This window comes from Heloderma suspectum, chromosome 2, assembly GCF_057233095.1.
Source record: "Heloderma suspectum isolate Gila_16-S chromosome 2, 16-S_ref, whole genome shotgun sequence".
NCBI classification, from domain to species: domain Eukaryota; kingdom Metazoa; phylum Chordata; class Lepidosauria; order Squamata; family Helodermatidae; genus Heloderma; species Heloderma suspectum.
The window spans coordinates 371,542,549-371,650,747 of record NC_139459.1 but is presented as its reverse complement, the minus strand read 5'-3'; the positions used below and the strand labels follow the sequence as shown (position 1 = coordinate 371,650,747).

Below are 108,199 nucleotides of genomic sequence, written 5' to 3'. Positions count from 1 at the left end.
CTCTCTCATAACACTCGAACCCAATAGGGTGAAACCATGAGGCTGATTGGTGGGAGATTCAGGACAGTTAAAAGGAAAGATTTCTTCACACAGTGCATAGTCAAACTGTGGGATTCGCTTCCACAAGGTGTAATGATGGCCACCAACTTGGATGGTTTTAAAAAGGGATTGGACAAATTCCTGGAGAAGGGTATCCATGGCTGCTAGTCCTCATGGCTATATGCTACCTCCATTATCAGAGGCAGTGTGTCTATGTACACCAGTTGCTGGGGAACATGGGCAGGAGGGTGCTGCTGCACTCATGTCCTGCTTGTGGGTTTCCCACTGGGGCATCTGGTTTGTTGGCCACTGTGTCAACAGGATGCTGGACTAGACAGGCTTTTGGTCCTTATGAATATTGTATTGTGAACCACCTGACGGGACGACAGCGTACAATCCAGCTAAAGTTAAAGCCTTTTTAAGCCTACTTGATTTCCATGGTTGACATCAGTATCAGAGGCGGTATGCCTATGTACACCAGTTGCTGGGGAACATGGGTGGGAGGGTGCTGTTGCACTCATGTCCCGCTTGTGGGTTGCCCATCTGGTCAGCCACTGTATGAAACAAGTTGCTAGGCTAGAGAAATCCTTGGTTTGCTCTAGCAGGGCTCTTCTAATGTTCGTAAACAAACAGGAGGAGGGCAGCCTCTCTGCTAATGCACGTAGATTGCTTCCAGAGGGACAGCTCCTGCCACGACTGTGCAGCTATTCTGTAGAACACTTATAAGAACTGGTGCCCAAGTTTTTCTTTTCCTTTTTCCTCCTCCTCCTCCCACCCAATCCCTTTTCCTTTTCTGTTGTATCTTTTAGATTGTACACATGAGGGCAGGGGCTGTCTTAATATTAATCTTGGTAACCTACTTTTGGAGCCTATTTTGGCGGAAGAGCAGGGTATAAATGCTGTCAATAAATAAATAAATAAATAAATAAATAGGTAGCGGGAAAACATGGGAGGATGACAAGTGGGGAATGATGACAACTGGACTTCCTGTAACATTCTGTGAATGAGCCACTGCAATTGCACAATGAAAGCTTCGCCTTGAAGCATTCCAAATGCCAGGGGAAAAACGCACATAACTTCTGAGTAAGGATGAAATAGACACAAAGGGTCACATATCTTTTTTAAAAGTGTGGTCACACAAAAAACAAAGAAAAACCATTCCTGGGTCCCTACATGCTCCATTCAACACAAACAGCAGGCACAATCCAGCTAGAGGTAAGCATTCTGAAAATACCTCTGATTTAAACTGGACAGAGTTTGGGGTTGTTCATTTTAAGAAAAGAGCAATTAAAGGAGGTGGAGACAGGATAGAGGTTTATACAATTGAATATGGGTGGGGAAACAGAATAAGTGGGACCTGCAACAAAATTTTGCAGCAAGGAGTGTTTCTGTTTACTGTTCCAGTCAGTCAGCCCAGTCATACGTGCCAGAACCACACAAAACCCAAAGTGTATTGAAACAGACAGAATGGTGAAATCAAAGATACTCATGAAAAACAACGAAGACACGATATAAAGCAATGCATGGCATTAAAATTATTAAAACATAATGAATGAAGCAGTTACAATGTGACTACCTTGAAGGCAATAATAAAAGAATAAATGAAAGGCAAAACCAATTGCATCAATTAATCAAGGAATAATAGATGGCAAATGGAATATATGAGAAACCATATTAAGCCTTAACTTCATCATCTTCTCCAGTCCAGCTAAGTTAAAGTATTCTAAATTCTGAGCTATAAAAGAAATGTATTTTAAGTGTGTTTTTAATCTATTTGTTTTTATGTTATATTTTAATTAAGATTCTGGGTTTTTCATCTGGATTTTACTGTTAGCCACCTTGAGTGCCTTTGTTTTGGCAGAAAGGTGGGGTATTAAGTAAATACATGCATACATACATACATACATACATACATGCGTATCTACCACTCCAATGGTTCAGGATTCTTAAGATGGCTTCCAGGTAAACAATTCCAAAAAGTATCCCCTCAGGTTCCAAAAGTATTTAAAATTACTGTTGCTAAAAGGAAATTAAGCTTTACATTAGAAAGGAGATACAAGAGAGGAATCTAGTCAGAACTATGGCCAGAATCTGTGAAAATAATTCATGGAAGGAGAAGATTTCTGCCAAACTACAAACGTACCTGAGAGAAAAATAGACTCCTAAGGGCACAATCCTATGCTGGCTGAGGAATGCTGGGAGTTGTAGGACTTTCTTCTGTCTAAACATGCATAGGATTGTGCCCTAACGGTCTCTTCTCCATGCTTCAGGAGAAGAGAGTAAGGCCAAAAGGTATCAGGCACAGAAAGACTGCGTTCCAAGAGAATGAAAAAGAAAAGGGAGGAGCAGAAGCCAGTTTAGGAGAAGTGCATACTTCCTTCTGTTACAAAGTATGAATGTAACGTGTATTGTTGATAAGAATTCATTGTATTTCATAGGAGCATTATTCATTACAATCTCTGTGTGTGCTAACTGCAAGTACAGAGTGATTAGTTCTATATATGCTATAAACTAGCTTGAAGGCACAATCCTATGCATGTTTAGACAGAAAAACAGTCCTACAAGTCCTAGCATTCCCCAGCTGGCATGGCTAGCTGGGGGATGCTGGGAGTTGTAGGGCTTTTTTCTGTCTAAACATACATAGGATTGCACCCTTTAAATACAAAATGCGTTCTTGGAACTGGAGCAAAGATGCTTGACCAGAGGGATCCTGGGAGAATAAGAAGCCTACCAAACCTGATTACCTAAACTCTGACAACCATGCCTGCCAGATAGGATAACTATATATATAAGATCTTAATTATTGCTTTGTTAGTTGAGAGAAATAGAACTTTAATTTTACTAAGAAATATGCTAGCCACTATTTCTATTATGCTTCTAATTGTCCTGATTGTATTGCATGTAGCACTGTGTTTTGCTTGTTTCATCCTTGCTAAATTTTGTTATTCTCTAATACTGTTTGAGCAATAAATACATATTTTGTGGTACCACTTTGTGTTATCTGGCTTGACCCCAACTCCAGAATTAATTCTTAAAGCCCAGGCAGGGTTTTCTAAATCTGTTGCTCAGTGGGGTCTTCCATACAGCTTCTGTTTTCTCTCTAGGGGCTCCTTCACACTGAGCTTTTATCCTGTGATTGAGATCGCTCCTTCACAGAAGTTTGTGGTGACCCCGTGAACCTCCAGGGCATCTCCTGCAACTGGTGTCTCCTGCACTAAATGCCCTTTGTTCCATTTTTAAATAGATTGCAGTTAATGAGCTATCAAAGTACCCCGTTGTGTTCCACTTCAGTTTCCTCCGTGAAAAGAGTAAAAGCGGCAAGAAGAGGAGCAAGATCAACGAAAGATAATAGAAGACCCAGATACGGGGAGAAGGAGGGGGAAAAGGGTGGGGGGGGGGAAGCACATGAAAAAGGGAGACGTTGTGATCCTGCATTTAAAATGGAACCCAAAAGCCCCATTTTAAATGCAGGATTTTAGGCTGGTGTAGAGATGCCCCATGTCAGGTGACCCACAGACATACCTGTTCAGGTAAGAGAAACAAGCTAGTCCGATGGAGCAGGAGTGATTTACAGGTCTTCTAAGCCAGGAGTCCCTAAAATTTTGGGGCCCGTGAGCAGATTTAGAACTTTGAGGAAGTGCCACGGGCACCATCTCAAAATGGCTGCTGTAGCTGAAGTCAAAGGCCCCAAAACATCAGTCAGAGAAAGACTGTGTGTCTGAGGATGCAAAAGAAAAAACCCAAGTAAGCAAGCAAGCAAGCAAGCTTAGGAGAACTTAAGAAATTCTTCTTCTAAGCATCTCCAAAAACAAATCCTCTTCTCCCTATTCAGGGAACATAAACAGGCAAAGGCATCCTAGAGGAAGCAGCCAGAAACCCCCACAGAGCTAGCTAGCTTCTTTTTTATCCTCTGAAATGTTATCCTACTTTTTGCTCTTCTCTGCACGAAACATACAAAATCTTCCTGCAATTTAATTGGCTTTTATTACTTCATCCGCTTGAATATTCCTATCCTCAATTAAATTAATTCTATACTGACTGATATCCAAATCAAGACATTTTGTAACTTTGTCTGTGATGTCTCATTTTTAATTGGGATAAATGACAGGCAGGTGCATTATCAGGAGAAGACTTCAGGCTGTCATGCATTAGATATAGATAATGAGGAGACCCAGCAAAAATGAATCTAATGTCTAGACGTCCAACATTATAAAGATCTGCTTAGAGTCTTCGCATAAGAAAATAAATCCAAATGTCTTTCTCCCTGCCTACAATTTGTGTATAAAAGTTGAGAATGAAGAGCTGAACATAAAATGCATTTGTTCAAAACTGCATATACACACGTGTGTGTATCTATATATGTTCTGTTCCTCAATTATTATCTTTCATTGATTTATTTATTTGTTGCATTTATATCCTGCCTTTCCTCCAAGGCGGCATACACAATCCTCCTCCTCCTCTCCATTTTATGCCAGCAACAACGGTGCAAGGTAAGTTAGGCTGAGAGTCAGTGAGTAGCTCAAAGTCACCCATGGAGCTCCATGGCCAAGTGGGGACTTAAACCCGGGTCTCTCCAGCCCTAGTCCAACACTCTAACCGCTACATTGGCTCTCATCCCAGTTAATGTTTTATCTTAGCCGGTGTGAACATTTTTACTCCAATTAAAAATTTCAGCTTTCTGTACTTGATTAACGACCAGACCAAAAACACTGTGCAACTTTCTCTGTAGTATTTTGTAATGGGGAGCTATCAAAACAGGTCTATTATCAATAAAAATCATGAGTTCCTGCTAGTCTTAATGAGTGTTCTTTTTGCCACTTATCAGCTAGGATTCTTGGCCAAGTGAGACCTATTATAAAATCATCATAAATTTGTCCAATCTTTACATCTGCACCAAAAGATGAGAACATCTTCTCTCCTCTTGGTTTCAAACCAGAAGAAACTATGGCTGCATTGGGAACCACAGCTCCAAAGTTTTACCTCAGAGGAACCCACAGTCCCTGCTTTTGCCTGATACATGGACTTTTCCTCAGTACAGGCCATTCTTCACAAGGCCTACTTTTCCTCAGTACACCTTGGGCACTGTTGTGTTTTTAATGGGGTTTGCAACTGAGTGCACAATCCTATGCATGTTTAGACAGAAATAAGTCCTACAAATCTGAGTTGTAGGGCTTATTTCTGTCTAAACATGCATAGGATTGCATCTTTGTTTTTATGGTACGTTTTCATTGAGATGTTGTTTTTAATCTGTATTTTGTTAGCCATCTTGAGTGCCTTTTTGTTTTTAGTGGAAAGGCAAGGTACAAATTAAATAAACAAATAAATAAACAGGATCTAACTAACATTAGCCACTTGCTTCAAGCAGAATTTTCCACACATGCACCCTTCATTGCATTTAGTTCCATTCATCCATTATTTACTTAGGGCACAATCCTATGCATGTTTAGAGAAAAGGCCTACAACTCCCAGTACTCCCCAGCCAGCATGTCTAAGCATGCATAGGATTGGGCCCTCTCTTTCCCAAATCGCTTCTGTCATTTCCTTTTGTTGACTTCCTACCCGCACCACACTGTTCACATTTTGTGTGTAAATAAATCAGCCTGGGGTGGAGGTGAGGGAAATAGGCCTCTTTGGTTTTTGCTTATGTTTTTTAAAATATTATACACACACGCGCGCACACGCACACACGCACACACAGAGAAAATTGCCCTGTACATTGTAAGTGCTGTATAAATCAATGCAGACTAAATGGAGTGATGCCAAAATATTGAAATGGTTTAATTTACATCAGTTACATGAAAATTAAATAAAGAGAAAGTTTATTTAAAGTTATCCGTGTTTGTTTTTCAGTCTTTAATTGGTGGACACCTCAATTTCTTACTCAGTTCATCAATTCTGCCTAACATGCCATTATAAAACGCAGGTTCTTACTGGCAAAACACTGTCCCATTAGTGGTGTTATCACAATCTTTGAGGGGTGTTGAACCTCTTTTAGCCAAAGGGCTGAATTCCATTGCCGAGAAGCTCAGCGGCCATATTCCAGTAGCAGTACAGGCATAGCCAAAAATGCCAGCATATTTTAGCTTACAGCTCTCACTGCCAGTAACTACGCCTTAGGTGAGCCATTTCAACCTTTTAGAATGGTGCAAAGAAGTGTGCAAAACCCAGGACACCACAGCGGTCCAGGCGCTAGTAACCTCAAGACTGGATTACTGCAATGTACTCAGTGTGGGGCTGATAGGATAGGGAAGAGGAACAGATCGGGTTTCTTGCCAGAGGTCTGAACTGATTGCTTGCAGAGGGATTTTGAAACTGGGCCCAAAGCGGCATAAAATTAGGCCGAGGGCTACATGCGGCTCAAGGGGCACAGGTTGCGCACTCCTGGTGTAAAGGAACGGGAAAGCAGGACAATCTGTGTGAGTCAAAATATATTAAGTCTTTAACATCTTGAACTTCAGGTCTGTGGGACAAATCCAGCAGAGAAAAGCAGGGCACTCTGTATTGCTGTGTCCCCCCCCCCCCCGCTTCTTCTGGTCCTGCTTCTTCATCTTCAATGAGAACACCACAGGCAGAAATTCAGCAGGTGAAGCTTGTTTTTGTCATTTACTTAATGCCAAGGGAAACTTTGGTTGGATTTCTACCCATCAGGTCCAACATTACTCAAACAAGGGCTGCCACCCTCCTCCGCCTTCAGTGGCTGTTTTTCAGACAGAAATTCAGCAGTTGAAGCTTGTTTTTGGCAAGCCCACAATGCCAGGCAAAACTCTATATACACTGCTGCCTGCCAAGCAGTTGTTAAACACACAGGATCTATGTGAGGAGAGGGAGTAAGTTAGCTTACACCAACGGCTACCAACTCCCTCCCCCACCCCTGGTGTTGTCCCGGTGGCTTCAGTGTTGGCTTTATTTTGATGAACCATTGATTGATTGATTGCCTTCATATCCCGCCTTTTTTCCTCTTGCAAGGAACCTAAGGCAGCTTATATTATCCCCCTCCTCCTCTCCATTTTATTGTCACAACAACAGCCCCGTGAGGTAGGTTGGGCCGAGAGTCTGTGATGGGCCCAAAGTCACCCAGTGAGCTTCCATGGCTGAGTGGGGACTAGAACCCGGCTCTCCCGGCTCCCAGTCCAACACTCTCACCACTACACAATCCTATACATGTCTACTCAGAAGTAAGTCCCATTGAGCTCAGTGGGGCTTACCCCCAAGAAAGTGAGTATCAGCTTGCAGCCTTAGTGGGAAAAGTGTTTGCCCTCCCTCCTTCCAGGAAATGATATTGATTACAAGTGGGATCGCCAACAAAATGTTGCAGTGTGCCATGCGCCTGATCACAGGAACAATCCGATCTTACCCATGTGTACATTTGCTCTGCTTTGTGTGTCACGGGTATCGAAAATAGGAAACCACTTAATTAACACTCTGCATGCAGTTACAACTGTGAGGTTTTAATACAGGGAGAACAAAAGTAAACCACCCATCATTGCTCACAGGCCAAGTAACAGCTCTGGTGGGTACTGCTGAAAGAGGAAGCGTGGCCTCCTCAGCCAATCTGGATCCAGCTGAGCAAGGGGTGGGTGTGGAGGAAGACAGTCATCCACGCTGGGAACTCAGAAACATTTCCTGTAGATGTAGAAAGGGCCCCGTTCTTCATATTCTCTCCTGTGAACCCAGAGCTGCTGGAAAGCCTTGAGGGACGCCAGGATGGAGCCCCCCGTCCATACGGACGTTCTTCTTTCAGGGGAGGCTGATGAGATGGGGTTATCATTTGGACACATTCTAATCAGCTCCCTCTGGAAGCGGTCAGCAAAGCCCTTTATCATCGTACAGCCCCCGCACAGCAAGATGTTGCCCATCAGGTTCTTTTTGAGGGTGACATCGCACTTATTGAGGGAAGTCATGGTGAGCAGAGGGAGGCCCAGTTCCTGCGAGTTGATCAAGGATGGCTTGAAGAGCATTTCGGAACACATGAACCTCTCCTTGCCCAGAATGATTGTCTGTCCATCCGGAAGCTCGTACTCCATCTCATGCTTCCTGGAAGGTGCAGCTGCGTCCTGTTGATAGTCCAAGGAAGTGAAGCAATAGTTCTCTTTGATATCTTCCAAGACCTTCCAGTCTTTCTCCGAGAACAATTTCACAGACTCGTTTAACAACTTCATGAGGTTTCGCGTGACATCTGAACCGGCGTAGTCGACCCTTTCAGTAATGCTTGGCATGGTGTAGCCTTCGTAAATGGGGACCGCGTAGGAGACGCCATGGCCACTCTCCACAACGAGACCCGACGTCTTTCCGTAGGAATACATGGACAATCTCGACTGATAGGCGATGTGCATGGCAGGGGTGCCGAACGATTCAAAGAGCATTTCTGCATATTTCTCTCTGTTGGTGGTAGGGCTCAGGGGGGGATCCGAAACTAGGACAGCATGCTCCTCAGGCCGAATCTTCATCTCCTGGTGGAAAAGATACTCCCAGATGTCTTGGACGGTATCCCAGTCCACTATTATCCCATGTCTCAAAGGGTTGACAAGCTTCAGGGGGATCGTCGCATCTTTAAGTTCTCTGCCGACAAACGTTTCCTTCCTATTATCACCCGTTTTTGCCGTCTCCTGGAAATGCTTCCCTACGGTGGACGAGATCACATGGCTTGGCTTCGGTTCTCCAGCAAACCCACACTTGCAGGAGCCAGTACCGATATCTACGACAACGGCTCTGGTCTCCTTCACTATCCTCCTCGGCACCGACTGGCCCTCCTCCCTAGGCCTGCTCCCAGGCCGTGCCACGGTGCCTTTCTTTCCCGGCACAGAGCCAGAACTTGCACTTCCTCTGCTGGACATTTTCTTTCCTGGTTCTCATTTATGCCCGCTCTCTATGCGCTGGCCAACCTTTCAAATTCAAACCTTTCATTCCTGCGCATGGTTTTAGAATCCTGATACCAACACTGTGCATTATGACATCATCCGTGTTGCAGACTTGAGCAGGAAAGAGTCGTAAGACTTGTCCGCACCGAAGGACTCAAAGGGGTTTGCCACAGGGAGATAACAAGGGCCGGTCTTTTCTTTGACTTCAAATGCGTTGGGTAGGTTTGAGACGTGCTTTGTGTGCTCTGAAGTACCAGCGAGCAAATATCTGGCGTCGTGTCATTTCATGGCTGAAGGTAATACAGGCACAGCCAAAAATGCCGGCATATTTTAGCTTAAAGCTCTTACTGCCGGTTTGTTCAGTCGTGTCCGACCCTTCGTGACCCCATGGACCATAGCACGCCAGGCCTTCCTGTCCTCCGCTCTCTCCTGGAGCGTGCTCAAGTCCATATTCATTGCATCGGTGATGCTATCTAGCCATCTCATCCTCTGCCGTCCCCTTCTCCTTTTGCCTTCAGTCTTTCCCAGCATCAGGGTCTTTTCCAGAGAGTTTCCTCTTCGCATTAGGTGATAGAACTAGCATACAGAGCCCAAAACATCTTGGGACCAGGATACCGGAGAGCGCGCCTTCACCTTTATCAACCTACCCAATCACTGAAGTCATCAGAGGGCTTGCTCCTGGTGGTTCCACATGGACCCATGGCCTGGCTGGACTCCACCAGGAAAAGACTCCACCAGGAAAAGACACCACACTTCAGTGTGGTGGCTCCCATCCTATGGAACTCCCTGCGCCTGGAGGTCAGGCTAGCGCCAACACTCGGTTGTTTCTGGTGCCTCCTGAAACCAGCTCTTTTCCAGGAAGCCTTCTTTGGTTATTCAGACTTGGTTTTATTGGCACTGTTTTTAAAATAATCTTAATATCATGTTTCTTCTTTTTATCTTTTGGTCATGTTATCTCTTGTCTTCCACCACTCTGGAATCTGTTCTGATATGGAGCGGTATACAGATATTGTAAATAAATAAACAGCTGGCGGTTGGACTGTGAGGCCATTTGGTAAACTCCAGTTAGGCCAGATTTGGGCTTAGGTTCCATACCCCTGCTTTACTCCCTTGTAACAATTGCTTATAATCCTTATAAAGGCACAGTCCTATGCATGTTCAGACAGAAAAATGTCCTTCAACTCCTAGCAATCCCTAGCCAGCATGGCTAGCTGGGGCATGCTGGGAATTGTGGGACCTTTTTCCTGTCTAAACATGCATTGGATTGTGCCTTATGTGTTGCACAATTTCAGAGAGATGTACATCACCAGTTACAATATAAGTTCATATACAAGACAGACAACCACTAATAGAAGGAAGCACTACAGCTGTCGTCTGAAGTCTGTGTGTTTCTTAGGTTGTGTGGAAAATTACTTTCAATTACATTACATTTATACCTTGCCTTTCCTCCAAGGAGCTTAAGGCAACATACATGATTCTCCCCCACCCTTTAACCCTCACAACCCTGCAAGGTAGGAAAGGCTGTGAGATAGTGACTCATCCAAGGTTACCCAGTAAGCTTCATGGCTGAGTACAGATTTCAACCAAGGTCTCTTTGCTCCTGTCTGACACTCAGCTCCAGACTTCCACAATCTGGTGTCCTCCAGATGTTTTACTACAAGTCCCATCATCCCCAGCCAGCATGCTGGCTGAGGACAATGGGAGCTGCAGTCTAACACAACACCACAATGGCTCTTATTTTAACAACGCTAATAATGTCAGCAGTCTAGGTTCCAGTGATGTCCCTTGAGTTAATTTGGGTTGTGGTGGTCATAGGAAATAGAAGTTATGAAATGATCTCTCTCTCTCTCTCTGTTATGCCCCTGCTGCAGGAATCTTTCTCAGAGGAAGAGCTGGAGCTCCCAGAAACAGAGGGCACCCAGATTAGTCAGTGTCACCAGCCCAGGAGGAGCCTGGGCCCTCAGGGGTGAGGGCTGCAGGTCCAATTCTGTCAGGAGAGGACTGGCAACCCCCTGGCCCTCACCTCAAGCGACAGGTCAGTAGGGCTCCTGTGAGAGGGAGTGCTTGCTTGCAAAGACGGACTCCTCAGGAGTAGGACTCTGAACAGGGAGCTCTGATTACTGCAGCTGAGCTCTGGGTGGGGCTCAGCAGGGTTTGGGGTGAAAAGCCTTGGCTGTAGGCCTACCCACTGTTGGAACATTGTTCATCAGCTCGCGTGCCTTGCTTTCTGGACCTTGCTTTGTGATTGACCTTCTGTGCTACTGACCCTTGGACTCCCATCTGCTTCTGGACTGTGTATGGTAACTTGCTGCGTAACTGTGCATTGACCTTTGGTTGTATCTGGACCACTCCTATGTTCGTCTGATCCCATGCTGGGCTGGAACTTTTGTACATGACTTTTTGCCTGCTTTGTTGCCTTGCCTTGCCCCATAACTTGCTCTAACTCAAGAGTCTGCTGCAGCCACTGCAGGACACGCTCTCTCTCTTCCCCCTCCCCACCCGGGAGTAGAGCAAATGTTTGCTAAATGTTTTGAGAAACCTTCTAACAGTAAGAGCTGTTTGGCAGGGGATAGATGGCCGTGGGAGGTGGCAGGCTCTCTGTCGCTGGAGGTATTTCTGCAGAGAGTGGATGGCCATTGGACAGGGATGCTGCAGTCGCAAGGTTCCTGCACTGAGCAGGTGGTTAGACTAGATTCCCCTTCCAGTTCTATGTTTCTGTATGAAATCTCACTTTAAATCTTTATTAGTTTCAACCTCTCATCCGAAATCCCTCTGCACGTGACCAGTTCAGACCTCTGGCAAGAGCAGTATGGCCCTGTCCTGGCAACCTACGGGGGGGGGGGGGGGGAGGAGAAAGGGGGGGCAGAAAAAGAGAGAGGGAGAAAAGGGAGTGGCAGAAAAATAGGGGCAGAGAGAGAACATGAGGTGATAGAAAAAGAGGGAGAAATTGGGACAGAAATAGAGGGAGAAAGGGGGTGGCAGAGAGAGAAAAGAGGGTGGCATAAAGAGAGAGAAAAGAGGGTGGCAGAAAGGGGTGACTCTGCTTGCTTTTGGTTCTTGACCTGTATGCCACTGGCTTCAGCCCCACTCACTGCCAGGAGGCGGCCCCCGATGGATTACCTCCAAGTGAATGCAGCCCACAAGAGAAAAAGGGTTTCCTCACCCTTGCCATAAAAGATGTCACACAAACGGCCCAAAGCTAGGCATGCTCACTCATAAATAAGCACCACCGACTTCTGTGAGATTTATTCCTAAGTGTGCATGGGACTAGACTGTAAATCTGGGGGGCAGGAGGGATGATCCTGCAGTGAATATGATATTGTTTGTTTACATTATGGTTTTCTTTTTGCTTATTATCTCTGGCCACCCAGAAACTCTTTTACTGACTGAGCACCAAGAATGCCTTGTCTGCAACATGGATCCTCTCATGCCTGGCGAGATGCGCTTTCCGGCTGAAGCTTCTACCACAATCTTTACATACATGCGGCTTCTCTCCCGTGTGGGTTCGCTCATGCGCCACCAGAGTTGACCTGGCGCTAAAGCTTTTATCACAGCACATGCATTTAAATGGCTTCTCTCCTGTGTGGTCTCTCCGATGACTGAGGAGGTGCGATTTCTGACTGAAGCCTTTCCCACAGTCTGGGCATTTATGGGGCTTCTCTCCAGTGTGAGTTCGCTGGTGACTATTGAGGTTGGTTTTCTGGCTGAAGGTTTTCCCACAATCTGGGCATCTGTGCGGCTTCTCTCCCGTGTGGGTTCTCTCATGCGCTACAAGGGTGGACCTGCCGCTGAAGCTCTTCTCACAGTATGAGCATTTGTACGGTTTTTCTCCGGTGTGTGTTCTCAGGTGTCCAGTAAGGAGGGAGCTCAAGTTGAACGTTTTCTCACAGACAAAGCATTTATAAGGTTTATCTCCCGTGTGCAGCCTCTGATGGTTCGTCAGCTGGGATTTGTTACTGAAACTTTTCCCACACTCTGAACACTTGTGCGGTTTTTCTAAAGTGTGTGTGTTTTCATGGGCAACTAGAACTGATCTAAGACTAAAACGTTTCCCACACTGTGAACACTGAAATGGTTTCTCCCCAGTGTGAATTCTCTGGTGGCTATTAAGGTGAGCTCTCTGGCTGAAGCTTTTTCCACAATCCAGACATGTATGCGGCTTGTCTCCCGTGTGGGTTCTCTCATGGGCAATGAGAACGGACCTGAAACTGAAGCTCTTGCCACATTCCAAGCACTTGTACGGTTTCTCACCTGTGTGGATTCTCTGGTGCCTTCGGAAGGTGGCACTCCAACTGAAGGTTCTCCCGCACTCAAAACATTTATATGGCTTGTCTCCCGTGTGGATTCTCTGATGGCTAATAAGCTGTGAGCCAGCACAGAAGGTTTTCTCACAGTAGGAGCATTTATATGGCTTCTCGCCTGTGTGCATTCTCTCGTGAACAATAAGGTTTGTGCTCCTGCTGAAGGTTTTCCCACAGTGAGAGCATTTAAAGGGCTTTTCTCCCGTGTGGATTCTCTTGTGGATATTAAGGTCTGATATCTGGCTGAAGCTCTTCCCACAATCCAAACAGTCGTAAGGCTTTTCTCCCGTGTGGGTCCTCTTGTGCTTAATAAGATCTGTTCTCCAGCTGAAAGTTTTCCTGCAAATTTTGCAAGTTTTTTGTCTCTCACCCACCGGAGGCTTCTCCTGGGCCACGATTCCATCAAGGCTCTTCTGGATGTCCACTTCCCTCCCTTGGTGGTTTCCTGGCTGCCTCTCAAAAGTAGTACACTGATCATGACACTGGGCAACTCCCACTTCTGCTTTCCCCACCAACAACCCGAATGGTTGCATTCGATCAGAAGATCCAAGAGGGCAGTTTTCCGCCCCGTTTTTACACAGCCCACCAGCACTTGCTGTAGCAAAGGAAGAATAATTCCCTGCATGAAAAAAGTTCAAAACAGGGAAAATATTTTATATTTGTTTATTTAGAGCTCAGATTTCAGCAAGCGTAGAATATTTATTTATTTCATTTCTATACCACCCCACAGCTGAAGCTCTTTGGGCGGTTCACAAAAATTTAAACGACAAAGTACATCGTAAGACAATATAAAATATGGAAGTTTAAAACTACAATATAAAAGTACAATCAGAATAAAACCTAGCAGCAATGCAGAGATTTAAAATAGAGATTTAGAACAGCACAGCTAAAAGACTAGAGTCCTAAAATGCTGGGAAAATAAAAAGGTCTTCACCTGGCACCGAAAGGAGTACAATGTAGGCACCAGGCAAACCTCTCTAGGGAGCTGATTCCACAGCTGGGGGGCCACAGCAGAAAAGGCCCTCCTCCTGGTAGCCACCTGCCTCACTTCCTTTGGCGGGGGCTCCTGGAGAAGGACCCCTGAAGATGATCTTAGGGTCCGGGCAGGTATATATGGGAGGAGGCAATCCTTCAGATAACCTGGCCCCAAGCCGTTTAAGGCTTTAATGTTAATACCAGCACTTTGAATTGGGCCCAAAGACTGACAGCCAGTGCAGATGGAAAAATACTGGTGTAACATGATGTTATGAACATGTTACTATGCCAATACTTTACCGCCTTCATTGGTCCTAATCCATTTCCAGGCTCAATTCAAAGTGCTGGTTTTGTCCTATAAAAGCCCTCCACAGCGCAGAACCTCGGGATCTGAAGGATCACCTCTTCCCATACTTTCCTACCCAGAACCTGAGATCTTCAGCTTTGAGTGCCCCCATACTCTGAGATACAGACCTTTCCTCTTTTGAGTGTCACCTGCTGGCAGCCATCCCATCAGCTCTGCTGAGAGACCAGCTCCATCAGGCCCCTCCAATCCCTGAACTGTTCTCACTCCAGCTGGTTATTAAAAGAGCTACTGGTGAACTTGAAAAACTGGTGCCTGACTTTGCTTTCTCCCTCTTCCCTCACCATCTCTTTTTCCTTTTGTGTTGTGTCATTTAGATCAGCTGGTGGGTGATGGGAATTGTAGTCCAACACATCTGGAGGGCACCAGGTTGGGGGAGGCAGTCATACGTACTGATTGAGACTCATGTAAGCAATTAAAAAAGACAGGTCCCTGCATGAAACAATTCAAGGTTGACCAGATGCTACCTTCCTGCAGACTCTCATTTAATAGCAATACTTACCCACTATGTCATCAGCCCTGTCACTCTCCTGCTTGGTCTCCCCGGGGAGGCCCAAGTCAGATGGAGTCAGCTTTTCTTTGGGGAAATCCACGCAAACATTGTTCTTGGGCAGACCTCTGAACTGAAACAGAAATTAAAGGACCTGTGAAGCTGCCTTAACACTGAGCAGGTTCACATGTAAACACTAAACCAGCGGTTCCCAGCCTTGAGTTAGGAACATAGGGAGCTGCCTTATACTGGGTCAGACCTTTGGTCCATCTAGCCCAGTACTGTCGACACTGACTGGCAGCAGCTCTCCAGGGTTTCGGGCAGGAGTTTTTCCAGCCCTACCTGGAGATGTCGGGGATCGAACCCGGGACCTTCTGCACGCAAAGCCTGTGCTCTACCACTGAGCCACAGCCACTTCCCGTCTGGGTTTCCAGACGGTGCTGGGCCACCTCTGGCCATGTTAGCTAATGATTATGGGAGCTGCAATCCAACAACATCTGGAAACCCAAGGTTGGGAACCACTGAACTAAACTATAGTGTTATGAGGATGAACCGTACCGAGCTTTGGGCCTGCCTACTCCCACCTCCCAGTTAGAAAAATTAGGAGTTGTCTAATTTGGGGATTAGATAAATTCCCCTGCCAATGCAGAAAATCTGCTCCTACAGTGTCCCTGATAGGTGCCCACCCAGCCTCTGGTGAGAAATCCCCAATGAAGGAGAATGCACCACTTTCTAAGGCAGACTGTTCCACTGTCGAACAGCTCATACCATAAGGAAGTTTGTTCTCATTTTTCATCGAAATCCCCTTTCTTGTCCTTTGAACCTGTTGGATTAGGCCAGGGGCAGGCAACTTTTTTGGGCCATGGTCACATCTGGCAATATGAGAAACTGTCCTGGGCATCACCACAAAATGGCTGCCACCGTGGGAGGCAGAGCAAAGGACAGGTCACCTGCCCAAAAGACTGAGCACAACGCAGAGGTGGGGTCTGGGCCCTAACACACTGAACAAGTCCTTTGAATCCACAAGTGTTTATTGTTTATTTATTTACCACATTTGTATACCACTCCACATCTAAATAGATTCCAGAGCAGTGAACAACAAGAGATAAAATGAACAAAAGATTAAAAGAACGAAACATGATATTAAAATTATTCTTTAAAAACAGAGTGCCATTAAAACAGGCTGGTTAACCAAGGCAGGCTTCATGGAAAAGAGCTGTTTTCAGGAGGCACCGAAAACAACCCAGTGTTGGTGCCTGCCTGACCTCCAGAGGCAGGGAGTTCCACAGGAAGGGAGCCAACACACTGAAGGCTCTTCTCTGGGTGGATTCCAGTTGGGCCATGGGTCCATGTGGAACCACCAGGTGCATGCCGTCTGATGACCTCAGTGACCGGGCAGATTGATAAAAGAGAAGGTGCTCTCTCAGGTATCCTAGTCCCAAGTTGTTTAGGGCTTTGTATGCTAGTTCCAAGCACGCTCCGGGAGAGAGCGCAGGACACGAAGAGTCGGACACAACTGAACGACTGAACAACAACAATGCTAGTTCCAAAACCTTAAACCTGGCCTGGTAGCAAATAGGCAGCCAGTGCAGTTCCCTTTCAGTTGCATGCTGAAAAGGGGCAGCCCCCGACAACAGCTGAGCTGCTGCGTTCTGCACTAGCTCCAGCTTCTGGAGCAGCCTTAAAGGCAGCCCCACGCTGAGTCCCAGCTGCCGGTAAGAAAATCTGTTAAATAAATAAAATAAAAAGGGGGGAGGGGTAGAGCACCTCAGCGGGTGCAAAGAAAGGTATCTGGGGTGCATTGGTGCCCATAGGCACCACACTGCCTACCCCTGGTTTAGATCCTTGACTTGGATTTCTCTGGGCGGTTTTTGTGAAGCTCCCAGAGAGCTTTGGCTATTGGGTGTTATAGAAATAAATAAATAAATAGATAGATAGATAGATAGATAGATAGATAGGATTCCTGCATTGAGCAGGGGGTTGGACTCGATGGCCTTATAGGCCCCTTCCAACCCCACTATTCTATGAGTCTATGATTCTATGATCCTAGGCCTAACTGCAACTATTAGTCATGATATCCAGTACGGAGCTTCCATGTTTGGAGGTAGCATACCTCGGAACACCAGTTGCTTGCGACATACAGTAGGGGAGCGCTTTTCCCTTCATGCCCTGCGGGTGGGCCTTCCCAGGGGCCTCTTGCTCACTGGCTGGTCCTTTGTACCGAACCAGCAGGTCACTTCTTATGCACCACAGAAGGTGATACTGCATGAAGAACTTAGCCTTCTGAGAATCACAGTGCCTCCTCCGACAGATCCCCCTTCCTCATGTTCACACACACATTTTGACCTCTAAGGACCCCAAGGAGACACCTTGAAGAATTCTAGTGCATGCTAACAAAAATTTTAAGTTAACAACCGTCCAAAATAAGGACAGTTAGGGTAAAATCCAACGTAAGTCCTACTTAGAGTAGACCTGTGGAAATTAATGGGACTTAAGTTAGTCATGACTAACTTAAGTCCCATTCATTTCCATGGGTCTATTCTAAGTAGGGCTTACGCTGGATTTTACCGTTGGAGTACATCAAGGGTGTCGAACTTATGTTCTTAAAGGTCTTACCGCCAGTAACCAGGCCTTGCGAGAGGCAGTTCAACCTTTCAGAATGGGAAAAAAACATGCAAAAAACGGGAAACCACGAAACAACTGGCGGATGGGGGGAAGGGGGCGTGGCCACCTGGGGAATCCCAGAGGGCCGGATTGGGAATCCAGGCAGGCCAGATTTGGCCCGCGGGCCTGAGGTGTGACACCCCTGAAGTACATGGTTAAGGTTCTCGGAAGTGACCGGAAGGCAAGATATATGTGAATTCATACTAAGCAACCCTGACAATCATGTTCTAGTCAGCTGCCCTTCTCATTTTGGGGGCAGCAATAACCCCGCTGCCACAGATCCTGGACCCCTAAGAATTCAACATACTCACTTGCTCATCTGGTGTTGCTGCCTCTTCCTGCCCCAGCAGGAAATCCTCAGCCAGGGCCACAGCCTGGCTGCAGGTCTCTGCTCCACATTCCCGGACCCAGCTCTGGATCTCCAGTGGCAGGATGGCCAGGAACTGCTCCAGGATCAGCAGCTCCAGGATCTGCCCCTTCGTGCGCCTTTCTGGCTTCAGCCACTGATGGCAAAGGAACCGAAGCTTGCCGCAGACCACACGTGGGCCGTCCCCTTCCTGGTAGCACAGCTGCCGGAAGCGCTGTCGCTGCGCCTCCGAGCTCTCCTCCGCCACAGTCTCTTCCTTCACCTTCAGGACGTTTCCTGTGACAGTGGCTTCCAAGCGGCCACAGGCCTCCTGGGTTTGCCGGCTGAGAACTGCTCGGGTCGGAGTTTCTCGTTCTCTGCTAGGCTCTTGATTGGCATTGGCCAACCTCTCCAAAGAGGCTAGACACACATCTGAACCCTCATTTGGAGGGGGACCTTTCCCTGGCCGCGAGTTTCCCCACTCCAAGTGAGGGGACTCCATGGTCTTCAGGAACTCTTGCCACTGTGCTTCCCAGTGCTGCGCCAAGCCCTCATCAGGCTCCTGCTTGACCTGCTGTAGCGCTGCCTGGTTTAGAAATTCACTCTGGCTGATACAAGGGGCACTTGTTCCCTCCAAACTCTCCTCTGATCTGAGGCCCCATGGTTTTGGGTCCTCCATTTTCATTCTTGGCAGCAACCCCTGCTGGACAGTAGTCTGGAAATGGACGCCTGAGCCCAATGGTGTTTCCTGCTCAGTAGCCATTTTCTCTCAGGCCGTTTGCTCAGCAGCCATTTTGTCTCAGGACGCTTGTTTGGCAGCCATTTTTCCCCTCAGATTGCCACCAGCCTTTTCTGAAGCCACTCTGCTCTTTCACCCGCCGATACCCGTTTTTGTCTTGCCATACGTTGTGGAAAAATGTAATCCTTGGCTTTTCATCACTCCCTGCATTTTAATAACAGATTTACCTACAGGGATGGTCCAGTCCTTCCAGCGATGTGTGGTCTTTGCATTACACGGGTTTGAGGTTTAAAATGGGGTGGGTGTTACACAGTAAGCTCCCTGAGGGAAACAGATAGAAAAGAGAAATCTATTACATTTCTATACCGCCCAACAGCCGAAGCTCTCTGAGAAATGAGGGAGGATATATAAAAGCAAAGACGAGCTGTATGGGCTCCTTTCCGGCAGTTTCTAGAAACTGCTGATTCTACAATACTAGAAACTGCTGATTCTACAATATAAGCCACATTTTTAAAAAAACACACACTGTGTCTACTTTTCAGGGAGATCCTCCAATAACGAAGAAGAACAAAATAATTGTCTTGCTGGATTAGATCCCCCAAGTCTAATAGACTAGCAATAACTTTCCTTTGTCAATGAGAGATAAACAGCATCTAAACTAGGAGATTGCATCTACCTATTAAGGCCGATAGCCACTGATATTAGCCATGATCGCTAGATAGCATTTCCTTCTCATTAGGGCTCAGTCCCAGTGTCTGAATGTCCTTGGGGAAGACATAAAGCAGCCATAAGTCACAGAGGCCTTTCTCACTTACCCACCTTCGAGGGCAGTACATGAGTAAGGGCCTTTTCAACAGTGGCCCCACATCTCTGGAATGTGTGGCTTTCAGTCTGTCAGAACTCATCCTTGCAGGCTTTTAGGAAGGCCCTGGAACCCTACTCATTTACTCTGGCCTTCCTTTTCTCTGTAGCTGCAGTTAGGTCGTAGGTTTTCAGTAATGTTTCCTTGCTGGTGTTTGTTGTTTTATGAATATTTACTTCCTTATTATTGTATTGGTTTTTAATTATATGTAACCTGCCTTGGGAAGGCTTCAGCCCTGACAGGCAGCCTAGAAATATTCTAAATAAATAAATTAAATACTAAAAAAAATGTAATAGCAATGTGGAAGGAAGTGTTTCTGGATATATGCAGAATGTGGAACAGCTTTCCCCCACCCAATGCCCTCTAGATGTTAGCATCAAGAGGACGCAAAGTTGGAGAAGGTTGGTATGGAATAATTCGTGTTTGGGCTGGGCTAATGATAGATACACAGGCTGGCTATGCGTATACTAACATACACACACACAGAGAAATATACAGTTTTATCCAGGGATGCGGTACATTTGGCCCATTGGCTGAATTTGGCCTGCCAGGCTAGCCAATGGGGTTTTAGGCAAGACCCCTTCCCCTCAAAACAGAGAGTGGGCAAGACACTGACTGAATGCTCTTGTTTAAACATTTAAACCATCAGGTGTTAAAGGCGCAATCTCATGCAGCTTTAGACAGAAAAAAGTCCTACAACTCCCAGCATTCCCCAGCCAGACATGTAAGACTAGGAGTTGTAGGGCTTTTTTATGTCTAAACATGCATAGGATTGTGCCCTAAATTACTAAAAGAACATCACCACCACCACCCACACACAAAGAAAGAGAGTTAATTGATGTGGTTGGGTTAGTCATTCAAAACATGTTTAATATCCAATTCTTTATAAAATGTGTTTTTTCTCTTCTTTCTCCATATAGATAGATGGCCTGAATGTGTTCATTTTAGAATTGGATCACTGCCTTGTTGTGGCAAAGGGGCTTGCGTAACTCAGTGAAGCCATAAGCTATGCCGTGCAGGGCCACCCAAGACGGACAGGTCATGGCAGAGAGTTCTGACAAAATGTGGTCCACTGGAGAAGGAAATGGCAGCCCACTCCAGTTTTCTTGCCAAGAAAACCCCATGGAACGTATCACAAGGCTAAAAGATATGACACTGGAAGATGAGCCCCTCAGGTCGGAAGGTGTCCAATATACTACTGGGGAAGAGCAGAGGGAATTTCCAAGTAGCGCCAAAAAGAGTGAAGCGGCTGGGCCAAAGCCGAAAGGACACTCAGCTGTGGATGTGTCTGGTGGTGAAAAGAAAGTCCGATGCTGTAAAGAACAATATTGTTTAGCAACCTGGAATGTAAGATCAATGAATCAAGGTACACTGGAGGTGGTCAAACATGAGATGGCAAGATTGAACATCGACATCTTGGGAATCAGCGAACTAAAATGGACAAGCATGGGCAAATTTAATTCTGGTGACCATCATATCTACTACTGTGGGCAAGAATCCCTTAGAAGAAATGGAGTAGCACTCATAGTCAACAAAAGGGTGGGGAAAGTACAATCTCAAAAACGATAGAATGATCTCAGTACGAATCGTAGGCAAACCATTCAACATCACAGTAATTCAAGTCTATGCCCCAACCACTGAGGCTGAAGAAGCTGAGGCTGATCGGTTCTATGAAGACCTACAACACCTTCTAGAACTAACACCAAAAAAAGATGTCCTCTTCATCATAAGGGATTGGAATGCTAAAGTAGGAAGTCAAGAAATCACCTGGATACCAGGCAAGCATGGCCTCGGTGTACAAAATGAAGCAGGACAAAGGCTAATAGAGTTTTGCCAAGAGAACACGCTGATCATAGCAAACACTCTTTTCCAACAGCACAAGAGGCGACTCTACACATGGACGTCACCAGATGGTCAATCTCAAAATCAGACTAATTATGTACTTCGCAGCCAAAGATGGAGAAGCTCTATACAGTCAGTAAAAACAAGACCTGGAGCTGACTATGGCTCAGATCATGAGCTGCTTCTTGCAAAATTTCGGCTTAAATTGAAGAACATAGGGAAAACCACTAAACCATTCAGGTATGACCTAAATCATATCCCTTACGAATATACAGTGGAGGTGAGGAATAGATTTCAGGGATTAGACCTGACAGACAGAGTGCCTGAGGAACTATGGACGGAGGTCCGTAACATTGTTCAGGAGGCAGCAACGAAATCCATCCCAAAGAAAAAGAAATGCAAGAAAGCCAAGTGGCTGTCTGATGAGGCTTTACAAGTAGCTGAGGAAAGAAGGGAAGCGAAAAGCATGGGAGAAAGGGGAAGATATACCCAACTGAATGCAGAGTTCCAGAGAATAGCAAGGAGAGACAAGAACGCCTTCTTAAATGAACAATGCAAAGAAATCGAAGAGAACAATAGAATGGGAAAGACTAGAGATCTCTTCAAGAAAATTGGAGATCTCAAGGGAACGTTTTGTGCAAAGACGGGCATGATAAAAGACAAAGAAGGCAGGGACCTAACAGAAGCAGATGAGATTAAGAAGAGGTGGCAAGAATACAGGAAAGGTCTTAATGTCCCTGATAGCCATGATAGTGCGGTCACTGAACTTGAGCTGGACATCCTAGAGAGTGAAGTCAAGTGGGCCTTAGGACGCATTACTAACAACAAAGCTAGCGGAGATGACAGTATTCCAGCTGAGCTATTTAAGATCCTAAAAGATGATGCTGTTAAAGCGCTGCACTCAATATGCCAACACATTTGGAACACTCAACAATAGCCACAAGACTGGAAAAGGTCAGTTTACATTCCAATTCCAAAGATGGGCAATGCCAAAGAGTGTTCAAACTACCGCACAATTGCGCTCATTTCACATGCCAGCAAGGTTACGCTCAAAATCCTACAAGCTAGGCTTCAGCAGCATGTGAACCAAGAACTACCGGAAGTACAAGCTGGGTTTCGAAGAGGCAGAGGAACTAGAGATCAAATTGCCAACATTCGCTGGATCATGGAGAAAGCAAGAGAAGTCCAGAAAAACATCTATTTCTGCTTCATTGACTACGCCAAATCCTTTGATTGTGTGGATCACAACAAACTGTGGCAAATTCTGAAAGAGATGGAAGTACCAGATCACCTTACCTGTCTCCTGAGAAACGTATACGAGGGTCTAGAAACAACAGTAAGAACCGGACATGGAACAACTGATTGGTTCAAAATTGGGAAAGGAGTACGACACTGTATATTGTCGCCCTGCTTATTTAACTGATATGCAGAGTACATCATGAGAAATGCCGGGTTGGATGAATCACAGGTCGGAATTAAGATTGCCGGGAGAATTATCAACAACCTCAGATACGCAGACGATACCACCCTAATGGCAGAAAGTGAAGAGGATCTAAAGAGCCTCTTGTTGAGGGTGAAAGTGGAGAGTGCAAAAGCTGGTTTGAAACTCAACATTAAAAAAACGAAGATCGTGGCATCTGGCCCCATCACTTCCTGGCATATAGAAGGGGAAGAAATGGAAGCAGTGACAGATTTTATTTTCTTGGGCTCCAAGATCACTGCAGACAGTGACTGTAGCCATGAAATTAAAAGACTCTTGCTCCTTGGGGGGAAAGCTATGGCAAAGCTAGACAGCATAGTAAGAAGCAGAGACATCACCTTGCCAACAAAGATTTGTATAATCAAAGCTATGGTTTTCCTAGTAGCAATGTATGGCTGTGAGAGCTGGACTATATGGAAGGCTGAGCGCCGAAGAATTGATGCTTTCAAACTGTGGTGCTGGAGAAGACTCTTACGAGTCCCCTGGACTGCAAGGAGGTCAAATCAGTCAATCCTAAAGGAAATCAACCCTGAGTGCTCATTGGAAGGACAGATACTGAAGCTGATGCTCAAATATTTTGGACACCTAATGTGAAGAGAAAAGTCACTGGAAAAGACCCTGATGCTGGGAAAGATTGAAGGCAAAAGGAGAAGGGGATGGCAGAGGATGAGATGGCTAGAAAGCATCACTGATGCAATGAATATGGACTTGAGCACGCTCCGGGAGAGAGCGCAGGACAGGAAGGCCTGGCGTGCTATGGCCCATGGGGTCACGAAGAGTCGGACACAACTGAACAACAACTATTTAGCCACTTGGTGCTTCCTTCGGTGGGGGGCAGGGGTGGGAGGGAGATGGAAATATAAGCTCTATACATAAGTGAAATAAATCAGCAGAACCAATTCCCAAATTTCTCGGGATTAGCATTATTACTCTCACTCTCTGCACCTTTATTTTATTTTAGAGGTGCAATCCTATGCATGTTTAGGCAGAAAAAAGTCCTACAACTCCAAGCATTCCCCAGCCAACCATGTAGGACTAGGAGTTGTAGGACTTTTTCTGTGTAAACATGGATAGGATTGTGCCCTAAAGGAACTAAACACAGAATGTCTTAAGGTGTCTCAGAGCAGGCGCAGTTTGCAGTACCTCTGAGTATATGCAGAGTGCTTCCTCCTCTACCCTCTCCTACATTTCTTATTAAGGGAGCAGCAGAATTTCCACAACTAAAGCAGGGAGAATTTGACATTCAGCATATAAAGAAGAGCCTCAGTACTTCTTGATAGATAGATAGATAGATTATACAGAGATATAGATACATATTTGCAAATAGCTTCCCCAAGGCTGCCTTTCTCCCCCTCTTCCAGCCCTCCCGCTGCTGTCTCTCTTGCAAATAGGATTAGATGAGCAACACCTTTAGAATGCTACAGATCTATAGAAAGAGTAATAATATTTTCCCACACAGTTTGCAATTGGCAGTTACAGCTCACCTTTCCATGCAAGCCCCCTTCCAACTATCAGCCTCTTCTGCTATTGCAACCCCCCTCCCCGCCGGAAAGACCCTTTCCAAATTGTTACACACAGCCCTTTCCCATTTATTTTGGCCTCTCTAGGAAACTCGGCTCTTTCTATTTAACCCTTAGGCTTAGCTCATCCGAAAATGCTCACATTCTCCTAGGAACCTGGTGTCTTGCAGGCGTTTTGGGCTTCAGTGCCCATCAGCCCCAGCCAGCATGGCTAATGGCGAGGGATGCTGGGAGTGGTAGTCCCACAACATCTGGAGGGCACCAGATTGGGGAAGGCTGTCCAGCAGTTTTAAAGATGCCATCCTGGACAAACTTACTTGGAATAGGCCCCATTGAATTCAGGGGGATTTACATGCATAGGATTGTTCTCTTAGTTCCCACCACAAACACACACATACCCAAATCTAGACGAAGCTTGAATATGGCAACCCAGTGGAGGGCCCAATGCACTCTGCACTAACTCAAGGGAACTCTGATCCGTTGGATTTCATACATGGTTTAAAACAACCACATAACAGAGTTTCTCTGTCTTTGAATTTATTCAGTTACTAATAAACAAACTTCAAGAATAAAATTCTTGCAAGGCAGCTCATGACCTAGTAATAATAATAACTAGAACACACAAAAATGCCACAAGTACATGGTTTTTTAAAAGCAGCAGTAAAACAGAAGCCTTCAGCTACTACCTGTTGGGCAGAAATTCAGCAGGTGAGGCTCCCCCCCATACATCCTGATGATGAGATCAACGTAACCCATCCTTCCCCAACATGGAGTTCTCCAGCTGTTTCAGACTGCAACCCCCGTCATTCCCAGCCAGCACCCAACACATCTGGAGGGCACCAGATTGGGGAAGGACAGTAAAACCTGTTGGATTTCTACCTGTCATGTGCCTGTTAATGGTGCAAGGGCCGGTCCTTCAGCAGCTGAGGCTGTTGGCTGATTTTAAAAAATCTTGACATAGCAGCTAAGAATGTGAGCGGGGAAGTCTTGAGTTCAAATCTTGCCTCAGGCAAGAACCCACTAACAGCGCTATAGATATCTACTCAGAAGTCTCATTTAATTCAATGGTGCTTACTCTGAAGTAAGTGGGTATAGAATTGCAGCCTACGTGGCCTTAAGCAACCCACTAATCCGTACTACTACATTTCATTCATTTATTACATGTCTATGAGCACGCTCCAGGAGAGAGCGGAGGACAGGAAGGCCTGGCGTGCTGTGGTCCATGGGGTCACGAAGAGTCGGACACGACTGAACGACTGAACAACAACAATACTGACCAATACCCAAAGCTCACTCAGAGCTATTTCCTCATTGGGAATATTGGGGGATAATCATACTGGCCTACCTCACACAACTATTATGAGAAGGACCAAGTGGCGGTGCAATCCTATACCTGTCTATTTGGAAGTAAAACCCATTAAGTTCAATGGCGCTTTCTCCCAGGTAGGTAGGAACAGGATTGCAGCCACCTCTGAAGTGCTCGGAAGACTTTCCTGTTGGCCTGCAATTGAGTCAGGATTTTGTTGGATGCTGTTGTGTATATAGCGTTATCTGGTTTTCATTGTTAATGTTGATTTTTATTGCTGTTTTAATATTGTTTTATCGTGGATTCTGGTTTTAATGTCGGATGCCACCTTGGGAGAATTTACCCTAAAGGGCAGGTTGTAATTATTTAAAATAAATTTCTATGAGGGAATTCCCCATTCTGCCTAAAGGGAGAAGGGGATGATGGGAGTCCTAAACAGTGACAGCTCCAGGTTTTGGAAGACCCACAGGCAAGACCCCTTCAATGGACCCCTCCCACAGTAGGTCCACCTTCTCACCTCCACTGCCAACAGCTGCTCTTCCTCTTCCTCCCCTTGGCTCCCACTTAGCTTGCTTGACAGGCAGAGAGCCAGGGAGCAAATAAGCCATGGTGTCTCCTGCTTCTCCTTCTCACCACCACTGTTGTCAGGGCCAGAACCAGAGGCAGGTGAACAAGCAGGTTGCCACGGAGGAGCAGCAACTCCAGGGGGCTCTGGTCCATGGGCCCCTGCTGGGGTGTGGGCCCTTGGCAGGTGCCCAACCATGCCGACCCTTGACACCAGCTCTGGTTCTAAAGCAGGGATGGGGAACGTTTTTTTTCTTTGAGAGCTGCATTCCTCCAGGGATGATGTCTCTTTCTACCACCCTCTCACTTTGTGCCACCTCCCTTCTCTCTCACTCCCCCTTCCTCCCTGCGTAATGGGCTGCTGGAAGAGGAACAGATCGGGTTTCTTGCCAGAGGTCTGAACTGATTGCTTGCAGAGGGATTTTGAAACTGGGCCCAAAGCGGCATGAAATTAGGCCGAGGGCTGCACGCAGCTCAAGGGGCACAGGTTGCGCACTCCTGGTGTAAAGGAACGGGAAAGCAGGGCGATCTGTGTGAGTCAAAATATATTAAGTCTTTAACATCTTGAACTTCAGGTCTGTGGGACAAATCCAGCAGAGAGAAGCAGGGCACTCTGTATTGCTGTCCCCCCCGCCCCCACTTCTTCTTCTGGTCCTGCTTCTTCATCTTCAATGAGAAGCCCACAATGCCAGGCAAAACTCTATATACACTGCTGCCTGCCAAAACAGGATCTATGTGAGGAGAGGGAATAAGTTAGCTTACAGCAACGGCTACCAACTCCCACCCCTGGCGTTGTCCTGGTGGCTTCAGTGTTGGCTTTATTTTGATGAACCGTTGATTGATTGATTGATTGATTGATTGCCTTCATATCCCGCCTTTTTTCCTCTTGCAAGGAACCTAAGGCAGCTTATATTATCCCCCTCCTCCTCTCCATTTTATTGTCACAACAACCCCATGAGGTAGGTTGGGCCAAGAGTCTGTGATGGGCCAAAAGTCACCCAGTGAGCTTCCATGGCTGAGTGGGGACTAGAACCCGGCTCTCCCGGCTCCCAGTCCAACACTCTCACCACTACACAATCCTATACATGTCTATTCAGAAGTAAGTCCCATTGAGCTCAGTGGGGCTTACCCCCAAGAAAGTGAGTATCAGCTTGCAGCCTTGGTGGGAAAAGTGTTTGCCCTCCCTCCTTCCAGGAAATGATATTGATTACAAGTGGGATCGACAACAAAATGTTGCAGTGTGCCATGCGCCTGATCACAGGAACAATCCGATCTTACCCATGTACATTTGCTCTGCTTTGTGTGTCACGGGTATCGAAAATAGGAAACCACTTAATTAACACTCTGCATGCAGTTACAACTGTGAGGTTTTAATACAGGGAGAACAAAAGTAAACCACCCATCATTGCTCACAGGCCAAGTAACAGCTCTGGTGGGTACTGCTGAAAGAGGAAGCGTGGCCTCCTCAGCCAATCTGGATCCAGCTGAGCAAGGGGTGGGTGTGGAGGAAGACAGTCATCCACGCTGGGAACTCAGAAACATTTCCTGTAGATGTAGAAAGGGCCCCGTTCTTCATATTCTCTCCTGTGAACCCAGAGCTGCTGGAAAGCCTTGAGGGACGCCAGGATGGAGCCCCCTGTCCATACGGACGTTCTTCTTTCAGGGGAGGCTGATGAGATGGGGTTATCATTTGGACACATTCTAATCAGCTCCCTCTGGAAGCGGTCAGCAAAGCCCTTTATCATCGTACAGCCCCCGCACAGCAAGATGTTGCCCATCAGGTTCTTTTTGAGGGTGACATCGCACTTATTGAGGGAAGTCATGGTGAGCAGAGGGAGGCCCAGTTCCTGCGAGTTGATCAAGGATGGCTTGAAGAGCATTTCGGAACACATGAACCTCTCCTTGCCCAGAATGATTGTCTGTCCATCCGGAAGCTCGTACTCCATCTCATGCTTCCTGGAAGGTGCAGCTGTGTCCTGTTGATAGTCCAAGGAAGTGAAGCAATAGTTCTCTTTGATATCTTCCAAGACCTTCCAGTCTTTCTCCGAGAACAATTTCACAGACTCGTTTAACAACTTCATGAGGTTTCGCGTGACATCTGAACCGGCGTAGTCGACCCTTTCAGTAATGCTTGGCATGGTGTAGCCTTCGTAAATGGGGACCGCGTAGGAGACGCCATGGCCACTCTCCACAACGAGACCCGACGTCTTTCCGTAGGAATACATGGACAATCTCGACTGATAGGCGATGTGCATGGCAGGGGTGCCGAACGATTCAAAGAGCATTTCTGCATATTTCTCTCTGTTGGTGGTAGGGCTCAGGGGGGGATCCGAAACTAGGACAGCATGCTCCTCAGGCCGAATCTTCATCTCCTGGTGGAAAAGATACTCCCAGATGTCTTGGACGGTATCCCAGTCCACTATTATCCCATGTCTCAAAGGGTTGACAAGCTTCAGGGGGATCGTCGCATCTTTAAGTTCTCTGCCGACAAACGTTTCCTTCCTATTATCACCCGTTTTTGCCGTCTCCTGGAAATGCTTCCCTACGGTAGACGAGATCACATGGCTTGGCTTCGGTTCTCCAGCAAACCCACACTTGCAGGAGCCAGTACCGATATCTACGACAACGGCTCTGGTCTCCTTCACTATCCTCCTCGGCACCGACTGGCCCTCCTCCCTAGGCCTGCTCCCAGGCCGTGCCACGGTGCCTTTCTTTCCCGGCACAGAGCCAGAACTTGCACTTCCTCTGCTGGACATTTTCTTTCCTGGTTCTCATTTATGCCCGCTCTCTATGCGCTGGCCAACCTTTCAAATTCAAACCTTTCATTCCTGCGCATGGTTTTAGAATCCTGATACCAACACTGTGCATTATGACATCATCCGTGTTGCAGACTTGAGCAGGAAAGAGTCGTAAGACTTGTCCGCACCGAAGGACTCAAAGGGGTTTGCCACAGGGAGATAACAAGGGCCGGTCTTTTCTTTGACTTCAAATGCGTTGGGTAGGTTTGAGACGTGCTTTGTGTGCTCTGAAGTACCAGCGAGCAAATATCTGGCGTCGTGTCATTTCATGGCTGAAGGTAATACAGGCACAGCCAAAAATGCCGGCATATTTTAGCTTAAAGCTTACTGCCGGTTTGTTCAGTCGTGTCCGACCCTTCGTGACCCCATGGACCACAGCAAGCCAGGCCTTCCTGTCCTGCGCTCTCTCCCGGAGCGTGCTCAAGTCCATATTCATTGCATCGGTGATGCTATCTAGCCATCTCATCCTCTGCCGTCCCCTTCTCCTTTTGCCTTCAGTCTTTCCCAGCATCAGGGTCTTTTCCAGAGTTTTCTCTTCACATTAGGTGGCCAAAACATTTGAGCTTCAGCTTCAGTATCTGTCCTTCCAATGAGCAGTTAGGGTTGATTTCCTTTAGGATATCCTTTAGGATATTCCTTTAGGATATCAGGGTTGATTTCCTTTAGGATAAAGTAACTAATTTAGTTACTGCTGGTAACTAAGCCTAATTTCATGGCGCTCAGTTGGATGTGTGATCAACTCCCTTGAACAGCACTGTGGCTGAGGTGACATTAAAAGATACAGGCGTTCTGGCTGCACTGTTAGATCTTATAGCTCAGGGGTCCCCAACCCCCGGGCCACGGACCGGTACCGGTCCATGGTCTGTCAGCAACTGGGTCGCAGGGGTGTGCAGAACCCTCTCACCTTGGGTCCGCCGGGGGGGGGGGGAGGCAATCCGTCCCTCCCCCTCCCCCGGAATCCTCGCCAGCCCCAGCCTGCTCCGCTCTGCGGCAAGTCCATGGAACTGCCGGCTGGCTCTGGCCGCTGGCAGACTTCCGGCCGCTGGGACGCAAATGGCGTCCATTATGCGGACGCCATTTGCGTCCCTGTTCTACAAGTAATAGTCTACGTAAATCTTTACGTAGCCGATTACTGCAAAGAATAGGGATGCAAATGGCGTCTGCATAGCGGACGCCATTTGCGTCCCAGCGGCTGGAAGTCCGCCAGCGGAAAACACCCCCCCAATCCGTGGAAAAATTGGACCGGTCCCTGGCGCCAAAAAGGTTGGGGACCGCTGTTATAGCTTATTCACACCGGCAAGCTTGTATCCATCAAGGGATTAACGTCTCCGTTAATCCCCTGGTGGGAATGGGGTCCTGCCTTTAGGATTAGGCCCTGGGCAGACTGACCCCTTATTTTCATTTATCTGTTTGTCTTGTTTTTCCTGACTTAGCTTATGCCACGCCCTTCAACAGGTTTCCAGGGTGGCTTACAAAAAGTTGAAAATGCAATAAAAGAAATTAAACAGGAACATTAAATCACTGCAATATAAAAGAGCAATGTCAACACTTTTTCTGTGGTGGTGGAATAGGCACAAATGATACCCAAACATCCTTAAGGTAGCCCATGGTAAGACATATTCATATAGTTCTTCCCTTTCAAAATGGGAAGGGGGAATAATGTGCCAATGGGCCTGTGCATGAATCACCTGAAACTCTCATTTGGCACATGAGGCACAATAATCCAGCAAAAAACCCAAGGATCTTATTGCACCTTGAAAACGAACAACTGTATTGCGGCATAGTAAGTTTTCATGGACTTATGAGTCCATGAAAGTTCATGCCATAATTTCTTTGGCCTTAGGGCGCCAAGACTCTATAATTTTTGCTGCAACAAATTAACAGAATTGCCCCTCTGGAAATACCCTGAATCTTTGTTCTCTTCCACTTCTATTTCTTTTACAAGATAAAAGTGCAGCCTGATCCTACGCATATTTATTGGGAACCAAGTCCCAGTGACGTCAACGAGATGAACAGTACAATCCTATGCATGCCTATCAAAATTAAGTCCCACTGAGCTCAATGAGGCTACATCTAAGAAACAGCAAGCGGGGAAGGCACTGATGTGTTACGAAACAAAAGGGACCAAAGTTCCCAGGCGCCTGAAATACATTTTTATTCTGCCCAATGGGTTTCAGAAGAAATTTCCATCCTCTGGGCCGCTTATCTTTCTTCAGATACATCAAAAAGAATCCTTCCTAGGTACCTTCTGTCTTTAAATGCTCAAAACATGCACGGGTGGCACCGTTTCGGCTACATAATCAACACCATGCGCAGCCTAAGCCTCAGAAGCGGAAGGAACAATTTATTTATTTAACCGGTTGCTTGCATGTTTTCCCAAATGTTTTAAAACTTCCGTGTTTGAGTAAAGATGTACACTTTTGAGTAAAGATGTTTACAGTCTATTTAGGTGGGCGGCCTTCCATTTTGAGATCTTTTATGCTGGAACAGAACTGGAGACTGGCACAACCTATGCATGCTGTCTACTCACATCCGATTCATAGGTGGGGCCCTGAACTGGAAGCACCAGTTTCCCTCCTTTCCAGGTATCATCTGAATGAACTTTAGCATTTCTAGGGAGGAGGGAAGAAGAGTTCCACTAACTTGGAGAAAGAAATGTTTTCAGACCGAACTCTTGTTACTATCATGATGTAGGACAGCTTCCCCCAACCTGGTTCCCTCTGGATGTGGGGGACTACTGGGAACCAGATACTGGGAGCTGTAGTCCCCCACATCCAGAGGGAACCAGGCTGGGGGAAGCTGATGTAGGAGCTGTTGCCAAAATTACTTAACTCTCAGTCAGCGCTCATTAGATTGACTTAACAAGGATGGCAAAACCCCTCCGTCATGATTCATTTCCAGGAGTCGGTGTCTTTTTCAGGGGAATTGTGTCACATTCCTTGATCTGCCTATGGAATTCCTCCTATTTCAAGAGGCAAGAGTTAGTGTATCTCGAAGGGGCATCAGTTGTTAATGGATACCAGCAAAGGCCTTGGATTGTCCCATTCAGTCTGTCATTTCTGGTTTGAGGCCATATAAAAATCAACACTTCGGAAGGAAAGTTCATCTCTGTTGAGCCAAGGCAGGGTCAGAAAGTGGAATGTGTCTTTGATTTGTTGCATTAGATTAGTGTATTCAAATATGTATTAAATTAGTACATATTAGTACATATTAAATTAGTACATGTTTTCACTGCTTGTCTCCATACTCCAGAGAACTGGGTTTATTCAGAGCAACCTTCTCCAGCCTGATTCCCTGAAGCCATTTGGACTACAATTCCCATCAATCCCAGCCATCATGACCAGGGGTGATGGGACTTCTGGCGCAAAACATCTGGAGGGCACCAAGTTGGGGAAGGCTGATTCAGAGCATCTGATTTCCTACACCAGAGGTGAGAAACTGGCAGCCTACGGGCCAGAACTGGCCTGCGAGGCCCTTCAACCCACCCTGCCATTCTTTCCTCATCTCAGCCTCGCCCCTCTCCTTGGCCCTGCCCACTCCCTCTGTATTCACTGCAGCCCGTTGCTCCGCAGCAGCCAACACTGCCTGCCTTTCTGTAGGGTTCCACTGCTCTGCACACCACCTTTCGAAGCCCCTAGGCGTCTTCCACCACATGCGATTGTCTCCGTCAGCGCTCAGGCATCCTCGGAAGCGCTTGGCAAGAGACTGGCATCCAGTTTGGGCTCCGCTGGGTGGCTCTGCCTAATTCCTCTTGACCGTTGAGCAAGCCTCCCCTGGGTTGGGAGGAGTGAGGGCAGTGGAGGCTGGTGGCAATGCACCTTGGATCGCTCCTTCAGAGTTCTGACTAGTTCTGATGGAAAGCTGGAATGGATCCAACGCTCCATCAGTGCCACCAGCCTCCATTGGGCGAGATGAAGAAAAGTAAAAACAAAGGACGAGGGCGAGGTAGGTAGAGGGTGGGACTGGAAAGCGGCAGAGAGCAAAGGCAGAACAGAGCAAGGAAAGGAAGGCTCAGATGCTGGGGGGTCTAGGAGAGAGGGAAGAGAAAAGCAGGAGGACGGATGGCCGAGGGCGTGTGGGTGGAGGTTGCATTAAAGGAGGAGAGAAAGCGTGGGGAGGCAATGTGCGTATGTCGAGTGGTGATAATTGTGAATGGGGGTGTATAGATGTGTGTGTGAATGGGGGACATGTGTGAATGGTGTGTGTGTGTATGTGTGTGTGAGAGGGGCATGTGTGAATGGTGTGTGTATGTGTGTAAATAGATGTGTGAATGGTTGTGTGTGTGTGTGAGTGGGCATGGCGTGTGTGAATGGATGTGTGTAAATAGATGTATGTGTGAATGGTGTGTGTGTGTGTGTGAAAAGAAGGGGGAGTGAATGGATGTGTGTGAATGGGTGTGTGTGTGAATGGGAGGGGAGTGTGTGAATGGATGTGTGAGAACTGGGTGGTGGTGTATGAATGGGGTGTGTGTGCATCAACGGGGGGAGTGAGTGAATGGGCGGTGTGTGTGAATGGATGTCAGTGAATGGGAAGGTACATGTGACTGGGGTGTATGTATGAATGGATGTGTGTGAACTGGGGCGCGTGCGTATGAGTGGGGTGTGTGTGTGAACAGGAGGCATGTGTGAATGGATGTGAGTGAATGGATGTGTGTGACTGGGACAGCATATGTAGCTTTGACCCAACCCAAAGCAAAGCATGTGGCCCCTGGAAGGTTACCCTCGAACGAATGCGGCGGCCCTTGGGATGAAAAAGCTTCTCATTCCTGTCCTCTGCACAGACGTATGGCCTTTTTGATCTGCCACCCAGGATTCTCATGAAAGCACCCTAAAGGTGGAGATGGTTTCATGGGTCCAAGTTCCAAGATTATGCTCATCTTCCAGAGTCTAGCATTACAAATACAAATACTACCCCAGTGTCCCGAAAGACGAAGCCCAAACCACCTTGATCAGAAATCGCTGGGAGGATGTCGTTACGATATATAGCTCTGATCTCTACATTATTTCGAGGAGTAGTAATAATGCTTTTAATTATTTGTTCAGAGACTACTGTACTGCTTTGCCTCCTAACTGCTCGTATTGTGTTTTGCAATCGGTTCACGTTATACTCCTCTCCCCATGCCACTTCTTATATAACAAATCTTTCAATAAATACATTTTAAAAAATGAAAAAGAAAGGGACGGCAATATCCTAATTCATGAGATTGCCTTGAGAGTGAATTGCTATTGAGTTAAATTCTTCAATTGCGAGGACGATACCCTCTAGGGCAGCGGCAAGGAACCTCTTTCGGCCTGAACTCAACTTTGGAAAAGCTCTCTGGGTCACATTCCAGTGGTGGGTGGAGCCAAAGGCAAAGGGGTGGGGCCAAAGGCAAAAGGGGCAGGGCCAAAATACCAGCACATTTTAGCTTAAAACTCTCACTGCCAGGAACTAAGCACGGCAACCTTTTAGAATTGAAAACTGCCAGGAAATTGTCAAGCGATCACTGGGTGGGGGAAAGGGGAAGGGGATGTGGCCATCTCAGGAACCCAGGAGGGCCGGATTTGGCCCACGGCTTGAGGTTGTCCACCCCAGTGCTAGGGATTTGATTAGGCTTGCACTATCCCTTTTGTAAATACTATGAAAAACCAAGACAGTTGAACTGAAATTTAAGATTCTTTTCCCCACAGCCCAAAAAAATGCCTAGGATTTCCTCGCAGTGTGTATTTTCTGATGTGCAATAAGGTTTGAGCGCAGCCTGAAGCTTTTCCCACATTCTGGACATTCATATGGTTTCTCGCCAGTGTGGATTCTCAGATGTCCGGCAAGGAGTGTGCTCACGCCAAAGGTTTTCCCACATTCGGGGCATTTATATGGTTTCTCTCCTGTGTGCACTCTCTGGTGCCTGCTGAGTTGCTGGCTCACTGTGAAGCTTTTCCCACATTCCAGACATTTGTAGGGTTTTTCTCCCGTGTGGACCCTTCGATGAGTAATAATCTGAGAACTGTTACAGAAGCGCTTGCCGCAGTCTGGACACTGGTACGGTTTCTCCCCTGTGTGAGATATCTCGTGCCTTATCAGGTCTGAACTCACACTGAAGCTTTTCCCACAATCTGAACACTTAAATGGTCTGTCTCCCGTGTGGATTCTCTGGTGGTTCTTAAGGTGTGAGCTCTGGCGGAAAGTCTGTCCGCACTCAGTGCATTTGTATGGTTTTTCCCCTGAGTGAGTCCTCTTGTGTTTAATTAGCTGTGAGCTCACGCTGAAGCTTTTCCCACACTGTTGGCACTGATACGGCTTTTCTCCGTTGTGGGTCCTTTCGTGAGCGATCAGGTTGGACCGCAACGTGAAGGATTTCCCACAGTCGGAGCACTCATACGGTTTCTCCCCGGTGTGGATTCTCTGGTGTGCAATCAGGCCGGTGCGCCGGCTGAAGCTCTTCCCACACACGCTGCAAGTCCTCTGCTTCTTGCCACTTGGAGGCATCCGTGGGCTTGTGGCGTTGTCGAAATCATGGGCTACATCCTCAGATTTATCAACACTCTCTCTGGGGCAGCTTCCTGTCTTGGTCTCCGAAGAAAGCGGAGAAGTTGTCTTCTGACCTTGACACTGCGGATGTCTTCCTGCCTCACACTGTTCCACTCGTCCAGGGCTCTTCAACGGTGGACTACGCTCCTCCTGGCTGTTCAGCCAGTCATCATCTAAAGGAACAAAACAACAAGCCTTTTGATGAAAGGTTTGTAATGAATTGGTTTTCAACTGATTAATATTGTTTATATTATTTAGTATTGCTTCATGCTCTGAACTGTCGGTCTGGATCTACTTGTTTTTTTAAACTGAAAATGCTTTTAAGGAATACATAGTATATATACACATACAAAATGCCAATGAAAATAATAATATAATAGACTGCCTCAGAGATGCCTGGACTAAGAACTGCAATTTAAAAAAACTTTTCCTAGAGCATCTATAGAACTTGGCAGCAGTACGTGTGAAAAGCATCTAGTTAATCACAAGTTGGACGTGAGCCAGCAGTGTGATGCAGCTACTAAAAAAGCGAATGCAATCTTAGGCTGCATTTACAGAAATAGATCATAAGCAGATCTGGATTCCTGCAATGTGTTATTAGGTGGGAGTGGAGCTTTGAAAATGGTCCGGAAACTTCAGCTGGTCCAAAACAGGGCAGTGAGGTTGTTAGTGGGGACTGGCCAACGTGATCATATCATGCTAGTACTTTTCCATCTGCACTGGCTGCCAGTCCAGGTCCGGGCGCAATTCAAAGTGCTGGTATTAACATTCAAAGCCCGAAACGGCTTGGGGCCAGGTTACCTGAAGGATCTCCTCCTCCCATATAGGCCTGCCCAGACCCTAAGATAAACTTCAGTGGTCCTTCTCCAAGGGCCCCTGCCAAAGGAAGTGAGGTGGGTGGCTACAAAGGAGAGGGCCTTTTCTGCTGTGGCACCCTGGTTGCGGAATGAGCTTCCCAGAGAGGTTTGCCTGGTGCCTATGCTGTACTCTTCTCAGCACCAGGTGAAGACCTTCTTATTTTCCCAGGGATTTTAGTCTTTCGTTTTGTGTTTTATTTATTATATTTATTACATTTATATCCTGTTCTTGCAAGCAACCCACGGCAGCTTACATGGTCCTCCTGCTCTCCATTTTATCCTCACAACAACCCTGTGAGGTAGGTGAGGCTGAGAGTCAGTGATTGGCCCAAAGCCACCCAGTCAGCTTCATGGTCAAGTGGGGACTAGAACCCAGGTCTCCCGAGTCCCAGAGGGAGAGAGAGACAGAGGAGCCTGAGCTGGAGGCATCCCAGGACTTTCACTTTACCCGAAGAGGCAGCCTCTCTGCCACCCTCTTCTTTGACTTCCATGCACAGCAGCTTCTCCCCGGTATCCGAAGGAGCCCCGTCAGCTTCTGGAGGATTCACGGGTGCTGCCACCTGAAACAAGCAGGAGGATAATCCTGTCAAGGCAGCTGGAGACAGGCAGGAAGGTGGGTGGGCTAGGAACAGGGCTGCTTCCATGTCTGAGGGGGTCCTGGACAAGGGGGACCTTGGCGAACAGCCCCCTCCTCTGTCGGTACCTGACAGCGCCAGCAGCAGGAAGCAACTGAGGCGCCATCATTTGAATTGTCCTCAGTGACCCAGAACAACACTGCCTCAGGGGCATGATGGGAAATTAAAATGGCAGCCAGGCCCAGCTGCCTGGTCCTGGGAGGGGCTGTAGCTCCTGCCAGAAACTCCTGCCAGAAACCCTGGCGAGCAGCTGCCGATCAGCACTGACAATACTGGCCTAGATGGCCAATGATCGGATAAGGCAGCGTCCTGTGTTCCTACACTCACAGCACTGGGCAGAAGAAAATGATAAAAGGGGGATGCAGTGCAGGCATCAGTGCCAGTCCCTCCTGTGAAAGTAGGCCTGACTAGGCCTTGTAAGTAGTTTCGTTCAGGCGAGGTGCCTGATGGGATTGAGAGTGTGTGTGTGTGTGTGTGTGTGTGTGACCTTGAGAAGGTAATTATAACTTGCTCATAAGCAGGAATTCCTATCCACCAAAGTAATTCACCCCTAAAGATAAGAAGGCCGCTACGTTGATAAGACTGTTGCTGAGTACTAACTGGTTTCTGAGCATGCGTAGTGTATTTTCTTTGTTCTCCAGCTTTCAGTCTGAATAAACGCATCCTGATTCTTTTATTTGAGGGAGAGACAGTTTCGTCCGCCCCTCCCACGGCCGTAATGTGCTTTAATACATTTCTGACGGTTCAGCCTAACCTGCCTTGGATATTTCCTTAACACTTCCAGGGTGATGGGATACCAAGTGCACATTCCAGTGGTGGGCGGGGCCAAAGGCAGGAAGGGCGGGGCAAGGAACACCAGCGCACTGCAGCTTCAGGCTCTTCCTGCCAGTCATGACACCTTAGGAGAGGCTGTTCAACCTTTTAGAATGGGGAAAAAACTGCACCAAAGCCAGGAAAACCACCCAACAATCGGTGGATAGGGAAAGGGGTTGGGGCCTTCTGGGGAACACCGGAGGGCCGGAATTGGCCCCCTGGCGGGCTAGATTTGGACCCCAGGTCTGAGTTTCTGCACCCCTGCCTTAGGAGTTGTTTATGACTCTATGAGAGCATTTCTTCATAGGGTTAGAGGGCAGGCCTGGGAGGACATCTAGTCCAGCCCCCTGCAGGAAATTAAAGAGCTAGAGCCTCCCCGACAGATGGATGGCCAACTTGTCTGCTTGGCGACCTCCAGGGAGGGAGAGCCCAACACCCCTCTAGGCCAGGGGTGGCAGAAAGGAGATGGCCAGATGTTTTGGACTTCAACTCCCAGCAGTCCTGACCCATGGCCATGCTGGCAGGTGCTTCTGGGAGTTGAAGTCCCAAACATCTGGAGATCTACCTTCTGCCCACCTCGGCCTAGATAATTGGTTTGTTTGTCCAACCATTTTACTGTCGAGACGTTCCTCCTAATGTTCACCTGAATTCTCCCCCCCTGTAACTTCAGCCTGTTAGATCTAGTTGTGCCCTGTAGGGCAGCAGAGAACAAGTCTTCATCCTGTTCTGGGTGGCAGCCCTTCAGGGACTGGGAGAGTGCTCTCACGCCGCTCACCTGTCGTGCTCTCCAAGCCTCTCCTTGCCTCTGCAGGAAATCCTCAGCCAAGGCCACTGCCTGGCTGCAGCTCTCGGCCTCACGTTCTCTCACCCAGCTCTGCATCTCCGAGGGCAGGACGGCCAGGAACTGCTCCAGGATCAGCAGTTCCAGCACCTGCTCCTTGCTGTGCCTCTCCGGCTTCAGCCACCAGTGACAGAGATACCAGAGCTGGCTGCATGCCTCGCGGGGCCCCTCGGCCTCCTGGTAGCGGAACGTCCGGAAGTTCAGCCGATGTGTCTCCATAGTGACGATGTCCCTCTCCGCTGGCTCCCCCTTCGCACCCTGATGGGCTCCCCCAGGGTCCAACAACCCATAGGCCTCTTTGGGTTCTTGGCCCAGGCCTGGCAGGAGGCAGGTTACTTTGTCTCTTTTGGGACAGCAGCAACTGCAGTCCATGCCTTCAACAGGGGGCAGACGAGCCTTTGCATCTTCCCATGGGGCAGGCTGCAGGCACCGTGGGTTGCCCCATCCCGAACTGGGCAACTGCACCATTTTCGGGAACGCCTGCTCTCCAATTTCCTCTGTATCCCATCTGGGTCCTATTCTGTCGCCCCTATTTACTCGCAGTCCTGATTCAGAACCCTGTTTGAGCAGAGCCTGGAACTGGGGACTCGGTTCGCTCCGGTCCATTTCCTTTTCCTTGCGATGCCACAGAAGCCTCGGCGTGCTCCCCCTCAGCTCTCAAATCACGTCCTCCATTAGCTGCGTCAGTACAGCTGCTCAGTCTTCTGCGGGATGGACTGGGCTCTCTCTGCGAGGGTGAGCTCCTGGATCTGGCAATGACCTTGCAGACAAGGGGCGGAAGAGTCTTCCTGAAGGGGAGATGAAAAGAGCTTCAAGTTGAGACCTGTTCCGTGGAAAGGGTTAGAGAAGGAGTGCTGAACTACAGGTCCAGTGGGCCAAATTCGGCCCGCCTGGACTTCCCCAGACAGCAACACCCCCTTCCCCTGGCCACGCCCCCTTTCCCCCATCCACCAATTGCTTGGTGGTTTCATCATGGCTCTTGTGCGAGTTTTCCCTATTCTGAAAGGCTGAAATGCCTCTCCTAAAGCTTAGCTACTGGCAGGAAGAGTTTAAGTTAAAATAGACTGGTGTTTGGAGCATTTCTGGAATTTCTGGCCTGCCCCCTTTTGCGTTTGGCCCTGCCTACCCCTGGCAAGTGGCCCCTGAGAGCTTCTCTGAAACTGAATTCAGCCATCGGGTTGAAAGAATTTCGGCACCCCTGGGTTAGAGGTTTCACACATACATATTTATTTATTTATTTACAACATTGATATACCGCTCCACATCTAGACGGATTCCGAAGCAGTGAACAATAGAAGATACAAAGATAAGATAAAAGAATAAAATTCCTTGTTTTTTTTAAAGAAACAGAATTCCGATAAAAAACATGGCTGGTCAGTCAAGGAAGGCTTCCTGGAATAAATACGTTTTCAGGAGGCACTGGAAACAACACAGTGTTAGTGCCTGCCTGACCTCCAGTGATCCCCTTCATGGATCACTGCCTTGTTGTGGCGAAGGGGCTTGCATAACTCAGTGAAGCCATAAGCTATGCCGTGCAGGACCACCCAAGACGGACAGGTCATGGCGGAGAGTTCTGACAAAATGTGGTCCACTGGAGAAGGAAACAGCAACCCACTCCAGTATTCTTGCCAAGAAAACCCCATGGAACGTATCACAAGGCTAAAAGAGATGACGCCGGAAGATAAGCCCCTCAGGTCGGAAGGTGTCCATTATACTATTGGGGAAGAGCAGAGGGTATTTCCAAGTAACGCCAGAAAGAGTGAAGCGGCTGGGCCAAAGCCGAAAGGACACTCAGCTGTGGATGTGTCTGGTGGTGAAAAGAAAATCCGATGCTGTAAAGAACAATATTGTTTAGCAACCTGGAATGTAAGATCAATGAATCAAGGTAAGCTGGAGGTGGTCAAACACGAGATGGCAAGATTGAACATCGACATCTTGGGAATCAGCGAACTAAAATGGACAGGCAGGGGCGAATTTAATTCAGGTGACCATCATATCTACTACTGTGGGCAAGAATCCCTTAGAAGAAATGGAGTAGCACTCACAGTCAACAAAAGGGTGGGGAAAGCAGTAATGGGGTACAATCTCAAAAACGACAGAATGATCTCAGGACGAATCCAAGGCAAACCATTCAACATCACACTAATTCAAGTCTATGCTCCAACCACTGAGGCTGAAGAAGCTGAGGTTGATTGGTTCTATGAGGACCTACAACACCTTCTAAAACTAACACCAAAAAAAAGATGTCCTCTTCATCATAGGGGATTGGAATGCTAAAGTAGGAAGTCAAGAAATCACTGGGATAACAGGCAGGCATGGCCTTGGTGTACAAAATGAAGCAGGACAAAGGCTAATGGAGTTTTGCCAAGAGAACACGCTGATCATAGCAAACACTCTTTTCCAACAGCACAAGAGGCGACTCTACACATGGACATCACCAGATGGTCAATATCGAAATCAGACTGATTATGTCCTTTGCAGCCAAAGATGGAGAAGCTCCATACAGTCAGTAAAAACAAGACCTGGAGCTGACTGTGGCTCAGATCATGAGCTGCTTCTAGCAAAATTTCGGCTTAAATTGAAGAACGTAGGGAAAACCACTAAACCATTCAGGTATGACCTAAATCATATCCCTTATGAATATACAGTGGAGGTGAGGAATAGATTTCAGGGATTAGACCTGATAGACAGAGTGCCTGAGGAACTATGGATGGAGGTCCGTAACATCGTTCAGGAGGCAGCAACTCAATCCATCCCAAAGAAAAACAAATGCAAGAAAGCCAAGTGGCTGTCTGATGAGGCTTTACACGTAGCTGAGGAAAGAAGGGAAGCGAAAAGCAAGGGAGAAAGGGGAAGATATATCCAACTAATGCAGAGTTCCAGAGAATAGCAAGGAGAGACAAGAAGGCCTTCTTAAATGAACAATGCAAAGAAAGCGAGGAAAACAACAGAATGGGAAAGACTAGAGATCTCTTCAAGAAAATCGGAAATATCAAGGGAACGTTTTGTGCAAAGACGGGCATGATAAAGGACAAAGAAGGCAGGGACCTAACGGAAGCAGATGAGATTAAGAAGAGGTGGAAAGAATACACAGAAGAACTATACAGGAAAGATCTTAATGTCCTTGATAGCCATGATAGTAATGTCCTTGATAGCCATGATAGTGCGGTCACTGAACTTGAGCCGGACATCCTCGAGAGTGAAGTCAAGTGGGCCTTAGGAAGCATTACTAACAACAAAGCTAGCGGAGATGACAGTATTCCAGCTGAGCTATTAGCTCAGCTATGAGCTGAGCTGAGCTATCAACTAAAAGATGATGCTGTTAAAGTGCTGCACTCAATATGCCAACAAATTTGGAACACTCAACAGTGGCCGCAAGACTGGAAAAGGTCAGTTTACATTCCAATTCCAAAGAAGGGCAACGCCAAAGAGTGTTCAAACTACCACACAATTGCGCTCATTTCACATGCCAGCAAGGTGATGCTCAAAATCCTACAAGCTAGGCTTCAGCAGTATGCGAACCGAGAACTACCGGAAGTACAAGCTGGGTTTCGAAAAGGCAGAGGAACTAGAGATCAAATCGCCAACATTCGCTGGATCATGGAGAAAGCAAGAGAAGTCCAGAAAAACATCTATTTCTGCTTCATTGACTACGCTAAAGCCTTTGATTGTGTGGATCACAACAAACTGTGGCAAATTCTTAAAGTGATGGGAGTACCAGACCACCTTACCTGTCTCCTGAGAAACCTGTACAAGGGAAAAGAAGCAACAGTAAGAACCAGACATGGAACAACCGATTGGTTCCAAATTGGGAAAGGAGTACGACAAGTCTGCATATTGTCGCCCTGCTTATTTAACTTATATGCAGAGTACATCATGAGAAACGCCGGGTTGGATGAATCACAGGTCGGAATTAAGATTGCCGGGAGAATTATCAACAACCTCCGATATGCAGACGATACCACCCTAATGGCAGCAAGCGAAGAGGATCTAAAGAGCCTCTTGTTGAGGGTGAAAGAGGAGAGTGCAAAAGCTGGTTTGAAACTCAACATTAAAAAAACGAAGATCATGGCATCTGGCCCCATCACTTCTTGGCATATAGAAGGGGAAGAAATGGAAGCTGTGACAGATTTTATTTTCTTGGGCTCCAAGATCACCGCAGACGGTGACTGCAGCCATGAAATTAAAAGACACTTGCTCCTTGGGAGGAAAGCTATGGCAAACCTAGACAGCGTAGTAAGAAGCAGAGACATCACCTTGCTGACAAAGGTCCGTCTAATCAAAGCTATGGTTTTCCCAGTAGCAACATATGGCTGTGAGAGCTGGACTATAAGGAAGGCTGAGCGCTGAAGAATTGACGCTTTCGAACTGTGGTGCTGGAGAAGACTCTTACGAGTCCCCTGGACTGCAAGGAGGTCAAATCAGCCCATCCTAAAGGAAATCAACCCTGAGTGCTCATTGGAAGGACTGATACTGAAGGTGAAGCTCAAATATTTTGGCCACCTAATGCGAAGAGAAAAGTCACTGGAAAAGACCCTGATGCTGGGAAAGACTGAAGGCAAAAGGAGAAGGGGACGGCAGAGGATGAGATGGCTAGATAGCATCACCGATGCAATGAATATGGACTTGAGCACGCTCCGGGAGAGAGCACAGGACAGGAAGGCCTGGCGTGCTATGGTCCATGGGGTCACGAAGAGTCGGACACGACTGAACAACAACAACAACAACAACAACAACATTAACATTCTATAATGTTTTTATATGTGTATTGCTGAGCTACCTTGAGTGCTAGCTTGCATAAAGGTGGTGTATAAATTTTATAAATAAATAAAAATATCAAATATTTAAATACTATTTTTTCATATTTATTTATTATATTTTTAGCCTGCCCAGTAACAAAAGTTCTCTGGGCAGATTACATGATACTAATAGAATAAAAAACAGAGCACATGATAAATAAAATAAACATGGGAAATAAAAATGCAATATAAAATATATAAAAGCAGCTTGAATGAAAACAAATGAAAATAGATTAGACTGTGTGCTTGTGGGTAGAAACTGTTTTGTTTTTGTCCATCGAGCCCAGTATTGTCAACACTGAGTGGCAGCGGCTCTCCAGGGTTTCAGGCAAGATTCTTTCCTAGCCATACCTGGAGATGCCGGGGATGAAACCTAGGGCCTCCTACATGCAAAGCAGAGGCTCTACCACTGAGCAATTGTCCTTCCCCTAAAAATTAAGTAAGATTCATGGTTCTGCATAAAGGGCTGAATTAAATAGGAGAATAGGAAGCTGCTTTATACTGAGTCAGACCCTGGATCCATCTAGAGCAGTACTGTCAACACTAAATGGCACCAGCTGTCCAGGGTTTCAGGCAGGATTCTTTCCTAGCTCTACCTGGAGATGCCAGGGATCGAACCTGGGGCCTTCTGCATGCAAAGCAGGGCTTCTACCACTGAGCTATGGTTCTCCCACCTAAAAATACAGTAAGATTCCAGTCCTCATGGTCCTGAATAAATAAAGGGCTGAATTAAATAGGAGCACAGGAAGCTGCCTTATACTGAGTCACAGCCTTGGTCCATCGAGCCCAGTATCGTTGACACTGACTGGCAGCAGCTCTCCAGGGCTTCAGGCCGGATTCAGCCCTTGCCTTAGCTGGAGAAGGCGGGGAGTGAACCTCGCTTTCTGCATGCAAAGAAGGGCTCTGCCGCTGGGCTACGGCCGCTCCCCTTCCCCTTACGCACCCCGATTGTCTTCCTTCGCTGCTCCCCGTGCATTCTCTCCCTCCCCAGGCCGCGCCCTTCCCTCGCATGTCGGCCTTGCCTTTTTGCACGCACAGCCCGACACACACTCGCACGCGCCTTCAACTCACCTCTCTAACCTTCCGCAGCAAGGCACCATTGGCCGCTCGGGCAGGAAAAGGAAGGGGCAGCATTAGCGGGCACACCCGCTTGCATTGCTGGGCCCCTCTAGAATCCAGAGCTCTATCGATTTAACCCGTTCCAGGGCTGTACATTTCTTTTTTGTTTGTTCAGAGGTTAAGTCGAGTCCGACCCTTCGTGACCCCATGGACCACAGCACGCCAGGCCCTCCTGTCCTGCGCTCTCTCCCGGAGCGTGCTCAAGTCCATATTCATTGCATCGGTGATGCTATCTAGCCATCTCATCCTCTGCCGTCCCCTTCTCCTTTTGCCTTCAGTCTTTCCCAGCATCAGGGTCTTTTCCAGGGAGTTTTCTCCTCGCATTAGGTGGCCAAAATATTGGAGCTTCAGCTTCAGTATCTGTCCTTCCAATGAGCACTCAGGGTTGATTTCCTTTAGGATGGACTGATTTGACCTCCTTGCAGTCCAGGGGACTCGTAAGAGTCTTCTCCAGCACCACAGTTCGAAAGCATCAATTCTTCGGTGCTCAGCCTTCCTTATAGTCCAGCTCTCACAGCCATACATTACTACTGGGAAAACCATAGCTTTGATTAGACGGACCTTTGTCGGCAAGGTGATGTCTCTGCTTCTTACTATGCTGTCTAGGTTTGCCATAGCTTTCCTCCCAAGGAGCAAGCGTCTTTTAATTTCATGGTACAGTCACCGTCTGCGGTGATCTTGGAGCCCAAGAAAGTAAAATCTGTCACTGCTTCCAAAAGGGAGAATGGAACGGAATGGGCCGAAATAGTTGTCTTATAAATACAAGCTCAGGAAGCTGCCTAGGGGTGGGAAACCTGGGGCCCTTCAGATGTTTTGGCCTACAACTCCCATAAGCCTCAGCCAGCATGACCAATACCTGGGGATTATGGGAGCTGTAGTCCAAAAGGTCTGGAGGGTCTAGTCACAGCATTGGTACACCTAATTCAGTACTGCCCATGCTACTTGGCAGCCCCCTCCAAGATTTCAGTCGGGACTTTCCCAGTGCTACCTGGAGATGCCCATCATCTAAGGCCCACCCCTCCAGGTGCCTCCTCCAAGGAAGGCAACACAGGAGAGGGCCTTCTTGGTGGCAGCCTCCAATTGTGTAATGAACTCTCAAGCAAGGCCCACCTGACACCAACATTCTCTTTTTGGCACCAGGTTAAGACCTTCGTCTACTCCCAAGCATTTGGCAGCATATGATAGGTTTTTAATGGGATATTGTTTGGGCATAAGAACATAAGAAGAGCCCTGCTGGATCAGAACAAGAGTCCACAGTGGCCAACCAGCGGTCGACCAGGAACCCACAAGCAGGACATGAGCACAACAGCACCCTCCCACCCATGTTCCCCAGCAACTGGTGTACATAGGCTCACTGCCTCTGGTACCGGAGGTAGCACATAGTCATCAGGACTAGTAGCCATTGATAGCCTTCTCCTCCAGGAATTCGTCCAACCCCCATTTAAAGCCATCCAAACTGGTGGCCATCACTACTTCCTGTGGTAGCGAATTCCATAGTTTAACTATGCGCTGCGTGAAGTACTTCCTTTGTGTGTATGTATGTGTGTCTGCTCTGTGTATATGTTTGTAGCTAAACTGTTTTTACATGATGCATAATGCTGTATTTTTAAGGTTTTCAAATCTTTGTAAACCGCCCAGAGAGCTTTGGCTATTGGGTGATATAGAAATGGAATAAATTGAATGAAATGAAAAAATGCCATGAATTGAATCTGGGACCTTTGCAGGCAAAACAAGGAGCAAAGTAAGATTCCAGCCCTCATGGTGCTGAATAAAGAGTTGAATTACATAGGAACAAAGGAAGGGGCCGTGGCTTAGTGGCAGACCCCCTGCTTTGCATGCAGAAGATCCTAGGTTCAACTGCTGTGGCACTCAAATCCTGCTTGTGGGTTTCCTGTGGGCAGCAGGTTGGCTACTATTTGAACAGAGTGCTGGACTAGATGGACCCTTGGTCTGATCCAGCAGGGCTCTTCTTATGTTCTTATGGATCTCCTTATGTTCTTAGATCAGCCTTCCCTGCAATCTGGTTTCTCCACCCCACCCCAATGTCCAAAGCACCCGTTTGGGGAAACCTGTCTTAGAGGCTAGTAGCCTGCTCTGCTTATGTCCATAATTCCTGCTGTTGTGAACAGCCACTTTACAGAGGAGCGTCAGTCTCTGGCAGTCTGACTGCCAGATTCCAGTCCACAAAAGCTTATGCTGCAATAAATGTGTTAAGTCTTTAAGGTATCATGAGGCTCTTGGTTCTTTCCACCACAGTCAACTAACTTGGCTACCCCTCTGAATGTTGACATCATGGGAATGTTATTTAAAATGATTTTTAGGGTGCCTTTAAAGGTAAGAACCCTTACTGTTGTCTCACAAAAAAGAGAGTGGGGAATGTGTTAAAACACTTAAAAACAACGTATTTCAGAAATGGGAATTCCAAGAGAGGGGAAATTAGCAACATCAAACCCAAACCACACTGAATCCCTTCCTAGCCAGAAACCATTTTCAACAAAACTGCCCCAAACAGCAGGTTCTAAGACAGCTTTCCCCCACCTGGTACTCTCCAGATGTGTCAGACTACAACTCCTATCACCCCCAGCCAGCAGATCCCAACCCCTTCTCCAAAAGGATAAAGGGGCTGTTCTTTTACCAGGTATTTGTACTAGAAAAATACAGTCTCTGGTAAATAGTCACAACAGGGCACTAGTCCCTAAAGGACATGTTTCTTAAGATGTTTCTCAGCCTCTCTGAACATGGAAGGGGGAGCAGAACAAAATACACTGAATGAATGTGTATCTACTCCCAGCAGGCCCAGTAATGCTTCATTCCGGTTTGTGCTGTGTTGCTTGACTACTATGCAGCAGACTCAGAAATGGTGGGCTAGCGGGGGTCATAACCCCCACAACAGAAGGAGTGGTGTTAGGGTAAGGGGTAAATACCCTTGTTGCTTCCAGTTCTTCCTTTCTCTTTGAGCTTTCCTCCACGAGGCTGTTAATCTGCTGTTATCTACTTTCGGTTTCATTGCAAATTTGACATTTGGGCACTACACAAAGAGCATTTCCTTTCCTGTTTTTTTGTTACATTACCTCTAGGTGGCACTGTGGTACAGCAGAATAGCGCAAAGACACAAGCAGAACACACACAAGGTTTCTTTCACTTTTACAAATAATACCGCAGTTCCCCTGCTCTAAAAAAAGTAGCCGAAAGTGCTGTTTAAAAACAGAAGCAAAACTGGAGGGACATGACATCCATCTGTCTAAAGAACCATACACAATTGTGAGTAGGGAATGACAAGTGCACAATAAATGCCTCATGCAGAAAAGCTTTCTCTCTCTTTCCTTCCATGATCCTTCCTTCAGGGTTCCTTCCCTCACTTGTTAGCACTAATGCTGCAGTTGGTCCCACTGTAAAAATGTTACTTTGCTGAAAATATGTATCTTTTGGCAGGCAGGGAAGTATATTATGACAAAATTATGTGAACCAGCCTCCCCTCAACCTGGTGCCCTCCAAGTGTGTTTGACTACAAGCGCCATCATCCCCTATCTGGGAAATAGAAACATAGGGAACTCCCGTATACCGAGTCAGAGAGAAAGAGTGAGTGTGTGAAAGAGAGGAGTGGTGCTGGGGGATTCTTGTTTGACACTGCGGCTGTTGGCCTGTGATGTCCCTCGGGGTTCCAGCTTATCCTCCATGCTATTTAATGTATATATGAAACAACTGGGAGAGATTGTCTGGAGTTTGGGGGTTCAGCGTCACTAGTATGTTTCCAGGCAGAATTCAAAGTGCTGCTTATGACCTATAAGGCCCTATATGGCTTAGGACCAGACTACCTGAAAGTCCTCCTTCCACACAAGCCTGCCCGGTCCTGAAGATCTTCTGAAGAGGCCCGTCTTTCGAGATGGCCACCATCAGAGGTCCGTTTGGTGACAACATGAAAGAGTGGTTTGAATCTCACCCTTCTGCCATGGGAAGTGGCAGCCTTAAGCAAACACCCTGCGCCAGCTGGCCTGCCTCGTCTCCAATGGGAGTGTAATAAAAAACAACAACCTACCTTACAGGGTTGTTGTTACAAGACGGCATATGAGAAGTGCTTTGAACATTTATATCAGGGGTGCTGAACCCTTTTCAGCCTGAGGGCTGAACCTAGGTGCAGAGGAGCTTTCGGGGGCCGCATTCCAGTGGTGGGTGGGGCCTGAAGGCAAAAGGGGGCAGGGCCAAATCACAAAAACACCAGGATACTTTCACTTAAAGCTCTTACTGCCAGGAACTAGGCCTCAAAGCATGGCATTTCAAGCTTTTTGAATGGGGAAAAAAACTGCACAAAAACCACGAAATGATTGGTGGCTGGCGGGAAAGGGGTGGGGCCAGGGGAAAGGGGGTGGAGCCATCTGTGGAGCCCTGGAGGGCCAGATTTGGACCCCAGGTCAGCCACATATGGCCCATGGAGCTGAGGTTCAACACCCCAGTTTATATAAATTCTATTAAAATTAGGCTTGCGAGCATTACCCTTTAATTCGGAATGATTTCCTTCACAAATTATATTATAAATCCCACCCTTCCCAAGTGTTGTTCAGAGTCTGGCAATCTCTACGTCTTCCTTGCCTTGTGGATCTTCAGGTGGGTGATGAGTGTCGAGCGCAGCCGGAAGCATTTCCCGCACTCGGAGCACTCGTACGGCTTCTCCCCTGTGTGGATCCGCAAGTGCCCGGCCAGGAGGGTGCTCACCCCGAAGGTCTTCCCACACTCCAGGCACTGGTACGGCTTCTCCCCCGTGTGGACAGCCTGGTGGCGGATGAGCTGCTGGCTGACAGTGAACCCTTTCCCGCACTCCAGGCACTTGTAGGGCTTCTCACCCGTGTGCACCCTCCGGTGGGTGATCACCTGCGAGCTGTTGCAGAAGCGCTTGCCGCAATCAGGACACTGGTAGGGCTTCTCCCCCGTGTGGGCCCGCTCGTGCCGGATGAGGTCCGAGCTGATGCTGAAGCCCTTCCCACAATACGAGCACTTGAAGGGCTTGAGCCCCGTGTGGATCTTCTGGTGATTCTTGAGGTGTGAGCGCTGGCGGAAGGCCTGCCCGCACTCGGCGCACGGGTAGGGCTTCTCCCCCGAGTGGGTCCGCTCGTGCTCGATCAGCTGCGTGGTCACCGGGAAGCTCTTCCCGCACTCCGCACACCGGTACGGCTTCTCGCCCGTGTGGGTCCTCTGGTGGACCACCAGGGTCGACCTCGACCGGAAGCTCCGCCCACAGTGAGAGCACTTGTAGGGCTTCTCCCCTGTGTGCACCCGCTCGTGGGCCAGCAGGCCCGTCCTCCGGCTGAAGCTCTTCCCACACACTCCGCACGTCGTCTCCGGTTTCCCCTTGGGAGCTTTCTGCTGCTTTGCGGGCTCGCCAAGGGGGTCCGAGTCTTCTCCCGGAGCAAGGCTCTCCTCTGGGCCTTTTCCCAGGTTCCTCTCTAACCTGGGCTGATCTGAAGGAGCTTCCTCCTCCTCCGAGGCAGGCAGAGGGCACCTTCCTTCCTCCTTCCCACCCAGTTCCACCAGCTCCGGACTCCTCAGCTGTGGCTCCTCTGTCTCCCTTGGCTGCCGGTCACCTGTGGGGACGAAACAGAGGATCCCGTGGGAGACGGCCCCAGGCTCAAACGACAGAGATGATTCGCTAACCAAATTGAAACCAAAGAGAAGTGCGAAACCAGGAAACAGGTGTGAATGGCGCACAAAAATATCAAGGCTGTAACAACGAAAGAGTTTATAAAACATAGCTAAAAATTCATAACAGAAAGTACAAGCGAAAGTCAATCTGTGAACAAAAAATGAACCCACTTCAAAATTCAGAGCAGCGTACAATAAATATTGAAGGACAGACTAAACATATCACAGCCTTGCTACAAACGTGACAGGCTCAAATTAAAAGCGCAATCCAGTGGAAAGGAGACATCGTTATTTGAGAAGTATGTTTTGACTGGGTGGCCTTCTTCAGTGGCAGATTTACAAAGCTTCTGCATGGATCCAGAAAACACAACATACAAACTCAAATCAATCGGGACATCTGCATATCACTGGACTGGTTGCTGCGAAATACTCCTTTAATCAGACCTGGAAGGTCTAAAGGGAAATGTTACATTCCAACGTTAAAGCAGCAAGCATCACTTCGATCGCCATCCACCTTCAGGGAAAGATTCTCTGCTCTCAGTCCTCCTGCTCTTCCCGGGGCCTAGTGCTCACTGACACCTTCCCTGAGGCTCCCTTTAACTCCCCGCACCCAGACCGATGCTCTGAACAGCACCAGGGGCCTGAGTCTAGCCGCCATTTTAATTTCCGACACCACCGTGGGCCATCGTGGGAAATTAAAATGGCCACTCTCAGCCTGAGTCTAGCTGCAATTTTAATTTCCGACACCACCGTGGGGCATCGTGGGAAATTAAAATGGCCACCCTCAGCCTGAGTCTAGCTGCCATTTTAATTCCCCACATCACTGTGGGGCATCGTGGGAAATTAAAATGGCCACCCTCAGCCTGAGTCTAGCTGCCATTTTAATTCCCCACATCACCGTGGGGCATCGTGGGAAATTAAAATGGCCACCCTCAGCCTGAGTCTAGCTGCCATTTTAATTCCCCACATCACCGTGGGGCATCGTGGGAAATTAAAATGGCCACCCTCAGCCTGAGTCTAGCTGCCATTTTAATTCCCCACATCACCGTGGGGCATCGTGGGAAATTAAAATGGCCACCCTCAGCCTGAGTCTAGCTGCCATTTTAATTCCCCACATCACCGTGGGGCATCGTGGGAAATTAAAATGGCCACCCTCAGCCTGAGTCTAGCTGCCATTTTAATTCCTCACATCACCGTGGGGCATCGTGGGAAATTAAAATGGCCACCTTCAGCCTGAGTCTAGCTGCAATTTTAATTTCCGACACCACCATGGGGCATCGTAGGAAATTAAAATGGCCACTCTCAGCCTGAGTCTAGCTGCAATTTTAATTTCCGACACCACCATGGGGCATCGTGGGAAATTAAAATGGCCACCCTCAGCCTGAGTCTAGCTGCCATTTTAATTCCCCACATCACCGTGGGGCATCATGGGAAATTAAAATGGCCACCCTCAGCCTGAGTCTAGCTGCCATTTTAATTCCTCACATCACCGTGGGAAATTAAAATGGCCACCTTCAGCCTGAGTCTAGCTGCCATTTTAATTCCCCACATCACTGTGGGGCATCGTGGGAAATTAAAATGGCTACCCTCAGCCACTCGACACTGCTTAGAGTGTTGCCACTTGCTGCTCATCATGCCAGGTACGCCATCCAGAAGAGGGGGCCCACCACAGCCTCTCCTACCCCCACCCCACTAAACTTTGTCTGGTGCTTTCATCTGCACTGGGCAGATCGGCCTAGCTGCCATTCTATTCTCCCACAATGCTAAGCACGACACTACATCAGGGGCATTGTTGGCACTTGAAATAGCGGCATTGCTAGGAGCATGGCCGCCTGCCACCAGAACCCGCCCACCAACAGAAGAGGGCGCCCATCCAATGGCACTTTGCCTAGGAGCCCCTCAGCCCAGGAGATGGCCCTGCTGGGGCGAAAAACAGCGTGGAGAGTTTGGGTAGCGCCCCGTGTTAGTCCTGGGGAGAGTAGACCATTGAAATTAAAGAGATTTAAGTTAGCCATGGCTAACATAAATCCCATTCATTTCAATAGGTCTTTCTATGTTGTACTGCCATGGGATTCTATGCCTTGTCTATAACTGATTTCTGGATCAGGCAGCAAAGTCCAGGAGCATATTGCAAAACAGCTGTGCTGTTGCTGCTGCTGATTAGCCACTGTGGTATAGCGGTTACAGTGTTGAGACTTGGGAGACCTGGGTACTAGTCCCCACTTGGCCCATGAAGCTCACTGGGTGACTTTGGGCCAGTCACAAGTCTCAGCCTAACTTGCCTCACAGGGTTGTTGTGAGGATAAAATAGAGGAGGAGGGGGATCATGTAATCGCCTCGGGCTCCTTGTAAGAGGAAAAAAAGGCAGGATCTAAATGTAATAATAAATAAATAATAAAAATATGTTTTTATCCCAGCAGGCCTTTCCTCTGCTGACCGAAGGGGTTTTCTCATTGGTTGGATGCTGTTTGTTTCTTTTATTGTTGCAGTTTTATTGTTTTAATTAAGATTTTGCTTTTAATCTGGGTTTTATTGTTAGCCACCCTAGGGGCCATTTTTTAGCAGAAAGACAGGATAGAAATAAAAATTAAATTAAAGATTTATCGAAGTTGCAGCGTACATTGCCCCGATGGAGAACGGTTTTGTTTTGTTCTTTTAGAACAGGGCATTATTTTGCAGCCCCGATGGAAGCTAGCCCAGGGCCACCATACCATCCAGCTCTGGGATGGCAAGGAACACCTACCTGTACAACTGGTGCCCATGTTGTCCTCCTGGTTGAACCCTGGAGCACCCTGTTCCTCTCCAGCCTCTGAAGGTGTCTGCTCAGCCTCTAGGGGATTGATGGGCATCTCCTGGCGACCCACCTGAAAATTAAGAGCAAGAACTTGATTCAAAGGCTCAGCGAGATCCTTCTGAGCAGTGGGCTGGACTCTGACCCGAGGAACCTGGCTTCAGTACCATCCAGGAGCTAGGGCTGGACCTCAGAGCTTGTGGTAGGGCTTGTGAGGAGGTAGATAGGGCCTAGGGTGTGTGTATGTAGACAGATAGGGCCTAGGATGTGTATTTATAGATAGAAAGGGCCTAGGATCTATGTTGATAGGATTAGAGGAAGGATAGGGCCTAGGACAGATAAGAACATAAGAAGAGGCATGCTGGATCAGACCAAGGGTCCATCTAGTCCAGCATTCTGTTCACACAGTGGCCAGCCAGCTAGATAGGGCCTAGGATCTGTGTTTATAGGATTAGAAAAGTGATTGAGTGTGTGCATGTGTGTGAGACAGAGAGGATATATAGAAGGTTTTAAAGTGACCTATTACTGTAACTCAATTATTTATGTGCAAGAGGAGAGTAAAGTGGTTATTTACTGTTTAACACCTTAATTCTGTAATTAATAAATATTTCTCTGCTTGTCAAAATCCCCTGCCTACGGCTCGTGGCTAAAAAAGGGTAAAAGTGAATAAGAGAATAATAAGGCTAGAACCCAACGGGGTCACCCCATGAAGCTGATTGGTGGGAGATTCAGGACAGATCAAAGGAATGGTGGCTTAACGCAGCGCAGAGTCAAACTATGGAATTTGGTGCCACAAGATGTCACGAAGGCCACCAATTTGGATGGCTTTAGAAGGAGTTATACAAATGCATGGAGGAGAAGTCTATCAATGGCCACTAGTCCTGATGGCTATGTGCTACTCCCAGTACCAGAGGCAGTATGCCTATGTGCACCAGATGCTGGGGAACATGGGCAGGAGGGTGCTGTTGCACTCCTGTCCTGCTTGTGGGATTTCTGTGGGCAGCTGGTTGGCCACCGTGTGAACAGAATGCTGGACCAGATGGACCCTTGGTTTGATCCAGCACGGCTCTGCTTATCTTCTTATGGATCTCCTTATGTTCTTAGATCAGCCTTCCCTGCAATCTGGTTTCTCCACCCCACCCCAATGTCCAAAGCACCCGCTTCGGGAAACCTGTCTTAGTAGCCTGCATTTCCACGCTGGCCATGGAGGAGGGAAAGCACTCACCTACACAGCTAACATGGAAACATTAGCTACTAGGCTCTTAGTAAAAGAAGAAAAAAGGAATTCTACCAAGTACACTGGCAGAGAAAGGCGGGGAGATCCATCCCCCCTCTGCAGCCCACTGTGTTGTGGTGGTGGTTATAGAGGAACAGGCTAACTCAGGTCCATGCCTCCTCCCTCCGCCAGCATGGGATTCCTGCTCGCCTACGGTGATCAGGGAGATGGTTAAATGCAAGGGTGTGTGAAAAAATTAATGGCGTTTGTTGCCACCCAGATTCCCCTCAGCCCATCCTTCCCACATCCGGTGGTGCATTCGAGAGCACACCCGAGCAGGAACAATTCTCGCTCGCTTTGTGACCTTCCGCAGCCAATCAAAGATGGAGCTCGCCTCACCTGCTCGCCCCATCTCACATCTTCCTGTTGCCTCTGCAGGAAGTCCTCGGCTAAGACCACCGCCTGGGCGCAGCAATCCGGACCATTCCTCTTGACCCAGTTCTGCATCTCCGAGGGCAGGACGGCCAGGAACTGCTCCAGGATGAGCAGCTCCAGAATCTGCTCCTTGGTGTGCCTCTCGGGCTTCAGCCACCGGTGGCAAAGGTACCAGAGCTGGCTGCACACCTCGCGGGGCCCCGCAACCTCCTGGAAGCGGAACTGCCGGAAGTTCAGCCGCTGTGTTTCTGTCGCGACAGCATCCCTTTCCGTGGGATCATTCCTCGTGTTTGGGTCGCCTCCCTTGGACTCCAAGTAAGTGTAGGCTGGTGCAGGTTCCCCACTGTGACCCAGGACGAGGGGGCTCACCTGCTCTCCACTGGGATATTTCGCTCCCTCTGAGGAAGGCAGAAGAACCTTTGTATTGTCCCACAGGGCAGGAACCTGCAGCTGGGGGTTGCCACACCCTGAATTTAGGGCCTGCAACCTCATGGGGATCTCCCCTTCGCACCTTGGTGGGTCTCCATTTTTCCCCTGGTCGTTGCCATGGCGGGTTTTACGAGGTCCTTCCGACCTTTCCGCAAGGCCGCAACCTGCCGAATTCAGATCCTCTCCGTCCATTTGAAGCGGAACTGCATCCTCCAACACAGACTGGAACCGGAGACCCAGGGCTGCGGACGCTCCCGGCTCGACAGCCATCTTCGTTGCCCTACCCCACCCCTACCGCAAAAATAAGCTGAGGAAAGAAGATGTCTCGCTGTTCAGTTCCTGCCTGGTTCAGTCCTGCCCTATCCCAAATTAGGCCTTCCCTCTCCGATGCCTCAGTAGAGCTTTCCACCTCGGATCACGGAGACGGTACCATCCTGACAGGGCGAATGAGGAAATGGTTCAAACACTCTGCCGATCCTGTGGATCCCAACTCATGCCAAGGTGAGGACTTCTCCTCAGGAGAAAACAACCGAGAGAAGCCTCTCCCTAATAGAAGGAAGACAGAGAGGTACAGGTAAGGATTGTTATTTTTACTAGCAAACGAAGCCAGCTTCGCATGGGTTAGGATGGCCCTTAATTTGGTCCAGCGAAGCCTTTGAGCAAACAGTCGCAGCTCTCAAGAGCTGGACGCATTGTGTCTGCCCCGTTTGAATGAAAGCTGCCGGCAACCCTAGGCATGGCCCCTGCCATGATGCACACCTATAGTCCCGAGGGGGGGCTGCCCCAAAGCAGCAGGGAGAGGACAGGCCCATAGCTCTGTCCCTCAACCTACTAATCTCAGACTAAAACCATGGGCTGGTTAGGGAAGTCTGCTCCTAGTGGCTGAAGATGTTACTGCAGGTGTCAAACACATGGAGAAATTTAATTTATCAAAATTAATTAGTGTGTTTTAAAAACCAAATAACTCTGAGGTGCACACCCCTAAGGTGCCCTTAGTATGCATGCCAGGTTTCAGGTATCTGTTTTTCATGGTCTCGGCGCTATGGAGCCAACAGACAGATGGATGGACACGTATCCTCTTTTATTACGGTAGATTTATTTCACGGATTTCTTCACTGCCTTTCAAGGCCGTGTTCTTCCCACAGTGGCTTACAATATTCAACAGTAAAATACAATATAAAGTTATAAAAGGATCTTAAAATGTAAACAGTTTTAAAACAAGCTACTTAAGAGGAAAAACAACAACCACTTTTATACATTGGGGAGCAGCAAAGAACCAATCAATGAATATGAACTTGAGCACGCTCCGGGAGAAAGTGGAGGACAGGAAGGCCTGGCGTGCTATGGTCCATGGGGTCACGAAGAGTCGGACATGACTGAATGACTGAACAAAGAACCGAAATAAAATCGTACCACGCAACAACTGGGCAGTATCAAAAATCCCATGTATTTTATTTATCTACAACATTTGTATACCGCTCAACATCTAAACAGATTCTGGAGCAGTGGACAGCAAGAGATAAAGTGATTATTCTTCATAAAACAGACTGACAATAAAACCGAGGCTGGTTAACCAAGGAAGGCTTCCTGGGAAAGAGCTGTTTTCAGGAGGGGCTGGGAACAACCCAGTGTTGGCGCTAGCCTGACCTCCAGGGGCAGGAAGTTCCATAGGAAGGGAGCCACCCTACTGAAGGTCTTAATGAAGGACTATTCAGGACTTAATGGTCCAGTGGCAGGGTCCCTTTACATGGAGTCTGTATTACTTCAGTTGTGGTTCCTCCACAAGGAATACTCCTCTTCCCTCCCGACCTTCCGTGGTTCTACATTCCTGATATGCTAAAGCAAACAAACCAACATTCTTTTCAAAAATCTGTTTGTCTACCCTGATTTTTTTTTAAAGAAGAAAAATTCCAACCATGTAACACTTTTGCACTTTAAACTCGCGTTAAAAATTGCACCAACATGACTGCAGGAATAAAATGGCATTTGCTTCTGCTGCCCTGATGCGAAACGCATTAACCTGGGGATAAGCCCTACTTTGATGTAGAAGAGGAAGATGTATTTTAAAAGTATAATGAATAAAAAGAGCAGTTGTAACCATGCACAGCAGGCCTGCCCTCTAACTATAAAATGTCTCTCAGCTCATGGCTCTAATACACCAGCCCAACCATCTAATCCAAGGGCCTGTTGAAAAGGATTGTTTTGACCTGGCGACAAAAGGTAACCAATTTTGGTGCCAGCCTAACCTCCAGGGGGAAAGTATTCAACAGCCAGGGTGCCACCACGGAAAAGGCCCCATTATGAGGTCTGGAGTTCTGGACTTCGTTTTGATGGCGTAACCAAAAGGGCCTCCCTGGCAGGTCTCAATTCACGGGCAGGGAGGGGAGCTCCTTTAGGTTGCTGGGTCCATCACTTGCTATGTGATACAGTGGCGAGCCAGCTCAGAAGAGCAGGAACGCACAGCAGGGAATCAAGGAAAGGTTAATATTCTGTTCCGATGCGGAAGACCAGAGAATTACACTTCGTTAGAATGGCCAGCTGTTTCCCTGGCAGGGCTCGGACCTCCGTTGCAACTGCAGAACAGACAACAATTCAACAGGTATAGGGAACTACCCCCAGTGGGATTTCCCACAACGGCACTTCCGCCACAATGGTCCTTCCATGCCACAAAAATGTACCCTGCTGATTTTTTAAAAAAAATTACAAGCATTTTATTTGTGTATTTTTAAAAATTAAAAATAAAACAAACATCAATACATATAGGGCATATTCCAAACAAAGCTGAGGACTTTTCAGTCTCACTGATTTCTGAGGATGACATGAAAGGCACATGCTGAAGTCAACCATGGAAATCAAGCAGGCTTAAAAAAGGCTTCACTTTGGATGGATCGAACGCTGTCGTCCCATTAGGGGGTTCACGATACAATATTCACAAGGACCAAAGCCCTGTCTAGTCCAGCATCCTGTTGACACAGTGGCCAGCCAGATGACCCACTGGGAAACCCACAAGCAAGACATGAGTGCAACAGCACGCTCCCACCCATGTTCACCAGCAACTGATGTACACAGGCATCCTGCCTCTGATACTGGGGATAGCACATGGCCATCAGGACTAGCAGCCATCGATAGCCTTCTCCTCCAGGAATTTGTCCAATCCCCTTTTTAACCCCTTCCAAAGTGGTGGCCATCACTACATCTTGTGGTGGCAAATTCCACAGTTTAACTCTGTGCTGTGTCCTTCCTGTTATCTGTCCTGAATCTCCCACCAATCAGGGATGACCCCATTGGGTTCTAGTATCATGAGGCAGGGAGAAAAATGTCTCCCTGTCCACTTTCTGTACACCAAGCACGATTTTGTACACCTCTATCATGTCGCCTGCCCTTTTCTTTCTAAGCTCAACGCCCCCTCCCCGGGTGTCTCCTTTCCTGATCAATGATGAGCACGCATCCATATATACAAGAGGTCAACAAACTGAAACCTTAACAGGCCATGCCTTCCATTCTCCACTCATACACTTCCTTCTGCCTCTCTTACAGCTATGGAAAAAATGTAGGCTTGCCAAGTTTTGGGGGAGGGGGGGACCTTTTAGTTGCCTCTTCAAGAATGGTTTGATCCGCACCTTGTCTCCAGGTGCCACGGAAAATGCTTCACTTTCTGATTTCTGCATATCAAAAACTCTATATAATCTAAGGTACATATATATCGTTTATGGTTTCCCCCAGACAGTTGGCAGCCCTATTTGATCATCATTTTAAAAGCACCGGAGCCCTACCGAGAAAAAAAGAGGGCAACTCTACCCATGATTTCTCTTCAGTAGGGACCAAAGGCACGAGGCTCTTTTACGAAAAAAAATTAGGGTTAGATCCTGAAAAAAGTGTTGTCTTTTACACCTGTGCCCTGATCTGCTTGGATTTTCTCCTTGTTCTACTTCTTCCCTTTTGCCTCTGCTGCTGCTGCTGCTCTTCTCCCTCCTATTTCCAAGCCCACCCTGCAAACTCTCACCTCTACAATTCTTTGCAGCCATGCAAAAAAATCTGCAGCTTCCTCTCTCTCTCTCTCTCTCTCAGCCAGGAAAGGAAGAGGCCAACGTGATCTCCCCAGCCCACCAAATAAATAAATAAAAAATTGGGTCCTCTCTATTTCATAGCTCTATCGACTTAACTCTTTAAAGGCCTCCCCCAGCCCGGTGCCTTCCAGACGTGTCGGACTACACCTCCCATCGTCCTCAGCCATCGCCTATCAACTTAACTCTTTCAAGGCCTGCCTCGGTGTGTGCATAAATACATCAGCCTCCCCCCTTCCAGATGTGCTGGGCCGCAACTCCCATTATGCTCAGCCAGGTGGCTGGGACGATGGTTGTTGTAGTCCAGCTCATCTGGAAGGCGCCAAGTTGCGGGGAGGCTGATGTATACATGGTACAAACTACTGTTTGATTTAGGACATTGCGGGGTGGGGGGGTGCGCTACAGCGTGGCTCTCTAAGGGTTAAGCAGACGGAGCTGCTCATTGCTAGAAGAGCAGGATAAGTTAGGGGTGGGAGGACGACAAGCGCCTTCTGTCCTCCCGCCTGGAGGTGCAAACGTGTCTGCAGAGAGAAGAGAGGCGAGTTTTCAAGGGGCAGCCGCAGCCTCCCGGGTAGCGCAGCAGCCAGGCAAGGAGACCTCTTCCTCTTCTGGTCCTGCGAAATCCTACCCTGAATTGAGAGGCTGAGGGGTTGCCAGCTCACCGGGCATCCACGCCCCAAGGTGGCCTACGCTCTTGTGCTCTTAGCAGCAGCCGGGAGAAGCCTCAGCAGGACAAAGCACACGCGTACCTCCTAACGTTGGGTTCAGATGCGTATATATCCAAGGAGATGTGGTTCTCCCCGCCGCTCATCTTCACAACGATCCTGTGAGGTAGGTTAGGCTTAACGCCAGCGAGAGCTAGGGACTGGCTCAAGGTCACCCAGGAGCTTCGCAGGACTGAACAGCGGGTTGAATTGGGGTCTCTCCAGCCCTCGTGCGGCGCTCTAAGCCTTCCCCAAACTGGACCCGTCCTGCTGGCTGGGGGATTATGGGAATTGGAGCCCAACACAGCTGGAAGGCACCAGGTTGGGGAAGCATGCTCTGACCACTAGGCCACGCTGCCTGCCCCCAAGGTCTGCAGATCCAGCGGTGTTTAGAGGTGGAAGAGCAGTGCCAGGAAGAGAAGGTTGGCAGTGGTATCAGAGGTGCACCGTCCAGGTGGCCTATACCATTTTGGTTATGCTCGTACACAATTTTCCTTGGAGAAGAAGCGTGACCCGTGAGGAGGCGTCGCTGTCAGCCAAAGTCAGTGGTCACTGTTAGGATGGGCAGGTGCTGTCCCAGCTGTCTGAACAGGAAGCTGCAATTGCGTGGAAAAAACTGGGGGGGGGGGGGCAAAATAACGCTGTGGTTTGCTGAAAGAAGAATGCCCATGTTTTAGCAGGAAACAAAGTGCCCTTCAGAGGGAGCACTCTGTACATGCTTAAAAAAAACACTAAGGCACTCTGCACATGCTAAGAGAAAACTTTATTCTGCTTCAAGATGTTGCTCTGCTGCGCTCAAATTAGAGGGCTCAGACAAGTTACGTGGGGGTCATTATTTGACTAAAATTGGGAGGAGTTGTGGATTTCATTAAGGGCCTCCCTCCCTTCCCATAATTTCAGCACCGAGGCAACTCTGGATGTGCCCAATGGCATTGACTTTTTTAAAAAAAATGTCAGAAGACACTGTGTACATGTTAAAAGGAAGATCCTTTGAGAGAGAGAGGAAAAAAAACTTTGTTCTGCCCAGGCACTCTGCACATGCTCAGAGAGGTGCTCAGCCTACAACACAATTTTTGAAAGCAAAAGGCAGTAAATCACCTAGCATGCCAGAGACACCATTCTCCTATTTAAGGCTGACACAGATATATAAACCAGTCTTCCCCAGCCTGGTGCCCTCCAGATGTGTTTAACTACAACTTCCATCATCCCCAGCTAGCATGGGCCTAGGCTACACTGCCTGTGAATGCTGGGAGTTGTAGCCTAAGACATCTAGAGGGCACCAGGCTGGGAAAGGCTAATATAAACAGCTGATATGAAGTTGCACAACTTCAAAAGTTGTGTATGTGGATAGCATACTCTTCCCCCACCTCAACAGGAACATTCATTGCATGTGGAAAGCTAGCAGTTCAAGGAGTAGCCTAGCTTTCTCCCTGGCGTGCTTCCTTTCCAGCTGCAGGGAGGTTTTGCCATGGGAGAACTCCAGACATGCTCTACATATACATACACATACTAGGCTCCATCCAGAGCTCTCTTCTGACTTTATTCTGGGAGAAGGCCCTCTGCTCAGAGGCACCATAATCTCCTCTCTTCCCTCCTTCCTGCATGTTCTACTTTAATTCATTTCAGCAGCAAAATCTTTCTCCCACCGTTTAGCTGCAACTGACCGCACTGGGCAGTGTGTATTCTGTGGTCCCACAGGTGAGAGCAGAACTTGAGTCCGGGCACGGAATTCAGCATCCCCAAATCACTTTCTTTTCTCTTCTTTTTTCATCAGGTTTCTTGCCCAGGAGTGGGGAATCTCTTTTATGTTAAGGCCAGGTTGTGAAGCCAAAAGTGGGCAGGGCCAGAGATGGTAGTGGGCCACCCATTTGCTTTCTGACACCCCTTTTCCTTTTTCTCCCCATCTCCCTCTCTCCTTCCCACCCTGCCAAGTCCCCGCCCCCCACCTCCGCTCCCCAAGTGGCAATTAGCCATAGTGGGGAAAAGGTGCCATTTGCGGGGGATTTGCAGGGGGGGAGGTGGCAGTATGTGGAGAGGGGTGTGTTTACTCTTACCCTCCCCCCTCCCCGAAATTACCCCCAGCACTATTTCAGCCCTTAAGGCTGGCTGTAATTAACTGGCCTAAGGAACTTGTGGAATATGCTGCCATGATATGACAACTGTTCGTGGAGATGGCTTTAGGGAAAGATTAGATATATTTGTGGAGGGGGGTTCTGTCAAGCGCTTAGCCAGTATAGTTAAATGCAGAGCGTCAGCATAGTCAGGCACTTGCTGAGGGCCACATCCCAGGAGGGGCTGGCTGGCAAGAGTTCCCTGGAGTTGCTCCTGGAGGGAGAGAAAAGGGGAAGAGAGAGGAAAAGTGGGGTGGCAGGAAGAAAAGGGTTGTCCCAATTTTGCCACTGTTTGCTCCTATTTGGGGGCTATAGCCCGGCCTGTGTCTGCTTTAGCCACACCTGCCCCTGGCTCTGGCCCACCACATTTTCCGCAAGGGAGGGAATGCAGCCCCCAACTTTAACAAAAACATTCCCACCCCTGGTTTAACTGGTAATGTCAGGGCAAGGCTGGCATCAAAGGCAGGCATGGCTGGGCTCCTGCCGAGGGCCGACACCCCAGCCGGAGCCCACTGCCAAAAGCCTCCTGGTCGTGCTGCTCCTGTTCACCATGGCAACCTGCTTGTTCACCTGCCTCTCGCTCCGGCCCAGACAATGGAGATGGTGAGGAAGAGGAGGAGGAGCAGATGCCACGGCCTCCTTGCTCCCTGGCGCTCTGCCTGCCAAGCCAGCAAACGATGACAGTGATGAGGAAGAGGAGGAGCAAGGGCAACTGGTGACAATGGCGATGAGAAGGGAGGCTCACTGAGGGAAGGGGCCCACTGAGGGTGTCTTCCCCAAGGGCCCCCAGAAGTCTGGAGCCGGCAGTGGCTAAATGGAGAGGCCTCTGAGCCCCAGGTTCTCGTCAGGGCATGGATGGGACACCAAGGAACAGCCATTATCTTCATGGCCTGCTTGTGAGCTACTGCGGCCCTCCAGATGCCATTGGGCTCCAACTCCCATAATCCCTGGCCATTGGCCATGCTGGCTGGGGCTGATAAGAATTGAAGCCCAAGAACATATAGAGCGTTGCAGGTTCCCCAACCGTGTTCTAGGGCTTCTGGTTGGTTGCTGTCAAATACAGAAAGATGGTCTGATCCAGCAAAATACTGATAGTTTGGGCCGGGGGTCCTACCCTGCCAATTGGGCTTATAACAACCCTCTGTTCTAACATTTTGGTGAAATTTCAGAGGCTGAGCTTATCTATTTCTTACAGAGGGCTTCCCAGTGCTTGAGCTGAGGCAGGGGTTGCGTCGCTATTTTCGGCTCATTACTCTTTGTTTCTCTTTCCCTCAGATCAAAGGACCCTGTTGCTGATTCATGTCAGCTGCTCCTGTCTGCCTGTCTTGTCTGTCTAGAGACCTTGGAAGAGAAACCTGTTCCAGTGTCTGCGAAGCAAAGTAAACCTTCATTCAGTCTGACAATAAGATGATCTGAAAATCCACTCAAAGTGAGTCCTCCGTAGCGTGTTTTTAAGGCCTGAGAAGCAAAATGGCTGCCAAATTGGTGATGGCGGCCATCTTGGATCCCTCTGCCCACCCTGTGCTACAGCGGAGGGTACATCCAGAAGTGAAAACAGAAATGGACGAACTGGCAAGCCCCCAAGTGAGGGAGGAATGGGGAAACCAACCGATGCCAGATGCCAAGTTGTGGGATCATATTAAGAGCTTCCTAGTCCCCTTTGAACGTGTACCTGACACCAGCAATTTGCCTTAGGGGTATACGAACCCACCTCACCAGTCCGCCTGGGGGTCCGGGGGCGGGGGAGACGATCCGTTCCTCCCCCCGGAATCTTCCCTGGCCGGCTCCGCTCTGCGGCAAGTCCGCAGAGCCGCCGGCTGGGCCTGTCCGCAGCCGGACTTCTGTCCACTGCCGTTCTGCGGATGCAAATGGTGTCCGGTGTAGCGGACGCCATTTTCGTCCCTGCTCTTTTCGTGATAGGCTACGTAAATATTTACGTACATAGCAAAGAGCAGGGATGCAAATGGCGTAGCGGACCGCTGCCGGTCTGCTGACGCGTATGGCGTCCGGTGTAGCGGACGCCATTTGCATCCCTGCTCTTTTCATGATAGGCTATGTAAATATTTACGTAGCTTATCACGAAAAGAGCAGGAGAGCAAATGGCGTCCCCTATGCCGGATGCCATTTGCATCCGCAGACTGGCAGCGGACGGCTACAGACTCAGCGGACGGACCCAGACCCAGCCAGCGGCAGGTAGGGTCTGTCCGGGGTGAACTTCACGGGGTGGTGGAGGTGGGTGGTCCGTTCCGCTGTGGACTCCGGGCGTGAACTCATTGGAGTCCATGGCGGAATTCTCCGCCATCCCTAATTTGCCTCGATGAGGGCAGGAAGTCCGATTTCTCCAGGGTGAAGCTCAAAGGGCAGGTAGTAAAATGGAGACTGAAGATGTGTGAAATTGTAAGAATGGCGTTGGTTTGGAAGTGCAGCACCAGCATTTCAGGCGATTCTGTTATTGGGAAGCTGAGGGACCCTGAGAGGTTTGCAGGCAGCTCTGGCACCTTTGCCAGCGGTGGCTGAAGCCAGAAAGATCTACAAAGGAACAGATTCTGGAGCTGGTGGTCCTGGAGCAGTTCCTGGCCATCCTGCCACTTGAAGTCCAGACCTGGGTGAGAGGAAACTGCCCAGAGACCTGTGCCCAAGCTGTGAGTGCAGCCGAGGATTTCCTGCTGAGGTGACAAGGGGTGAGAGTGATGGGTGCCAAAATCAGGGTATTGGGGGTACAGTGACACCATAAACCAGGGCAGGGCAACATGTGGGCTGAAGGCCACATGCAGGCCTCCCATGGCATTTTTTTGCAGCCCCCAGACCACCACTGCTGGATCTGCCACTGTGGCAGTGGCAAAAACAGCAGTGGTTTCATTTCAAAGCAAGGTGCATGGGAACTGAGCGCATTATTTGGAAGCAGGATTGTGCTTGTAGCAGCCTCCTGGAGACATGTGCCTTGTTTTCAAGCAAAATCACTGCTTTTCCCAGCTGCCATGGCAATTTCAGCAGAAAATGCAACAATGGTGTGCCCCCCGGTGCGTTCCAGGAGTGTGTGTGTGTGGGGATATTTATTATTACATTTCTGTCCTGCCTTTTTTTCCTCTTGCAAGGATCCCAGGGTAGATTACATGGTCCTCCCCCTCTCCGTTTTGTGCTCACAACAACCCTGTGAGGTAGGTTAGGCTAAGAGTCAGTAGCTGGCCCAAAGAAACCCTGTGAGCTTCATGGTTGAGTGGGGGACTTGAACCTGGGTCTCCCGAGTCCCAGTCCAACACTCTAACCACTACACAACACTGCCCCCCCGGTTGCCCACCCTTGCTGGAAATAAAAAACTGTCTTGAAGCTGGTTTAATTCATGTTTCCTCCTCCTCCTCACCTGGATCTCTGTGGCTGTAGATTTGTCAGGGTGCTAAACGTTATCTGTTAATCTCTTTCATCTGAGAGGTACTGTTTAAGTACCTGAGTGATGAGCTGAATTTTAAAAGTGACATTTATACGTGATCAAATGTGTGTTTTCAGAACAGAGCGAACTTTGAATCTGTGCAAAATAAAATGTTGTTTTGGTTTACAGGTATGCAGAGACACCTGGATCTGATGCTCACCCTGACTCCCTTTCCTTGCATGTGATCTTCTTATATCCTTTCAGGCTGTGCGGCCACTCAGAGACATCGTTATGAATCGCCCAAAGGTGAAACTGGTTCCCATGAACCCAGAGGAAAAACTGTCCTGTGAAGTGGCCAAGCAGGAAAGTGTACCAGATGCCGTCTTCCTAGGTAGGGATTCATTGCAACTGACTTTTTTGGTGCCCAGCTGCTTCTTTTGCTCTGGCTTTCTCCTCTGCTATAAATTCATAGTACAAGTGCACAAGTATTGAATGGGGGAGACCTGGCTTGGCAGCAGTACATGTGAAAAGGATCTACGTGTCCTAGTTGATCACAATCTAAACATGAGCCAGCAGTGTGATGCAGCTGCTAAAAAAGCCTAGAGGCTGTATTAATAGAAACATAGTGTCCGGATCATGGGAAGTAATAGTTCTGCCCTGTTCTGCAGTGGTCAAAACATTTGCATTATATACTCAAATAGCAACCTGGGTGACAGGGGGATTAGCCTACTTAGAATAATAGAATAGTAGGGTTGGAAGGGGCCTATAAGACCATCCAGTCGAACCCCCTGCTAAGTGCAGGTATCCAAGTATTTCTTCCTCTGTTACCATACCGTGCACTCCTGTTTAGGAAGTGAGAGGGATAGACTTCCACATTCCCACCCGAACCTGCATGGGATCTTCGGGAGAGGCCCTTCTTTCTATCCTGCCAACAACTGAAGCATCATTGGCAGGAACTCGAGAGGCCTTCTTGGTGGCTACTCCCAGGCTCTGGAATTCCTTCTGAGGGGAGGACCAGCTAACCTGCAGTGCTGCCAGGCTTGAGAGGCCCATTGGGGAGGTGCCTTCCAGGAGTCCCCCGCTACATGGTTTGCCTGTTTTTTGTTTAGTCGTCTTTACCTTTTGCTAGATGTCAGGGCAGCTCCTGTTGTCTCCCTCCCTGTCATCACTGTCCTGCCTTCAGGGCCATTGGGCATGTGAGGTGGTTGCTTCAGGGCCTACCACTGGGCAATGTGAGGTAGTTGCCTCAGGCGGCAAATGCCGGGAGGCAGTTGTCAGGTGATGGAGGAGAGAATTGTGTGCTACATGGCCTTCTCTATGCCTCCTAAGCTAGTGTGCTGCCTTCAGGTGTGGTGGAGGACACTGTCCCATCCATCAGTGTTGAGCAAAGATGTTCAGTCTTGAAGAAAGGCATTTGTACATGGACTGGGAGGGGGCGCCATCAACAAAATATCTTGGGCTGGCCCTCCCTGCCTTTTACTTCTGTTTTCTCCCGGGGTGGCCTAAGCTCTGTTCTGGGGCTGGGCTCGGGGCTGGGCTCTCCTGCCTGCCTGCCTGCCTGCCAGTATGCACTAAAGCGCAAAGTGGTGCACTCACTGATTCCAAGCCTGCAGCTGCGCACCGTTTCAATTTAAAAGATTTCCCTCAGATTGTGAGTGGCAGTGAGTTCAGCCAGTGGGTTGCCTCCTTTTGTGGGGCACGAGGCCAATGAAGGAACTAGAGCAGGGGAGCAGGTAAGTGGGCTCAACCCGCTCCACTGCTAGTCCAGCGCCCTTATTGGCTGCGCAGTACCAAAGGTAAAAGCTGATTGGCTCAGTTCTTTGCCACTTTCTGAGGCAAATGTTTTAAATTAAAATGGCGCCTGGCTGCCATCTTGGCCGCCATCACAGCACTTTGCTTCTGCACCACGGTTTGCTGCTGCCAGAATGGCACTGCTTCTCTCGTGTTTGTTTAGGGCCCTCTGAGCTGCAGGGCCCTGGACTCTTCCCAGTGGTTACTGACACCCCTGCAGCTAACCCCATCTCTGTTGACTTTCCTCCAGCAGGAAAATACATTTTTATTTAGATAGGCTTTTGGCCCATAAGCTGACTCATTTCTTTACTTATTTATTACATTTCTATACTGCCCAATAGCTGAAGCTCTCTTGAAAATATACCTTCATTAGTTTTAACTGGTTGTTTTTATAATGTTTACGAGCCTACTTTTATTGTGCGTTTTTAAAATTTTGTATTTTATTGCTGTTTCATTGTTAATTTCATTTCTCTATTGCTCAGTAGCCAAAGCTCTCTGGGCACTTCACAAAATTTAAAAACCAAAAATACAACATAATAAAAACATAATATAACATCTTTAACATACAAAAACAAACTAAAGCAATTTAAAATAGCTAAAAACAGTTACAATAAAAGAACAGAACTGACATTAAAGCCCCCATCATAGGCCTTCAAATGCTTGGGAATAGAAAAATGTCTTAACTTGGCATCAGGTGGGCCTCGTTGGGGAGAATGTTCCATAATTGGGGGCCATCACCGAGAAGGCCCTCTCCCTTGTTGCCATTCTCCAAGCCTCCCTCAGAGGAGGCACTTGGATCAGGGCCTCAGATGTTGATTGTAGTGTACAAGTAGGCTGATATTGGGAGAGGTGCACTGTCTTTATTGTATTTCATTATATTTCATTATATTTGTGTTATTGCTCTTAGCTGCCATGACCACCACTTGATGGAAAGGTAGGATACAAATATAGCAAATATATACATAATAAATAATGTTTTGTTATTTCTAGTTTGATGGCGGTATCTTCTGGAATGCTCTGTAACAAGCAAATATACAAAAGAGGGCAATTCAAGAGAAAAGGGCTAGTGTGGCAGCAATCGTGGTCACACTAAAGTGTGACAGAATGTTGGAAGAGTGGGACGGATTTTGGCCTACTGACTCTACAGATATCGAACATTAAATCAGTTCTTTCCATATTTGAAATATGCTTAGCACTGATTATGCACATCCTTGCAAAGAGTGAATTGTTCATGTTAGGGTCTCCTTTGTCCTTTGTTAGGATCTCCACAGCTGGAAGGACTTGTGAGCGAAGCTGAGGTAGAGGAGGAGAAATTTCAAATGGAGAAATGTGGTCAAGAGCAACCATGTGGATCGCTGCCAACTGTGGGAGATGAGAACGTTTCTCGGCATCCTGCACAACCAGCAAAAGAACCTGTGCCTGGCGGAGAAGCTGATGAAAAACCCTGTGAAACAACCATCCATTTGAGAATCGACAAGGGCAAGAAGGAAAAGACTTGTGCAGTGTGCAGGAAAAGCTTCAGCAAGAGCACGAGACTGATCGCCCACGAGAGAACTCACACGGGAGAGAAGCCGTACGAATGCTCAGATTGTGGGAAGAGCTTCAGCCTGAGGTCCACCCTCGTTGCTCACAAAAGAACCCACACAGGAGAGAAGCCGTACGAATGCTCAGATTGTGGGAAGAGCTTCAGCCTGAGGTCCTCTCTCGTTGCTCACAAGAGAACCCACACGGGGGAGAAGCCTTACTCGTGCTCCCACTGCGGGAAGAGTTTCACTGTGCTTTCCCACCTCATTATGCATCAGAGAATCCACTCGGGAGAGAAGCCCTACAAATGCCTGGACTGTGGGAAGAGTTTCCATCAGAGTTCCCATCTGAGGAATCACAAGAGGATACACACGGGGGACAAGCCATTCACGTGTTCGGACTGCGGGAAAAGGTTCAGTGTGAGCTCTGACCTTATTACTCACCAGATTGCCCACACTGGCGAAAAGCCATTCAAATGCTTGGACTGTGGGAAAAGCTTTAGTCGAAGCTCACAGCTCATTAGCCACCATAGGACCCACACGGGGGAGAAACCATACACGTGCCATGAGTGTGGGAAAAGCTTTAGCGTGAGCTCCATACTGACCAGACATCAGAGAATTCACACTGGAGAGAAACCGTACAAGTGTTTGGACTGCGGGAAAAACTTCAGCGTGAGTTCAGAACTGATGATACATGAGAGAACCCACACAGGAGAGAAGCCCTACCGATGTTCGGAGTGTGGGAAAAGCTTCATTCAGAAATCTCACCTCAATAGGCACCAGAGAACCCACACTGGCAAAAAACCGTATGCGTGCTTGGAGTGTGGCGTCAGCTTCAGGGTGAGGTCGCTCCTGAGCAGGCACCAAAGAATCCACACTGGGGAGAAGCCATATAAGTGTTTGGCCTGTGGGAAAGGCTTCAGTGTGAGCTCGGACCTTATGGTACATGAGAAGTCCCACATGGGAGAAAAGCCATATAAATGTTCCGAGTGTGAGAAAAGATTCAGCCAGAAGTCACATCTTAACACTCACATGAGAACCCACGCTGGAGAGGACCGCATTCCTGCTGTCAGGGTTGGATCGGAGCCCCTAGAGCCCCAAAGCAGTTCTGATTCTGAAGGAGAGATAGAGACCGTGGGAGAGGAACCCGCACGCTGTTCTGAGGCACCACCACCGGAGGGAGAGCCCCTCCCTGCTCACATTCCTGAGAGTGGCAGTGACCCTGGCTGGCACAGGGAGGGGCAACTGGAGCTTCGGGATGCTAGGCGCCGGCACAGGGACAAGCAGGAGATGGAGGGCGCCGAGAGGAGGCGCTCAGCCCGCTTGGCGTGTCGTCAACAGCTGCACCCCGATGCCCCACGGGAAAGGGGTGGACTTTCACCTCCTAGCCCTTAAGTTCAGAGGTTTCCCGCCCTGTCCTTCCAAACGGAGACCAACTGATTCCCTAAGGCTAGAAACCTCTGGTGGGCAGCTCTCTTAAGATTCCCTCATTAGGCTCAGGCAATTAGCATCTGTAAGCATCATTAGGTTGAATGGAAATAAAGCCTTGGAAAAGAGCCCTTTTGGGCTACTTGAGGATTTCAGAAGGCAGCAAGGGTGCTCTTTACACCTACTTGGAGTGCGGTCTGAGCGTTGATGGTTTCAAAATGGGCTGCCTGTTAAAACAGAATGAGCAGGAGGGTCCCTAAACACAGCAGGGCTGGCTAACCACATTTTAAAGTGAGTGATGTCACACACAGTACCATCTAAAGGGAGACACACACACACACACACACACACACACACACACGTAAGATTATTCAGTCGAGAATCTAACTGACAGTGTCTGACCCATCTTTCCTCAACCTGGTCCCTCTGGATGTTTTGGACTACAACTCCCAGCATTCATGACCATTGGCTGTGCTGGCTGGGCGATGGGAGTTGAAGTCCAAAACGGCGGCTAGTTTTGGACTGCAGCTACAAGGGAATTTGGGACTGACTCCCATGTGTCCCCTGAGCTTGCCAGCATTTCAGTATGGACTGTCTGTCAAAGAACATGCAAACAGCCGCAGAGTGCCATCACCTCAGTGTCCCTTAAACATAGGAAGCTGCCTCACACATCGGACAGTCAGCCAACCTAACTCAGGGGTGGGCAACCCCTTTTTCTGTCGGGCCACGTTTCCTCATGAGAAGGGGGCACTTAAGGATTCAGGGCCCAGTCTAAAAGGTGGAAATGCCTCCCTTAAGGCTTAGTTACTGGCAGTAAGCGCTTTAGGCTAAAATATGCTGGTATTTTGGGTCCTGCCCCTTTTGCCGTCAGCCCTGCCCACCACTGGAATGCCGCCTCCTGTCAGGAATGAATCTGAGCGTGTGGAGATATCTAGCAGCTCAGATTCAGAATGGGAACAGCCAGAACGGGGAGGCTCCCTCCCTAGTGAGCGCAGACATGGAAAAGCCTTCTTTCCCTGACCTTGGCACACAGATGGCTGGCCTGAAGGCCCCCCCGTTCCTCCGCCATGAGAGCCCAGGTTTCAGGGGAGGAGGAGACTGAGGGGAGTGACTTGAGAGATGCCAGGGTCTGTCACAGAGCAAAGCGGGAAAAGTTAGAGGCAGAGCTCAGACGCTCTGCCAGGTTGGCTATGCTTGAAGCCTACGCAGGAGGGAGCTGCTGTGAGGGAGGGGCATCCCCCATACGCTAGTCTGGCTGAGAAGTTCCTGTTCAAACTGCTGGCAACTTCTCTTAACTTCCACTTCCGGCTCCTCTATTGATATTTGTAATTGTGTGGAGTAGCTGTTTCCTTTGTAGCCCGAGAGTAGTTTCCTAGAATTTGCGAACCTGGTCATTAACTTATAGTGAGCCTGAATCCTGGTAACCTACAGTGTGTTGATTGCGAAAAAGGAGGACGGAAGGAACGTGACACCTCCTCCTGGAGCTTCTCCAAAACTAAATTCGGCCCTCAGGCTGAAGGAGGTTCCCCACCCTTGTACTAAATAATAGAGGTGGAAACACTATATTATTATTACTATTACATTCATCTCCCGCCTTTTTTCCTCTTGTGAGGAACCCAAGGCAGCTTACATAGTCCTCCTCTTCTGCATTTTATCCTCATAACAACCCTGTGAGGTAGGTTGGGCTGACAGACAGTGACTGGCCCAAATTCACTCAGTGAGCTTCACGGCTGAGGAGGGACTAGAACCCGGATCTCCAGAGTCCCAGTCCAACACTCTAACCATGACCCACTGGCTCTCTGGCTGTGCCTGCACAAGCTACGACCATCACTCTTTTCAATAACTTATCAATCCGTATTTGCCAACACAGAGCAATGGAACTCCCATTCACAGGAACAGTATATCATTGAGTATTGGAGGCAGAGAGCAGACAGATAACAGAGGAAGGCCCTCACCTTCATGCCCTGCTGCTTGTGAGTTTCCCACAATGCATCAGGCTGACCACTGCCGCAGACAGGATGCTGGACTAGATGGAACCTTGCTACATTCTCTCAACTACTATTCCATTTTACACAATGTGAAGCCATCTCTTCTTTCACTGTTTTAAATATTTTATTCTATGTTTTAGTAATAAAATATGCAAAAATATAGCAAACACCACTTGCTGCCTGTTACTTTTTGTGTCAACCAATCACCTTTCTTTTTGACAAGTGGGCCCTGCATCACTGGTATGAAGCTCCTTTTATGGTGTCAGTCAGTCAGCCAGCCAGCCATACCCGTTTCCAAGAGACTGTATTCCATTCCCTCTCCCTTGGTTTTCCAGGTTCCCCCTACCCCAGGAGACACTCAAGATTCTGTGGCTACTGAATATGTTTATTGGGCTAATTTGAGTAGGGATGCTGGAGAAATTTGAGACAGACTAAAATGAGCTTGGATCTCTAAGAATCCGACCTGTGGAATCTGCTGTGGACCAACCTCCTCAGGCTGCACAGAGTCCATGAGCTTTCAGATCTTTTTTTTTTTTTTTTTTAACTTTCCCAAAATGTATGCATATTTCTTCAGAGGAAAAAACACACGCTTCTGCTGAGACTGGTAAATCCATGCGGGGAATGGGGGACAATACGCCAAATGTTACATACTGAGGTAAATTATGTAAATTGTTGCGAACCATCTCACAGAATTATTTGCTTATTGTTCCTCATAACAAAAAAAAAAATTAAAATCCGTCTGTGAACACCCAACGGAACAAAAGGTGCCTGACAATCTGCAAAACACAGAGTGGATTTTACACAGTCCGTACATCCCTAAATTTGAGTGCCCCCCACTTAAGGTCCCCCTCCCGATTTTTCCCCATGTACTTCTGACAACCCTGGTGTTCTCCCCAAGCTTGCTGATATCTCCCTCTTGTGTGTGGATGGTGCTGTTTTGGCTACGTGAGGATCAGCATTTAGAGAATGAGTTCACTATTTGTACAGAGGATGTTCTTTTACATCATCAGGTTGCAAGGTTCCGCAGATGGCCATGCCCCCTCCACCTGGCCTCACCCCTTTCCCCGGACCACCAGTGGCTTCCTGGCTTTTGCACAATTTTCCCCGTTCGAAAAGGTTGAAATGCCTCTCCTAAGGCCTAGTTCCTGGCTGGAAGAGCTTCAAATTACAATATGCTGTTATGTTTTCGGTTTTTGTAATCTTGGCTCCACCCCTTCTGCTTACGGCCTGCCCCTTTGCTTTTGGACCCACCCACCACTGGAATCCCTCCCCCCACAAATGTTTCCAAAGTGGAATTCCCAATGAGGCCTGAGCATTCTCTGTGGGCTCAGGGTGTTGACTGACTGTTGGAGGAGGGTGCAGAAAATGGTGTGTGTGTGTGGAATGGAGTACCCTAGCAGAGGGTGCAGAGAGGTCCGGAACTAGTTGTGTGTACGCACTTCCTCCGCTGATTAAATCAGAGGGAGTTGCTCCTGTGAAACTGTCGATATGTGCAAATCAAAGGCCTACCTCACTGCTGAGTCACTGCCCAGGCTGCTAACCTTAAGGGTACCTGTAAATTGGCCGATCCAGAGCTCTGTGGGGAAATAAGGCCCATCCCTGAAGGTTTCACATCCCCACCTCCCAAGATACACCAGCTGGGTAGAGTACTACCTGGGTACCTCCGTGGTTGAAACGTAGTGCCTGTACTGGCTATGTGCATGCACTGCACCTCTGGGAAAGGCCCTTCGTCCTCACATCCATCTCAACAGGTGTACACATGTGAGTTCACATACGCATGTCAACAAGGATGCATGGCAACGCTGTTAGGCCTGGGGCCTATCACTTGTGTTTATTTAGAAACAGGCAGCATGTTGGTTTAAGAGGAATGCATGCAATGACCGAGCGTGACAATGGTATTATTGGCTAAAGGCAAAATTACGGGTAAATGAAGAGGAAAGAGGTGCGAACGAGGTAAAAAGTGATACACCTCAGAAGCCAGTCGCGGGATGTTCTAGTATGAAAATGTCACTTTTGCTCGCAAATGCTCCATTTGAATATCTGACTGCACGTGAGCATCTGTCAGCTCAAAATAGTCGCAAATTGTCGAACGTGTGCTTGCATTCGTCTCGTTCCTGCTTCCCAGTTTGGTTTGCGTAAATCTCCTAATCTGCAAATTTGAATCTGCTCTGCTTTAGAGTATGGAGGAAATTTGTGCAAATCGAGAAATCTGTGCACACTTGTGGGAGACTTGGGCATATCTCCCGGTCAATTGCTGCTCGACTTGTGCCAGTTTCCCATCTGCACAAAGCAAGCAGCTATTGCAAACGCGGACAGGAATTGGGCACGATAGGAGCAGCAAGACAATGTTTGGAGAGACCTAGCGATCTCGAACATCGCTCGTTTGCCCATTCCTGCTTCTGACAAAGGCAAGAGAAAGAACATTGCGATATGAAGGGCACAAGAAAGCAGCATGGACACTAGGTGATCACCACATGAAAGCTGCATGACGGGGCCAGAAAACAGCCTGCAAGGTGGACTGTTGTTGGGTGTCAACATCTTTTGCAACAATTGGAGGTGTAAAACAGGAGCAGAAGAGTAGAACTGAGGGCCTTGGACAAGAACCGAGGAGAGAAGCCTCCACTGGCAACCAGAACCAAAGAGAGAAGCCTCCATTGGCAATCAGAACTGTGAGCACACAGTTTATTTTCTTGTCCCTCCCAACACAAGTGCTTTGGCACTGGCCGTTCCAAGTTGCATAGATGTGAGTATGATCCAGCCAAAGCTCATAGCTTTAGGGATCCTTTTGCTGCTCTTACACCCTTTTTGTTAAATTCCCTCAATAAAAGTTACATGCACAGTGTTAACTGCAAATACATGTGTCAGTATCTCATTCTCCCTGGTAAGGTCCGTGCAACTGGGTAACTTTTAAATCAGCTAAAAGCAGCATGTAACAGCACCAAGATCTAATGACTGGGGTCCGTGGAAAGTATATTTTTGACAGGGAGGAGAAAGATCTCTCCAAAGATCCCCTTTTCCCTACAAACATCCCATGCCCTCTTCCCTTCCCAAATGGAGATTCTCTTGACCTCCATCTCTGTGACCTCAACATGAGTTTATACTCCCCCCACCCAAATCTTTCTCTTCCATTCAGTTTTTTTATTTGTTGACATCTACAGTTTATTACCCCTTCATGGATCACTGCCTTGTTGTGGCGAAGGGGCTTGCGTAACTCAGTGAAGCCATAAGCTATGCCGTGCAGGGCCACCCAAGACGGACAGGTCATGGCAGAGAGTTCTGACAAAATGTGGTCCACTGGAGAAGGAAATGGCAACCCACTCCAGTATTCTTGCCAAGAAAACCCCATGGAACGTATCACAAGGCTAAAAGATATGACGCCGGAAGATGAGCCCCTCAGGTCGGAAGGTGTCCAATATGCTACTGGGGAAGAGCAGAGGGTATTTCCAAGTAGCGCCAGAAAGAGTGAAGCGGCTGGGCCAAACCCGAAAGGACACTCAGCTGTGGATGTGTCTGGTGGTGAAAAGAAAATCCGATGCTGTAAAGAACAATATTGTTTAGGAACCTGGAATGTCAGATCAATGAATCAAGGTAAGCTGGAGGTGGTCAAACATGAGATGGCAAGATTGAACATCGACATCTTGGGAATCAGCGAACTAAAATGGACAGGCATGGGCGAATTTAATTCAGGTGACCATCATATCTACTATTGTGGGCAAGAATCCCTTAGAAGAAATGGAGTAGCACTCATAGTCAACAAAAGGGTGGGAAAAGCAGTACTGGGGTACAATCTTAAAAATGATAGAATGATCTCAGTACGAATCCAAGGCAAACCATTCAACATCACAGTAATTCAAGTCTATGCCCCAACCACTGAGGCCGAAGAAGCTGAGGTTGATCGGTTCTATGAAGACCTACAACACCTTCTAGAACTAACACCAAAAAAAGATGTCCTCTTCATCATAGGGGATTGGAATGCTAAAGTAGGAAGTCAAGAAATCACCGGGATAACAGGCAGGCATGGCCTTGGTGTACAAAATGAAGCAGGACAAAAGCTAATAGAGTTTTGCCAAGAGAACATGCTGATCATAGCAAACACTCTTTTCCAACAGCACAAGAGGCGACTCTACACATGGACCTCACCAGATGGTCAGTATCGAAATCAGATTGATTATGTCCTTTGCAGCCAAAGATGGAGAAGCTCCATACAGTCAGTAAAAACAAGACCTGGAGCTGACTGTGGCTCAGATCATGAGCTGCTTCTTGCAAAATTTCGGCTTAAATTGAAGAACGTCGGGAAAACCACTAAACCGTTCAGGTATGACCTAAATCATATCCCTGATGAATATACAGTGGAGGTGAGGAATAGATTTCAGGGATTAGACCTGATAGACAGAGTGCCTGAGGAACTATGGACGGAGGTCCGTAACATTGTTCAGGAGGCAGCAACGAAATCCGTCCCAAAGAAAAAGAAATGCAAGAAAGCCAAATGGCTGTCTGATGAGGCTTTACAAGTAGCTGAGGAAAGAAGGGAAGCGAAAAGCAAGGGAGAAAGGGGAAGATATACCCAACTGAATGCAGAGTTCCAGAGAATAGCAAGGAGAGACAAGAAGGCCTTCTTAAATGAACAATGCAAAGAAATTGAGGAAAACAACAGAATGGGAAAGACTAGAGATCTCTTCAAGAAAATTGGAGATCTCAAGGGAACGTTTTGTGCAAAGATGGGCATGATAAAGGACAAAGAAGGCAGGGACCTAACAGAAGCAGATGAGATTAAGAAGAGGTGGCAAGAATACACAGAAGAACTATACAGGAAAGATCTGAATGTCCTTGATAGCCATGATAGTGCGGTCACTGAACTTGAGCCGGACATCCTAGAGAGTGAAGTCAAGTGGGCCTTAGGAAGCATTAGTAACAACAAAGCTAGCGGAGATGACAGTATTCCAGCTGAGCTATTTAAAATCCTAAAAGATGATGCTGTTAAAGTGCTGCATTCAATATGCCAACAAATCTGGAACACTCAACAGTGGCCACAAGACTGGAAAAGGTCAGTTTACATTCCAATTCCAAAGAAGGGCAACGCCAAAGAGTGTTCAAACTACCGCACAATTGCACTCATTTCACATGCCAGCAAGGTGATGCTCAAAATCCTACAAGCTAGGCTTCAGCAGTATGCGAACCGAGAACTACCAGAAGTACAAGCTGGGTTTAGAAGAGGCAGAGGAACTAGAGATCAAATCGCCAACATTCGCTGCATCATGGAGAAAGCAAGAGAATTCCAGAAAAACGTCTATTTCTGCTTCATTGACTACGCTAAAGCCTTTGATTGTGTGGATCACAACAAACTGTGGCAAATTCTTAAAGAGATGGGAGTACCAGACCACCTTACCTGTCTCCTGAGAAACCTGTACGAGGATCAAGAAGCAACAGTAAGAACCAGAGATGGAACAACCGATTGGTTCAAAATTGGGAAAGGAGTACGACAAGGCTGCATATTGTCACCCTGCTTATTTAACTTATATGCAGAGTACATCATGAGAAATGCCGGGTTGGATGAATCAGAGGTCGGAATTAAGATTGCCGGGAGAATTATCAACAACCTCCGATATGCAGACGATACCACCCTAATGGCAGAAAGCGAAGAGGATCTCAAGAGCCTCTTGTTGAGGGTGAAAGAGGAGAGTGCAAAAGCTGGTTTGAAACTCAACATTAAAAAAACGAAGATCATGTCATCTGGCCCTATCACCTCCTGGCATATAGAAGGGGAAGAAATGGAAGCAGTGACAGATTTTACTTTCTTGGGCTCCAAGATCACCGCAGACGGTGACTGTAGCCATGAAATTAAAAGACGCTTGCTCCTTGGGAGGAAAGCTATGGCCAACCTAGACAGCATAGTAAGAAGCAGAGACATCACCTTGCCGACAAAGGTCCGTCTAATCAAAGCTATGGTTTTCCCAGTAGTAATGTATGGCTGTGAGAGCTGGACTATAAGGAAGGCTGAGCGCCGAAGAATTGATGCTTTCGAACTGTGGTGCTGGAGAAGACTCTTACGAGTGCCCTGGACTGCAAGGAGGTCAAATCAGTCCATCCTAAAGGAAATCAACCCTGAGTGCTCATTGGAAGGACAGATAATGAAGCTGAAGCTCCAATATTTTGGCCACCTAATGCGAAGAGAAAACTCCCTGGAAAAGACCTTGATGCTGGGAAAGACTGAAGGCAAAAGGAGAAGGGGACGGCAGAGGATGAGATGGCTAGATAGCATCACGGATGCAATGAATATGAACTTGAGCACGCTCCGGGAGAGAGCGCAGGACAGGAAGGCCTGGCGTGCTATGGTCCATGGGGTCACGAAGAGTCGGACACGACTGAACGACTGAACAACAACAACAACAGTTTATTAAGATCATTTGGAAGTTCTACCCAGTTCTCTACAGCAGAGGTCCTCAACCCCCGGGCCGCAGATCGGTACCGGTCCGTGGCCTGTTAGGAACCGGGCCGTAGGGGTGTGTGAAACCCCCTTACCTTGGGTTCGCAGGGGTCTGCAGGGGGGGAGGCAATCCGTCCCTCCCCGCTAGAATCCTTGCCGACTCCGGCCGCTGGCGGATTTCCGGCCGCTGGGACACAAATGGTGTCCGCTATGTGGATGCCATTTGTGTCCCAGCGGCCAGAAGTCCGCCAGCAAAACCATCCTCCCCGGGTCCGTGGAAAAATTGTCTTCCACGAAACCGGTCCCTGGTGCCAAAAAGGTTGGGGACCGCTGCTCTAAAGAATCTGCAGCTCCTCACAGTTTTGTATCCATCACAACTCCAAAAAGTGTATTGTCCCTTCCTATGATCAAACCAGTGCTAAAGATGTTTAGCACTGACCTGTTGCTCACATTCTTTGGCACCGTGGCTGTTAGCAAAGTTATGGCCCTTCCTTTCAGTATGAGTTCTCTCCAGCGGGGTGGTGTGGATTCTCTTACGAATCCTCAGAGCGAATAACATGAAGAAACCTTTTCCGCAGTTGGAGCAGCTGTGTGGTTTATAGCCTTTGTGTCTTTGCTCAAGTTTAACATAGCCTGATGCCTGCTGGAAGCTTTTCCCACCAACACTATATGGGTTCTTCCGTGGGTGAATTCTCCGTTGTGTGATCGTTTCAAAGAGGGGGTCATGGCTCTGACAAGGAACTAATTTTGGAATTGTTGTCGATCACAAGCTGAAAATGAGCCAACAATGTGATGTGGCTGCAAAAAAGGCAAATGCTCTTTTGGGCTGCATTAATAGAAGCATAACTTCCAAATCCCGGGAAGTACTAGTTCCCCTCTACTCAGCACTGGTGAGGCCTCATCTGGAGTACTGTGTCCAGTTCTGGGCACCATACTTTAAGAAGGATGCAGACAAACTGGAGAGGGTTCAGAGGAGGGCAACAAAGACGATCAGGGGACTGGAAACAAACACCACACTGGAGGCGTTCAAGATGAGGCTGGACAGCCACCTGTCGGGGATGCTCTGACTTGGATTCCTGCATTGAGCAGGGGGTTGGACTTGATGGCCTTGTAGGCCCCTTCCAACCCTACTATTCTATGATTCTATGATCTCCCCACTTTCGTCTCTGGGCAGCTTCCTTGTTGCTGCTGATCTGGTCCGGATGTTTCCCGGATTCTTCTATATGACCCTGAGTGTCATTGCGAGTGTCATGTCTAGCTTGATGCAAAGTTCCCAGGGGAGCTAATCTGAAGCAGCTGCACTTATTATGAGGGCAAGGCAGAGTCAAGTCCAGCTAATTATTTATTTAATGTATGAAAAACATTTCCACAATGCCTTTCTGTAAAAACCAATGAAGGTGGTTTACAAGGCCATGCAGGTTAGGAGAACGTTGCAAGGCAAGGTCTTTCAGGACCCTGAACAGATCTATACCAGCTGCAACTCGCTTAGGAAGAGGTGTTGTCTCAGAAGTGCAGAGGCCTTCTGAAGCCTTTCAAAAGCTGTCAAGTCTCAACCTGCTGTTAATTCCACCCCTCTGTCCGCTTCCCATTGCCAATTAATTTCATGAGTTAATTGGCAGGTTATGATTCATGACTGGTAGTCTGTGTTTGGCTTGAGGACGTCGCAAAGTATTCAGAAGGCTTGATTCAAGGTATCCCATAATGTGAGAACAAGGGATCCTTACCCAATAATGTGGGGTCTCCAGCACCACCTTCCACTTTGGCATCCCAGTCGCATTTGGATTCCAACAGACCCCACTGTGATGTGGAGAAATCCAAGGTTACTTCTTTAATAGGGCCTGGCCCCTGAAACAGAAATCGAGATCTCATTCAGCACAGAGGGATGGGAGCACAAAGGGGAGCGTTAGTGAACAAGGGCTCTGACCCACACAAGTATCCAACCTCTGTTTCAAAGGGCAATTAAAACAGGCCATTCATCAGTATTCCCCCAGGCATGCTCAACAGGAAGCAATGGAAGGGGCACAACCAATGAGCAGGAATCACAGAATCATAGTATCATAGAATAGTGGGGTTGGAAGGGGCGTACAAGGCCATCGCGTCCAACCCCCTACTAAGTGCAGGAATCCCAAGTCAGAGCATCCCTGACAAGTGGCTGTCCAGCCTAGTCTTGGACGCCTCCAGTGTGGAAGAGCCTACCGCCTCCCTGGGTCACTGGTTCCATTGTTGTATTGCTCTAACAGTCAGGAAGTTTCTCCTGATGTTCAGCCGGAATCTGGCTTCCTGTCACTTGAGCCCATTATTCTGTGTCCTGCACTCTGGGATGATCGAGAAGAGATCCTGGCCTTCCTCTCTGGGACAACCTTTCAAGTACGTGAAGAGCGCTATCCTATCTCCCCTCAGTCTTCTCTTCTCAAGGCTAAACATGCCCAGTTCTTTCCGTCTCTCCTCATAGGGCTTTGTTTCCAGTCCCCTGATAATCTTCGTTGCCCTCCACTGAACCCTCTCCAGTTTGTCTGCATCCTTCTTAAACTGTGGTGCCCAGAACTGGACGCAGTACTCCAGATGAGGCCTCACCAGTGCTGAGTAGAGGGGAACTAGTACTTCCCGGGATTTGGAAGCTATGCTTCTAATAATGCAGCCCAAAATAGCATATGCCTTTTTTGCAGCCACATCACATTGTTGGCTCATATTCCAGTTGTGATATACAGCAATTCCAAGATCCTTCTCGCTTGTAGTATTGTTGAGCCAAGTATCCCCCGCTGTACATGATTATATATACCTGTCATATCCCCACTTACTTGCCAAGAAGCTCGAAACCTTGTAGGGGAGCTACTGCAGCCCCTGGTCATTTTTGTTGCAATTTCCCACACTTTCCCCAGCTCTACAGTACCCCTTTTGAGGTGTGACTCATTTCATTTGCATTTGCACCCCTCTTTTCCTTCCACAAGAAAGAAGTGGAAAACAGTAATGTACAGAACAAATACGCTAATATCAAAGCAAGCCAAACGTACAGAAGTACAATTTTAATGATCAAAATGGTACCATAATCTGTCAATAAATTTAAACACAGTAACTAAGGGGGATGAGTATCAGTTCGTTTCATAAAAATAATGCAAATTTCATAAACATTAATTCAATCAATTCCTACAAGTATTTCAATACGTAAAGATATGAAGCAGTCAGAAATACACACTCTTATACTCCCCATCAGCCAGTATGCCGAATATTAATTTGGAAGCTGTGCTTCTATTAATGCAACCCAAAAGAGCATTTGCCTTTTTTGCAGCCACATCACATTGTTGGCTCATATTCAGCTTGTGATCGACAACAATCCCAAGATCCTTCTCGCTTGTAGTGTTGTTGAGCCGCGTATCCCCCAGCTTGTAACTGTGCATTTGGTTTCTTTTTCCTAGGTGCAGAACTTGGCATTTATCCCTATTAAATGTCATTCTGTTTTCTGCCCAGCGCTCCAGTCTATCAAGATCACTTTGAATTTTGTTTTCTGTCTTCCAAAGCCCTATGAGGAGAGATGGAAAGAACTGGGCATGTTTAGCCTTGAGAAGAGAAGACTGAGGGGAGATAGGATAGCGCTCTTCAAGTACTTGAAAGGTTGTCCCAGAGAGGAAGGCCAGGATCTCTTCTCGATCATCCTAGAGTGCAGGACATGGAATAATGGGCTCAAGTGACAGGAAGCCAGATTCCAGCTGAACATCAAGAGAAACTTCCTGACTGTGAGAGCAATACGACAATGGAACCAATGACCTAGGGAGGTGGTGGGCTCTCCCACACTGGAGGCCTTCAAGACGAGGCTGGACAGCCATCTGTTGGGGATGCTCTGACTTGGATTACTGCCTGGAGCAGGGGGCTGGACTCGATGGTCTTATAGGCCCCTTCCAACCCTGCTATTCTATGATTCTATGTGCTGTTTATGTTACCACATATGTGCTATTTATCCTACTACTTATCTAATATACAGTGTTACATTGTGTTTTATAACCAGTGTCATTTCTTGGGGCATCTCTAGTTCTCTGCCCCCCTCCCACGTATTTGAATAAGAATTCATTGTTGTTGTTGTTGTTGAGTTTTACAACAGGGTACACAGGTAAAAGGTGTACAGAAGAAACCATCAGTGCAATGGCTCCATTGAGAGATCAGGTCCAATTTTGAGCCAAAAATATGTTGTTGTTGCTGTTGTTGAGTTTTACAACAGGGTACAAAGATAAAAGGCATACAGAAGAAACCATCAACACAATGGCTCCACTGTGAGATCAGGTCCAATTTCAAGCCCAAATAAACAACTTCTTCTTCTTCGACTTTTACAACAAGGTACAAAGGTAAAAGGCGTACAGAAGAAAACATAAACACAATGATTCCACGGAGAGATCACGTCCGATTTTGAGGAAAAAATACACATAGCATGTGACCGATTAGCTGTCAAATATATCCTGCGGTCTCCAGCTTCCAGTCCTGCTGCTAGCTAGAATCCTGTGGGTGCATTTGCGTGGGAATAATCTCCCTGGAACAAGTGGGATTTTCTTACAAGTAAGCACTGCAAATCCCACCCCTGCACCCCAAACAGCAAGCAAACGGACCTTTGTAGTAGAATTGCCACCTCCCCACCTCTAGGCGTCATTCACCCCCTTGGATTGCAGCTAGGAAGCCCAATAGGAAGCAAACTTCCCCCGTGTGTGTGTGCCTGTGAGTGTGTGTGGGTACACATACCCCACGCCCCATTTCATCTTTCTGGGCTTCTCTAGGATGCAGAGCTCCATCAATTTAACCCTTGGAGAGAGGAATGATCAAATTTCAAGAGCTGTTGGCCATGCGTTACTTTCTTGGAGAGCTATGTAGCGTTCTCATGTGTGGGTATTACTTCTCTGCCTTTATTAGCTCCATGCAGTGGTACAGCTAGGTAATTTTAGACCCTGGACTTAGAGTGCAACCCTATGCATGTCTAGACAGAAAAAAAACAACTACAACTTCCCAGCATCCACCAGCCTGCATGGCTGGCTGGGGGATGCTGGGAGTTGTAGAATTTTTTTATGTCTAAACATACATAGGATAGCACCCTTGGGGTGCGATCCTATACATATTTGGACAGAAAAAAAGGCCTACAATTCCCAGCATGACCCAGTCAGCAGGGCTTCAGTTGTGAAGCTGAACATAACTAAAATTTCTCTTCTCCCTTCCCCACCATTCCTCGCTTCACAACCGGTTCTACGTTCCTGATATGTTAGAGCAAAAAAAGGAAAACACCTATTTGCTTGATTAAAAGAAAGAAATACTTTGAGCATGTGCAGATCTGCATTTTTAAACTCAAAGGGAGTTTGCTTCTGCCACCCTGATGCTAAACACTTCTACTTGGGAATAAGCACCATGTTGTTGTACAAAAGGATAATAATAATAATAAAAAAGGAAAAAGAAGAAAATGAGCATTTGTTACCATGTACAGACCCCACTGGCCACCCCCTGACTATAACATGTTTTTAAAAATAAGAAGAAAAAATGCTGCACTAGCTACCATCAGCCCCGGTGGGCCGTGGCATACCCATGCCAGGCCAGGTGCTGACACCACTGGCTCCATGACAGGCAGAAATGCAACAGGTGATGTTTCTCACATCACTTTAATACAAAGTTTATGTCTCAATGCCAGTTATACACACACACAGATACACACACACACTCGTACACACACACAACCACACTTATTTATTTATTTATTTATTTATTATGCAATTTCTATACCGCCCAATAGCTGAAGCTATTCCTAAAACAAAGCACCAGCTTCCAGTGCCATCTTATTTCTAATAATTATTCAGGTTCAGGTTCAACTGCCACTGAAGTTGTTCCATTTTCTTTCTGGTTCAACCCAATAATTGTTTGGCACACATCACCAACCTGTTCAGTTCCAGTTCACATGAGAAAGCTTAAACAGAAGGCCCATTATTTATAATGATCATTTGAAGGGTGGAGTGGAGAGACATAATAGGACTAAAATTGTTGCAACCCAGGGCACGATCCTATGCATGTTTAGACAGAAAAAAGTCCTAGAACTCCCACCATACCCCAGCTAGCATGGCTGGCTGGGGGATGCTGGGAGTTGTAGGACTTAATTCTGTTTTAAAATGCATAGGATTGCATCCTAAAGCCTTATTCATTCATTCAAAGTGTGTGCAATCTCTATACCTCCAAAGATAGCGGCCCTCAACACACAAGGGTAGAACTAGTGTGCTCGTCCCTGCACTCCGTTCTCACATGTTGAAACCACGCATGCTTAAGTGTCAGCAATAAGTACTATGAAACATACATGAAACAAAAAATTATGAAGAGACACTGAAAGAACTGGGCATGTTTAGCCTTGAGAAGACTGAGGGGAGGTAGGACAGCACTCTTCACGTACTTGAAAGGTTGTCACAGAGAGGAAGGCCAGGATCTCTTCTCAATCATGCCAGAGTGCAGGACATGGAATAGCGGGTTCAAGGGACAGGAAGCCAGATTCCAGCTGAACATCAGGAAAAACGTCCTGACTGTTAGAGCAATACGACAATGGAGCCAATGACCTAGGGAGGTGGTGGGCTCTGCCACACTGGGGGCATTCAAGACGAGGCTGGACAGCCATCTGTCAGGGATGCTCTGACTCGGATTCCTGCATTGAGCAGGGGGCTGGACTCAAAGGTCTTGTAGGCCCCTTCCAACCCTACTATTCCATGATTCTATGATTCTAATTAATTCTAAGTACTCAGCAAATACATGTTTATTTTATTTGTACTGTTTAATTGTACAATCAGAGACCTGTGTAATAGGTAGGGATGGGGAGAAACTTCCATTCGGTTCACATTTTGGTAAGGATTGACCAGGTTCTCACTTCTTGAACCAATCCATGAACCAGAACATAGTTCATAGAATAGTAGGGTTAGGATGGGCCTATAAGACCACTGAGTCCAATCCCCCTTCGATTTTTGCATTTCTGAGAACACTGTGATGCAGTCCTCTGGCACATAACGTTTTGATGTAGTTCTAATATACCAGGATTGCAGAAGCCATTTTAAAGCATGCAATAATGGTTGGAGGCAGGATGTTAGCTGCATTCTTCACAAGTGAAGTCATAGAATCATAGAATAGTAGGGTTGGAAGGGGCCTACAAGGCCATTGAGTCCAACCCCCTGCTCAGTGCAGGAATCCGAGTCAGAGCATCCCTGACAGATGGCTGTCCAGCCTCATCTTGAATGCCTCCAGTGTGGCAGAGCCCACCACCTCCTTAGGTCATTGGCTCCATTGTCGTATTGCTCTAACAGTCAGGACGTTTTTCCTAATATTCAGCCAGAATCTGGCTTCCTGTCACTTGAGCCCATTATTCCGTGTCCTGCACTCTGGCATGATCGAGAAGAGATCCTACCCTTCCTCTTTGTGACAACCTTTCAAGTACGTGAAGAGTGCTATCCTATCTCCCCTCAGTCTTCTCTTCTTAAGGCTAAACATGCCCAGTTCTTTCAGTGTCTCTTCATAATTTTTTGTTTCATGTATGTTTCACAGTACTTATTGCTGACACTTAAGCATGCGTGGTTTCAACATGTGAGAACGGAGTGCAGGGACAAGCACACTAGTTCTGCCCTTGTGTGTTGAGGGCCTCTATTTATGGCCATCTAAATGGGGCCATCTAAAGGCCATCATTTATATGGCCATCTAAATGGGGCCCCCAAAAGACAATTAAGTCCAAGGTTCACAATTACCCAACACAAAAAGAGGGATAGCACCACAAATGGCAAAAAAGGGAGAGGAAACTCCAGATGCTACTAGCAAGTTTGTTGTTGTTGTTGTAATTATTTTGATTAAAGGTGCTTTGTCCTATAAATGCTTGCTGTGCAAATAGTTACAACTGCTTTAAATACTTATGCCTTTTAAGTTGCATAAGATATGCTTTTTCTATCAGTTTTTAATGTGTTGTTTTTAACTTTGTTGGATTAGAATACTGTCATTTATTATTCCATTCTCTTTTATATATTGTGTATATTGCCCCTGAAGAAGGATTTACAATTACCTAGCCACACCACTAGCATTACTAGCCGGGTATTTGTGTGTGGGGTGGGGGGATGCTCTTATGGGTTAAATTAGCCAAGATGCCCTTTCCTAGAGAGGACGTGGGTTGAACTTGAGAGAGGGAGGAAGTTGGAAGTGTGTCTGCTTGTGTGTGTGCAGGCAAAGCTTTCCCTGCCTCTGTGCTGCAAAGCAGAAAAGGGGGAAACCTTCTTCCCAGAGATGTTTTATCGTGGGTTGTCTCTCTTGGATGCCCCTTTAAGTTGCCCATCTGAATGCTGCTGGTAAGGGGCACAGTTGGCTTTGTGGCAATGCATGGCTCAAGGCTGGTGAGTTGCTGTCTGCACGCACCTTTGCAAACCCTTCCTAGCCACTTCACCTTGATGCTGCACACAGAGCTGGAAGTGGGTGCTTTGGTGTTTATTAGAACAGCTGACTACGAATCCATGGGGGCAATAGACGGGGGTAGGTACGTATTTGGCATTGGGGTGGGGGCATTTGGGCGCAAAGAAGAGAAAGAATCTATTAGGGCAAGAAAGAAAGGGGGAAAGCAGCAAATTGTGGGCCAGAGAGAGGCTGGGGTGAAAAACGAAGGAAAGCAGCCCCGATCCTATGAAATAAGGCTCCCTGAGTTCAGTCAGACTTACTCCCGAATCTAGGTGTGGCTGGGGATGGAGCCTTAGGAAGACCTTGCAACCCTTTCCCATACTCCAAAGTAAGCCCTGCTGAGTTTGGTGCAATTTACTCCCTCAAGTGAAGCAGGCTTAGTTAGAATTGAAGCTTTCAGGACCTCTGATAGCAGCTTTCCACAACCTGGTGGCCTCTAGATGTGTTGGACTACAGCCCCCAATCATCCCCAGCCAGCATGGCCATACTGGCTGAGAATGATGGGTGTTGTAGTCCAACACATCTGGAGGCTGCCAGGTTGGCGAAGGCTGCCTTACAGCCAACACCGTTTTCTGTTACTCGGGAGGTAAGTCCTGCTTTCAGTAGTTATTCCCAAGTCTATGCATAAGGTGACAGGTGCCGTGGGATCTGTACTCCTGAGAATATGGCCAACTGACCCACTTCAACAGGCAATTCTCAATTGGCTCTGCCAGGCTTTGCTGTCGCTGTGGGCTTCTCTCCTGGCATTTAAAGTACAGCATCTCAAGAGCTGAGCTTTGCTCTTTGAAACGTCAGGCATTCTCTGCAAATGTTTGTTGCTGTACAGCTCGCTTCTTTTGCCGAGGCAACGACCCATCTGCACTCTGCTTCCCGGCTCAGGTTCAGGCCTTCCTTGACAGCTTGTCAGGGCTGAGAAACTTTTTGTGTGGCTCCTTAAGGCCTAGCAGGATTTTTCTGGCAGGCGCTTTTGTGGCCTAGGATCCACCTCATCAGTGCGTGGCATGTTATATCTTCAGCTGGCAGATCGACATACACACCATGCATGCACACACATAGGTGTAGCGTAGCCAGTGGGGCGTAGTGGTTAGAGCAGCCTTCCCCACCTGGTGATGTTCTGGAATACAACCGGGGCCGGCGCCAAGGATTGGCATGGCTGGGCACCTGCCGAGGGCCCACGCCCCAGCAGAGGCCCACTGATGAGAGCCCCTTGGACTTCCTCCTCCGCTTCGCCATGGCAGCCTGCTTGTTCACCTGACAGCAGCAGAGGCCACGGCCTCCTTGCTCCCTGGCTGTCTGCCTGCCTGCCAAGCAAGCAAGTGGGAGCCATGAGGAGAAAGAGGAGGAGCAAGAGCGGATGATGACAATGGCGGTGGGAAGGTGGACTCACTGAGGGAGGGGCCCACTGAGGGCCCACTCTTGCCCAAGGGCCCTCAGAAACCTCAAGCTGCCGGAGACTACAACTCCCATCACCCAGGAGCACAGCCATTGGGGAAGGCTGGGTTTTAAATCAGGCAACCCTTCAAATAGATTACTGGCCTTGGGACACATGGCTACCCTAAGCAGCCATCAAAACTTGATAGTCAGAACGTTTTACCCATGGCCTGTATGAACGGCTGCTCCTATGCTGGCAACTTTTACTAAACGCTGGCAACTTTTACTAAGAAAGATGCTGAAGTGAAACTTTATTATCCATTTGCTCTTAAATTCTTTTGTCTTCTCTCTCTCAGGGCAACCACCTACCTTCTTCCAAGCTCCTATTAAATTCAATATTGGGGATGTCTAGAGACCCGCTGTGCTCTTTCAAACCAGTGAAAACTTTCTACAGCTCTGTGGGATCACCCTATATATGCAAGGCCAGCCAGTGGCTGGGCAGTCCTCCAGCATTTCTGGAGCAAATACAGGGGCTGAAGAGCGGAGGTCGATAAAGTCATCTCCTCCCTGAGAGACAAAATGGCAGCCGATCAGGTGGCCGAAGGAACTCTCCTCTTCCCGGCTGGGCTGGAGCAGGGTATGCAGCCGAAAGTCAAGATGGAGGAACAGACCCCAGCAGGACTTGAGCACCGGGAGGGATCCCAGGCAGAAGTACGACTCCCTTGTGATTTCAAGGCCAACCAGGGCTTTCCGAATTGGGAGGCGCCACTGCACCTTAAGGAGGAACCAGGCAATGAGAGGCGACTGCTGTGTTCAGAGTCTCAGGAGCAGGCCGTTCGCTCGGGATGGGGAAACCCAGAAGTCCCAGGGCCCATGCTGTGGCGTAGCGCTAAGCCTTTCCTGGCCTCCTTGGAGGGAGTGCCTAACACTAGCCAGTGGGCACGGGCTATGCAGAGGTGTACTTTACCACAGGACTATGGAAAGTTGGAGGCCAGGAATGGAGAAAACTACTGGAAAGTGGGAGAAGAAGTGTCCCTGGGGGATGATTCTACTGCCATGGATAGGCAGAGGAAACTCTTCAGAGAATTTGACTACCAGGATGCCAAGGGGCCCCGTGAGGCCTGCAGTCACCTCTGGCATCTTTGCCACCGGTGGCTGAAACCGGAGAGGCACACCAAGGAGCAGATCCTGGAGCTGCTGATCCTGGAGCAGTTCCTGGCTGTCCTGCCCTCGGAGATGCAGAGGTGGGTCGAAGATGGCTGCCCAGAGACCTGTGGCCATGCAGTGGCCTTGGCGGAGGATTTTCTGCTGAGGAGCCAGCGCCGAGAGGCTGAAAGGCCAAAACAGAAGGTGGGTGTGTTTCAGGGCCGGCCCTACCATTAGACTGAGTGAGGCAGTCGCCTCTGGTGGCAGATGTGTGAAGGTGGTAGCAAGGTATTGGAGGAGAGATCCGCGTGTGAAGCAGCCTGCCCTGTGCCCCCTAAGTTGCCTTGCTACCTTCAGGCGTCATGGAGGATGCTGTCCTGTCTCCGGTGTTGAACTAAGATTTTGCTGCTATTCCTGTTGGCTGCTGTACATGGGATGGAGACGGGCGCCATCTTATTCTTCGCCCCACGCAACAAAATGTCTTGGGCCAGCTCTGGGATGTCTCAATGGAAAATCCCCAATGGTCATGGGTGTTGCTATGGTCACGTCTCGATGTGAGGAACTGAAGCCTAATTTATTTTCATGTATTTATTTATATTTTATTGTTACATTTATATCCCACCTTTTTTCCTCTTGCAAGGAACCCGAGGCGGCTTACATAGTCCTCCTTCTCTTCATTTAACCCTCACAACAACCCTGTGAGGTAGGTGAAGCTGAGAGTCAGTGACTCGCCCAAAGTCACCCAGTGAGCTTCATTGTCAAGTGGGGATTTGAACCTGGGTCTCCCCAGGCTCAGTCCAGCACTCTAACCGCCGCACCACACTGGCTCTCAACTTGAATCCGTTGTGGGGATGGCAATGGCGGGGTACCGTTTTGCCACGGCTTGTCGCTTGCTTTTAGCGCATACTTCAAAGGTTTGCTGATGAGAGGTGTACCATTCCTTTGACAAGTGTCTATTTATTGGTCTGTCTAAGGGGCGTTGCTAGACCTGGGTGCATGGGTCCTGCCCTGAACAGCCCTGGATCTCTTCCCCAGAGCCCTAAGGGTCCATTGGTGACCATGGAAGGGCTTTTTTCAGCTAAACTGTCATGAGCAATTTTCAAGGGGCATTGCAGCTGGGGAGATAAGGGTCAGCCCCCCTCCCCCCCCAATATGCTGCAATAACCTCCAGCCCTGCAAGGACATTAAGCTTAGAAAAGAAAATATTTCTGTTGGGGCCAATGGGAGTTTTTTCCCCTAAGTTATGATAACATAAGAACATAAGAAGAGCCCCGCTGGATCAGACCGAGGGTCCATCTAGTCCAGCATTCTGTTCACACAGTGGCCGACCAGATGCCCCAATGGGAAGCCCATAAGCAGGACACGAGTGCAGCAGCACCCACCCGCCCATGTTCCCCAGCAACTGGTGTACATAGGCCTACTGCCTCTGATATTGGAAGTAGCATATAGCCATCAGGACTAGTAGTCACTGATAGCCCTCTCTTCCAGGAATTTGTCTAAGCCATGCAGGGGCGGATTTCCAGGAGGATCATAGTAGGGGTGCTCTGTGTCCCCCCATCCCACATCCACTTGGAAATTAAGTGTTAAAAAATACTTCCATGGATGCCAGTGGAAAGATTGGGCCCTGAATCTTTTACATTCCTAGCAACGCCTCTGTTCTGTCCCAAAAGGTATAGGAGCGCACATGGGCGTGTGCGGCACCAGCACAAACTCCCCTGCTGCCACTGCTGGCCACCGTTGCTGCGATCTCCAGGGACAAATAAGCGAGCAAAGGGCTGGATGTGCCTGATCTCAGCTGATCTCAGAAGCTAAGCCGGGTCAGCCCTGGTTAGTACTTGGATGGGAGACCGCCTTGGAATCAGGCTTCCTGCACTGAGCTGGGGGTTGGGCTCGATGGTGTTGTAGGCCCCTTCCAACCCTATGGTTCTATGAACCCCTCCCACAATGCCTGGCCCTAAGGAAGGACACCCCCCCCCCGAGCCATGCATGCGGGCCAGATCACTTCTCTGAAGAGCTGTGCTGGAGCTCGCCCGCCTGTCCGCTTGCTCTGAGAGGATCCGCAGAGTGGGCAGCGGCAATGCCGTGGATAGGTAAAGAGGGGATGAGAGACACCGTGGCGGCAAAGGGAGGGAGCGTGGCGGTAGGTCCTCCTGGTGAGCAGAAAGGGAAGTGCACAATTCCTTGCTCCTCCCACTCTGCCGCCTAAGGTGGGTGCTTTACTCTGCCTCATGCATTTGGCTCCTGATCTGTTCATAGAATCACAGGGTTGGAAGGGGCCTACAAGAGTCCAACCCCCTGCTCAGTGCAGGAAGTCTGATTCCCAGGTGGTCTCCCATCCAAGTACTAACCAGGACTGGCCCTGCTTAGCTTCTGAGACCAGACGAGATCAGGTGCATCCAGCCCTTTTGTTTTTAGGTCAGATTATTATTGTCGCGTTTTAACTGTTTTAGTGTGAAAGTATGGTTTTATGGTTCTATTGGTGATCTTATAGACTGGAGCGCTGGGCAGAAAACAACAGAATGAAATTTAATAGGGATAAATGCCAAGTTCCTCAGCTAGGAAAAAGAAACTGAAGGCCCACTTACAAGAGGGGGGATACTTGGCTCAACAATACTACAAGCAAGAAGGACCTTGGAATTGTTGTAGATCACAAGCTGAATATGAGCCAACAATGTGATGTGGCTGCAAAAAAGGCCAATGCTATTTTGGGCAGCATTAATAGAAGCATAGCTTCCAGATCCCGGGCAGTACTAGTTCCCCTCTGCTCAGCACTGGTGAGGCCTCATCTGGAGTACTGTGTCCAGTTCTGGGCACCACACTTTAAGAAGGATGCAGACAAGCTGGAGAGGGTTCAGAGGAGGGCAACGAGGATGATCAGGGGACTGGAAACAAAGCCCTATGACGAGAGACTGAAAGAACTGGGCATGTTTAGCCTTGAGAAGAGAAGACTAAGGGGAGATAGGGTAGCGCTCTTCACGTACTTGAAAGGTTGTCCCAGAGAGGAAGGCCAGAATCTCTTCTCGATCATGCCAGAGAGCAGGACACGGAACAATGGGCTCAAGCTAATATTCGGGCTGAATATTAGGAAAAACATCCTGACTGTTAGAGCAATACGACGATGGAGCCAATGACCTAGGGAGGTAGTGGGCTCTCCCACACTGGAGGCATTCAAGATGAGGCTGGACAGCCATCTGTCAGGGATGCTCTGACTCGGATTCCTGCATTGAGCAGGGGGCTGGACTCAAAGGTCTTGTAGGCCCCTTCCAACCCTACTATTCTATGATTCTATTGTAAGCGGCTCTGTGCATCTTTTGAAGGAAGGGTATAAGAAGGTATGTATATATATATATATGACCTCAATTTTCCTTATTCCAGTTTTTATGTTACTGAGGCTCCACTCTCCATGCATAAGAGGGAGATATCTTTGTAAAACTTTGCAGAAGTACAAAAAATCTTTAGAAAAAACAAAAACTAAGCAGGAGGGGAACTCAAACAACGCCATAAGGACTAAGCATGCTCAGTGGCCATAGAAAACTAAGACTGTAATCCTATGTACACTTTACCTGGGATTAGTCCCATTAAACCGGGTGGGGCTTACATCTGAGCAGACATGTACTGGATTGCACCATTGCTTGGGGGAAGGGGAGGGGAGAATGGAACAGAGTATCGTGGCACAGAAGCACTCTACACTGCAATTTTTTGTTGAAAGCCCCACCTGTGTGTGTGAGTGTTGTTGTTGTTCAGTCGTGTCTGACTCTTCGTGACCCATGGACCATAGCACGCCAGGCCTTCCTGGAGCGTGCTCAAGTCCATATTCATTGCATTGGTGATGCTATCTAGCCATCTCATCCTCTGCCGTCCCCTTCTCCTTTTGCCTTCAGTCTTTCCCAGCATTACCTGCTTGTTATATTTACATGTGCAGCAGAAAGAGGTGGTAAAGTGGGGGATTCAATTCAAGCTGCAGGTGGGGGAACCACATTTCTGGGCTCTCTCCCTCATAAAATCAGGGAGAAATCTCCTAGCCCCATTTGGTCCTGTTGTGCTTGTTTTCTACTTATAGGAAACTTTGCATGCAGGGGAGACGTTTGAAAAATATGATGATATCTTCCCACCCCTGGCCACAGCCCAAGGTGGTTCAGTCCATTCTATTGCTTCTGAACTCTACCACCTCATTCTGCTGCATGTGTATACCAGACCTTACCTGTAACTTGTGATGGTCTGTGTTTGAAGGGACCGTTCAGGATCTCATCCTCTTGGCTCCAGCAGTTAAGAACGTAAGAAGAGCCCAGCTGGACCAGACCAAAGGCCATCTAGTCCAGCATTCTATTCCCACAGTGGCCACCCAGATGCCCTAATGGGAAGCTCACAAGCAGAACATGAGCACAATGCATACCTGTATTGTTGCTGTTTTACATCAGCTAACAGCTTAGTATTTATCAACTCACCTGATCGCCATAGGCGAATTGGAATTCCATACAGGTGAGCAAGCGGGTTGACAGAGGACAGAAAGTTCTCTCCATTTCTCTTCTGCCAGTCTGCTTGGTTTCCCTGCTGGCTATGGAGGACAGGAAGCCTGACACTCAGCTCTGTCTCTCTCTGCCAGCTCACTTAGTAGAAGGCATTTTGTTCGTTTGTTTTACTCACCTGCTAAGAAGCTGATATCCTGCTTCCCTTCCTCCACAGCCAGCGTGGAAATGCTACTGGCCTCTTAGCCGGCTAGAAATATAAATATAGGCTAGTAGAATCATAGAATCATAGAATAGTAGGGTTGGAAGGGGCCTACAAGGCCATCGAGTCCAACCCCCTGCTCAATGCAGGAATCCACGTCAGAGCATCCCTGACAGATGGCTGTCCAGCCTCGTCTTGAACGCCTCCAGTGTGGGAAAAAGTAGTAGTACTTTTGTGGGTTTGCTTTATTTATTTAAAGCGTTTTCATCCTGCTCTTCAACTGAAAAAGGTGAGGTCCCCAGAGTGGTTTAGAAAGATTCAATAATAAGACTGTCCCCTGCCCTTAGGCGTACACACTGAGAAGGGAAAGATGAGGTCCCCAGTGACAAATTCAGAATAAACACTCCAAATGTAAGAAACCTGACAATACTGCACTAGACCAGTTAAATATTTTTGTACAAAATTTATCATTCTTGATAGTACGATTGTGCCAATTCGTTTTTCAAAACAACCATATAACTTGTTGACAGTCAGTCCAACAATATCGGTTCTGTCTGGCAGTCAATTTTATAAAGACAACTAAGGGTGCAATCCTATGCATGTTCAGACAGAAGAAAGTCCTGCAACTCCCAGCATTCCCCAGCCAGCATGCTGGCTGGGGAATGCTGGGAGTTGGAGGACTTCCTTCTATCTAAACATGCATAGGATTGTGCCCTAGATCAGTTGTATCTGACAGTCTACAGACAGTCCTACAGTCTGAGAAGACTTGACACAAAAGGAAAAGGGACTGGGAGGGAGGAGAAAAAAGGCAAACTTGGGCACTAGTTCATAGTTACAAAGTTCTAATGAGGTTCTTTCTGGCAGAGAAGTGCAAAGCAAGCTCCCTGCAGCTGGTCCTTCTCTGGGCGATGCTTGAAGACAGGTTGATCTCCTTCTCGTCTTGCTGTTACTGTTCTCCTCCGTTTAACTGTTTTACTGGTCAGTGTTGTATGATTTTACTGTGTTTTAGTAGTTTGTAGCCTGCTTTGGGGTTGTTTTATAATGAAAAGCGGATAATACATATGTACATTTTTATTATTTATTTATTTATTATCTATTATTAAATTTATTAATCGCCCATCTGGCTGGTCACCCAGCCACTCTGGGCGATGTACAGCATACAATAAAACAGTTTAAAACAATAAAATTCTACAATAAAAACATTTTCTAAAATACCCTAACCCACCCCAAATGCCTGCCTGAACAACCATGTTTTTAATGCACGACAGAAGCTCATTAAAGAGGGGGCATGACGGAGTTCCCTAGGGAGGGAGTTCCACAGAGTGGGAGCCACCACAGAAAAAGCCCTCTCCCTCGTCCCCACCAGTCTAGCTGTCCTGGCTGATGGGACAGAGAGAAGGCCATCCAAGGCTGATCTTGTTAAGCAGCCTGTCTGGTGCTGCTGGAGGTGTTCCTTAAGATAGGCTGGGCCGGAAGCATATAGGGTTTTAAAGGTCAAAACCAACACCTTGAATTTGGCCTGGAAAACAACTGGTAACCAGTGCAACTCCTTCAGCACTGGAGTGATGTGATCTTGCCGGCAGCTGCCTTTAATCAGGCGAGCCGCCGCGTTCTGTACCAGCTGCAGCTTCTGAACCGTCTTCAAGGGTAACCCCACGTAGAGCGCATTACAGTAGTCTAAACGAGAGGAGAGCAGGGCATGTACTACCGATGGGAGCAGATGGTCGGGAAGGAAGGGGTGCAGCCGCCGTATCAGATGGAGTTGATACAGCGCTGTCCGGCTCACAGCTGACACCTGAGCCTCCATGGACAGCTGGGAGTCGAAAATGACCCCCAGGCTGCGGACCTGGTCCTTCAAGGGTAGCCGTACCCCATTCAACACCAGGTCAACATCCCCCAGCCTCCTCTTGTCTCCCACCAAAAGTACCTCGGTCTTGTCAGGGTTCAGCTTCAGCTTATTCCTCCCCATCTAGTCACTCATGGTCTCCAGACATTTGGACAGGGATTCTATGGCCAACCTTGGTGAAGATTTGAATGAAAGGAAGAGCTGTGTGTCATCCGCATATTGATGACACTGCACCCCAAACCTCCTGATGATAGCCCCCAGCGGCTTCACATAGATATTAAATAGCATCGGGGAGAGGATGGAACCCTGTGGCACCCCACAAGTGAGTGGCCACGGGTCCGAAACCTCCTCTCCCAGTGCTACCCTCTGGTACCTGCCAGAGAGGAAGGACCGGGACCACCGCAATACGGTGTCTCCAATGCCCAACCCCTCCAGGCGGTCCAGGAGGATACCGTGGTCAACGGTATCAAAAGCCGCTGAGAGGTCGAGGAGAACAAGGAAGGAGCATTCACCCCTATCCAGAGCCCTCCTCATATCATCTACCAAGGCGACCAAGGCCGTTCCTGTCCCATGCCCAAGCCTGAAGCCCGACTGAAATGGGGCGAGATAGTGTGCCTTCAACTGCATCGCCACCACCCACTCAATCACCTTGCCCCAAAATGGCAGATTTGAGACTGGGCAAAAGTTGTTCAGAACTTGAGGATCCAAGGAGGGCTTCTTTAAGAGCGGTCTTATCACTGCCTCCTTGAGGGCTAATGGCATCACTCCCTCCTCAAGGGAGGCGTTCACCACCGCCCTGATCCCCTCACCCAGCCTCTCTCTGCAGCCCATAATGAGCAACGATGGGCAAGGATCAAGTAAGCAGGTGGTTGGCTTTACAGATGAAAGCACTTTGTCCACTTCATCAGGAGGAAGAAGCTGGAACCGATCCCACAAAACCGGTTTGCCACAGGCCGCCTCTTGCTCACTAACTGTATCCACAGCGTGCAGAGTAACACACCTAATCTGATCAATTTTATCTGCAAAGTGCCTTGCCAAAGCCTCACAGGAGGCCTTAGAATGCTCCAGTGGTTCCGGAGCCACTGGACCGACCAGGCTCCGGACCACTTGGAACAGCCTCCTGGGACAGCACTCTGCAGACGCGATGGAGGCAGCATAATATTCCTTCACCGCCACATGATAGGCTGAAGATACAGCTCTAGCCCGTGTCTGATCGTCTTTGGAGCGAGACTTCCGCCACCGGTGCTCTAGCCATACATAAACGTTATCACTGGGAGGCAGGGGGTACAGACTCCCAATCAGTATGGTCTCAAGATTTTGAAGGTCCTAGGGCAAGACACCCTCAGTGGGCCCCCTCTCTCAGTGGGTCTACTGTTTTACGACCATTGTCACCAGTTGCTCTTGCCCCTCCTCTTTTCTCCTCCTGGCTCCCACTTGCTTGCTTGGCAGGCAGAGAGCCAGGGAGCAAGGCGGCTGTGGCATCTCCTGCTCCTCCTTCTCACCACCACTGTTGTCTGGGCCTGCTCCCAGGGGTCCTCTGACTGATAGATGAGGCCAGGCCCTGGGCAACTCAAGGCTGAGCTGTATAAACTCCTTGCTGCTGTTGTGAATGAGATGCTCCTTTGCCATTTCAGGTGCCGACGTTGCTCCAGGATGTGGCTTTGAGTCTCCCTCTGGCAGTAGAAGCTACACTTAACACCAGACAAAGGCTGCTGGGCGTGGAGGCTAAAGAGGAGGAAGAGGAGGAGGCCCACACACTAGGTGAGAAGGGTGCCTTGTGCCGTTAAGCCTTGTGCCATTAAGGTGAGAAGGGTGCCTTGTGCCATCTTCCTGGGCTTGCTTTGGCTGGGCTGCCTTTCGTCCCTGCCCCTGCAGTCCCCAAGATGGGGAGAAGGAGGACTTATTTCATTTAAATATTTATACAATATTTAAATATGGTGACTTAAATATTTTATTAAATGCACAATAAATATTATATTTAATAGGGTTTTTTAAACGCCACCTTTCCACCAAATTTGAAATTCTAGGGAGCAAACTAAGAATATAATCAAATTAAAAAACCAGAAGTGGGACCTGCAACAAAATGTTGCAGTGTGTGTAGGGTGCTCACGAATTCCAGCCAGCCATGCCCTTTTCCAAGGTACTCTATTCCCATCTGATTTTCTGTCCTCCCTCCCCCCACAAGTCAGTCAGCTTTGCATACCCACTGAACGTGCTTTTGCTCATCGGGCTGGGGTCTTCGTTGTTGCGGTTGTATTTTCCCTAAAGGGTTTTTTTTGGTACTTCTACAAACCTTGGAGCTACCCTGGGTCTGTTGACACCTCCCTCTTCTGCGTGGGTGGTGCTGTTTTGGCTATATAAGGAATGGCACTCAGAGAAGTGAGGATGAACTCCAATGTTGCATGACTGGACCTCTGCTCACTCAATGGGGCTTTCCTCTCCCCTGCAGTCCTCCTTGCCCCCCCCCCCATCTCCCCTAGAGCATCTTCCATTCCTCTGGAACAGACTTTGAGAGTGCAGGTCGGGGGGTAGCTGCAGACGGGAGGCGGAATTGCCCCACTCCCCATTCCACTAATGGCCATTTTTCCATCAGTAGGAGGGCCTAACTGGGATACAAGGCTTCTACAGGAGGCTGTTAATTTGCTGTATCTCTTTTGGTTTTGTCACAGAATTGAGATCCGAGCAGTACATAAAGAGCATTTCCTTACCTGCTTCTTTTCTACATAACCTCTAGGTGGTACTGTGGTGTAGCAGAATAGCCCAAATACACAAGTGGAAATAGCATTTTCTTTTGCTTTCATAAATACTACCGCATTTTCCCTGGTCTAAATTAAATTCACCAAAAGGGCTCTTTAAAAACAGAAACGAAACTGGAAGGTCACAACATCATCTAAAGAAGCCGTAAAAGAGTAGGGAATGACGAGTGCACAATAAATGCCTCACCTCGAAAAGCTCTTAAGCTGCAGATGTTTTTGAACTCCAACTCCCATCAGCCCCAGCCAGCATGGCCAATGATTGGGGATGATGGAGGGTTGTGGTCCAAAGCCATTAGTAAATGAAGGGCTTTTCACCTGGTGTCTGGAAGAAATCAAAAGAGCCAAGTGAATAGATTAGGGAAGGGTGTTCCACAGTAGGGACTTCTTGGAAAAATAGCCATTTTAGGTGGCAAAACTGAAGTATCCCCTCATTTTTATTTTGAATTCAGAAGGAGGCTGTCCTTTGGCTACCAGAGGTTTGGGAAAGAATGTCTGGTTCTGCCCTGTGTGTGTGTGTGTGTGTGTATATATGTGAGTGAGAGAGAGGGAGAGAGAGAGGGAGACAAGGGTGTACCAGGACAACAGCAGAAAGGAAGGAAAGTGCTAATACTTTAGGAACTTTTTGGTGCTGGTGGGAACATTTAGAATTTTGAGATACTGTCAAGGATGCTTTCACAAAATGGCTGCCATGAGGCTGCCTTGCCCATTCATAAAATGGCTGCTGTGGTAGACATAGCTGATCCCAGAACACTCATTTCCCAGAAGGCAAACTGATGAGATTAAAAGAAAAGTAACTTGCCCAAGAACCTAAGGACAAGGCTTCGGTGGGGTCTGAGCTCCAAAACAGGAAACCGCTCTTTTGATCCCAAACAAAGGTGGTGCTGGAGGGCAGCAGTTCCCTTTATTTATTTGAATTATACCCCACCTCGCAACCAAAAATAATGGCACATTTTGCAGCATGTGAGCCTCCTAGTTTAATTTTTTTTTAATAAAAAATCTTAAGAACTGAAATAAAAATCAGGAGGGGCAGGAACTTGGTGGGCACCAAGAGAGGTGTCCTTGGGCACACTGGTGGCACACCATTTTGGAGGCCCCAGGGATATGGGGTACGGTGTAAGTCTTCTGACTGGCTCAATTACAATATGTCTTGTGTCTTTTTAATGAGGTAGATGTGGAGTCCCAAACAGGAACAATGGGTGACAGATCACAGGATGTAGCAGGGACCTTCTTGCACAAACATGGGTAGGCAGTAGGGATGTTGGAGAAATCCGCAATGGAACCAAATGCGTTCGGATTGTCATGAATCCAACTTGCGGAGTCCACAGTAGACCAGCTTTTCCCCGGTTGAGTGCATTCCACGGACTTCCAGACCAGTTTTCTACCTTTCCTGAATTTTGCGCAAATTTCCTTGTAGAGAGCTGCATAGAGAGTGTAGAAGGAGTTGCTTTGTGTGTAGAACTGATAACCAAAAATTGGTTTTGGGTCAAGATGTACCCTAAAATGGAAAATCCAAGTTTAGTGAGTTGCTTAAGAATATGTGCTTTTGTTTTTACTGAGAATCTTGTCTACAAGAAATGGCTAGTGTATACTGAATTGCTTCCCTTGCTTATGATGTTGCTGTGTAGTTTTATTCTCTGAGCATGCACAGCTATACTTATGCTATGTAAAGAAAAGTATATAACCTCATGGAATGTGGCAATGGTGGTTGGGGGGGTTCTTGCCCAGGCCTGAGACCACCACACAGCTGTGTTGTTTTGGGAATAAACCAGACCGTGAGAGAATCGGAGAGTCATGTCTTAAATTCCTCCACGGTTTTGGAGGAAAACTGGCCCCAAACTGGCCAAAAATGCACATTTTCCCCATAGGCTAAAGTGTGAAAATACACATTTGAGAGGAATTTGCTCATTTTTACACATGCGCATTTGTGCAAATTCGGGAACAAAAAAAAATCTGATTCTGTCGATGGGCGGACGACGGAACAAAAGGTACCTGACAATCCTCGATACGCAGACAGAACAGATTCCGTATGTCCCTAGAAGCCAGTGAAGTGTGTGTGGGAGGGGAACAGTAGCCTGGATGTATCCATAGATTTCTTTTCTCCTCTGTGCCTCAGAATGATTCATAAGAAGAGCCCTGCTGGATCAGACCAAAGGCCTACCTAAGTCCAGTATTCTGTTCACAGAGTGGCCAGCCAGATGTCGTAATGGGAAGCCCACAAGCTGGACAGGAGAGCAATCCTCCCCTCACACACTTTGCACACACAAACACCCTGTGCCAGGAGCCAGTGCTGTGAGATAACGCTGCCTCCTCACCTAGAGATCCCATGTAGCCACGGTGGCCAGTCTCTGCTGGGAAACTTATCCTCCATCAATTTGTCCAATTCCCCTCTTAAAGCCATATAAGCTGGTAGCGATCACTCCATCTTGTGCCCACAAATTCCACAGTTTAACTACATGTCACATGAATACTTGCCCTCTTTTATCTGTCCTGAAACAACTGCCCATCATTTTCATTGGACAAACCCAAGTTTTCTAGTATTGTGAGAGAGGGACCAAAATATGTCTCTATTTACTTTCTCCACACGATACATAATTTTATATGTCCCTATTTGGTCCCCCCAGCTCACTTTTTCCCTACACTTGAAAGTGTTGTCGTTTTTCTGCATAGGGCAGGGGTGTAGAACCTCTGGTCCATGGGCCAAATCCAACCAGGAGTCTCAATCTGCCCCTCTGGGGTTCCCCACATACCACACCCCTTCCCTGGCCTCAGCCCCTTTCCTCCGATCACTTTCTGGTTTCCTGTCTTTTGTGTGATTTTTTTTCCCCATTCTAAAAGGCTGAAATGTCTCTCCTACAGCTTAGTTACTGGCAGTAGGAGCTTTAAGATAAAATATGCCAGTATTTTTGGTATTCTGGCCCTGCCGCATTTTGCCTTCGGCCCTGCTCACCACTGGAATACAGCTCCCAAGAACTTCTCCGAAACTGAATTTGACCTGGGACTGAAAGAGGTCCAATACCTACGCTGTAGGGGAAATGCTTCACGCACACACACCAGTCACACCCCTGTTCTGCACTTTTCCCAGCTCTACAACATCCTTTGTGGAGGTGGGATGATCAAAATGGAGTCAGTGTGGCGAAGTGGTTAGAGTGCTGGACTGGGACTTGGGAGACCCAGGTTCAAGTCCCCCACTCAGTCATGAAGCTCACTGGGTGACTTTGGGCCAGTCATGGACTATCAGCCTAACCCACCTTGCAGGGTTGTTGTGAGGATTACATGGAGAGCGGGAGGAGGGTTTTGTAAGCCACCTTGGTTTCCTTGCCAGGAAAAAACAGTGGGATATAAGTATAATACCTAAATAAATAAACCGTACACAGAACTCCAAATGTAACAGCACCTCACGGATGCTTTGAATATTTGTTCCAGCAGGTGACAGGTGCGCCAGTGAGAACCAAGAAGAGATTCCTGCGCTGGAAAATCCTGAGCAACTGGAGCCTCTGAGCCAAGAAGGGAGAGAACTGGCTGCATTCGAGAGGAGCAGGGGAAGCCATCCAGAAGGGTGCATGGCCAATTCCATTCCTTATGCAACAGGGAAGGAGGGCCTTGACAAAACTGTGGCCCAGCAGAGACTCCATAAAGATGATAAGCGGCACAAGTGCCCCGTGTGTGGGCGAGGATTCAGTCGGCCCACGGGCCTCACTGCACACCAGCGCATCCACACAGGCGAGAAGCCCTACAAGTGCTTGGAGTGTGGGAAAAGCTTCAGCCTGAAGTCGACCCTTGTGGCTCACGCAAGGACCCACACAGGCGAGAAGCCGTACACCTGCACGCACTGTGGGAAAAGCTTCACCGTGAGCTCGGACCTCACTCGACACTACAGGACCCACACGGGAGAGAAGCCGTACAAATGCTCCGAATGTGGGAAATGCTTCCGGCAGAGCTCCTCGTTCACCAGTCATCTGAGAATCCACACGGGAGAGAGACCGTTCGAATGCTCCTGCTGTGGGAAAAGCTTCACCATGTGCTCAGACCTCACCAAACACTATAGAACCCACACAGGAGAAAAGCCGTATAAGTGCTCGGACTGCGGGAGGAGGTTCTGCCAACACTCCTCTTTCACCAATCACCTGAAAAGCCACCGAGGGGAGCTGCCGTTCAAATGTTCGTACTGCGGGAAGTCTTTCAGCGTGAGCACGTTCCTGATTAGACACGAGAGAATCCACACAGGAGAAAAGCCATATCAGTGCCTGGATTGCGGGAGAAGCTTTGGACACAATTCTCAACTCATTTCACACAGGAGGGTTCACACTGGGGAGAAGCCGTATAAGTGTCTCGAATGCGGGAAAACTTTCACTGCTAGCTCTCTCCTCAGAGGACATCAGAGAATTCACACAGGTGAAAAACCATACAGCTGCTCAGTGTGTGGGAAGACATTCAGTCTGAGGTCAAACTTTCGTAGGCATCAGAGCACCCATACAGGGGAAAAGCCATATAAATGCATGGCCTGTGGGAAATGCTTCATTACCAGTTCGGACCTTCTTGCACATGAGAGAACCCATGTGGGAAAGTAACTGTAGATATGCATGGGGGGCGTGGTTACTATTATTATTGTCTAACTATTCAGTCATCAGAGAATACAAGTAGCAAAAAATTGCTAAAACAAGCCAAATTTTATGGGCTTCTGTAGAGAGAATTTGGTGGGTTGTTGAGTTCTTTCCATTATCAGAAAGGAACTGTAACCTGTCACTTCAGTCAGGGCTTTAACAAAAGAAAAAAGCACAGTGCTAGTATCATTAAAGCATGCTGCTAGTGGCAGCTTCATGGGAGTGGATATTGGAAGCACAACAATCAGTAATTTATGTTAAAGCTGCATTTCCTTTTAATGCCTGTTTCCTTGATTACCTCACACACATTCTGCTTAGTTGGCGCCATGAAGGACTTATCTGGTGAAGAGGTTTAGGTTCGCATCTTGCTGAGACGTTGGATAACAGAATGTCTTTTGTGCAACTGCATTCCTGGCTTGAGGCAAGCACATTCTGTTTCAGCAAAGGGTGACTGATGAGTAACTGAACTGGAGATCACGACAGTGGAGGCTGGTGGCTCTGACGTCAGTGGGGTGGTGAATCCACTATTGGTTTCAGTCAGAACCAGTCATAACTCCAAAGGAGCTCTCCAAAGTACGGAAGCACCTTGGATAGCTCCTTTAGAGTTCTGACTGGTTCTGACTGGAACCTGGAGGGGATTCACTGCCCCACTGACATCAGAGCCTCCAGCCTCCACTGCATCACAATAAACTATGGTTTATCACAGGTGCAGAACCATAGCCCCAGGGGCCAAATCTGGGCCTCTTGGGGTCCCAATCTGCAGTGCCAGCTCTGGGTTTCTGAGGGCCCTTGGGCAAGACACCCTCCATGGGCCCCCTCCCTCAGTGAGTCTACCTTCTGACCCCCATTGCCACTGGCTGCTATTGCCCCTCCTCCTCTTTCTCCTCATCGTTCCCACTTGCTTGCTTGGCAGGCAGAGAGCCAGGGAGCAAGGAGGCCGTGGCGTCTCCTGCTCCTCCTCGCCGCCACCACCTTGTCTGGGCCAGAGCGAGAGGCAGGTGAACAAGCATGTTGCAGCAGTGAGGAGGAGGAGCAACTCCAGGAGGCTCTGGTCAGTGGGCCCCTTCTGGGGTGTGGGCCCTCAACAGGTGCCCCACCATGCCTACCCTGCTAATCTGCCTCTGGGATTCCCCAGATGACCACGCCTGCTTTCCATAACAACCGAGTAGTTGGTGGTTTCTCAGCTTTTGTTTAGTTTTCCCCCCATTCTAAAATGTTGAAAAGTCATAGCTACTGGCAGTAAGATCTTTAAGCTAAAATATGCTGCCCCTTTTGCCTTTGGCCCACCACTAGGCTGCGGCCCCCGAAAGCTTCTCTGAAATGGAATTAGGCCCTCAGGCTGAAATAGGTTTTGCACCCCTGGTTTATCATGACAGGAATGAGCCAAGATGAATCTCAGGCTTGTACGCTCAACCTTTTCTCCCTCCTCTATCAGGGCTGCCATGAGGAGGAGAGCAGAAGCTTTTGTTTTCATTTTTGATTAACCACAGTTTAGTATTCCATTCGAACCATGAACTGTGGTTAATCTTAACTATGGGTTCTTGAAACAAGCCAGCTTCCTAACCATAGTTAACATGAAACACAGTTTATCCAAATGTGGATTTCGCAACAAGCTCTGGTTAATCAAACATCGATGCAAAAATGCCTCCCTGTGCCTGGCAGCAGTCAAAATCCCTATACATTTCCAGCCAAGAAATCCAGGGCAATGCCCCAGAGCACCACTATGTTAGGGGCTCACGGTGGGAAAGCGCTTTCTAGAGAGGCTCGCCTGGTGCCTGTGTTGTCTTTTAGGCGCCATGTGAAACCTTATTTTGCCAGGTATTTTAATCCTTCAGTTTCTGTTGTTCTAAATCTGTTACTGTATTTTAAAACTTAGCACCCCTGCTGGGTTTTATTTTGGTTTTTATTTTTATTTTATACTGTAGTTTTAAACTGTTACATTTTATCGAGATGTATTTTCATGGTTTTAATTTTTGTGAACCGCCCAGAGAGCTTCAGCTATTGGGCAGAATAGAAATGAAATGAAATGAAAATGAATAATGAGTCGCTGGGGTCAAAACACCAGGGAAGGAGCTGTTTCCTTCATGGTTTCTGGTTTCCCAGAAGCATCTGGCTCAGCTGGCCACAGTGGGTAAACAGGACACTGAACTAGCCAACAGTCCTGAATCTGCTGCACATCAATTTCACTGGGTGATCCCAAATTCTGGCATCGTTTTCTGGCACCTAGAAATAATGTGTGGTGTGGAGTGGCTAATTCATTGGTGGGGGCAGGGGGCGGGGAGCAGTGATGCAGCTATATAATTTTGAAACCTGGATTTAGGGAGCAGTCTTATGGGGATGTCCATAAAGGCTCTCAGTATCCACTTCTGCTTAGTCAAAATCATAGCACCCTCATGACTACAGGCATAAAATGGAGTTTGCTTTTTTGCCCTGATGCTAAACACATTTACTGGGGGGTCACAACCACCATTTTGTTGTAGAAAAGGATAATACATTTATCCTTTAAATAAATGTATTATTTTATACATTTAAAAGGCATAATTGATTAAAAGTGCATCGGTAACCACGTTATATCCCAGGCCAGCCCCTGACTAAAATGTTTTTAAACATAAAAAAAGAAAGTGACCAGTGTCAGTCTGGGTGGCTACGTGTCCTCTTTTACAGAGGGCAGTCCTCTCTTTGAAGGGCTACCAGAGGACAATCCCTTATTTGAAGGTGTCCTCTCTTTGAAGGGCTCTCCTGTCCAAGCCCGGTTTAACGATAACCATAAGAAGTGTTGCCCATCACTTGTCAGTGCCTGAACAGCAGGCTGAACAGGAAGGCCCTCCAGTCACGTGTCTTCCACGCTGTATTTCTGTTTAAACTATAGTAATTATTTCTAAATTGGCACCTACCAATATAAATCAGCATATGTTAATTATATGCACACCAGTGTCCTCATTTGTCCTCTTTTCTTGTCGATGCATGTCCTCTCTTTTGGGGGCCATTCACAAGAAGGCACTGTAGCCTCACTGGGCCCTAGCATACCCATGCTAGCCCCGATGCTAGTTATGGGCCTGTTTGCTGCTGGCCTCATTACTTCTCACTCTTTGGGTGGTCTTTTAGCCCTTTTAGCCCGGGCCTGGAGCGCAGGACAGGAAGGCCTGGCGTGCTATGGTCCATGGGGTCACGAAGAGTCGGACACGACTGAACGACTGAACAACAACAACAAATTGCCGTAAGTCCCAGCCCCGGCGGGAGGAGGAGTACCAGAGCTCACAGTTGACCAGAAAGGATGCCATCTAGGCCAAAACCTCTATTCTCAACTGTTCTAGAGGTCTGGAGATTAGCTGCCTTCACAAGAAGGCACTGTAGCCTCACTGGGCCCTAGCATACCCATGCTAGCCCCGATGCTAGTTATGGGCCTGTTTGCTGCTGGCCTCATTACTTCTCACTCTTTGGGTGGTCTTTTAGCCCTTTTAGCCCTCAGTTTCAAAACTCAGTTTTGAAGAACACGTCACTGTACTATCTGGCTAGTCTTGGTGTGTTCAGTTTTCTTCCTGGAATTTAAAACACGTTCCTGGCCTCCTTAAATGAAAGGTCTTGATTCCCGCCTGCCCCCCAAATCTGGTGATGTTACTGGCTTGCTAGTGGGTTTGTCCCCCAAATGTTCTGATGTATTCATTTGTGTCACTGGATACAAAATGGCCGCCTTTACTTTGCCTCTGTGGAGCTGACACCAAGACAGCCTCTCCTCACCAGCTACTAGAAACAGCGGGTGGCTACCAAGCCCAACCGAAAGAGGACAAAAAAGGATACACATTTGCATAAAATGTGCATATACTAATTTAAATGTATAGATGTAAATGTATTAATTACTGTAACTGAAATAGAAATACGATACACCATAATGAGAAATTGCTTTGACCAGGTGACCTGTCGCTCACTCTGCCATCCAGATACTAACCTGGATTCTGTATTTTTAAACCAGACTTGGACCATGCAGCCCTTCAAATAGGAGATTATCTTCAATAGAGGATTGTCTTCTGGCCACCTTACCGACTATTCCTGCTACAGACATGCACACACGCTTGTACAGTACATATTTCTCTAGCTGAGGGCATTTTAAGACTGAAATCCTATAAACAGTTACTTGGAAACATGCTCCGTTAAACTCAGTGGGACTACATCCTGAGTAAAACATACATAGGATCAGGCAGCATGCAAGAAACTTGCAAATGGGGTGGCCACAACACTGTGCAGGCCCAGTTGTGTTGTTTTAGCACAGGGATGTTGAATCTCAGGCTGTGGGAGAAAACCCTCCAGGGCTCCTACTTTTTCTGGGCCTACGTTCAGGGTCCTTGAGGTCAGTAAATGGCCAATATATGGTAGTTCTGTGAACCTTGGTCTGAATATGTCCTTATTCAATTTGATATTCCTTTCTCAGCATCTTTCGGGAAACTCTATCAGTTTAGAATCATGGTCCTGCTGTGCTTGCTGTAGGTCATCACCCTCTCTCACTATCAGCACATCATCAGCTATTGCCCAAATTCCTTCCAGACCCTCCAAGGCTTGTGTCAACCTGTTTTGAAATACCTCGGGAGCAGGACTGATGTCTATTGGCATTCTTAGTCAGCAGTATCTTCCAAAGGGTGTGGTGAAAGTTGTCAAATAACTGGATTCTTCATCCAGCTCAATATGTCAGAATCCATTTTTGACACCAGACAGAGAATAGTCTTTCTTTCAGCAGATCTCGCAATATATCTTCAATAGTGGCCAATGGAAAA

General features: G+C 48.0%; 6 protein-coding genes and 1 long non-coding RNA gene across 11 annotated transcripts; 2 read left to right on the top strand and 5 right to left on the bottom strand.

The window, feature by feature from the left end:
* Nucleotides 1–7,481: 7,481 nt before the first annotated feature.
* LOC146356088 (actin-like protein 7A) lies at nucleotides 7,482–11,292 on the bottom strand. Its single transcript, XM_084831744.1, has one exon. It carries the CDS (start codon nucleotides 8,871–8,873, stop codon nucleotides 7,650–7,652), a length of 1,224 nt encoding a protein of 407 aa, XP_084687870.1. The 5' UTR covers nucleotides 8,874–11,292; the 3' UTR covers nucleotides 7,482–7,649.
* A 482-nt stretch (nucleotides 11,293–11,774) lies between these two features.
* LOC146356086 (uncharacterized) lies at nucleotides 11,775–39,586 on the bottom strand. Of its 3 annotated transcripts, none has more exons than XM_084831339.1 (4): nucleotides 38,736–39,586; nucleotides 36,961–37,072; nucleotides 34,846–35,828; nucleotides 11,775–13,578 (listed from the first exon to the last, which is right to left on the bottom strand). In XM_084831339.1, the coding sequence occupies exons 1-4, from the start codon at nucleotides 39,405–39,407 to the stop codon at nucleotides 12,277–12,279; spliced, it is 3,069 nt and encodes a 1,022-aa protein (XP_084687465.1). In that variant the 5' UTR covers nucleotides 39,408–39,586; the 3' UTR covers nucleotides 11,775–12,276. The 3 variants fall into 3 exon arrangements, with proteins under 3 accessions (XP_084687465.1, XP_084687463.1, XP_084687464.1); XM_084831337.1 differs by lacking the exons at nucleotides 34,846–35,828; nucleotides 36,961–37,072; nucleotides 38,736–39,586 and adding exons at nucleotides 15,040–15,160; nucleotides 18,003–19,097; nucleotides 33,868–34,835 and having other exon boundaries at nucleotides 11,775–13,817; XM_084831338.1 differs by lacking the exons at nucleotides 34,846–35,828; nucleotides 36,961–37,072; nucleotides 38,736–39,586 and adding exons at nucleotides 15,040–15,160; nucleotides 18,003–19,097; nucleotides 24,445–24,565 and having other exon boundaries at nucleotides 11,775–13,817.
* Nucleotides 27,539–29,494, bottom strand: LOC146356087 (actin-like protein 7A). Its single transcript, XM_084831745.1, has one exon. The coding sequence runs from the start codon at nucleotides 29,104–29,106 to the stop codon at nucleotides 27,883–27,885; it is 1,224 nt and encodes a 407-aa protein (XP_084687871.1). The 5' UTR covers nucleotides 29,107–29,494; the 3' UTR covers nucleotides 27,539–27,882.
* A 9,607-nt stretch (nucleotides 39,587–49,193) lies between the features above and the next one.
* On the bottom strand, nucleotides 49,194–59,350 carry LOC146356085 (uncharacterized). Its single transcript, XM_084831613.1, has 4 exons — nucleotides 59,228–59,350; nucleotides 54,760–55,770; nucleotides 53,097–53,217; nucleotides 49,194–50,295 (listed from the first exon to the last, which is right to left on the bottom strand). The coding sequence occupies exons 2-4, from the start codon at nucleotides 55,492–55,494 to the stop codon at nucleotides 49,292–49,294; spliced, it is 1,860 nt and encodes a 619-aa protein (XP_084687739.1). The 5' UTR covers nucleotides 55,495–55,770; nucleotides 59,228–59,350; the 3' UTR covers nucleotides 49,194–49,291.
* A 389-nt stretch (nucleotides 59,351–59,739) lies between these two features.
* On the top strand, nucleotides 59,740–72,921 carry LOC146356084 (uncharacterized). 3 transcript variants are annotated; one of them, XM_084831662.1, is made up of 5 exons: nucleotides 59,773–60,119; nucleotides 63,379–63,532; nucleotides 65,735–65,861; nucleotides 66,321–66,558; nucleotides 68,522–72,921. In XM_084831662.1, the coding sequence occupies exon 5, from the start codon at nucleotides 68,581–68,583 to the stop codon at nucleotides 70,177–70,179; it is 1,599 nt and encodes a 532-aa protein (XP_084687788.1). In that variant the 5' UTR covers nucleotides 59,773–60,119; nucleotides 63,379–63,532; nucleotides 65,735–65,861; nucleotides 66,321–66,558; nucleotides 68,522–68,580; the 3' UTR covers nucleotides 70,180–72,921. The 3 variants fall into 3 exon arrangements, with proteins under 3 accessions (XP_084687787.1, XP_084687786.1, XP_084687788.1); XM_084831661.1 differs by lacking the exon at nucleotides 66,321–66,558 and having other exon boundaries at nucleotides 59,740–60,119; nucleotides 65,660–65,861; XM_084831660.1 differs by lacking the exon at nucleotides 66,321–66,558 and having other exon boundaries at nucleotides 59,744–60,119.
* Nucleotides 67,655–83,332, bottom strand: LOC146356083 (uncharacterized). Its single transcript, XR_014787311.1, has 3 exons — nucleotides 83,217–83,332; nucleotides 80,349–80,469; nucleotides 67,655–68,705 (listed from the first exon to the last, which is right to left on the bottom strand). It is a non-coding gene; the product is annotated as an uncharacterized LOC146356083 (long non-coding RNA).
* A 3,433-nt stretch (nucleotides 83,333–86,765) lies between these two features.
* On the top strand, nucleotides 86,766–103,508 carry LOC146356082 (uncharacterized). The gene is made up of 4 exons (XM_084831533.1): nucleotides 86,766–87,127; nucleotides 88,773–89,766; nucleotides 97,711–97,837; nucleotides 102,256–103,508. Exons 2-4 carry the CDS (start codon nucleotides 88,996–88,998, stop codon nucleotides 103,398–103,400), a joined length of 2,043 nt encoding a protein of 680 aa, XP_084687659.1. The 5' UTR covers nucleotides 86,766–87,127; nucleotides 88,773–88,995; the 3' UTR covers nucleotides 103,401–103,508.
* Nucleotides 103,509–108,199: the final 4,691 nt, after the last annotated feature.

What these genes read in the sequence shown, in the direction of transcription:
- LOC146356088 (XM_084831744.1), bottom strand. Translation starts at nt 8,873, where the DNA reads ATGTCCAGCAGAGGAAGTGCAAGTTCTGGCTCTGTGCCGGGAAAGAAA.
- LOC146356087 (XM_084831745.1), bottom strand. Translation starts at nt 29,106, where the DNA reads ATGTCCAGCAGAGGAAGTGCAAGTTCTGGCTCTGTGCCGGGAAAGAAA.
- LOC146356086 (XM_084831339.1), bottom strand. Translation starts at nt 39,407, where the DNA reads ATGGACCGGAGCGAACCGAGTCCCCAGTTCCAGGCTCTGCTCAAACAG. An exon ending in AGGCTTGGAGAGCACGACAG is followed by an intron (nt 37,073 to 38,735) that starts GTGAGCGGCGTG and finishes TGCTTGTTTCAG; the next exon opens with GTGGCAGCACCCGTGAATCC. An exon ending in CAGAGAGGCTGCCTCTTCGG is followed by an intron (nt 35,829 to 36,960) that starts GTAAAGTGAAAG and finishes TTGTTCCTTTAG; the next exon opens with ATGATGACTGGCTGAACAGC.
- LOC146356085 (XM_084831613.1), bottom strand. Translation starts at nt 55,494, where the DNA reads ATGGCTGTCGAGCCGGGAGCGTCCGCAGCCCTGGGTCTCCGGTTCCAG. An exon ending in ATGTGAGATGGGGCGAGCAG is followed by an intron (nt 53,218 to 54,759) that starts GTGAGGCGAGCT and finishes CTTAATTTTCAG; the next exon opens with GTGGGTCGCCAGGAGATGCC. An exon ending in CATGGGCACCAGTTGTACAG is followed by an intron (nt 50,296 to 53,096) that starts GTAGGTGTTCCT and finishes TCGTCCCCACAG; the next exon opens with GTGACCGGCAGCCAAGGGAG.
- LOC146356084 (XM_084831661.1), top strand. Translation starts at nt 65,762, where the DNA reads ATGAATCGCCCAAAGGTGAAACTGGTTCCCATGAACCCAGAGGAAAAA. An exon ending in ACCAGATGCCGTCTTCCTAG is followed by an intron (nt 65,862 to 68,521) that starts GTAGGGATTCAT and finishes GTCCTTTGTTAG; the next exon opens with GATCTCCACAGCTGGAAGGA.
- LOC146356082 (XM_084831533.1), top strand. Translation starts at nt 88,996, where the DNA reads ATGGCAGCCGATCAGGTGGCCGAAGGAACTCTCCTCTTCCCGGCTGGG. An exon ending in CTGAAAGGCCAAAACAGAAG is followed by an intron (nt 89,767 to 97,710) that starts GTGGGTGTGTTT and finishes TTGCCATTTCAG; the next exon opens with GTGCCGACGTTGCTCCAGGA. An exon ending in GGAGGAGGCCCACACACTAG is followed by an intron (nt 97,838 to 102,255) that starts GTGAGAAGGGTG and finishes TATTTGTTCCAG; the next exon opens with CAGGTGACAGGTGCGCCAGT.